Here is a 121896-nt window from a genome sequence, read left to right as displayed (position 1 = left end):
ATTGGGTTCAATCTCCAGTACCACAAAAATAAGTAAGTAAGTAAATAAATAAATAAATACCAAAACTAAAACATAATTTTTGTGTGTGTGGGTCTGAGGATGGAACCCAGGGGCACTCGACCTCTGAGCTCCACCCCCTGCCCTATTTTTTATTCTTTATTTTGAAACCGGGTCTCACTGAGTTGCAGAGGGCCTCACTAAGTAGCTGAGGCTGGCCGCGAACCCCGATCCTCCAGGTCTCAGCCTCCCGAATGCTCGGATTACAAGCGTGAGCCACCGCGCCCGGCCTAAAAATTAATTTTACCTTGAAAGATTTGCTGATGATAATCTATCAGAAATCCAGCCGACAGCTGGGTACTGAAACACACACTTGGAATCCTGGAATTCGGGAGGCTGAGACAGGAGGATCACATATTCAAGGTCAGTCTCCTCAATTTAGGAAGATCCTCAGTGACTTGGCAAGACTCAGTCTCAAAATAAAATACAAAGGTCTGGGAATGTAGTTCAGAGGTGGAATGTCCCTGGGTTCGATCCTCAGTACTAAAAAAATAAATAAATAAAAGGAAACAAAAACCAAGCCTGGAGCTGAGGTTCCTGCTTGGAGTCCCAGGTACTCAGGAGGCTGAGGAAGAAGGTTTGGGAATTAAAGGTTAGCCTGGGGGGCTTAAGACATTGCCCCCTGCACCCCCAAAAAATCCATCTGGGGATGTAGGTCAATATGCCTTGCATGTACAGAGCCCGGGGTTCAATCCCCATTACTGGAATGAACAAATCCGGCTGACAGAGAAAGACAATGGGAATAATCATCCAGACAGTGAGGAGGCTTGGTGGTGGGGTGGGCGAGGCGGGAGGGCCAGGTGCAGCAGGGAGCAGCGCGGCTCCCTGAGGTCCAGGCACTCCCAGCCCTGTTGAGAGACAAACACATACTCCGCTAATTGAGCTACACAATTCCAGTGACACATATTATAGACCTGTGTACAGCCTGGTTTGACTCAGTTTGTGAAGGGCCTTGGACGCTATACTAAGAAGCCTGGATGGTATCCTTTGGTAATTGTGGGGCGAATGGTTTTAAAGCCAGGACACAGCACGGTAGTCACTGCAGTCCCTAATGTCTTGTACCATACATCTGCCTTGTGTGCGGTGGGTAAAACTCCATGGCTTTCAGAGCTTTCAAACTTGATCCCAGCCGGGCGTGGTGGCACGCGCTCGTAATCCCAGCATTTGGGAGGCTGAGACGGGAGGACAGTCTCAGCTACTACTTAGTGAGGCCCTCTGCAACTCGTGAGACCCTGTTTCAAAATAAAGAATAAACAATAGGGCTGGGGGTGTAGCTTGGAGGTAGAATGCCCCTGGGTTCCATCCCCAGTACAGGGAAAAAAAAAAAATTGATCTTTACCAGGTGTGGTGGTGCACACCTATAATTCTAGTACTTGGGAGGCTGAGACAGGAGAATTACAGCCTCGGCAACTTAGCAAGATCCTGCTTCAAAAAATAAATAAATATAAAGGGCTGGGGGGTGGGGTGTATATTGGAGGTAGAATACCCTTGGGTTCAATCCCCAGCACCAAAAGAATAAAAAAGGCGATACTCTGAAAATATAGGCTCATAGCGCGTTTCTCTTATTAAGAAAGCTCATGCTCAGAAAAGAGTTAACTTTGGGAAGTCTGCTGGGAAGACAGTCTCAGACCTGGCACATTCAGAGGCTCCAGGTGGGCAGGCAGGTGAAGGAAGGGCGCTTCGTGGCTCTTCGGAGAGGCTTACCAATGCTGGCTCTTGAAGGGAGGATGGAAAGGAAGTGGCGGGGTAAGGACCATCGACGTGTGGCTTTCAGCTCTCTTGCATTTGTGTTTTATGGCCCAGGATATTTTAGCAAACGACGGCTTTGCACCTAAAGAGAATGTGTCTTCTCCTGGGGCTGGGTGGAGTCTCCATACACGTCATCGGGCCAAGTTGGTTCGACAGGGTGTAACAATTTGGTCACTTCCCAGCTACTGGAGCTGCGGCTAGTCTCCGTCGTTCTGTCGCTTCTCCGTCGTCCCGACTGACCGGTCTGGAAGGTACTATGGCAGAGATGACAGAACCTTCGCTTGGGATCGGGAAAAAAAGTTTGATCTCTTTAAATGTAGTAGAGAACGGAGAAACAAAATGGAAATTTCTGCATAGCCCCGGAGGCCCAGTGCGGAGCAGAACGCAGGCAAGTCAGGGAGTCCGACCCTTCGGCCGCGCCCCTTTCCTGGGTCGGCGAGGCAACTGACGCGCACGCCAACCAATCGCGGAGATGCTCACCTGTGGGGGCGGGGCTCCACCCGAGCCAATGGGACGCGAGGCGGATGGGTCGAAGGACCCATGGGTCGGGCGGAGAGGCGGGCTCTTGGGTGAAGGGCCGGCGGTGGGAAAGATGGCGGCGTCCCCGAGCCCCTCGGGGGGGTGGCGGCGCTGGCGGCGGCCTCTGGCGGCCGGGGACGGGCCCCGGAGGCTGCTGCTTCTCCTCCTGTTGGGGTCCGGGCAGGGGCCACGGCGCGTCGGGGCGGGTCAGACGTTCGAGTACTTGAAACGGGAGCACTCCCTGTCGAAGCCCTACCAGGGTGAGGCGCCCGGCGAGCTGTCGCGCGGGGGAGGGCCTCCGCGCATCCCTGGGGCGGGGGCCTCGGGTCCGGAGGAAGCTGCCGGGGGCCCACGGGGCCCGCCCCCCCCGACAGGTCCCCGCCGCCGCGCCCTTCGCTGGAAGTTTCTAGTGGGCCTGGGCAGCGCTCTCAGCGGTCACCAGCCCTAGGCCAGGGCAGAGGAGTGTGGGAAGGAAAGGGAACTGAGGAGGAAGGTCGAGGACCACGAGCCGCGAGCCAGGGTCGGGATGGAGCTGTGGATGCGCTGGGAACCGCGTAAGGAAGAGCTGGGTAGAACTTGGCCAGAGCAAGAAAGAAGATAAAATTCGGTTCCTGGCCGGAACGGCTGCCCTCTTCCAGCCCGCGAGCCCTAATGATGGAAGAGACTGGTTAGCTTTGCTCTGGGTAGGTTCACAGGCCCCTACGCACAGCTTGTGGACCGGAAAATTGATAACGTTAACCACAAAGAGGAGAAAGAGTGCAGCTAGCTTAGTACAAGTCTGTTTCCTCACCGAGGTGTAGACGGGGTACTGGAAATAAAACCATCAAAGTTCAGAGAGCACCCACTCGTCCTAAGGGTTCATCTCCTCACGAGCAGGTGCGGCTGGTGCCTTCTCTTCTGTGCCCATGCTGTGGTGTACAGAAAGTTTTCACTCGAGTAGCTTATGGTTGACGGGAATGGGGAGAAGGAGCTTCCCGCTCAAAGGACTGGCTAAAGAAAGCATATGAGTATGCCCACGCGCCCAAGGGCCAAGCTTTATGGTATAACTGAAGAAAAAATTCTTTCATGATGCTAAAACTTACATATAACACGAGAAAGATCTGAGCTGTGATGACTGTGGCAGGCATAAAGTGACAGCTCCCGAGTGCTCTGGGGCCCGCACCTGCGAGGGGCTTGTGCAAGGCCGCGGGGCGATGGTAAGGATTTAAGATTTATGAGTAGCCAGGTACCTCGGCATGAGCCTGTAGTCCTGACTTCTAGATGCTAAGGCAGGAGGATTGGGCCCCAGTGCCACGCCTGGCCAAACACACCAAAGCAACAGAAGATTTGTGCGTGTCAGAAAGTGGAAGATTGAATTATATGAAAAAGAAGGAAAAAAAAAGCTAGGCATGGTGGTGCAGCTTGTAATCCTAGGACTTTGTCGACGGAGAAGAGGATCACAGGTTCGAGGCCAGCCTCTGCTACTTAGTGAGGCTCTCTGCAACTTAGTGGGACCCTGTTTCTAAATAAAGAATAAACATATAGGGCTGAGGGTGTAGCTCAGGCAGAATGTCCTAGGTTCAATCCCAGTATGAAAAAAAGAGAGTACTGCAGCAGTCAGAGGTCTGTGGCAGCTTCTGAGCTGTCGGTGTTGAGCAGTGTGGACTGATGTGCTTCCTTCCATAGGTGTGGGGACCAGCAGCTCCTCACTGTGGAATCTGATGGGCAACGCCATGGTGATGACCCAGCACATCCGCCTTACTCCAGATATGCAAAGTAAACAGGGCGCCTTGTGGAACCGGGTGGTAAGAATCTCTCCTCCTCTGTGTGGTGACCTGGAATAACCTGAGAAGTTCAGCAGTGGACTCAACTTGACTCTCCTCAGGACTCTATCTTTTGCAAATATCAGGGTTCTTTATATCAGAGATTATGGTGATCTTCATAATGAAGTCAGGCATTCAGGGAAATGCTCTCTCTTGCCCTAATAATAGTAAAGAATCCATTCTGAGTCTGTCATTAGGAACGCCTTTCATTCCTGATTGACCTGATAGTACCACTTCCTGGGGTTTAGTAACTTAACTCCCATTTAATGACTCTGTTTGTAAAGTAAAAGCCTATTCTTTTAAAGTCTTTCCAGAGCTGGGCCTGGTGGAGCCTCCCCGCAGTCCCAGCTACTCAGGAGGCTGAGGCAGGAGGACCTCCTGAGCCCCGGAGTCCAGGCCAGCCCAGGCCAGCACAGGGAGCGCCGGCCTCAAAATGAGCAAATAAGTCACCTGATCCCAGGGTTCATCCCAGCAGCCAGCCATTGTCACCCCAGCGTGGAGAGCCCAGCGTGAGCTTTGCTTTCTCTGCAGAAGCCACTCAGAGCCGCCGGTCATTTTTCATTCCTGTGTGGACTTTGTCCAGCTGCACTGGCTTCCCTGCGGTCCGGTGGCAGGCGGGGAGTGCAGTGTTCCTGGTATGGCTCTCTGTGGTTTTGTGCAGGTGGAAATGCCTTCCTTTTGGTTTCCAGGGCTTTTTATAAACCTTTCCAACCATGCTGCTGTTGGGTGTGACTTTAGCATCCTTTGATACTTTGTGTTGGGTTCCCATAGCTGAAGAAAAATATCTTACTTTGCTCGTCTCTTCTCAGTAGCTATGGATGAGCAGTCCTCAGAAGGCAGAACTGTTTCTTTTCCCTATCTGTTTTTTGTAGCAAAGGAACAAGAAACATTTGCCCATGCGCTGTCTGTGCCAGCTGGCCCCATAACCCAGATGGTGAGCTCAGCTCCTGTCCGAGTGGAGTTGTGAGTGTGGCAGACGAGGTGAAGGGCGGTTCAAAGACGGGCTCTGCGTCCAGCTCTGTTGTGACCCCTCGGGAGCCCCAGGCGGGTTGTCTAAGCTTCAGTTTTTAGTGTCTTCATCCATGAAATGACCTTCTTTATACCCGTTTTACTTGCCTACCAGGGTTGTTGTGAGAATAAAATTGCAGACTTGAAAGGGCTTTGGAAGTTTCAGAAGTACGTCCACCCGCTCAAAGCTTTGTTGCCGGGGCTCGGGTTAGCGCGCGAGCGAGCCCACAGCCCAGACCCGTGGTCTCGCTTCTCCATTCTGTTACGTGGTGTTGGGTGTGCAGCCCAGTCACTTCTGAGCTGTCTGATGAGGATGCACTGAGCCCTGGTTCTCAGTGCAGCTGTCCCTTCATTGATGCCTGGTCCCGCTCTAGACATGGACTTGGCTGGCAGGTGCAGCTTGGCCTTTGGGAATTTGAAAAGCCCCTAGGGAAACCCACCGTGCAGTCAAGTTTTAGAAGCACTCTGGTGGACATAGTCCTGAGCAAGTCCACATAGCATTATTGTTTTGTGTGTGTGTGTGTGTGGTACTGGGGAGTGAACCCAGGGGCATTCTACATCTGAGTTACACCCCAGGCCTATTTTATTTTTTAAAATTTTAATTTTTTAGGCCGGGCGTGGTGGTGCACGCTTGTCATCCCCGTGCTTGGGAGGTGGAGGCAGGAGGATGGCGCTGGTTCGGAGCCAGCCCCGCTGGCTTAAGAGACCCTGTTTCCAAAAATAAAAAAGTACAAAATAGGTCTGGGAGTGTAGCCCGGAGGTAGAAGGGCTTCCAGGAACCCCAGTACCACCACCAAAAAAAAACAAAACTTAATTTTTTATTATTATTTTTTGCAGTACTGGGGGTAGAACCCAGGGGCATTCTGCCTCCAAGCGACACCCCCAGCCCTATTTTCTTATTCTTTATTTTGGAACACGGTTTGAGTTGCAGAGGGCCTCACTGATTGGCTGAGGCTGGCTGTGAACCTGCGACCCTCCTGTCTCGGCCTTCTGAGTGCTGGGATGACAAGCGTGAGCCCACACCCAGCTCTGTACCCACTCTTCTTTCCCCTTGAACTTGTTCAGCTGTCTGTGTGTGTGCATGTGAGTTACTGACCATTAGACCCAGGGACATTCTGCCACTGAGCTAGCTACACTCCCAGCCCTGTTTTTTTGTCTTCATTTTGAAACAAGGTGCCACTAGGCTGAGAGCCCCAGCACTTGCAGAGGCTGTTCTCAAACCTGCAGTCCCCTGAGTCCTGGGAGTTCAGGTGTGCACAAGCACGCCTGGCTTTGTTCAGCTCTTCTGAGCACTTAATTATCCATTTGCCTCCTTCTCTGTTTTTACGAGGTTTGATCCACAATTCAAAAAGAGACACACAGGCGTCCTCTCAGTCCCTGCTCCTCGGCGCTCCCCGCAGGGCCGCGGCGAGCGGTGGTGGCGTTCGCCCTGGCGTGCTCCTGCCACTCGGACTCGAGCGTGGAGCCGGGGGACGTGCCCTTCTCGTGGGAACTCTGGCTTGCCCCTCAGCTCGGCCGAGGGCCAGGTCTAGCTCATTAGAGTTGTTTGTGGCATCTGCTATTATTCCTGGAAAGCTCTGACGACGACTTTGCTTTTCTCATCCCGTTATGATGAACGAGGCTTGGGCCTTTCTTTAAATCCCCACTTTTTCAGATCTGTCGGGATGACCTCAAGTTGCCAACGAGCATTATTCAGCCATCTCCACTCTGTAGGCAGAGATATGCTGCTGGGTAGGCGTAGGGAACGGTGGTCTACCTGGCTACGGAGTCGTGCCCTGTTACTGCGGGCTTCTGAAGTTAACCGGGGAGTTAGCTCACCTTTCACAGTAAGCTTCTTAAATGGTTGAATGGGAGCCGGGCGTGGGGGAACACGCTTGTCATCCCCGCGTTTGGGAGGCGAAGACAGGAGGATCGCGCAGGTTTGAAGCCAGCCGCGCTGGCTTAGGAGACCCTGTTTCCAAATAAAAAAATATAAAATAGGTCTGGGAGTGTAGCGTGGAGGTAGAAGGGTTTCCAGGAACCCCAGTACCACCAAAAAAAAAAAAAAAAGAAAGAAAGAAAGAAAGAAAGAAAGAAATGGTTGAATGGTTCAGTCCATTCAGTTTTGGGGCGTGACCACCTCCGGAATCTTAGATTTGGGGCTCAGCTCTGGGCCTTGGTTTTTGCACGTCAGCCGTCCATGTCTGCGCACTGTGGCGGGGGCTGGCGCGCTCCACACTGCTGCTTCGTTGACCCCAGCGTCTTCTCCCGTTAGCCATGCTTCCTGAGAGACTGGGAGCTGCAGGTGCACTTCAGGATCCATGGGCAGGGCAAGAAGAACCTGCACGGCGACGGCTTGGCCATCTGGTACACCAAGGAGCGCATGCAGCCAGGTACGGGCCGCGCGCTCGCCGGAGAGGCGGCCGCTTTCCCACGGGCCCTCTTGGGGCAGGCTCCTTCCCTCAGTTCTCTCTCCCCTCTGTGTCTGTAGAAGAACGACAGCCCATCCAGTCTCCAGAGTGAGGTCTGAGTCCTCAAAAAGTGCTCGGCGTGACGCATCCCGGGCAGTGCTCGCTTGTTAATTCCTCTGATTGCCCTGTGAAAGCCGGCCGTGGGCTGCCGAGGGCCCTGGCCCTCCTGAACGCTCAGGCCTGGCGAGCTCGTTTCTTCTGGGCACGTTCAAGGAGCGGCCTCAGCACTGGGTCCGGAGAGGAGATGGTTCTTTTCTTTGCTGTTTGGGGAGCCACTGCTCCGACTAGATGGCAGGCCCGGCCTGATTTGACCTGCCTCTTTTGCAACAAGGACGACTTGGGGATTCCGCTCTCTCTTGGGCACAACCCTCACCAGCTGTTGCGCACTTCTTCAGGGCACCTTCGCAGCCGCGCGGACCGGGCTGTATGGTGCGAGCCAGCCTGAGGTGGCCCTCTCTCTCCCGCCTCAACAGCGGACGGCCCAGGCCACGCACTGGCCGGGGCTTTTCCATGCGCGTCCTCGTCTTGAGAGGCCCGGGAGGCATTTGAATTTCCCCTTTTCCTGTCACTTGATTTCACTGTCCGTCATCTGTTCTCTCTCTAGGGCCTGTGTTTGGAAACATGGACAAATTTGTAGGGCTGGGAGTATTTGTAGACACCTACCCCAACGAGGAGAAGCAGCAAGAGGTAATGGCGAGCGTCAGCGCCTAGGGCAGCTACTCCCGGAGCGCGGTGCCGTGCCGAGCGAGCAGGCCGCGGGCGGCCAGGGGCCCGAGGCCTGGACTCAGAGGCCAGCGTGCCCGGCGGTGTTTGCTAGAGCGCTGTCTGGTGGCGCCGTCCTTGAGCATGGCTGTCGTGAGCAGGCGCCTTTTTACTGTCCACAGTTCTCTCTTCTGCGCAGTCGAGAGGAGCCGCGGCGCCTGAGCCGTGGCTGGCTGGCGCCTGGCCGCTCGGCCAGCGCGGCAGGCCCTCCTGCGCTCTGGCCGTCGCTGCCCAGCTCTCTGTGCAGCTGTCGCCCTCCCCAGCATCCTTTCTTCTTCCTCTTCTTAACCTGAACGGCCGTTCTCCTCACCTCTAGAAAAGGCTAGAGGTAAAGGGATCGGTGAATCCCAGGCGGCGCTCGCAGGCCCGGCCCTGGCGCTCTCTGCCTCTGGCTGGCCGGCCCCAGGGGCTCGCCAGCCTCCTTGCCTGGCAACATGTCTGTCGTCTCCCTGTGGTGCAGAAAGATGACTGACAGCTCGTCCCTGGGACCCTGTCGCTGACAGCTCTTCAAAGGCAGACAGGATTGGGAATGGTGGCAGTGGTCGCTTTGCTTTTCTGCAGAGGTTTATTGTGAACAGTTTAAAATTAAGAGCAGTCTTCGTGTGTGCAGCACCCAGATTCGGGGCGCTCTCCTTGGGGATGGTGAGAGGAATGTGCCGAGTCTGGAAGCTTCCGTGTGGGTGGGTGAGAGCTGAGTCTCCGCGGCCTTCTGGGTGCCCGGCTAGGCTCCGGCCCTGGGCCATGGTCTGCTCCCTGTGGCTGGAGAGTGGCGGTGGGGACGCTGGCTCTGGGAAGACCCAGCAGGAGTGCCCGGTCCCTGGTGGGCAGCGGAGTCTTCAGAGGCTTGCTCCCGGAGCGCCCTCCGCCGAGGCCGCAGGTGAGGGGGAGCCGGGAAGCGTGTGCTAGGTGCCAGGTGAGCAGGGATGAGCGGGAGGCGCTGGAGGCCGGCACAGGAAGGAGGCCGGCGAGAAGCAGCGGTGCGCTGCGGTACCCACCCGAGCGAGCAGCGTGGGCAGGACTCATCCCAGGCGCAGAGCGGAGCGAGGGGCCAGCGTCCCGTGAGGGCCTTGGTCTCAGGATTAGGGCACTGAAGAATTTTAGCCATGGGAGAGACCTGAGCAGATCTCTAGTCATCCCGAGGAGTGGTGGGAGTCATGAACACCCGAGTTAGAGTCCTGGGCTCCACGGCCTGCTGGGAGGTTAAGCCTGGTGTTCTGTCCAACTGATGTGTTTATTCTACTTGTAAGGAGAGTAGAGCCGGCTGTAGTGGCTTGCACTTGTAATCCCAGTAGTTGGGAGGCTGAGACAGGAGGACCACAGGCTTGAAGCCAGCCTCAGCTACTTAGCAAGGCCCTCAGTAACTTAGTGAGACCCTGTTTCAAATAAAATAAAAAATAGGGCTGAAGGCATACCTCAGAGGTAGAATATCCCTGGGTTCAATCCCTAAAACCACACACACACACACACACACACACACACACACGAGGATATTAATAAAAAACTTGGCTTCAGATTGTAAAATTTAGTTAGTTGTTGGGGTTGTTATCCCAGGGGCACATTGCAATTATCTGGAAAGATTTTTTTTATCGTTTTTGTTTTGAAGTAGGGTTTCGCTAGGCTGCGGAGGCTGTTCTCATTCTTGCCATCCTCTTGTGCACTGGACTCTTTGTGGTTGTTTTGAAACTTGATTGAGACCTGATCTGGTCCTCTTTTCTTGGCACTATGAGCTCATCAGCTGACGACCATCAGCTGCTCATTTGAACCCACATATTGGAGGGAACTGCAGGGAGCCCAGAAGCAGTCTCGGAGCGCACAATGCCTTCTTTTAGTCGGAGTGGGAGCCTGGTGGCGGAGAGGCCTGGAGCAGGGGCTCAGGAGCCAGCCCTGGCAGGCGCTCCCTCCTCTGTGACACATCGGGGCCCGACCCGTAGGCAGCCAGCAGCCTGTGTGCAGACTGGATGGATGGCACTTTGATTTTCCTCGATCAGGCCAGCTTGGAGGTGGAGGCATTTCCTGTATATAGATATAGATATAGATATAGGTATAGATATAGATAGATAGATAGATCATTTTTCCTCTGAACTTGAAGAAGATTACCACTACTGTGTCACCTAGTTTAAAAACATTCTGGGCCGGGGAACGTAGCCCAGTGGTGGAGCACATGCCTAGCAGGTGAGGCTCTGGCTTCAGTACCTAGCAGCACGCCCAAAAGTAAATAAAATAAAAACATATTTTCTCAATCTTTATCTCGGTGCAGAAGACACTGATCCTACTTGGTCTTTTTAGTTTTGGCAGAGAGAATCTTTACGTCACTAAAGAGACTGTTGTGACTGCCGTAGCTCCCCTGTGGTCCAGCTTGGCGTAGCTGGGTGGAGTAGTGTTTCCCGGAGAAGCTCTTGGAAGCCGGGCCCGCAGAACACTTAGGAGCACGCTGTGTAGACGCGCCTGGGCGTCGAGGGCTGCCTCGGCGGGACGTGTGGAATACCCTGGCTTTCTGCTGGTCCTGGGTGAAGGCGAGGGCTGCCTCGGCGGGGACGTGTGGAATACCGTGGCTTTCTGCTGGTCCTGGGTGAAGGCGAGGAGGAGATGGTGCTTCTTGGGATGGTGAGCAGGGAGGAAGGAGGAGCCGGAGCCCCATCCAGGGTCCTGGCTCTGGGTCAGGCTTTTCCTTTCTTTGGGTTTGTTTCTGAGAAGCACATCTGCATGAGAGTTTGTATGCAAATTTAGGAGGTGTAAGGGCTCCCCAGAGTGGAACTGTAGAGGAGAGGCCCCGTTCTGCAGAGTTGGTGACTCCCCTCCTTACCACGGAGGAACCCCGCGCGCTTCATGGCAGGGTGGAGCACGGCGTAGGCTGGCGGCGCGCCCTGCAGGTCGGCGTGTTAGGAGCGCAATGGGTGAGCAGCATACTCACTGTCCCTGGTGGTGGAGTGCTCCTAAGGTCCTTGAGGTTCTTGATTTGGGATTGTTCTGGTAGGGTCACAACTCAGACAAATGAGATAAAATAATTCCAGGAGTTTCTTAGGCCACAATGTCAGATATATGAAGGCTTATTATGATGGTCAGTGGACCTCGAAGAACCATATTCTTCTTCCTCCTTCTCTCCCTCCCTTCCTTTTTTTAAATTTTTTACTTTGAAACAGTGTCTCTTACAGTACTGTGGGCCTTGAACCTTCAGCCCTCCTGTGTCGGCCTCCTTGGTGCTGGGATTATAGGCATGCGCCCCCGCACCTGGCTTGGTACTGCTTTCTCGAGCCGAGGAGCTGTGAGGCCCGGGGGCTTGTCATTGGTATGGGCTCGTGGTCGTTTGGGTGCTTCTGGAACCTTCTCATGCTGCTCTGCACCCCCACTCTGGCACATGTGAGCAAGTGTGCTGTCACCGGGCCTCACTCCAGCCCATGTGTTTTCCCATCTCGGGACTCCCAGCCCGTGTGCTTCGGGCCTGTGGAACCTTAGCAGAGGATGAGCAGGCCCACAGACTCCTGGTCTCTTCAGTTAAGGCGGGCGGGAGGTGAGTCACCCTGCAGAGGGTGGCGAAGAAACGGTGCTCAGTGGCCTCCCAGGGCATGTAACTGAAGCCACGCGGGCACCCTGCACACGTGCTCACTGGACGACAGGCGGAGCGGCTCATTCCTGGGATTCTCACTCAGAAGTGCCACGACCACTTCGCCTGAACCAGCCGATCCTCCAGCTTCTGGTTCTAGCTTGGGCTGCGTGCCAGGAAACCCGCCGCCGGGTGAAACTAGTGGGCCAAAAACCCCTCAGGAAATAGGCTGGCAAGTCGCAACCGATGCCTCAGGTGAGGCTGGAAGCTGAAGGCCAAGCCGCGAGCTGCTAAGCTCACAACTGCCGCTGAGGCAGGGCCCCGGCGGGCAGCCACATTCAACTTGGCCCGCGCCCTACAGTCTTCTGGGGTGATTTTTTTTTTTTTTTTTTGTGATGCTAAGGATTGAACTCGGGGCATTCTACCTCTAAGCTACACCCCCAGCCCTATTTTTTTAATTATTTATTTTGAAACAGGGTCTCACTGAATTGCAAAGGACCTAAGTAGCTGAGGCTGCCCATGATCCTCCTGTCTCAGCCTTTCAAGTAATGGGATTACAGGCGTGGACCACCATGCCCAGCTCCTGGGGTAATTTTTATTTATTTATTCATTTATTTTTGTGGCACTGGGGGTGGAACCCAGAGGCTTTCTATCTCTGGGCTATACTCCCAGACCTCTTTTATATTTTATTTGGAAACAGAGTCTCACTAAGTTGCTGAGAGCCTCACTAAATAGCTGAGGCTGGCTTCGAACCTGCGCGATCCTCCTGTCTCAGCCTCCCAAGCGCGGGGATGACAAGTGTGCCCCACCACGCCCGGCCTGGGGTGATTTTTAAAACACTCATACTCCTGTGTCCCATTCTAAACCTTCAGAATGTGAGTCTCACTGAACTGCCCAATATGTGTGCAGATAGGACGCTCCCCAGGCGATCAAGGGCACGGCCCGGTCACCAGCCTGGGGCAGAGCAAGGAACTGTCAGGCTAAAGATCACTGTCCTAGGCCAGTGTGGTGGTGGCACACCCGTAACCCAGCACTCGGGAGGCTGCGAGAAGAGGTTTGGAGGTTCGAGGTCAACCTCAGCAACTTAGTGAGCCCCTTTGCAACTTAACGAGATCCTGTTTCAAAATAAAATCAATGTGGGCTAGGGATAGAGCTCGAGATAGAGTGCCTCTGGGTTCACTCTCCAGTACCCAAAAAAAGATTGCTGCTTTAGACATTCCTGACAAAGCTGTAGCCTTAAACTTGTTATTATTTTTTCTTCATCTTTTTCGTCTTCTTAATATTATATATGTATGTGTGTGTGTGTGTGTGTGTGTGTGTGTGTGTGTGTGTGCGCGCGCACTTTTTTTTGCAGGGCCTTGCAAATACTAGGCAAGTGCTCTGCTGCTGAGCTGGATCCTTCTAAGTCGCCCAGGCTGGCCTGGACTTGGGATCTTCCTACCTCAGCCTCCTGAGTAGCTAGGATTACAGGGATGTGCCATTGCACCAGGCCACTGCACCATTACACCAGGCTTGCCTTAAGTTTGTGGCTGGCATGCTGGAGGTGGGAAATGCCCTAGCCGTGGGGTCACTGGGACTCCAGGGCATCTGGAGTCCTGTTTCCTTTAGCTTCTCACTGAAATGACGAGCTTCCTTAGAAGCCCGTTTCTAAGCTGTGTGATAACACGCTCGCAGTCCCCTCGTTGTAACGATAGTTGCGGAAGAATAGTTTTATGGCAGTCGAATCACGATCGACTGTGTGCCCGTTTGTTTCCTGTCTGCATCCTGGGGGCTGCTCTGGGATGGGGGGCCGGTGTGCCGTGACTCCCCACCTCGCCTTTCCTCACACCAGCCTGTTCCTCAGGGCGAGGCGTGCTTCCGTCTCTGAGGTGCTCAATACCCCGGGTCTCGCGGCGGACCCTTGAAGGGCATGGCGAGCCCAGCCGGTGCCGCCGTGAGCTCCTCCTGGGTCTCGCGTTGGCTGTTGGCATCACGGCGCATCCTGCCTGAGGTTGCTTCACCAGCCTGCTTCTGGCCCGGCTCCCCTCGGCGGTCAGCCTCGAGGGAGCACGTGCCCGCCTGCCTGGCTTCCCTCGACCCCAGCTTCTGAGCCAGGGTGAGCAGGCGAGTGCCCCAGGCTCCCGGGCCTGTGGCTTCTCCTAGTGCCAGGAACTTGGAGCTGTGGAGGTTTTCTGGAGCAAAGCTAAGTGCCCCGCAGCTGGTCATTTTCTGACCCCCCGGAGCCGCCTCCTTGGCCACCTGTCGTCAGGACGACAGCGATGCCCAGTGAGAGGGCAGGTGATGCTCGGATTGGAGGTCGCTCACGGGCCACAAGCCCCGGGTTTGTTTTCTGGGCAGGAGCGGTACGCTGCAGCCTGGCAGTGAAGGAGATCTGAATCAGAGGACATCGCCGTCTCTTTCCTGTCCCCCTGTTGGAGTGGGAGTAGAAGGGCGGCAGGCTGGGTGCAGGCCGACTTGTGGCTGTCTGTCCCGCTGGCCAGTGTGGTCAGCAGATCACTGTTCCCAAGGCACCCGAAAGGGGCTCAGGGTTCGAGAGGTCTTCTTAGTGGGCCCCGCTACACCTCCTCAGAACGCTGCGTGTGTGTGCGGTGGGGCGTATGGTTCCGGAGGAGTGCGGCCCGGCTGCCCTTCCCGGACCTCAGTCCTGTTGGGACCTGTGTGGTTGGCTCGCCCTCCCGCTGGCCGCGCCTCTCCAGGCTCTCCCTTCTCATTTGGTGTCCTGTCTCCTCTGCCTCTGTCTTTCTGATAACCGCGGGACCCTCTCAGGCCCAGAAGAGACGCTACTCCCCAGGAGTCCAGGTACTTGGCTCTCTGTGGTGGCCCGTGCCCCCGCCTCACCAGCCTGTAGCTCTGTCCCCATGGCTGCAGTCTCGGGCCAGCCCTGGTCTCGGCTGTCTCCTCCTTGCATGTTGACTGGGCCCCGAGGAGTGGCATGCTGGCTGCCCTGCGGCTCTGTCCCCGCGACTGCGGTCTCAGGCCAGCCCTGGTCTCCTCCTTGCATGTTGACTGGGCCCCGAGGAGTGGCATGCCCGCTGCCCTGCGTCTCCCTGCCCTGCTGCCTGCCTTGGCATGGGGTTGTCGCTCTATTGGCTCTCAGGAAGGGAGCTCCTGCAGCTCTGCTGGAGGCCTGAGGGATAGGCGGGAACCTGAGCGGGCTGTAGGTAGACTCCCAGCCCTCCACCTTGGAGAAATGTGTGGATGAGGCTCGGTTGGTCTGGGAAGGCTGTGGATGGAGAGCAGTCACTGTGGCCCGTGAGCCCGTCCAGCAGCTGGGTTCCGCAGTATGCTATTTTGCATCATATGCATGTAGGATTTTAAAATCGAAAGGCCCTATCCTGAATGGCAGCGTTTCCCTGCCTGGTCAAGTAGGTATTTTCAGAATGCCTGCTCGCACAAGATACTCGGCCTGGTGAAGGGTGGATGGGCTGAAGTGGAGAGCCAGGAAGAGGCATAACTGATTATTTTTTTTTCTCCAAGTAGTAGTTGGGAGGGTAGATACTTACATAAAAAGGGAAACCTAGGATTGGGCGGTCTGTGAGTGCCAAATGGTAATCTCTGGGAAGCCCAGAGCCAAACTCCAGTTTCCCAGAGGCCGTGGCAGCCCGGCCAGCTCTGGGGTGAGGAGCATCCCCAGGCATGGCTTCCTGGAGTCCTTGAGTGATGCCCATGTGGCCTGGCGGCCAGTGTTGAAAGGGCTGGCGGGGAGCTGCGGGTCTGAGTGCCCTCCGTGTCCCTCCTCCCTGCTTCCCTGGTGCGTCTCAGCGGGTGTTCCCCTACGTCTCCGCCATGGTGAACAACGGCTCCCTCAGCTACGCCCACGAGCGAGACGGGCGGCCCACGGAGCTGGGCGGCTGCACGGCCCTGGTCCGCAACCTTCACCATGACACCTTCCTTGTGATTCGCTATGTCAAGAGGCACCTGACGGTGAGCCTGCGGTGGGCTGGCTGCTGGCGGGGTGGTGCCCCTGCGGCTGCCCTGATTTACCCGGCTCCCTCCTGATGGTAGGTAATGGTGGACATCGACGGCAGGCACGAGTGGAGGGACTGCGTCGAGGTGCCTGGGGTCCGGCTGCCCCGGGGCTACTACTTCGGCACCTCCTCCATCACTGGGGACCTCTCGGGTAAGACGCCCTGATGAGGCTTCTGAGTGCTCAGGCCTCGGGGAGGCCCTGGGGAGGGAGAGCAGAGCCCACGCCCAGCCCTCCATGCCCTCGGAGCTTTCCCTCTGCCTCCCCTGCCCGTGCTGAGAGCCAGGCCCCGACAGCCAACCCCAGGTTCCTTTGCGCTCAGGCTCACCCTTCCCGCTGTGCTCACCTGAGCCCTGGCCTGGTAGTTCCCATTGCTCACGAAGCCCCTCTGCCTCCTGCCGCAGGGCGGTCCTGGGCTCGCCCTCACCCTCCCCGCCCCGGCTGACCAGCTCTCAGTCACGCCCTCCCCAGTGGCTGGCGTGGCTGGCGGCAGCACTGGCTGGCCCCGGGCGCCCAGGTCCTAGCTTCGCTCCCTGCGCTCAGGCCTGCCGGAAGTCTTCAGAGGAGATGGAGAGCTGAACTCTGGGTTCTTCCGGTCACTTTAATTCCTTGTGGCTAAGGCTGGGTTTGGGCGTGGAGCTTTCTGTGGCACAGTGGGGGGCATCTGCTGGAGCCATACTCTGCTTCCACCATTACTGCAGAAGGGACGTGGGCTCCAGGAGGTCTCACATGGGTCTCCAGATCTTCCAGTATTTCCAGAGAAGCTGGAAATCTGGATTTTTAAAATAAATCATGTGACTTTTTTTTTTTTTTTTTTGCAATACTGGGGATGGAACCCAGGGGCATTCAACCTCTGAGCTACACCCCCAGCCCAATTTTTAAAAATTCTTTATCTTAAAACAGGGTCTCACTGAGTTGCAGAGGGCCTCACTAAGTAGCTGAGGCTGGCCGCGAACCGTGATCCTCCGGTCTCAGCCTCCCGATGCTGGGATGACGAGTGCGCCCACCGCGCCCGCTCATGTGACTTATAAATCCCTGGCAGATAATTTTTATATGCCAACTTCATTGAGGTATGCTCTCTATAGAACAGATAAATAGAGCTTGAAGAGTTGTTGTGGTACAGGGGATTCAACCCAGGGCATTCTACCTCTGAGCTACACCCCTAGCCCTATTTTATTTCTTATTTAGAAAAGGGTCTCACTAAGCTGTGGAGGGCCTCGCTGAGTTGCTGAGGTTGGCTTTGAACCTGTGATCCTCTTGTCTCTCTCAGCCTCCCAAGTGCTGAGATTACAGGTGTGCGCCACCAGACCTGGCTCTGAATAGTTTTCACACCTGCATAATTACCCTCAAAACCAGGATGTGCAATGTTGCCATGGCCACTGAAGCCCCACTGCGCCCCCAGAGTGCCCCCCACCCCGCGCAGGCGGGCACCGCTGGGCCCTTGTCACCTAGAGGCTCACCGGACGGCAGTGGCGTGCGTGTGGTGCACCAGCCGGGGAGCAGCGCCCGGCCTGGGCGGGGAAGGCGAGGGGGACGGCCTCCCGTCACCCCTGCACGGCTCTGTGCTTTCCTTTGGGCTCAGTTTCTGGGCTCCCCTGTGTGTACTTCTCAACGGGCACTTGTTCCCAGCTGCAGAAATGGAGGAGAGAATAATTTGTGTTTACCCTAGAGTTTTTGTCTGCAGGATTTTAGCGATAATTCCTATCTTAGTCTGTGTTCTCTGCCTGTAGGAAACCCTTAAATGAAAACTATCCTTTTTCCCAAGGTCTCTCTTATTACAGCCCTGATTTGTGATGGCTTGTTGGAAGTTGCCGAGGGGCTGAGAGATTCCCCAGCTGCCCCTGGTGCTGAGGCTGGTACATTGTGAGACGCGTTGCCCTGTCCCATAGTTTAAACCCAGTCTGGCAGCCAGGACTTTTTTCCAGTAGAAACTGGATCAAGCCAGGTGTGGTGCACACGCCTGTAGATCTCAGTACTTGGGAGGCTGAGACAGGAGGATCGGAGGTTTGAGGCCAACCGCAGCAACTTAGTGAGACCCTGTTTTCAGAATAAAAGATAAAATAGGGCTAGGGACATAGCTCAAAGATAGAGTGTCCTTGGGTTAATCCCCAGTGCCACAAGAAAGAATCTTGACGCCGATCGCGCAGCCGATCGCGCAGCCGAGCGCGCACGTTTGCTTGTGTAGGGTGAGGGTTAGGGTTGCGCACGTTTGCTTGTGTTGCTGTCCGGGCTCTGTTGGTCACGCGCGGTCCTGGGTGGCTGCGGCGAGCTTTCTTTTCTCCTAGATAACCATGACGTCATCTCCCTGAAGCTGTTCGAGCTGACGGTGGAGAGGACCCCAGAGGAGGAGAAGCTGCACCGAGACGTGTTCCTGCCCTCGGTGGACAACATGAGGCTGCCCGAGAGTGAGCGCGGGTGCGGGCTGGGCTGGGGCGGTGCCCGGCTCGCTGGGCAGGGGCGGGGGCGCGCACCCCTGCCTCTCACTCGTTCTCAGGTTCTGGGTAAGTAGCAGGCTGGCTGCTTCGTTTTTAAACTGAGCCCTGGTGCCGGAAGTGGGTGTGGGGCCCCGGGCTGGGTGGCCGGGCGGGCGGGGTGTCCTGACGGGCCTCTCTCGCTCCCTCAGTGGCAGCCCCGCTGCCGCCCCTCGGCGGCCTGGCCCTCTTCCTCATCGTCTTCCTCTCCCTGGTGTTCTCGGTGTTTGCCATCGTCATTGGCATCATACTGTACAACAAATGGCAGGAACAGAGTCGAAAGCGCTTCTACTGAGCCCCCGCGCCCACCTCTGTACCGCCACCCACGAGGTGCAGGAGGGCGCGCAGGCTGCCCCGTCCCCGGCAGCCGGCCCGCGGTGGGGTCCGTCACTAGGGTGCAGAAGGCGAGGGCCCCGAGGCCCGAGGGAGCCCAGGGACACGCACGGAGGGTGTCTGCATCTGCGCGGCCTGATGCCCACAGGACGGAGCGCGGCAGGCCGGGCGAGCGCGGGACTCAGCAGGCCTTTCACCTGCACAGCCGCGGAGGGGAGACCAGCGGCCACGCGCCCCCTGCTCGCCCACTCCCCCACGCGCCCTCTGCACACCCACTCGCTGGCTCCTGTTTTTGCCCAAGCCTGAGCAGCTTCCTTGGCAGTCTGGACGCCGTCTTCCTCCCTCGCTCCGTTGTCACCCTCTCCCGTGCAGCTGAAGCCGGGGAAGCGCCCATGCTGGGTGGGCTGCCCTGACCCTCCTCGGTGGCTGCGGGCTCCTCCAGCCCAGGTCTCGGGCGTTGGCACATGCGTGGCCTAGTTCCTCGGCACATCCCTGCAGGCTCCAGGTCAAGTCTGGCTGTGCGCTAGCGAAGAGAGGTGAGCCGTGAAGCGGACCAGGCCCTGGCTGGACAGACGCCGCGTCGTCTCACGGCTGCCTCTAGACTCACCGGAGCCGCTTAAGCGCATGTTGGTGTTTATTGTGATTTTTGGAATTCCACTTTGAGCACTGGAAGTTTAAAAAAGCCTTCTTACCTGGACTTGGATCCTCCTCTAGGAGGAAGTCCAGCGTTTCTTAATGGAGAAGAAACAGCCACAGTCCTCCTGTTCCCGGTCTGTGGGTCAGAGACCCTCGTCACCTGTGCCTGGACGCCTGCGTCGCCGAGCAGCCAGATTGCCGTCTTCTGCCAGCCTCTTCCACTGCCTTACCCGGAAGGCTCACCTGCTGCCCACCAGTCTGGCTGAGGTTAACTTGGTGCCAGGCCAGAGCCCTGCAGGGCCTGGAGCTCTCAGCTCTGATGGCCTCTGTGTGTAGCCAGGGAAACTTCTTAAAGTGGCTGGTGCCAGTCCTGAACTTCCGCCTCAGCGTCCTTCCTTCGGGGTGGCCTCGGGGCGGGCCTGGCCTCTTTCCTGAGCTTCAGCTGACAGCTCTTCCCCTGGGGCGGGCAAGCCCTCAGCAGAATGGGGTCGCCATGGCTGCGAGCAGGCCTGTTTCCTCTGGCCTTCCTGTGCGCCTGATTACACAGCGCAGACTATGTTGTTCTCCGGTGGTTAGGGTGGGGCACCTCCTGCCGCCTCCCATCCTAACAGACTTGTCCCAGGGAGCCGGAGGCCGACAGGAGTGGGGGCTTGGTGTGATGACCGGGGAGACCTGAGGAGTGGTGGTTTGGCCGGGCTCAAGGGGAGACTGCAGAGGCCTGCTCCTGGGCAGGCTCCTGAGCTGGCCAAGGCTGTGGCACAGTGGGGGGGAGGGGGCTCTCCTCACCGGGGAGGCCGAGGCCGAGCCCTCAGGTGTCTGTGATAATGCCGGCACAGGAACACCTGAGGCTGCTTACAGTGTGAAATGCCGTCCCCACCAGCCAAGAACAGCCTGACCTAGGCTGTGTCCTGCCCCTCGCTCCCCGATTCCTGTGGCGAGGGATTGCACTTTGCCTGCACCGGCCCCAGGGTGCACCCAGGGCTGGTGGCTTTGCACCTGCACACTCAGATGAGCCGGCCCTCGGGAGCCAGCTCTCTTCCTATCACCCTCTCTCCTCCTCAGAGGCGCGTGTCAAGGTGGCAGCACACCCCGTCCCTGTGGGCTTGCCCCAGAGCTGGCAATCAGCCTTTACCTTCTCAGCCCCTGGACTACAAGGCGGATCTTTGTTATAAAACTTGTTTATTTCAGTAGAAAATTACAGCTCTGCTCTTCTTGTTGGAAGTGATTTCTGAACACAATTGCCAGAATATGCCTACCCCTTGCACATGTCCTAGAAGACAGACGCCTGGTAGGAAGCCCAGGGCAAGGCCGACGCGGGCGGGAGGCGGGCGGAGGTGCGGCTCAGAGGAGCCTTGGTCCCTGGAGCCTGAGCCCTCGGCTTGCTGTAGGCTGCTGCCCCAGCCCGCCCCTGTTGACGGCCGTGGCACCGCTGGCGTTCGAAGCGATGAGGTTGAATATCTTGATAGGAGGGTACAGCTGGAGTTGAGGTTTCACCCAGCTCATGGCCAGGTAGTTCTAGAGAGGGGGGTGGCGGAGTGAGCGGGAGGCGCCCGGCCCAGCGCCTCCGCCTCCCCGGCGCCCCACTCACTGGAGCCGCGTAGATGAATTTGAACAGCATGAACATTACTGTCAGCGCAGCCAGGGAGCCTATGATCTTGAGCCGGTAGCGCTTCCAAAAGACATAGCAAAGGTTCCGAACCGGCGAGCGCAGCCACATGAGGTAACTGCTGGTGCGCCTGCGAGGGCGGAGGCTGAAGCCCGCGCAGAGCCGGGCCCAGTCTGTTCCCCACGGTAACTGAGCTGCGTGATAGGAACAAGTGCCCCCGCCCAAGGCCCGAGCCCCCTCCCCTAGGCACCGAGGAGTTGCACATGGCGCTCCCTCCAAGGCACTTACAGCGGGGGGTGCAGCGTGGGGTACTGGTTGGGTTCCGACTGGCCTCGCCCAGCTGGCCGGATGGAGGCTTCCTTCTCCGTCAGGATCTCCAGGGTCATCTTCACTTTGCCCTAGCAACGGCACGGGGCGCAGGCCAAGGTCAGAGGGCAGCAGCCCCCAGCAGCCCTGAGCGGTGCGGTTCAGGAGATGCCCTCCCAGCCCCTACCGACAGACGCCACTTGTCGCCGTCCTGGACCTGGCAGGGCCACCACCCTGTGGCCGTCGTCTTCTTAAAGAGGGAGACGTGCTGGGGCTGCGGGAGGTGGGGCCGCTTGGGGTCGGTGCTCAGCATCCTGAGTGAGCACTGCGTGGCGCTCCGGGCTGGGAGGGGCATGTCGGACAGATCCAGCTCCAGGACCCCTAACGCAGAGAGAGGCCGTCAGAGGTGCTCCCGCCCCAGGCCCGGCCCGCCAGGCCCTCACCCAGGAAGGCGTCGCTGGAGAAGAGGTCGTTGTCCCAGATCTGGATGACGAGCCGGGCCGGGAACTTCATCGGCGTGGGGTCCAGACTCCATATGTAATCCTGGGGGCGGCAGGAGCGCGCCAGGGGCCATCACGCAGCGGCAGGGAAGAGGGCCGCGGGGACACGCTGCAGGTCTCTGCCCCTCCCTGCTTCACTCCCTGCCAGCTACCTTCTGGCTCTGGACGCACATGCGCTCCGCCGCCAGGTAGTCCAGGGCAAAGATGAAGCGCCAGTTGAAGTTGGCCTCCCCCGTCAGGGAGTGGTAGTGGATATCTGTCTTCTGCATGTCCTTCTCCAGCCCGTAGAGCCACCTGCGGCCAGAGGCCTTTCACCCAGGGATCGCGTGCGCGGCCCTGGCCCACCAGGCCCTGGTGGCGGTGGGCAGGCACCCTCGGGCCGAGGCGGCATCAGGCTGGGGCCTGGGGCTCTGCCGCAGCCTCACCCCTTGACGTAGATGTCGCTCATCTTCTCTCTACTCAGAGACTCCTGCACCAGGTCCACGTGGGCCGTGCTCCAGATGATGCAGCGCAGCTCGTACCTGCAGGCATGTGCTTGGGGCCGTGCCGAGGACACTCCCCAGCGCAGCCCCGGTGGGCTGGGCGGCCTCCGTCCTGCCGGTCGAGGCCCCCTCCACGCCCCGTGCCCGCCCGAGGACTGAGGACCGTGGGGTGTGGACCCTGGGCGGCCCAGCTGCAAAGCAGACTGGATAATGGGCTGTCACTCACCGTTTTGGCTTTCTGGGGCTGATGTTGACTGCCGGGCCAGGAACTCCCAGCCTCGTGGGGAAGATGTCCACCCACATTTGCAGCTTTCCCTAGAGTGGGAGTAGATTCCCTGGATTTTTTATTTTTTGTAGTACTGGGGCTTAAACCCAGGGGCATTCAACCTTTGAGCTACACCCTCAGCCTTATTTTTTTTAATTTTATTGTTCTTTCTCTCTTTTTTGGTGGTACTGGGGTTCCTGGAAGCCCTTCTACCTCCGGGCTACACTCCCAGACCTATCTTTACATTTTTATTTGGAAACAGGGTCTCCTAAGCCAGAGCACGCTGCTGGCTTCGAACCTGCGCGATCCTCCCGTCTCCGCCTCCCGAGCGCGGGGATGACAAGCGTGCCCACCACGCCCGGCTTGTTCTTTATTTTGAAAGTCTCACTAAGCTGCAGAGGCCTAAGTAGCTGAGGCTGGCTGAGAACCTGAGATCCTCCTGTTTCAGCCTCTCAAGTACTGGGATTATAGGCGTGTGCCACCCCGCCCTGCGGAGTCCTGCTGGGGAGCAGCATCAGCTCTAGTGCACAAGTGTCCCCACCACCGAGGGCTGAGGCAGAGGTTTCTCAGTGGTACCAGCTGGCTGTTTGTTTTTGGTTTGGCTTGGAAAGCCAAGGAGTGGGATGCCAAGGCCACAGGTTTCATGAGGACTGGAATCGGGGGCTAAGCCACTCCGCAGCTTGCGGGGGCCACTGAGAGGGTCCTGAGCGGGCCGGGCCTTGTGGAGCAGGATGCACTGGAGACCCAGGCCGTTCTGTTTTGTGGCCGCAGCCCAAGGACCCGAGGCTAGCCACACAGCACAGAGGTCTGGGGAAGAGGACACGTGCGTGTGCGTGCTGCACACTGTCCGACCTCAGTTTTGTCTTTGGCACTGACCCAGTAGAGAAAACAGGTGTTATGAGAATGGTTATTTAAACATGCTCAGAGCTGGGCGTGGCGGCGCACGCTGTCATCCCAGGACTTGGGAGGCTGAGGCAGGAGGATCACAGGTTTGAAGTCAGCCTCAGCACCAGTGAGGCCCTCCGCAACTTAGTGAGACCTGGGTTGGTGGTATATCTTGGAGGCAGAATCCCTCTAGGTTCGCTCCCAAATACCAAATAATAATAATAATAATAATAATAATAATAATAATAATAATAATAAATAGCACTGGAAGTGTAGTTCAGAGGTAGACCACCACTGGACTTCATTCCCAGGACCACAACAATAAATAAGCAAACAAGCATGTCCAGCAGAGGACTTTTTCATTTTGTAGTACTAGAGATCGTACCCAGAAGCATTCTACCTCCAAGCTACACCCCCAGCCCTTTTTATTTTGGTTTTGAAGGAGGGTCTTCCTAGGCTGCTGGGAGTCTCACTAAACTGCCGAGGCTGGTCTTGAACCTGAGCTACTCCTGTCTCGGCCTCCCAAGTCCTGGTGTGACAGGTGTGTGCCACCATGCCCCACTTGCAGAGGGCTTTTTTTTTTTTTTTAATCTAGAATGTGGTGGCATCATCAGTGTGAGATTCAGAGAATCAGATGAGCAGTTTTGGTGCCCGGAGAGGGAAAGTGCTTGGGGTCCCCTTGGGGATCTTTGTTCCTCTGTTTGGAGTTCCTCGTCATGGAGAGACCAGCCTGCAGTTGACACCCAGAGCCTGGGTTGTGCTATCTGCACCTCTGGATCTGAGGTGCCCCCACCCCAGAAACCCAGGCAGTGGGTGCTGACTAACAGCCCTGCGCTTCCCGTGCTGCCGGGGCCTCCATCTCTGGTGCCTTCTCCAGCTCTGGAGTTCTCAGTTATGTCACTGAACTTGCGTACTGCCTGCCACAAGCAGGCCATGCTTGTCCTAAGTGCGTGCATGCCAAGTGCTGGCCCGTCCTGCCCCTCATGGGCTCCGTCTCGGGAGACGGCGGCCCCTCCAGTGCCACACCTGGTCGATGCCCGGCTGGCTCTGGCTGTACAGCGTGCGCGTCTCCACGTGCTCGGGGACCAGCCCCTGGGTGTGCAGGATGTGCAGGGCCAGCCGCTCCTTCCCGGGCCCCAGCCCCGGAACAGCAGGGGGCTTGGCCTCTGGACCGGAGGGGCATAGGTCATCAGCCCGCTCTCCCTGGCACCCTCGCGGCCCACCTGGGCAGTGCCACGCCGCCTCGGGCAGGAGGAAGGGGAGAGGTGTGGGCTGCCCGCTGGCCCGGGCTGCTCTCCTCGCCCCTCCCTCCACAGCTCCTCTGTGGATCCCCGCCGATTTCAGAGGCCTGAGCTCACCAAAGCTTTGCAGACTGATTTTTTTCCCATTGTAAAACACAGTGTCTTCCTCAGGGTTGAACACAGGTGGAGACAGCCCTTTCCGCTTGGCGTAGCGTTCTAGGAGGTAGCTCGGAGGCACCTGGTCTCGCCATCTGAAGGGCCCCGACCTGTGAGGTGCATTCGAGGAGCTGCACGATGCCCTAGGGGGAAGCCCGCTGGACACGCGGTCCAGCCCTGGTGTCCCCGCCCGCTCACTTTTCCCCGCCCCTCACTTGCCCTGGGGGGGCCGCTCACTGGCAGTAGGATTTGGAGAGCCCACAATGAGCCCCAAAGCCAGACAGGAGTCGGTTTTCCAGGTCTATGACGGTGGTTCCAATCTCATCATCAGATGAAAATAAGTCAAAGTCATATATGTGGATCTGCAGGTCCTTCTCCAGAGGGATGTTACAGGTGAGCTCAAACATCCTAGAGCAGGGGTGTGGAGGCTGTGCTCCCTGCATCTCCGAACCCTTCACCCCTCTGCTTGTCAATGGTCACACCCTGGACGTCAGCCGGGCAGCGAGGCCTGTGCTCCCTTCTTAGCGTGAGAGAGCAAAGCTGACCACCCACCTGTGATTCTTCACCTGCTGGGCGGGCACAGCGTGCGGGGCACTGGCCCGGGCAGCTGGAGGCCGGGAGGGGGCGCAGGACTGCCTGCGCAGAGGGTGGGGGCGGGGCTGCTCACATGCCGAAGATGGGGTCCAGAGTGTTGGGCTGGTAGGCGTCCCGGCTGCCGAGCGTCATCTGCCCCAGTTTCAGGATCACATAAGGGTCACACTGGGGTTCAGACATAAGTGGGGGCAGGAAGTGGTCAGGGAGGTGGGGTGCCCGCGGGGACGCGGCCGGGTGCTGGGCTGCCTTACCAGGCCGTTGTAGTCTTGAGGTTGCAGATTGATGGCGCGTACCAGGTACACCCGCACCAAGCACAGCTGCGGGAAGGCCTCCCCCTCCGGCAAAACCAGGAACTGGCGCGGGGGCCTGGGGGCTTCCGGGTTCTCGGGAAAGGGGTAGATGCGGAAGAGGCCCTGGGAGGAGGAAGGGGTTGGGGCTTCCACTCAAGCTGGGCAGACTGAGGGCTGGTTAGGGTGGCAGGTACAGAGGCCCCCGGGAGGGATGGCAGAGACAGGTGCGGCAGAGGGACCCGGTGTCTGGAAGGGTGTTGGGCGAAGGAACCACGGTCCTTGGGTGAGGTCTTAGGTTCTACTAATGGGAACACTAACTTTGTCCCAACCACCCCTTCAGGTTTGAACTCCCTGAGGCTCTGTGGGGAGGCCAGTGGAGGGCGGAGCTGAGAGTCCTAAGGCCTGGCCTCGCTACTTAAGGGGTGGCCTCCCTGGCCCATCCCTCCCGCATAGGCTAACCTTTCACGCCCTCCCCGCCCGCCCCCCTCGTGTGGACACGCAGCCTCCGGCTCTCCTTAGAGCCCCTGGGGACGGCAGGCCAAGGGCACAGCGAGGCAGCTGGACACTCACCTTGAACTCGCCCACCACAGGGCTGTCTGCTGTGGGATGCTCCTGGTAGAGTTTGAAGGTCTCACAGAAGTCCTGCAGGCCCTGGAAGCCTGGCACGGCCTCCAGCTCACAGTCGTACACCTGCGTGGGGACCACCGTGCCCAGGACCAGGAGGTGGCGGCATCTTGGGGGTGGGGCGAAGTCCCCCAGTGTGCTCCCCCCAGGAACCTAGGAGGCCTGCTGGCCCCTCCAGCAGGAGGCGTGCCCCGCCTCTCCTTCCCAGGACCCCAACCTGCAGGGCGTGGGCGTCTCTGTACTTGGACGGCGGGGACTTGTGGTCATCGCCTGTAGCCCAGAGCAGCTTGCTCCACCAGTCCACCTCGTGCTCGTACTCATCCTGCCAGGGAAGGGGTCCTGCTGGCCTCAGGTGGGCTCCCACCTCCCTGAGCCCGCCAGGTCAGCCCTCCTTCCCGCGGCCGAGCCTGCTTCACCTCGGCCTTGCTGGACTTGAACCAGAACTTTTCATAGAGGTATTCCAGGAGCTAAAAGCCAGAGGGTAAGCACGGTGGGCCAGGAGCCCAGGTCACTGGCTGGCTCAGACCTCTGAAAGAAGGGGCGGGGCCAAGCCTGCTTCCCTGGCTCCCCTGCCCCTGCGCTTCACATAGGGGGACCCCTGCTGAGTCTCCATTGCCATGACAGCAGACTGGCCTGGAATGGGGCCCAGAAGGGCAGAGCTTCACCCCTCCACACCCCCACTGTGGCACCAGGTTCTGCTTCAGATGATGTCAGGGCTCCGGCTGCCTGCAGGAGTCCTGGCGGTGGGGATTGGGAGGGTGGGGTGTTGGGAACAAAGCTCCCGTTCCTGGGCCCTTCCCCGCAGCTCTGGTGGGATTCCTCATGGCCGTCTCAGGAGTTTGCGGGCCAGGCGGAGGACCGCCGCCTTAGTGTTCAGCAAGGCCTCCACAGCGGGCTGGGCTCCTAGGGCCAGGGCTGTTCTGGGAGAAGACGGCGGAGGCCTCACTCACTTGCTGGGGCGGCTTCTTCGGGGACAGCGCTGAATGGAGAGCGTTGTGGTGAACCTCGGGGAGGGGCTCACAGTGGCGCAGCCCCACCAGCCCCCTCCCCATCTCAGGTGGTCACCCAGAAAGGCCCCTACGTGGGAGCTGAGCAGGAATGTAGTCCTGAGACCAAGGGTTGCAGAAATAGGGCTGGAGGAAGTCGACGTTGGCCTGGCCCACCACGGTCTGCTGGCCAAAGTCCTGGCTGTCCACCACCTTCAGCACGAGGGGCAGCGCGTAGGCCTCCTCGGTAGGCATGAGCTGCAGCGGGGGTGGGGGGTAGGGAAGGTGAGCCCCGGGGAGGAGAGGCCGCCTCTCCAGCCCCCGCCCAGGTCTCTCACCACCGTGAAGAAAAGGACGGTCTTGGGGAAGTTGGGGTTTGCCTGGAAGTCCCTGATGGGCTCTGTCCGCAGCGTCTCTGCCCCGCACTCCACCAGGAGCTGGGGGTAGCGCACCTTGTTCATGTTCCGGAGGCCCCAGGCCAGCATCTGCCAGGACCAGAAGGTGTGCAGGGCCGGGCAGGCGGCAACCGGTGAGGGTCCCGCTGTGTCCCTGCCCTGAGCCCTCCCTGCCGCTGCTCCTCAGCAGCCCGCTTCCCCGAAGTGCCCTCACCAGACCGCCAACCAGTTCTCAAGCAGGAAGCCCAGGCCGCCATCTGAGGGCCACAGGAGAGGCAGGGAGTTCCCACTCCCTGGGGTCCCCAGGCCGTCTAGCTCCCTGCTGACCAGTGTCCTGGAAGCCACTGTGGCCAGCCAGTGACCGGCGTCCTGTGGTTTCCCAGCTGCACTGGGCACCAAGGAAGTGTCCGCCCCTTCTTCATGAGAGCCTCCCTGGGCCCGCCGTGGGGACCAGCCAGGCGTCTGACCTTGGAGAAGCCCCGGTCCTGGGGAGCCTGGCCGACCCTTGCTCTTTGGCAAATTTGTGCCAGGGCATGTAGGTTCCAATGAGGGGACCTCGGCGCTATGCTCGAAAGAAACATCCTGGCACTCGGAGCCTAGATTCGGCCGTGGCTTCGCTCCTGATTGCTGCGTGTGGGGTGGCTGGCCTCAGAGCCGTGCCTTCCTCTTCTGGCTCCAGTGCGGTACAGCTGTTACAGCCCTTGTCTACTCCCCAGACACTTGCAGTCTGACTCAGCGCAGCACCATAACAGAGGTTCTCACTTCTCTTATCTCCCTCCATCCCCAAGGACGAGGGTCAGAGCACTGGCTCTGGGAGTCAGAAGGCCCAGCAGAGAGAGGCCGGCACCCAGGCTGCTCGGGTGACACCTGCCCCAGCCGCCCACACGCACCTCGACGGCCATCTTCCTCAGCGTGGGCTGGATGCTCCGGGGCAGCGTGTAGATCCCGTCCTTCCAGGGCACGCTCAGGATGGGCAGGTGCTTCTCTTTCAGCTTCTGGAGGGCAAAGGAGAGTGAGCAGGACACACGTGGCCCAGGGGCCGCCGGGCGCCTGGCTGGGGCAGGTCCCTTAGGCTCAGCTGGGGAGGCCGGCCGGGCGTGGGGGCCGCAGTGAGGGGAACCGGGGAGGTTGGCGTCACCGGGCAGGTGCTCAGGTTCCCGGGCGCTAGGGTGTCGGGGTGGCCAGCGGGCTATGACTGTGTGGCGAGGTGTGCAGGGTGGGCCGGGGAGGGAGGCAGCCCCAGTACCTCCGTCTCCAGGATCAGCTCGCAGGCAGCCAAGATCTCGCCTTCTTCCTCCCCGAGCTCGTTCACAAGGGGATGCCACCTCAGGGGTGGCAGGGTCCAGGCCTGGAGGTCCAGCCACACGGCCGGGGGCCACATGCTCCGGCCCCACAGGGTCTCCTTTCCCTGGAGGGGAGGGGCGCCCACAGAGCATGGAGCCAGCAGACAGGGCGCTCCTGAGGCTTCCTGGCGTTCCTCGCACACCTGGCCCTACCAGAGCACTTACTGGACAGTCCCCCGCTCTGGAGCAGAGCCCCCAGCCCAGTGGGCGCGGCGGCCTACCCGGGAGTCACGCTGCCACAGTTCCAGCACCACGAACGGGGGGCTGGCCTTGGTGTCCTGGGGATCCTCATGCAGCAGCAGGTGCTGGAAGACGAGCGTCTGGGTCCACGTGGGCGCCGCCGAGCTCTGCAGGGTCTGGGTGCACTGGCTGTGGTTCAAGAAGACCACCCGAACGAAGGGCCCTGGAGGGGCAGGGGGAGGGCGGGTCCCCCACTGCCAGGCGCGGGGCCCTCCTCAGCAGGGCCAGGGAGGCCCAGGTCTGGCAGCCACTGCCCAGAAGGCCCCTCAGCAAAGCCACAGAACAGCTAGGCAACACCCAGTAGCCAGGGGAGCTGGGGTCCGTCCACCCTCTGCAGCTGTCCTGGGGTGGGGCTCCGTGTGGCCACCCCTCCCCTGCAGCAGGACTTGGTGGTAGTGCCCAGTGGACACAGGCCCCAGCAGACATCCCTGGAGCCCGGCCACCAGCCACACCGGCTCCCGGGGACAGCGCCCCTAGCAGGACAGGGCAGGCGAACACACTTGCCCTTGGTGGGCCTCCCTCACGGGACAGAGCGCAGCTCCTGCGCAGCACAGGGCCTTCTCCCTGGCCGCCCTCCTGTCCAGCCCCAGTCCCTTCTCCTTGCCCCTCATGTCTCGTCCTTTGCCAAGGCCCAGCTGAGGAGCCACTTCTGGGGTGAAGCCTCCTCAGCTCCCACTTGGAGTCCCACAGCACTGGGTGACCCCTCAAAGGCACCCTCCTCGTAGTCTGATCCTGGGTCTTTCCCCAAAACCGGGGCGCTGCACTGCTGGAGGGTGCTGGGTCTTTGTCACGCTCTTTCTTGCCAAGTTAGTGTGTGTGTATGTGTGTGTACATGCAATTGCATGAGTGTATGTGTGCACATGTGTGTGAGCATGTGTGTGTGGTATTAGGAATTGAACCTAGTTGCTTTCTACCTCCAAGCTAGAAGCCCTGAAGCAGGGGCTTGCTGAGTTGCTGAGGCTGTCCTTGAACCTGTGATCCTTCTGTCTCAACCGCCCAAGTACTAGGATTACAAGTGTGCATCACCGTGCCCAGCCTTTATTCTCTTTTATTTTCTTTTTAGTACTGAAGATCGATCTGAGGAGTGGTCTAGCTCCTCTGAGTTATACCCCCACCTTTTTTTTTTTTTAAAGAAATATTCATTGCCGGGCGTGGTGGTGCACGCTTATAATCTCAGTACTTGGGAGGCTGAGACAGGAGGATCACGAGTTCGCGGCCAGCCTTAGCTACTTAGTGAAGCCCCCCCCGACTTAGCGAGGCCCTGTTTCAAAATAAAGAATAAAAAACAGGGCTGGTGGGTAGTTGGGAGGTAGAATGCCCTTGAGAGTTCAATCCCCAGTATTGAAAGAAATTATATATATATATATATGTTCTAGGGATTGAAGCCAGGGGCATTCTACCTCTCAGCTATACCTCCAGCCCCCCCTTTTTCTGAAACAAGGTCTTGCCAGGTTGCTCAGAGTCTTGCTAAACTGGAGATTGAACCCAGAGGGCCTTCCACCTCCAAACTACCCACCCCTGGCCCTCTTTTATTTTCTTTATTATAAACAGGGTTTCATTAAGTTGCTGAGAGCCTCATTAAGTTGCCGAGGCAGGTCTGGAACCTGCGATCCTTCTGGCTCAGCCTCCCGGTACTGGGATGGCAGGTATGCGTGCCACGCCGCAGGGCCATGCTCTGCTGGGTGGCCGGTGGGCAGGCCCAGGGGACCGGCACCAGGGTCAGGGGCACTCCTACCCTGGAATGTCAGGATCTGGCTGAATGTCAGGTTCCGGGCCTGGCAGATGTAGCAGAACAGCTGGTAGTGGTAGGGCTCTGGGTAGACAGGGGCCGTGTCTATCGCCTGCCCCAGCACCCACATAGCTGCCCTCTGGATCCCCCCAGGCAGTCCAGAGCTCACGGCCGAGGGTGCAGTAGAGGAAGGGCATGCTGTGGCGCCGGGCATCCTCTGGGCTGGCTCTCCAGGAGTCCCTCCACGTCCAGGCCGTGTCCTCTGCCTTCTGGACCTGTTGCTTCAGCTCCGTGGCCTGTACCAGGAGGCGGCCCTGAGGCTCTCGGTGGCGCCCCGGCTGGCGTCTGCCCTCCCAGGGCGGGGGTGGGGGGCTGCTCCCCAGGGCCTTACCAAGGACCCCTCCAGGAGGAATATGGGCGCGATGCCCCTGTCTTTGTCGGGCGCCAGCCTGCGGTGCCAGCGGCGGCGGCGGAAGTGGCTGTGGGGCTGAGGGTCCAGGTGGAACTTGGAGCCAAAGGTGCCGTACTCCCAGCCCTCCTCCTCCTCCTTGGTGAGGCCCTGCAGGGAGCAGTGGAGTCACACGGCCCAGCCCACGGTGAGCCCGCCTGCACCCGCCACCCTGGCGTGGCCTCCCCACCTGCTGGAAGGAGACGGTCTCGGGCTCCCGGCCCAGCGCCCTGCGGTTGCGGAAGCGCACGCGCACCCAGTGCCGCCGCCGGCGCGAGTGGTAGGTCTTCTCCACCGAGTTCCAGACCTGGGGCAGGTCCGAGGGCAGGATCCCCACTCCGTACTCCCAGCCTACGGGACAGCAGCTCTGCCCTGAGTCCCCGTGCAGTGAGGCGGGGGTCTTGAATGCGAAAGCAGTAGTGTGTGTGTGTGTGTGTGTGTGTGTGTGTGTGTGTGAGTTGAACCCAGCCAGGAGTGTTCTGTCCCCAAGCTATACCCCTAGCCCTTTTTAAAAATTATTTTTGGAGCAGGACATGATGGTGCACACCTGTAATCCCAGTACTTGGGAGTCTGAGACAGGACCATTGTAGAAAGAGGACAGCCTCATCTCAGCAAGTAGTAAGACACTTTCAGCAACCTACTGAGGCCCTGTTTCAAAATCAAAAGAACAGGGCTTGGGGTGTAGCTCGGAGGTTGAATGCTCCTGGGTTCAATCCCCAGTACCCTACACACACGCACACGCACGCATGCACGCACGCACGCACGCACGCACACACACACATAATTTTTGGTTTTGAAACAGGGTCTTGCTAAGTGACTAAGAATCTCGCTACTTGCAGAGCTGCCCTCCAACCCACAATCCTCCGTCTCAGACTCCCAAATACTGGGATTGTAGGTGCACGCCACCAGGCCCGCTCCAGTCGTATAATGAGGAAGGTGCGTCGGATGGGCCGCCAGCTGGAAGCAGCCACGCTCCCTCCGGAGCCCAGGCCCACAGCTCCCAGCCCACGGGTCCACCGCGGAGCCTCCCTGGGCGGGCTCAAGGTCCACGTCCGCAGGACTCGCTCCTGCCGGCCTGGCCTCGGGAGGCCCCTGCGACCTGCTCGGTCCACTGGGCCCACACCCCACAACAGGTGAAGATCCCTGAATTCAGGCCCACCTACCCAAAGCGGGGCTGCCCAGAGTGGCCAGAGGACCCCGACACCCTGGCTGCCACACTGCACTGGGCGGCTTGGTGATGGGGGTTCACCGGGGCCTTCTGCCCTTGCCCCCCAGAAACTAACCCTCGTTATCCACTGCACGGTTGAGCTCCACAACCCAGTTCTTCTTAAAGTGCCAGCCGGGGGGGCACGCCACATCCTCCCGGGCCGCCACGGGCTGTCCATTCTGCGGGGACATGAGGCTAAGGAGGGGGCGGGGCGAGCGCGCCCTCACCCCTTCCCCACAAACCTCCTGCGTGGCTCTCCTGCTGGCCACGCCTGCTGCCATGGAACAGCCGCTTCACGGGGCGCCCAGGGGCGTTCTACCTCCAAGCACACCCCAGTTCTTTTTATTTTTTTAATTAATTAATTAATTTATTTATTTACTTATATTTTTGCGGTACTGGGGGTGGAACCCAGGGGCACTCTATTTCCAAGCTATACCTTCGGCCCTATTTTTTATTTTGGAACAGGTTCTCACTGAGTTCCACGGGGCCTCACTAAGTAGTGGAGGCTGTCCGTGAACCCAGATCCTCCTGTCTCAGCCTCCCAAATGTTGGGATTATAAGCGTGCGCCACCATGTCCATCTATGCATCTATTTATTTATTTTTGCAGTACTGGGGATGGAACCCAGGGGCATTCTACCTCCAAGTTACACCTCCCAGCCCCATTTTTTTATTCTTTATTTTGAAACAGGGTCTCACTGAGTTGCAAAGGGCCTCAATAAGTAGTAGCTGAGACTGTCCGAGAACCACAATCCTCCTGTCTCAGCCTCCCGAATGCTGGGATTACAAGTGTACGCCACCACGCCCAGCTTAGTTTTGTTTTTTTTTTTTTGAAACAGAAATCTCAGTAGGTTGATAAGAGCTTTACTACTTGCTGAGGCTGTCCTCAAACGTATATCCTCCTGCTTCGGCCTCCCTAGTACTGGGATTATAGGCATGCACCACCACACCTGGCTTGTTCCTGACAACGTGTGTGTGTGTGTGTGTGTGTGTGTGTGTGTGTGGTTTTGGGGATGGAACCCAGAGGCATTCTACCTCTAAGCTACACCCCCAGCCCAATTTTTTACTCTTTCTTTTGAAACAGGGCCTCACTGAGTTGCAAAGGGCCTAAGTAGCTGAGGCTGTCTGCGAACCCTGATTCTCCTGTCTCAGCCTCTCAAATGCTGGGATTACAAGCGTGCCTACCACGTCCAGCCCTTGACACCACCTTATTTAAGGTATCTCTCTGGCCTGCCATCTTGGGACACAGTCCTCTTTATAAGTGCGGGGAAAAGGTACCCGAGGGCTGACGTGCTCACCTGGGGTCCCACTGTGTGTAGGGTGCCGGGTCCAGATCCAGCTCTCTCTGCAGGGTCACCCCGGTTCCCGAGCACCCCCCTTACCTCCCCGTGCCGAGGTGGCCCTGCTCACCACGTCCGTGTTGGGGATGGGCGCGGGCACCCAGGCGCCGGTGGCATCACGCCCCTGGTTTTCGTACACCTCCTCCAGCACCTGGCTCTTGTTGATGTCTGTGTCCAGGAGGAGTCTGGGGACAGCAGGACCCCAGGCTCCATCTCCCCTGAGGTCACCCGCTGCTGACCTAGCACTTCCCTGCGTGGCCCCCCACCGCCCTGTGCAGAGGGGACACCCACAGGGACCACCGTGGCTGCCACTGCCTGGCCCTCCCCAGCAGGGGTGGGAGGGGCACGGGCTGGGGCCTGCACCCCGATACCTCCTCTGCGGCTCCACTCTCCAGTTGTCCTGCCAGTGCCATCCCGGGGGGGCCCTGAAATCCGTCTTGGGGAGGGCCTTATGCCCCATGACGTCTGAGAAGTTGGGGCAGTGGTACAGCCCCTGCGGCCCCCACTGGTCTTGATACTTAGCCTGATTCTCGTACTGGGGAGGGAGGGGCCCAGTCAGCGCCCGCCACCTCCTCCAGCACACCGCCCGCATCTCACCCCAAACACTCTCTCCGCCTCTGGGTCTCCAAGCCCGCCTCAGAGCCAGTTAGACTGGGGACTGAACCCAGGGGCGTTCTGCCTCTGAGTTACAGATCCAGAACTTTTTTTTGAAACAAGTTCTCAGTAAGTGGCTGAGGATGGCCTCCTGTCTACACTCCTGCTGTCTCAGCCTCCCGAGTACTTGGATTCTAGGTGTGCACCGCCACGCTGGTGACCTAACTAAATTCCCATCTGCAGTGGATTGAATTGGTGTAGATCCAGAGCCTGTAGGCAGGGAGAGCGGCTTTACTGTGACGCGTGTATTCACACGTGGAGGCGGAAGCCGTGAAAACGTGTGACTTCAGCAAGTGAAGAAGCCGGACACTCAAACCTTACTTCTCTGCTGTTAGAATTAGCTCCTAGCCAGGCGTGGCGGCGCACGCTTGTAATCCCCGCGCTTGGGGGGCTGAGACAGGAGGATCGCGCGGGTTCGAAGCCAGCCTCAGCTACTTAGTGAGGCTCTCAGCAACTTAGTGAGACCCTGTTTCCAAGTAAAATAGAAAATGGGTCTGGGAGTGTAGCCCGGAGGTAGAAAGCCTCTGGGTTCCACCCCCAGTACCACCAAAAAAAAAAAAAAAAAAAAGAATTAGCTCCTCGCCTGGCATGGCCATGCACACCTGTCATGCCAGTACTTAGAAGGCTGAGACAGGAAGACCGCAGGTTCGAGAACAGCCTCAGCAAGTACTGAGACTGTCATCATAGCAACCTATTGAGATCCTGTGTCAAAATAAAACTAAAATAGGGCTGGGGGGTATAGCTCGGAGGTAGAATGCCTCTGGGTTCAATCCCCAGTAACACACACACACACACACACACACACACACACACACACGTGCGCGCGCGCACACACACACACACACACACACACACACACACACACACACGCTCCTGCGCTTTGTCCCTCTCCTGGAGAAGCAGAGGTTCCCTCCCAGCCGCCGATCTGGCCTGGAGGACCCAGTAGGGGCCCGCAGGGGTCCCAGGCTGCCCCGTTGGTGACAAATGAAGCCGGAATGACAGGGAGCCTCGTGCAGCTCACGAGCCCAGACAGATCTCCCCCAGGGAGCGCCCGATGCCCCCCGGGTCACCGCACGCTGAGGCTGGTCCCCAGGGCCCCGGGCTGGCAGTGTTGAGCCCGCCGTCCTCTCTGCCCTTGAACAAGCCCTTCTTAGTTCAGGCCCAGTAGTACGGCCGTGTTTTCTACTCCAGGGCCTCCCGCGCTGACCCCATGGGAGGCCGGCCGCTCACCGTCTCGGCGTACGCCGCGAGGCTGCCGTGCCGCAGCAGCTGCAGGTCCTTGCTGTCCGTGACGTTCCCCAGCCACATGCACACGCGGAGCTGTGCCGGCAGCGTGTCCTTCGGCCCTTCGCCCTCTGGGTACTAAGTCAGAGGCCTGTCAGCCCCACAGGGGCACCAGGCTCCCGCCCCAGCCCTCAGACAGGGATGTGGGGGAGGAGGGACGCCACGCCATGGGGCACGCCTGTCCCTTCCCTGGCCCAGGGAGCAGAGCCCTCGCGGCCCGCTGGGCGCTGGAGCTAAGAGGTGAATGACAGGACTGGGGGTGTGGCTCAGTCATATAGTGTTTGCCAGTGTGTGCAAGGTCCTGCGAGCAAACCCCACATGGCCAAAACACCAGAAATAGTGAACGGTCATGTTCTGCCTTCCTGGGGGAGGCGGTGTGCGGGCGGTCACACCCTGCCTGCGCCTGGCACAGCGCGGGGGACGGTCGGGAGCCGGCAGCGTCTCCAGAGCGGAGCGCTGGATACTTCTGCCCATCTATGGCGCCTCGGTCCTCATGGCCGCCGAGGGCCAGCACACAGTCTCCACGTCCCTTTGACGGAGGAGCAGACTGAGTTCTGGGCAGTCAGGCGTTGGCCCAGGTCACAGGAGCCGAGCCACACTCAGGTTGGGGTTCCTGCGGGGTGAGCAGGCCTCGCGGCCTTGCAGGATGGAGGAACGGCCCAGGGCAGGCGCGTTTGGGGCCAGACACAGCCCTGGGTGGTCGTCTGTTCAGAGGGTAGCCACGGCCAGGGCTGGGGGGTGGTAGGGAGGTTGCCCCTTCTCAGAGGCCATGGGGAGCCCAGGGGGTCTCTGAGGACCACCTCGTCCCAAGGGGAGAAGCTGTTATCAGGGATCCCAGGGTCCAGGCAGTCTTATTTACAGCTTGCCTCTGCTGAGAGGGACTGGCCCCAAATCTTAGAAATATTAAACACTCTGGAGGTCACCCAGCCGTGGCCAGAGGACAGATGACAAGGGGCCAATGGTGGCTGCGAGGGTGGCAGAAGTGACGAATTCAAGGGACATGTGTGGGCACGGGGGACACAGCCTCCGCTTTCCTCTGGGGGCCGCAGTCCCCCGTTCTGCCTAGCAAGACCAAGAGGGAGCGAGCGGGCCACGTCCCGGGAGCCCCGAGGGTGCTGGGCCCCATCTCCCCCTCCCGAGGGCCCCTGTTTCCCACCTGGAGGAGGAGGGTCTGAATCTTCCCACAGAACCTTCCGGAGTGCAGGGTCCCCTCGGGGGAGAACAGGATGGTGTGCGCAGGCACCCGGGCGAAGGCCACTCGCTGCTCCTTGGCCAGGAGCCAGATCATCACATCCGGAAGGCTGATCTGGGGCTGCCAAGGCGGAGGGAATCAGGGCCGCGGCCAGCCCAGCCCTGGCTCTGGCCCACGTCAGGTGCCCAATGCCCACCTCAGGGAGCACGGCGTCGAGGCGGCACAGCCAGCCCTGTGCGGTGGCCACCATGTCCCGGGGCGGGGCCTCCTTGGCCTTCTGCGCCAGCTCCTGCAGGAGGAGGCTGCGGAGCTGCCACCTCTTCCTGTCCAGGTCAGTGGCTCTGGGCTGGTCACTCATGCAGGGCAGAGGGCGCCTGTGGCCAGGGCGGCAGGAGGGGCGCTGGGCCTGTGTCCTGCCACCCAAGGTCACTCTCTCTGGTCTTTTTTTGTGTGTGTGTATGGGTCTTGGGGTGGAACCCAAGGGGATTCGACCTCCGAGCTACACCTCCTGCCCTATTTTTTATTCTTTATTTTGAAACCAGGTCTCATTGAGTTGCAGAGGGCCTCACTAAGTAGCTGAGGCTGTCCACAAACTGCAATCCTCTGGTCTCAGCCTCCCGAATACTGGGATTACAAGCCTGCGCCACCACGCCCGGCTACTATCTCTGGTCTTATCATGCCCAGTGTGCCCTTTCTAGCCTGGAGATCTTGTATGCGCTGCTGGCCTGGCGGGGGCCTTTCCACCTTTCTCTGGGAAGCCAGTTCCCCGTGGGCCGATGTGCGGGCAGCCCTGCCCGGGCGGGGACCGGCTCTCGGGTAAACCCCCGTGCCAGGCGGAATCCCCAGGAGGGTGGTGGATGGAAGGGGCTGGGGGGAGTGTGGGGGTGGGGGGTGTGATTGTCTGGAGAGGGAGTTGTGGGACAGCAGGTGTCATACTGGGTGGGGAAGCTGGGGCCATTTTCTGGGGGAGCCTGGATGGCACTGTTTGGATTCAAGCCAGAAAGACTAGAGCTGAGCTCAGACTTACTGAGATGGCATGCGTGTGTGCATGCGTGTGTGCGTGCGTGTGCATGTGTGTGCGCCTGTGTGTGTGTTCTGCAGAGAGCTGCTCAGGGCCATCAACATCCCATGTTTTGTGGTACTAGGGATCGAACCCAGTAGCATTCTACCTCCAAGCTACACTCCTAGTCTTTTTTTTTTTTTGGTGGTACTGGGGTTCCTGGAAGCCCTTCTACCTCCGGGCTACACTCCCAGACCTATTTTTACATTTTCATTTTGGAAACAGGGTCTCCTAAACCAGCGCGCGCGGCTGGCTTCGAACCTGAGCGATCCTCCTGTCTCCGCCTCCCAAGCGCGGGGATTACAAGCGTGCGCCACCACGCCCGGCACTCCTAGTCTTTTTTTATTTTTATTTTTTAAACAGTACTGAGGATGGAACCCAGGGGCATTCCACCTCTGAGCTACACCCCAGTCCTATATTTAATTCTTTTTTTTTTTTTTTTCCGAAACAGGGTTTCACTGAGTTGCAGAGGGCCTCACTAAGTAGCGGAGGCTGGCCGCGAACCGCGATCCTCTGTCTCAGCCTCCTGAATGCTGGGATTACAAGCGTGCGCCAGCACGCCTGGCTTATATTTTGTTTTGAAACAGGTCTTGCCAAGTTGCTGAGACCGGCCTTGAGCCGGGCCTCCTCCTGTCTCAGCCCCAATCCTGGGCTGGCCCTGCATGCCGCGCTGCCCTCCGCCCTTCTCCAGCCACCCGGGCCCTACTTGCAGTCCTCCAGCAGCTCCCTGAGCAGCCTCTCCCACTGGCGGAGCAGAGCCGGGTCCCTGGGGTTGCGCATGGACCTCAGAGTGTCCAGGTTGGCTTTCTACCCGCGGAGAGAAAGGGGGTAGCAGGCCTCAGCAGGAAGGTCTTCCTGGGTTAACAAGACCAAGAGGGCTTTGGCCCGCGATCTGGGGATGCCAGTCCAAGGCTGCGCCCTGCCCCTCTGCCCACCTCCTGTTACCCACCAGAAGGCAGGGTGGCTGGAAGTCCCGACTTCGCGGCTCAGCGCACAGTCCTGACCCCTGGCCCCAACTGAGATGTGCGTGTTGTGTCGAAGGTAGGGTCCGGGGTGTGGGTCTCCTAAGCCCTATGCTTCTTGACAGGTACCTAAGACCCTCAGTGATTGAACCATCCCCACCTCTCCGCCTCCCTGTCACTCCCAGGCCCCCACCACTTTAATCTGGGTGCATTGCCACCCCCTTCTTTCCCCGCCCCACCCACATACTCCTACCCTGCTGAAACGCCACCTCCTCTGTGAAGACCTCGGCTCTCCTCTCTGCCCCCTCGGACCCTCTGGCCTGTCTCCCCCGCAGCCCTACGTGTGGGGCTTGCCCCCGTGGCGAGGACGCGGGCTGATAGCGTCTCTCCGGCGCAGCGTGTGGGAGCGAGCCTCCGCTCCGTCTCCTAGCCGGGAAACGTGCTCAGCCTCCCGGCCCGGCCACTCACCAGGCGGTCCCGGGTGAAGTGGAGCTGGTTGAGGCAGCTGATGCGGAAGCCGACATCCTCCCAGCTGGAGGTCACAGCCACGACGGGCTTGGTGTTGTACCAGGGCACGTAATGGTAGATGTTCCCTGAGTGGAGAAGTGGGCAGAGGAGTCTGAGCAGCCGGGGCAGGCAGGCTGCTGTCACCGGGGTCCCTGCCACTGGGTCCTGGGCTCCTAGGTTCTGAAAGGCTCTGCTCACAGAGCTGACTGGACACGTCCAGCGGGGAGGCCAGCGGGCTGTCGCGCGCACCAATCCCAGCCCGCCGGGCATTCCCGGTGCTTAGTGTTCGAGTCCCTGGCTGGCAGGGCGGGGGGATGATTCAGGCAGTTTGCCCCAGGGGGCCCAGGCAGTTGTAAGCGGGCCTCTGGTGGCAGAGTCCCCCATTCTGAACCCAGGCGAGATGCCGGGCCAGGGCCATGCCTCACGGCTGTTAGGCCCCAGAGGAATGGCGCTTGGGTCACAGAGGCACAGGATGACCGGCCAGCAGAGGACTTGATAGGCTGCAGGTGGGGACAAAAGACGGTAGTGCAGATGGCAGGCTGGGCTCCCTGGCAAGGTTCCTTCCAGAAGAGAACGGAGCAGGATGGAACGGAATGGGAAGCATGACCTTTCGCTTTCTTTCTTTCCTTCTTTTTTTTTTTTTTTTTCAACCCAGGGGCACTCTACCTCCAGACTACACCTCTAGCCCTTTTTTTATTCTTTATTTTGAAACAGGGTCTCAGTGAGTTGCTGAGGGCCTCACTAAGTAGCTGAGGCTGTCCACAAACCTGGGATCCTCCTGTCTCAGCCTCCCAAGTGCTGGGATACAAGCACATGCCACCACGCCCAGCTAAGCATTCTATGGTGAAGCGCACTATTGCATCGGCTTCAAAGGAGGGAATCCACAGACGTCAAAGCAGTGTCTCAAAACCCATAAGGAAGCTGGGTGTGGCGGTGCACGCCTGTCATCCCAGTACTTGGGAGGCTGAGAAAGGAGGATCGCAGGTTCAACAGCCTCAGCAATGTAGGGTGACTCCCAGCAGCCTAGTGAGACTTGGTTTCAAAATAAAAATATAATAGGGCTGGGGTGTGGCTCAGAAGTAGGGAGAATGGAAAGATGTTTCTACCAGATGAGGAACGGCAAGGATCTCTGCAGCCACCAGAGGCATGAAGAACCCTAACCCTAGCCCCTCACCCTAACCCTAGCCCCTAACCAGAGGAGCCAAGCTGAGCCCCAGTTCTGCACCCCCGCCCCAGGCTGGGAGAGAACGCGTTTCTGTTGGGTTACGCCATCCAGTTCATCGCACCTTCTGGCACTGGGGATGAAACCCAAAATCATTTAATCTCCACCCCGAGCCCTTTTTTATTTTTTGTTTTGAAACAGGGTTTCACTAGGTTGCTAAGAGTTTTGTTATGTTGCTGAGGCCGTCCTCGAACCTACGATCCTCCTGTGTCAGCCTCCCGAGTACTGGGATTACAGGCCTGTACCACCATGCCGGCTAGGTGCCTCGTGAGCAGCCCTGGGATGCAAAGGTGGGCTCCCGCACCTCCGTCCCGGGGCCAGGCGAGGTGGGCCGTGACCGTTACATGGATGGGCAGTGGGGAGGCGTCCGGTCTCCACTGCAGCTTTCGGTGGCGGGGAAGAAAATCTTCCCCATATCTATAGTATGACTTCTCATTCTGAGATCATGCTGCCTATGAAGTTTGAAGGATATTAAGCAAAAAAATTTTTTTAAGTTTTTTTTGGGGGGTATGGGACCGGGACTGAACCCAGGCCTTCTACCTCTGAGCTATACCTTCAGTTCTTTTATTTATTTTGACAGAGTGTTGCTAAGCTGCTGAGAATCCTGCTCCTTTTCTGAGGCTGGCCTCAAACCTGCAACCATCCTGTCTCATCCTCCCCAATACTGGGGTTATAGGGGGGCTGGAGGCACGAGGGGGTTGCGTTCAATGCACAGCCTGAGTCCTGACATGGTCACTTCACCTCACAACACACCGAGCTTGATACTTGGGTGTGTGTATTTCCCTAAAATACTAAAAAGAGCGAGGGGAGAACACGACAAAATCAGTATATATACGTACATACTACAGCATGTGAAAGGATGGGAAACCCATGGAGAAGAATACAGTGGGCGTGGATAAAGAGAGCCATGAACCTTTAAAGTAGAATGGACGGAGCCAGGCCTGGTGGCGCACGCCTGTAATCACAGCGCTTGGGAGGCTGAGACAGGAGGATCGCAGGTTCACGGCCAGCCTCAGCTACTTAGTGAGGCCCTCTGCAACTTAATGAGACTTTATTCTTTATTCAAAATAAAGAATATGGGAGGCGGAGACAGGAGGATCATGCAGGTTCGAAGCCAGCCGCGCTGGCGTAAGAGACCCTGTTTCAAAAATATAAAATAGGTCTGGGAGTGGAGCCCGGAGGTAGAAGGGCTTCCAGGAACCCCAGTACCACCAAAAAACAAAACAAAACAAAAAACAAAAACAAAAACAAAAAAACAAAAACAAAACAAACAAACAAAAAAACAAAATAAAGAATAAAAAATAGGGCTGGGGGTGTGGCTCTGAGGTAAAATGTCCCTGGGTTCAATCCCCAGTACCGCAAATAATTAATAATAAAAATAATAGAATGGATGGTTGAAATCGGGACTCAGTGGCAGCCCACATTAAATAGAACTGGGGCAGCTGCAGGCTCACGGGCAGCTCGTTTCCCAGTGTGACCGTGCCACAAGGTGGAGGGGCCCGTCGGAGGCGGGCCTGGCCAAGTGTGCCGTCATGGCGGGCTTGTGCTGGTCTCAAGGAGGGGCCGGTCCTGCAGCGACGGGCGAGTTGCTGTGAAGGCAGGTTCTTAAGTCCCGGCTCCCTGGCCCTCCCTGTCCTCTCGATTCTCTTCTCGTGTGAGTGCGCTCTTGTGTTCACCCCCGACAGGTGATGATATCTGCCAAGGCCCTCAAGAGACGCTAGTGCCGTGTGTTTGGACTTCCCACCCACCAGAATCATGAGCAAAAGAAGCCCTTCTTTCTTTGTAAAGTATCCAGCACTCAGGTATTTTGTTATAGCGACACAAAATGGACTAAGAGTTGCCAAAAATTGTCTGGAGTAGTGTGACGGAAGGAATCCAGAGCCTTGGAGAGAGAGAGGTGGCGAGAGCGCTTATTATGAATGAACTGCGTTCTCACCTTCCAGCTTTGCTGAAGGAACTACACTGGCACGCTCTTCACAGGCTTCCGGAAATACCGTCTTTCATGAGTTCTAAGCTATCCCTCTATTCCTGTCCCTGGAATGAGGACATATTGTAAAGACTGCAGCTCACGCTTTGACAGTGGTGTGTTTTTCTGAGTTGTTCATAAAATAGTAGTGCATCCTATCACACACACAAAAATAGAACGGATCTGGGCGTGGTGGTGCACACCTGTAATCCCAGTACTTGGGAGGCTGCGACAGGAGGACTGCAGGTTCAAGGCCGGCCTCGGCAACTGAGCAAGACCTCCAGAAACCCAGAGAGACCCTGTTTCAACAACACTGGGGGTGCAGCTCGCAGGTAGAATGCCCTCAGGGTTAATCCAAAATGCCAAAAGTGAGTAAGGAATAATAGAACAGAATGGTTACCCAAGACCATCTGAGAAGACTTAGGGGTATCCGGAATGTAGCCCAGGGAGACCGCAAGAGAAAACATGGAGGGGAGCTTTAAGAATATGGAGGGTAGAATGAAGGATGGAGTGATCTCCTGAAGGAGACAGGAGAGAGGAGAGATGATTTACCAAGAGGAAATTTCTGAGATGGTCCGGAAGTCTTGGGAGACGCCAGCTCCGCCTCTGGTGCCGAGCAAATGGTGAGAATAAGAAGCCGGCAGGGAGCCGGGCGGGAGCCACGCAGCCCCCCCACCATGGTCCTGGACGGCGTACAAAGGCCACAAGCGCGGAGGCCACTGCGCCAGCAAGCGAGGAGACAGATACAATCTGCAGACTCAAAATACTCAGAGAGGCCTGCCAAGAGCTAGGCGGCCGCCACAGAAGCACGAGGGGAGGAGGCTGCAGCCGGGGAAGGGGACGGCGAGACGGCAGCTCTGCAGGCGGGCGAGGGTCGCGGGGAGCCAGCAATAACACGCTCCCCGAGGGGGTCAGGACTCAAGTGGAAGGAAAAATAAAACAGCAGAGAAAGGAAGCCCACAGAAGAGGCCCAAGAGAGGCCAGGCCTGGGAGGCAACCCAGCGAGGGCCCAGGAGAGCGGGTCCAGAGCGACGGCGCACGCCTGTCACCCAGTACGTGGGAGGCTGAGACAGGAAGACCGCAGGCTTGAGGCCGGCCTCAGCCATTTAGCAAGACCCTATTTTTTTTTGTGTGTGTGTGTGTGGTGCTGGAGATGGAACCCAGGGGCAGTCTACCTCAGAGCTACACCCCAGTCCTATGTTTTATTCTTTATTTTGAAGCAGGGTCTCACTGAGTTGCAGAGGGCCTCACTAAGTAGCTGAGGCTGTCTGTGAACCACGATCCTCCAGTCTCAGCCTCCCAAAGGCTGGGATTACAAGTGTGTGCCACCATGCCCGGCTAAGACTCTGTTTCAAAATAAAAAATAAGAGGGGCTGGAGGTGTAGCTTGGAGGTAGAATGCCCCTGGGTTCAATCCCTGGAATAAAAGGAAGGAAAGAAGGAAGGAAGGAAGGGAGGGAGGGAGGGAGGGAGCGAGGGAGGGAGACAGGCCTGTTTCCTACATTTTCAGCTGAGTGTTGAGTCACTGAGACAGATAAACGTCTGCGTGCATATGAGAAGATGCACAACCTTCACTTACAATCAGGAAAATGTGAATTCAGGCATGTGAGATACTATTTGGCATTCCCCAGACTGGCAGAAATTGACAGGCTGGGCGGCGTCAAGCGCTGGTGAGAGCGGGGCACACTGGGGGCTCCCACGCTCTGCCGACGAGAGCACAATTCCAACAATCACATCTGCGTGCAGTGTCTCCTCTCTAGGTGTGTAATTTAGAGGAATTCTTGCACTTATGACCGGGAGGCGTGTACAAGAATGTTGATACCAAAACTATTTTGCTAGCAAAAAGGAGGCACAACCTAACGTCTACATGTGCCCCGACATCTGAGGTCTAGTCACGACGGAAACACCCAGAAATGACGAGGAGCTGCAGCTACACACACCATATAAAAAACCGCAATGTTGAGTACAAGATGTCTCTTACGTGTGTGTGTGTGTGTGTGTGTGTGTGTGTGTGTGTGTTACTGAGGATGGAACCCAGGGGCATGCTATCTCTGAGCTACACCCTCAGCCCTGTTTTTTATTCCTTATTAGAAACAGGGTCTCACTAAGTTGCGGAGGGCTTCACTAAGTAGCCGAGGCTGGCCGCGAACCTGTGATCCTCCTGTCTCAGCCTCCCAACTACTGGGGTTACAAGCGTGCGCCACCACGCCCGGCTCCTAGCCTCTTACATCTTGATGTAAGCAAAGCCTCCGTATGTTCCCTGGGAAGAGCCTAGCTCTGTGCCCGGCAAGCAGCAAAGCAGCAACTGCCTTCGTGTGTGTGTGTGTGTGTGTGTGTGTGTGTGTGTGTGTGTGTGTGTTACTGAGGACGGAGCCCAGGGACACTCTCTACCACTGCTACACCCCTAGTCCTTCTTAGTTTCTTGTGTTGAGACGGGGTCTGGCTACACTCCCCAGGCCAGCCTTGAACTCGCGATACACTGTGCCCGGCTTCTCCCTTGTACTAGGATCTAAATACTACCGTCGTAGATCACTGGGCTGTACTGTGTGGTCGAGACCAGAGGCTTGTAGTTCGGGTCCGTCTTGTTTCCGTAGTGGCCGATGCTGACCTCGAACTGGATCAGGTCCTTAAAGCTGGGCATCATGGTACAGGAAAGGAAGATGACACACAGCCCGTACTTCTGGCGATTCTGTTGTTTCTAAAATGACACCCCACACCCCGCTCCCATGAGCCAAAGAGGAGCAGGGCCGCGGGGAGGGGCGGCCAGGCTGAGCTGCGGCCCTGCTCTCCTCTGGTGAGCCTGGCCCTCAGCGACGCCCCTGGGGCAGCTCCTCTTGTCTTCCCCGGTCCAAGTAGAGGAGCCTCCTCTTCGTCTAACGGTCCTGCTCAGCAAGCCGGGCGGGCAGGCTGCAGCTAAGTTGTCGGCACGCTGCCGCACACTTCCACTTCTGGCCTCAGCTGCACCCCGCCCCCCCACCTCATTTCACACCGCACACCCCACCCGCCCAGCTCCTCTCCATCACCTAGCTTGTGTGCACTCCCTCTCTTTCTCTCTTTCTTTCTTTCTCTCTCTCCAAGCGTGCTTGTAATCCCAGTATGTGGGGGGCTGAGACAGGAAGATTGCAATTTGCAGCCAGCCTCAGCTACTTAGTGAGGCCCTCTGAAACTTAATGAGACCTTGTTTCAAAATAAAGAATAAAAAATAGGGCTGGAGGTAGCTGGGCGTGGTGGTGCACGCTTGTAATCTAGCATTCAGGAGGCTGAGACAGGAGGATTGCAGTTCGTGGACAGCCTCAGCTACTTAGTGAGATCCTGTTTCAAATTAAAGAATAAAAAATAGGGCAGGGGCTATAACTTGGAGGTAGAATGCCCCTGGGTTCCATCCCTAGGGCCATACACACACACAAAAGTAACCCTCTTGTGGGCATGGTGGCACACGCCTATAATCCCAGTGCCTGGGAGGCTGAGGCAGGAGGATTGCAGGTTCAAGGACAGCCTCAGCAGCACAGAGAGACTCTCCACAACCTAGAAAGACCCTGTTTAAAAACAAAAGATAAAAAGGACTGGCAGAGTCAGGTGTAATCCCAGTACTTGGGAGGCCGAGACAGGAGGATGGCAGGTTCAAAGCCAGCCTCGGCAACTTAGGGAGGATCTCAGCAACCTAGTGAGACCCTGTTTCCAAGTAAGAAATAAAATCGGGCTGGGGGTGTAGCTTGGAGGTGTTACTGGGGATTGAACCCGGGGCATTCTATCACTGAGCTACACCTCCAGCCTTTTTAAAAATTTGAAACAAGATCTAAGTTGCTGCTTTGGTCTCAAACCTACAATCCTCCTGTCCCAGCCTCCGAGTCCTGTTTTGGCACCACCACACTAGCCTGAGAGCACACGTTTCTTAAACTGAAACCTTGCTCCTCTGGGTCCCCCCGGCCACAACACTGAGCGTCTCACTGCATAAAGACCCCGGCAGGCGCTTGGTAAACACTCAGGTGGCCATCGAGCCCCCTCCACACCCAACAGCTCGCTCACGGCCAGCTGGCTTCTCTGCCCGCGGTAGATGGGGCCGGCAGAGGGACTCTCCGTCCTGGGCCACCGTTCCCCGTGGTTACCTCTATCCTGGCCACTTCGCGGGAGAGATCCTTTATTGTAGTGTCTTGATGGGCTTTGACCTGGGTGATTAACTCCAGAAAGACCCGGCCTCGATAAGCTAAGCCAGCCTTAATAGCGTTGGGAAGACACTGGGGCTAGAGACAGGGAAAGACGGAGACTAGGGGTGAGGAAAAGCCGGAAGACTCCCTGAAACCCCAGCAGCAAGACAAGGCTGTGCAGCGACCACCTGCACAGTCCAGGGAGGAACTCCAGACACGCCAGACCCTGCGTGCCAGGGAAGCTCTGGGCCCTGTGCCCCCAGCGCCCGCCGCTCCAGCTCCTGCATCCACCTGCTGGCCAAGCTGTAGGACCCAGGCCCTGGAGGATGCTCTCCTGGCCTGGCCAATCAGGGCTCGACCCGCCTACTCAGCAAGAGCAATTGGTCCAAGGAGAGCACACTTGACATAAGCAGGCCAATTAGAGTGCTTGCCTGGTGCCAAGGCCAGGTTCCCAGCCCCAGGCCGGAATTTGGCTAGAAAGCGCCTCCTGTTGGTGCCCATGTGCCTGCGGACCCTGCGCACTGGAGTCCTCAGCCTTGTTCCACGTGTGTGTTTGGGTCCTGGGGTGGAACCCAGGGGCCTTCTACCTCTGGGCTACACTCCCAGACCTATTTTATGTTTTATTTGGAAACGGTCTTGCTAAGTTGCTGAGAGCCTCACTGAGTAGCTGAGGCTGGCCTTGAACTGCGTGATCCTCCTGTCTCAGCCTCCCAAGTGCAGGGACTACAAGCATGCGCCACCATGCCCAGCCATCCCCTTTTTTGAAAGAGGGTCTTGCTAAGTTGCTGAGGGTTTCGCTAAATTGCTGAGGCTGGCCTCAAGCCTGAAATCTTCCTGTCTCAGCCTCCCAAGTACTGGGATTCCAGGTGTGCACCACCACACCCAGCGGCCTCATCCTGTTTTCACCTGAGCCAATTTAAGCTGAGTTCCTGGCACGTGTGACCAGCTTTGACTGCCCCCAACTCTGCTCCATTGATCTGCATTCTTCCTTCCTGCTGGAAGTCTTCCTGAGGTCTCGTCTCCGTGCCCCCTCAGCGGCCGCCCAGGGCACCCATTTGCTCCTTTCTTGGGCCAAAGCCATGCCTCACATATGCATGGCTACTTATGTATAGCGCCAGGTCCTCTATGGGAGCACGGTGACCACGCCAGGGCTGTCCTCCCTGAGTCCTCCATGGGAGCATGGCGACCACACACTAGGGCTGTCCTCCCTGAGTCCTCCATGGGAGCACGGTGACCACACACCAGGACTGCCCTCCCTGAGTCCTCCATAGGAATACGGCGACCACACACTAGGGCTGTCCTCCATGAGTCCTCCATGGGAGCACATTTACCACACACTAGGGCTGTCCTCCCCGAGTCCTCCATGGGAGCATAGTGACCACACACTAGGCACTAGGGCTGTCCTCCCCGAGTCCTCCATGGGAGCATGGTGACCACACACCAGGGCTGTCCTCCCTGAGTCCTCCATGGGAGCACGGAGACCACACACTAGGGCTGCCCTCCCTGAGTCCTCCATGGGAGCACAGCGACCACACACTAGGGCTGTCCTCCATGAGTCCTCCATGGGAGCACAGCGACCACACACCAGGGCTGTCCTCCCTGAGTCCTCCATGGGAGCATAGCGACCACACACCAGGGCTGTCCTCCCTGAGTCCTCCATGGGAGCACAGCGACCACACACTAGGGCTGTCCTCCCTGAGTCCTCCATGGGAGCACAGAGACCACACACCAGGGCTGTCTTCCCTGAGTCCTCCATGGGAGCATGGTGACCACACACCAGCCCGTTCCCTGGGCACCTCCCAGCCCTGGGTGCTTTACAATGGCAGGTTTGACCTCCGCCGCCCCGAGAGCTGAGCAGAGAAGCTTACCGTGCCTCCTTCCTGGATCCTAAAAGGGGCCTTTTTACCACCGTAGAGAGTCAGGAAGCTGGGCCCAAAGCAGGGCAGGAAGCCGGAGTACATCCCTGGAAGGAGAGGCCGTGAGAGGCGGGCGCAGGCGGGGCGCGGGGCGGGCCAGGACTCGGCTTGCCTTCGATCTCCTCTCCGGTGGACGAGATATGGCTGAAGCACAAGCTGACTGTCCCGATCTCGTCCTGACAATCTTGCCTGTAGCTGGGGAGATGAGTGCGCGTGAGGCCCTGCGTGCTCTGGCCTCCTCCCCCACCCGCAGGCCGCTCGCTCACCAGTCCAGGACCCTGAGTCTGATGTAGCTGGAGAGACAGGGCAGCTGCAAGAAAGGCAAGGGTGCAGTGAGCGGGCGCCAGGCCTCGCCAGGCCAGACAGTGGCTGGGAGGGAGCCGTGGGCCACCCGGCTCGGCTGTCCCTTAACCCAGACAAGCTGGACTGAGCAGGCGGCTTGGGGCCTCAACACTGGGACCCGCTTACCTGGGGCCCTTGCAAGGCCTCAGGACCGCGCCACGTCATCATTTTGAATTCTTTGGGGTGTTCTTGTTATTGGTTTTGGTACTGAGAATTGAACCCAGGGGCATTCTACCTCCAAGCTACACCAGCCCTATTTTTTTTTTCTTTTTGCGGATCTGGGGGTGGAACCCAGGGGCATTTGACCTCCAAGCTACACCCCCTGCCCAATTTTTTCTTTATTTTGAAACCGGGTCTCACTGAGTTACGGAGAGCCTAAGTAGCTGAGGCCGTCCGCGAACCGAGATACTCAGGTCTCAGCCTCCCAAATGCTGGGATTACAAGCGTGCCCACCACACCCAGCTCACCAGCCCTATTTTTATTCTTTATTTTGAAACAACACGGTCTCACTGAGTTGCAAAGAGCCTCACTAAGTAGATGAGGCTGTCCTTGAACTGTGATCCTCCTGTCCCAGCCTCTCAAATGCTGAGATTACAAGTGTGCCCACCACATCTGTCTCATTTTGTCTTTTGAGATGAGGCCTTGCTCTGTGCCCAGGCTGGTCTCAAATACCTAGGCTCAAGCAATCCTTTTGCCTCAGTCTGCCGAGGAGCTGGGACTACATTAGTAGTGTACTCACTACTACCCCCAGCGTGTTTGTACAGAGTACTGGAGGTTGAGCACAGAGGCCTTCTACTTCCAATTCCAAGCTACAGGCCTAGCCCTATTTTATTTTTTAATTTAAAAGAGGGTCTTGCTAGCCAGGCGAGGTGGCGCATGCTTGTAATCCCTGCGCTTGGGAGGCAGAGACAGGAGGATCGCGCAGGTTTGAAGCCAGCCACGCGTGCTGGCTTAGGAGACCCTGTTTCCAAATAAAAATGTAAAAATAGGTCTGGGAGTGTAGCCCGGAGGTAGAAGGGCTTCCAGGAACCCCAGTACCACCACCAAAAAAAAAAGAGGGTCTTGCTAAGTTGCTGAGGCTGGCCTTGAACCTGTGATTCTCCTGACTCAGCCTCCCAAGTACTGGCATTATAGGTGTGTGTCACCATACCTGGCTTGTTATCTTTTTTAATATGGCTAAAAGGACACATTTAAATTTCCTGGAAGCTGGGTACAGTGACACACACCTGTAATCTCTGTACTAGGGATGTGAGGATCACTGGCTTGAGGCCAGCCTCCACAATTTAGCAAAACCCCCAGCAACTTAGTGAGGCTCTGTACCAAATTAAACAGTGAAAAGGGATGGGGATGTAGCTCAGAGGTGGATGTGCCTGGGTTCGTCCCCGGCATCACGGAGGCAGACACACAGATTTCCTGGAAGGCTCGCTTGCGTGGGCGCTCATTGCTCCAGACTTGGGTGAATTCAGGAAGGTCTTCCGTGACCTGTCTTGGGCTTCCCCGGCTGTCGGGAGGAGCCCCCTGGCTGTGCTTCATGGCCCAGCTTCCATCGGACCCACGCGGCTCCCAGGCTCCCTCCCGCCTGGGCTGCCTGGGCCCTGGGAAGGGCGAGCGGCTCTACCTGGACCTGGAAGGTCAGGATCTGGTTCCAGATGGGGGTGTCGGTTTGGGTCTGCACAATCGTCCTGAGCTGGGGACATCCCGAAGCAGGAAGCAGGCGTTAGGACTTGGACCCCAAGTGTCCCCCAGGATTCAGGTGTTAAGTAAGTGTCTGGTCCCCCGCAGAGGCACTGGTGGGGCGCCAGGGAGCTAGCGAGGTCGCTGGGTGGTCCCTCAGGGGAGCCTGGGCAGGGCCTCCTCCCTCCCTCCCCCCTGTGTGGCCTCCTCACAGGCCCCAGAGCAAAGGGCCGCCCGGAGTGAACCCTCAGGAACCACAGAGAAGCAAGCCTCCTCCGTTATTTTGTTATCTCAGCAGGGGAAGCTGAAGTTGTAGCTGGCGGGAGCGACAGGGCTCTCCTTAGCGCTCCCACGCCCTGGGCGGCCAATTCTGGGTCCTCCTGCCCTCCAGCCTGCTCTCGGTCTATGAACTACTTTTTTTTTTTTTTTTTTTTGACCAAGGATTAAACCCAGGGGCATTTTGCCTCCAAGGTACATCTTCAGCCAATTATTTATTTATTTTGCAGTTCTTGGGATGGAACCCAGGGACATCCTACCTCCGAGTTACGCCCCCAGCCCTATTTTTTATTCTTTATTTTGAAACAGGGTCTCACTGAGTTGCAGAGGGCCTCACTGAGTAGCCGAGGCTGACCACAAGCCCCGATCCTCTGGTCTCAGCCTCCCGAACGCTGGGATTACAAGCGTGCGCCACCACGCCCGGCTGCCCTCAGCCCTTTTTAAATTTCATTTTGAAACAGGGTCCGGCACACCCGCCTCCGCCCTGCGCCGTCTGGGCTGCCTGAGTCCTGTGGTTACAGGCACTCCCCACCGCACCTGCTGGATGCGCTGCTTTTGTAGGTGCCAGGTTCTCTGGGCCTCCGACCGTCTCTGACTCACCTTCTCCCCAATCAGTTCCACCTCCAGCATCGGGTTCACCAGCTGGCGTTTCTCTGTGAACAGGAAGCGAGGGGCTTCTAAGACCGCAGCATCCCCCTCTGTCTCTGTCTCCCCCTGGGCCAACCCATCATCCCCACACAATGGCGTGGGGTGGGGGAGGACGCTCACAGGAACCTTCGTCCTGATCTGGCACCAAGGACAGGTCAGGCGCCCGGGCGTGTTTGAGAGGACGCCCGCGGGACCTTCAGAGACCCCGTTCAGTTCTCGTCTGTTCCTCGCCCCTAAGCTTAGGCGTGAGCAGTGAGCTGTGCCCAAGGAGACCCAGAGCCAGGAGCCCCAGGGAACACAGCAAGAGCGAGAAGAAACGCCCAGTGCCCTCAGCGTCCGCCCGCCCGGCCCGTACAGGTACCACACCTGGCGCGGTGGAGCGCCAGGCAGGAACACATGGCTGCTCACGCACCGTGCCCCCGCCAGCACATAGAAAACCCCACGCCTGTGGAAGCAGCGTCTTCTCTCGGGGTTCCCTCCTTCCCACGTTTTATCCCTAATAAAGCCCGTTCCTTGCGTGGAGCCGTGTCCCCCTTCGTCCCTGTTTCCTAGCAGGAGCTTAGTGTCCCCGAGGCCCTGGAGCCCAAGCGGGGCGCTCAGCGCTCCTCGCGCCCCGACTTAACGGAGATGAAGGTCCTCTGCACAGTAGATGAAGAACTGCAGGTAAGCCATGCGGGCTGGGCCTGCCGTGGACTTGAGGACTTGAATGTGGGTGTCAGCCCCGTAGTGCAGCTTTTGGTCTACCTGGAGAGAAGGCAGGGTCCCGGGGAGGTCGCGGCCGGACCACCCACCCGCGCTTCCCCCTCCCACTCGGGACAGGGGCAGCGGGACTGCCGTGTGGAAGGCGCCGGTGCTCAGGGTGGTGGCCATTCCCAGGGTCCGGGGTGCCCAAGGAAGAGGGGCTTGGGTGGGGCAGCCTCACCAGGGCCTGGTCTCCCACGCCGAGGGCACAGATGGTGACCTTCAGGTAGCCCCTCACACCACTGCTGGGTTCCTGCGGCTGGCAGAGACCCAGCCATTTCCTGAGGAGGGTGTGACCTGGAGAGCGGCCGGGAGGGGCTCCATTGCTCTTCCCAGTCGCGGCTTGGGGGGCGGAAGGGGCAGGAAGGCAGGACTCTCCCGCGTTCTGGTTCTATCCAGGGTCACTCCCACCGGGAGGCAGCAGCCCTGCACCCTTGGGGCCAACTGCTGCCTCTGGGGAAGGGGGCCCCATTCCCGCTCTGGGAACCTACTGTCCTGCCTGGCCTGCTCTGCAGTCAGACAGCCCAGAGGCAGGCGTTTCCCCGCCCCAAAGTCCCAGCCTCAACCTGGTGGGCGCACTAAGGCCAGATCAGGTAGAGACCTCAGACTGAAGCAATCTCAAGCCCTGCACAGCAGTGGTTAGAGGAGGAGGAGGAGGAAGAGGAGGAGGAGGAGGAATGATCCGTGGGTACAGGGGTGCAGCTGAATAGAAGGTCATAAAACACCTCAAGTTCCATAAAGCACAGTAAGGTAATAATTGTGTAGCTAGCCGAGGGGTGTGTGTGTGTGTGTGTGTGTGTGTGTGTGTGTGTGTTGTTACTGGGGATTTAACCCAGGGCCATTCTATCTCCAAGCTATACCCCCAGTTCTATTTTATCTTGAAACAGGGTTTCCTAAGTCACTGCAGGACTTGCTGAGTTGCTGAGAACGGCCTCGAACCTGCCATCTTTCTGTCTCAGCCTCCTAAGTACTGGGATTATAGGTGTGTGCCACCATGCCTGGGTTAATTCATTCTCTCTGTCTGTCTGTCTGTCTGTCTGTCTCTCTCATAATGGGAACTTAACCCGGGGGCAGTCTACCTTAGAGCTATACCCCAGTCCTTTTTATCTCTGAAGCAGGATCTCACTAGGCTACTGAGAGTCTCACTGCATTGCTGAGGCTGTCCTCGAACCTATGATCCTCCTGTCTCAGCCTCCCAAGTACTGGGATTACAGGCATGTGCCACCAGGCTCGGCTTAAAAAACATTTTTTAAAAACCTCAAACTCAATCTCCTGGTTTCAAAGAAATAGAAATCCAACTCAGTGTTGGGATAAAACTTTAGCATTGAGCCTAGCATGGTGGCGCACACTTGTAATCCCAGCATGTGGGAGGCTGAGACTGGAGGGTCCAGGTTCTTGGACAGCCTCGGCTACTTAGTGAGGCCCTCCGCAACTTAGTGAGGCTCTGCTTCAAAATAAAGAATAAAAAATGGTGCTTGGGGTGCAGCTTGGAGGCAGAATGGCCCTGGGTTCAATCCCCAGCACCACACACACACACACACACACACACACACACACACACACACTTCAGTATTGGATCCAAAAGGATCCTCTGAGTTTTTCAGGAGATGTTATAAATATGAAAGATAAAATAGCACAGAGTGTGGAAAAATACTACCGAGTACGGAAAGTAACTGATGCCCTCAAACACTCCACCCTATCCTGAGGAGTGTGTGTGTGTGTGTGTGTGTGTCTGTCTGTCTGTCTGTCTGTCTCTGTCTGTCTGTGTTATTGGGAAGTGAACCCGGGGCATTTTACCTCTGAGTTACACCCTCAGCTCTTTTTATTTTTTTGTTTTGAAACAGGGTCTCACTAGATTGCTCACGCTGTCCTCAAACCCATGTTCCTCCCGTCAGCCTCTCAAACACTGGGCTTACAGGCCTGCGCCAGCGCCCCCAGCGTGCTGGGGGCTTTGAGGTGGTGTGGTCCTGGCCTGATTTATCTCAGCAGACACATGGATTTGCAACAACTGTCACCTACCTGGAGAATGGTAGATAAACCCAATGTCTGTCTGAAAAGAAAAGAATGCGATACGGATGAGAGTTCTGCTATACTTCGGGCCTCCCAAAGGCCAGTGTTCAAGTCTTGGTCCTTGGCTCAGGCGGTGACGGACCTTTAAGAGGTGGGGCCTAGCGGAGGCCTTGAGGTCATTGGGGGTGTGCCCGTGAAGGGGACTGAGGGTCCCCAGTGCCCTCCTCTGTCTCCTTCACTTCCCGGCCATGAGGGCGAGCTAATATACTCCATCAGGCACTCCTGCCGCGACGGGCTGCCAAAGGCTCCAAGCAACCAGGCCAACCATGCTGGACTGAAGTGGTCAAGCAAAATATCCCCTCTTCTTTCTGACTTGATCGTCTCGGGTGCTCGCTGTCGTAAGGAGCGCTGACTAGCAACACAGCCTCCAGCCAAGCGGGGCAGAGGCAGCTGCCCCATGATAGGACTGCTACCCGAGCTGGAGCACAAGCTTTGCCTCCCCCCTTCCATCTTCAGAACCCCCTGGACGGAGGCCCACCGTCACGTGCGCTCTGCGGGGGACGGCGCCGTGTGCGAGGAGAGCCCGAGTCTCACAGTCAGTGAGGAGCCTTAGCACACTGTCTCCCGGCCACACAGCCTTGCCGCTCCCCATCCCCGGGCAGGAGGAAGGGCCAGGACGGTCAGGCAGGAGCAGGCCAGGACACCAAGGCTTGCCTTTCTCCTGCGAGCTGGTTTCTGGCAGCCCGAGGGATTTGGTTCAGGGTCGAAGGGAGGATGTATGGGACCAGGGACAGCCTTGCCCCAGAACCTGAAGCTTCCGCGGGTCAATACCAAAGTTCTACATGCAGGCCACTACAGCACGCAGTCACTCATCCCAGGGCGCGGGAGGCTGAGACAGGAGGAGCACAGGTCTGAGGACGGCCTCAGCAAGTAGTGAGACTCTCATCAACCTAGTGAGACCCTGTTTCAAAATCTAAATAAAATAGGTAGGCAAAGACTTCTTACATGCAACAAAAAGGGACACTCCGCGATGGAGGGTTGCCTAGTGCCGGAGCGCTTGCGAGCGTATACGAGGTGCGGGCTCCATCCCTGGCACCGCTAGTTCTTGGAAGGCTGAGACAGAAGGATGGCAGAGTCTAGGCCAGCCGCAGCAATTCGGTGACACTCTCAGCAACCAAGGGAGACCCTACTTCAAAAGCAAACAAGCCGGGCGCGGCGGCACGCTCGTCACCCCAGCACTCGGGAGGCCGAGACCGGAGGATCGTGGTCCGCAGACAGCCTCAGCTACTCAGTGAGGCCCTCTGCAACTCAGTGAGACCCTGCTTCAAAGTAAAGAATAAAAAATAGGGCTGAGGGTGTCACTCGGAGGTAGAATGCCCCCGGGGTTCCATCCCCAGTACTGCAAACAAACAAACAAACAAACAAACAAAATTTAAGCCAGGCATGATGGTGCGCATCAATAATCCCAGCACTTGGGAGGCGGAGACAGGAGGGTCACAGGTTCAAAGCCAGCCTCAGCAACTGGGTGAGGCGCTCAGCAACTTAGCAAGACTCTATTTCCAAATAAAAAATAAAATAGGTCTGGGGAGTATAGCTCAGAGTTAGGAATGACTCTGGCTTCTATCCCCAGTAACACACACACACACACACACACACACACACGAAAAGAAGCGAAAGAAGATGTCCTTTTAGATTCTTGGCCGCATTGCCTAGAAGCAGCGTTCGGGAGCCTGCCCTGGGCCAACACTTCCCTAAATGGCGTACTTGAACCCTCACCAAGACCCTGCAGGCTGGGTAGCATTGTTACCCCATTTTACAGATTAGCAAGTAGAGGCTCAGAATAACTTGTCTAAGTCACCCAAGCACAAGTCTTTCTGTGTTAAAATCCAAGTCCTTCCCTAGACATGGCGGGCTTGGGGGCCAGCACGGGCCTCTGCACTCTTTTACCAGCCTCCTCCTGTGTACACAGGCTCACCTGGAACCTCCCGACCTCTGCTTTATAGCGCATCGCGGCCGAGTTCAGCACCTGCAGAGGGCATCCAGAAAGACGGCTCAGTCGCAGCCCTGACGCCCCTGCTCCCGGTTGGGTTGGGAACTTCAAGGACGTCTGGGGTCTCCAGGCTCTGATGGCCAGCCCCCCTCCTTCCTATTTATTTATTTACTCATTTATTTTGCGGTACTGGGGTGGAACCCACGGGCACTCTACCTCTGAGCTACACCCCAGCCCTGCTTTTCATTCTTTATCTCAAAAGAGGGTTTCGCTGAGTTGCAAAGGGCGTAAGTAGCTCAGGGAGATTGCACTCCCAGTCCTGAGTTATTTGTTTTTGTTTTTTGTTTGTTTTTGAAACAGGGTCTTGTTAAGTTGCAGAGAGCCCGCTAAGTTGCTGAGGCTGGCTTGGAAGCTGCGGTCCCTCTGCCTCTGCCTCCCAAGTACTGGGGTTACAGGTGTGCGCCACCACGCCTGGCCAGTTTTTCTCTTCTCAGGGGAACCCTATGAGGTTCCGATTTTTAGTTCCACTTCACCGACGAGGAAACCCATCAGACAGACTGGCAGAGCCAGGAGTCGCAGAGGACGTCCTTGTTACATATTGTCTGGGTTGTTTCTTCCAAGTCTTGCTCCCAAGAACTCGCAAGGAGCCAGGCTCGGTGACGCACACCTGTCCTCCAGGACTCGGAAGCTGAGACAGGAGGGTCGCAGGCTTGAGGCCAGCCTCAGCGCCTTCGCGAGGCTCTTAGCAACTGAGCAAGACTGTTTCGAAACAAAAATCTAAAAGGGCTGGGGGTTAGCCCAGAGGTAGAACAGCCCCGGGTTCAATCCCCAGTAACACACACACACACACACACACACACACACACACACACACAGTCTCCTCCTCCTCCTCATGGACTTGATGGACACCTGTCCGCTGTGACCGGCTCCTTGTGGTTGGGGTTCCACTCCGAGGGACCTTGGGGAGGACGCTGGCGGGGAGAGCCCCCTTCTGCAGCCCGCTCGGGCTGCCACTCCGCGCCGCGTGCCCTTTGGAAGGCGCGTTCGCAAAGGGGTCTGAACTAGCCGGGTGCGGACGAGCCTGGGAAACACGACCTCAGTGCCTCTCACTTGGAGGACGGGCTGGGCGAGGGGCTCCCCGGGCCTGAGGGGGCACCGGAAGGCGGACTCGGTGTTCTGGGACCAGTTTGCTTCCTCACCTGAATTGAGATGACCTCATCGAAGAACTTTGCAGGAACCTCATAGAAGTTCTGGAAGAAGATCTGAGGGAACAGAGGTGGCAAAGCTCCTCCCCGTGCCAGCCCAGGCCTGGCGCCCGAGACCCAGGCTGCCTTCCCCAGCTCTGCGGCCCCTGGGCCCTCCCGTCCTGGGCTGCCCAGGTGAAGGGGAGGGCCGACCCTCGGGAAGCCAGCAGCTCCGCCTAGCCAGGCATTCCTGGATGGAGAACAGGGCCCCGCCTCTCCCAGAGAGCCTCCCAGTGCAGGGCACCTTCCTCCCCACGTGCGCCTCCGCGGGTCCCAGGCGCTGTCCCCACGGGGACCGGCCCAGACTCTAGACTCCCGCCAAGCAAACGCACGGCTTCTGGCTTTGGGCCTTTGCGAACACGGCTCCCTTCCTTCCTTCCTTCCTTTCTTTCATTTTCTTTCTTAATTTTTTGGAGTACTGGGAGTGGACCCCAGGGGCATTCGACCTCTGAGCTGCACCCCAGCTCTATTTTTTTAGCCTTCGTTTTGAAACAGGGCCTCACCGAGTAGCTGAGGCTGGCCGCTTTCTCCTCAGCCAGCCGTCTTTCCCCATTCTGTCTGTCTTTCCCTAGTAGAATCTTCCTTTTTCTTTTCTTTCTTGGTGTGCGTGGTGCTGGGAGGACCCAGGGGCACTCGACCTCCGGGCTACACTCCCAGCCCTTTTTGTTTTTCATTCTGAAACAGTCTCGCTAAGTTGCTGAGACTGGCCTCGATCCTGTGATCCTCCTGTCTCAGCCTCCCAACTACTGGGACACAGGCAGTGCCACCGCGCCCAGCTTGGACTGTCCCTCCGAGGCTCAGGAGCCTTTCCGGAGTCCCCTCTACTCTCCCCTCCCCGCCTCGGCCCTCACGTGCTCCTCCCAGCGTTGATTTCACTTCACTCTTTTATCATTCACTGTTCACCAATTCGGTTCACATGTAGGCAGCGCCTCTGTCCACCGGACACCCTACAATCTGGGGCTCAGCAGAGGCCAGGTGTCCGTGGGCTGGGCCCACATTTCCATGCCTCCATTAACGAAGCCCAGACCTCTCCAGCCCTCGTCTTTCCCCCTGTAATTAATTATTGTGGGTTCAAGCTCTGCGCCCCCACCAGGCCACGAGTTCCTCTAGGGCCGGCTCCAAACCGTCCCATGGTCCATTCCCAGTGCCGAGCACAGTGCCCGGGCCTCGCCAGGTGCTCAGCAAAGGCCCAGTACTTGAAGCATTTGGGTCAAAGAGCAAGGCTTCCCAGTCCTTGGGAGGCTGAGACAGGAGGATCACAGGTTTGAGGCCCCTCAGCAACCCTGTCTTTTTTGTTTGTTTGTTTTTGTTTTTGGTGGTACTGGGGTTCCTGGAAGCCCTTCTACCTCCGGGCTACACTCCCAGACCTATTTTTACATTTTTATTTGGAAACAGGGTCTCCTAAGCCAGCGCACGCGGCTGGCTTCGAACCTGCGCGATCCTCCTGTCTCTGCCTCCCAAGCACGGGGATGACAAGCGTGTGCCACCATGCCCGGCAGCTACCCTGTTTTAAAATAAAAAGGTCATCAGGCGTGGTGGCGCACGCTTGTCATCCCCGCGCTTGGGAGGCTGAGACAGGAAGATCAAGCAAATTCGAAGCCAGCCTCTGCTGGCTTAAGAGACCCTGTTTCCAAATAAAAAATATAAAATAGGTCTGGGACTGTACCCCGGAGGTGGTAGAAGGCCCCTGGGTTCCATCCCCAGTACCACCATAAATAAATGAATAAATAAATAAATAACATAAAAAATAAAAAGGTCACTGGGCATGGTGGTGCGTACTTGTAATCCCAGTGCTTAGAAGGCTGAGGCAGGAGGATTGCAGGTTCGAGGACAGCCTCAGCAAGTAGTAAGACTTTCATCAACCTGGGGAGACCCTGCTTCAAAAAAAAATAAAAAGGTCTGGGGGTGTAGCTCAGAGGTAGAATGCCCCTGGATTCAATTCCTAGCACCACACACATAAAAAGAGCTAGTAACGTGACAGGCAGTGTCCAGCTCCCAGCTGGCCCACTTGCCCACCTGGACGCGCCGTTCAGCCTACCTCGTTGAAAAAAGGGTTGTTTCCCGACTTGATCCGCGTGTGGAACTGCTGGCCCGCAATAGTCACCTTCACCACCGGCTTGATGTTGTTGCCCATGAGCTGTCGGGCTTCAAACACCTTCACCCGAACCTACAGAGGGACATGAGGAGTCACGGGCTGGGCAAGGGCCAGCGGAGGGGTCAGGCTTTGTCCAAGGACACCAGGCCTTTGATGGGACTGGAAATCGAATGGAGGGGTCTCCTGTCTCTGAGCCACACCCCCAGCCCTTTTTATTTTTTAAGTTTGAGACAGTGTTGCTAAGTTAGTGTGTGTGAGCCTGAAATTTATAATCCCTTGTCTCAGTCTCCCAAACACTGGGGTTATAGTCATGAACCACCGCACCTGCTCACTGGGGCTTTTAAAGTAGGTAAACAGGAGCCAGGCATGGTGGCGCATGCTTGGAATCTCATGGGAGGCCAAGACAGGAGGATGGCAGTGTCAAAGTCAGCCTTGGCAACTTCACGAGGCTCTCGGCACCCTAGCAAGCCCCTGTTTTCAAATAAGAAATAAAATCGGGCTGAGGGTACAGCTTGGAGGTAGAATGCCTCTGGGTTCAATCCCCAGCACCAAAAATAAAATAAAGAAGATAAGCAGACATTGTGCACGTGTGAGTGTGTGTGTGTGTGTGTGTGTGTGTGTGTGTGTGTGTGTGTTGTGTATGGTACTGAGGATTTGGGGATTAAACCCAGGAGTATTCTACTCCAAGCTACATCACCAGCCCCCTTTTTTTTCAGTACTGGGGATGGAATGCAGGGGCATTCTACCTCCGAGCTACACCCCTAGCTGTTTTTTTTTTTTAATTATTATTTTTCTTTATTTTGAAACGGTCTCACTGAGCTGCAAAGGGCCTCACTAAGTAGCAGAGGCTGTCCGCGAACTGCAATCCTCCTGTCTCAGCCTCCCAAATGCTGGGATTACAAATGTGCGCCACCACACCTGATTTGTGTGTGTGTGTGTGTGTGTGTGTGTGTGTGTGTGTGTGTGTTTTACTGGGGATGGAACCCAGAGGCTGTCTACCTTTGGGCTATACTCCCAGACCTATTTTCTATTTTATTTGGAAACAGGTCTCACTAAGTTGCTGAGGCTGGCTACGAACCTGCACAATCCTCCTGCATCAGCCTGCCGAGTGCTGGAATTATAAGCTGGCTCGATTTTTGTTTTGAAACAGGGTCTAAGTTGCTGAATCAGGTCCTCAACCTGCGATCCCCCTTGTCTCAGCCTCCCAAGGACTGGGATTACAAGGATGCACCACCAGGCCCGGCTCAGACAGACATTTTTGAGAGACCATTTTGATTAAAGAATGGACAATAGGGTTCAAGAGAAGACGGGAAGGCGTGGGGCGGGCTTCCCGAATTCCCATGGAAAGTGTGGGCTCCCCACGGCCTGCCAACACTCCTGACTTCATTTCTTGTATTCTCTTTGCCCACCATCCAAGGCCTTCTGTGCACCTTCGCAGTGGCCTGCTGGTGAGCAGTGGCCCTCCTCCTGCCTCCCTGGAGCGGCCCTGGCTCCAGCAGGACCTTGTGAAGGGGGAGGACGGCCTGGGACTCAGCAAGGGCCTCAGGCAGGTCTCGTGCCCTGGAGCTGGAGGCTCCTCACCTGAAAGTGCTGAGGCTTTGAGGACAGAGGCCTGTGCGCGGCAGAGCCGGGAACCGCCAGCCTCTTCTGGGCCAGCTCTCTTGCCGCAATGCCCAGGAGGTCTTCGTTGCCTAGGGAGACAGTGCAGGGAGGCTGGGCGGCCGCTCAGGAGGTTCCAGGTGCCATCCCCAGCGACCAGCCACTGACTACACACGTGGCCAAGCGGCCCCAGCGTGCGCTCATGTTCGCCCAGAGCTTCTCCTGGGCCCTCACAGCTACAGCTCCCAGGACCCATGTCTTCACATACAGGGTCACTTGGAAACGGCCATCCTTGCACCCCACCGCACCCACTGTGGCTGGGCCTCTGGAGATGGTGCTGGACACAATGGGAGGCAGATGGCCTCAGCCGGATGCCTAGAGATCTGGCCACTGGACGTGCGTGTTTTAGAGACCCTAAACCTCCATAGGACCCTCTGCAGGCCTCAAGGGATGGCCAGAGGTCCTACAGCCTTCCAACTATGCTTGCAGCAGCCCGCGGAAGGCGTACCTGTCCTCTGAACATCCTGGCGGGTCCTGTGGGCCACCTGTAGGGTGACAGTACACTGCAAAGCAAAGGCAGGTCGTAAGCCACTCCTACAACCCCTGGGGAAGCCGTGGCATCCCACCCCATGGGTCTGTGTCTCCTCCACGCACTCGGTGCCCCCTCCCCCGTTTGCCTTCCTTTCCCGCCCAAGGCAAAGCTGGATATACAAATGGGCAGCGGCCACACTCATATAAAAATAGAGCTCTGACCACAGTCCACAGCAAGCAGGCCGGGAAACCAGCCATTATCAGAGCAGCAGCCCGGAAGCCAGCCTTCGCTGAGCAGGAAGTGCAGACAGTCAGACCTCTATCTCTAACAGCAATAGCGCCGGCAGCGGCCAGGCCTGGAGGGCCGGCGGCCAGCAGCTCCCCTAATTCTTGTCCCACTTCCTGCATACGGCGATGAGATAAAACCAGACACGCACCTGAACCAGGCCCCGGCCTGCTGGGCTTCCAGGGAGCCCATTTTCTGCTTCTGCGCGGCAGTAGCCTCCAATCAGGGCACACCTGAAGCCCTCCCTTTCCCCAGCATAAAGCTTTCCCACCCCCTGCCTGCCTTTATTTTTTTGTGGTACTAAGAATTGAACCCAGGGGAAGCCTACCTCCAAGCTAGCCTCTAGCCCTTTTTATTTTGAAACAGGGTTTCACCAAGTTACTGAGGGTTTCTATAATTGGCCGAAGCTGACCTCAAACCTGCGATCCTCCTGTCTCAGCCTCTGAACTACTGGGATTATAGACATGTGCCGCTGTGCCCAGCTTCCCGCCTGCCTCTGTGGCTGCCGAAACTGTATTGTAGCTGGGTGTGGTGGCACATGCTTGTAATCCCAGTACTTGGGAGGCTGAGACGAGGATTTCAGGTTAGAAGCCAGCCTTGGCTACTTAGTGAGACCTTGTTTCCAAATAAGAAATACAATCAGGCTGGGGGTATAACTTGGAAGTAGAATGCCTCTGGGTTCAAGCCCCAATATCAAACAAAAACAGAAACAAAAACTCTATTATATCCAGTGCCTGCAAAGCGCCGAGGTAGGAGAGGTCAGTTCAGCTTTCTCAGGAGTCAGATGGAAGGGCAGGGGGCAGGTAGGTAGCAGGATGGGAATGGAAGGCGACGGAGGTTTGTTCACTGCCCCCCGGCGGGGCACTGGGCCTCCTTGCTGGGGTAGAGCCTCCCAGCTTCCATCTTCTGAGCCTGACTCACGTCTGTGGGCATCATGGAATGGTTGAGCAGGACCAAGTCCTTCACAAAAAGAACCTCGGTGGGTTGCTTCACCAGTGGCTTGAGCATTACTGTCGCCATGCCAATGAACCTGGGGAGGCAAGGAGCAGGTGTGAGGTCCAGGCTCTTTTCCTGTCTTGGGCCTGGCTTTACCTAGGGATGACATTCTCCGTCCCTAGGCCGAAGAAGACCGCAGTGAGGCCAAGTATCCACCAGAGGATGGGGGGGGGGCTCTCCACCTGGACCAGATGGGCACCTGACCAAAACTGGGCCAATCAGATCCTCAGGACCAACTAGACACCTGACCAAAGCTGGGCCAATCAGATCCTCAGGACCAACTAGACACCTGACCAAAGCTGGGCCAATCAGATCCTTGGGGCCATGTGAGCACCTGACCAAAGCTGGGCCAATCAGATCCTCAGGACTAGATGGGCACCTGACCAAAGCTGGGCCAATCAGATCCTCAGGACCAAGTAGACAACTGACCAAAGCTGGGCCAATCAGATCTTCCGGGTTGGAAACTGACCAGCTGAGCCTAGCTTCACTCAGTGGTGTTAGACTTGGCTGGGCGCTAGAATGGGGCTATGACAGGAAGCCAGGCTGTAGCAGAGGGAAGCAAAGATTATGGATTTGTGGCTACTGCTGCTGGGACCCAAGTTCCCCTCCTAGCCAACTGGCACTCCCCACTTTGCTGCCCTTCCAGTGCCCCCAGCCCCATTGGTGGAGGGAGCACCGAGGTCCCTGTATTGTGGGAAGTACTGGGGATGGAACCCAGGGCACTCCACCTCTGAGATGCACCCCAGCCTTCCTTTTTTTCAGTACTGGGGGTGGAACCCAGGGCATTCTACCTTCGAGCTACACCCCCAGACCTAGTTTTTATTCTATATTTTGAAACAGGGTCTCACTGAGTTTCAAAGGGCCTCACTAAACGCTGGGGTTACAACCGTGTACCACCATGCCAGCCTCCCAGCCTTATTTTATTCTTTTATATGGAACAGGGTCTCATTAAGCTGTCAGGGCCTCACTAAATTGCTGAGGCTTGATGCTAAACTGGGATCCTCCTAACTCAGCTTCCCAAGTACTGGGATTACAGGCTTGTGCATTTGAATGAGTTCTAGGCTAAAGATAAGAGAGCTCCTGGCTCTCGTCTCTATCTCTGCCTCACCTTTCTTTCTTCCTGGAGCCCAGGTCCCGGAGGATGACTTGCAGGAAGGCTTCCTCCTCCAGGGGGCGGTGCCAGAGGTGCCAGAGGAGGGTCTGTGCAGGGCATGGAGAAGTCAGCACCTTCCCTCCCCTCCCCTCCTGCCCTCCAAGGAAGCGGGCAAGTGCTGGGCAGTGGGCCAGCGCTGGACCCGTGAAACCTCAGGAGCGTCCCAAGGAGCTGGCTTCCTCTGGCGGGAACTGCATGGGCGTGTAGGAGTTACGGAGTTGGGGAAGGCGTTAGAGATGGATGGAAGGTGAGAGGGAGTCCTGCCCAGATCCCTAGTCTCTGCTCCAGGCTTCTAGATACATCGCCAAGGCCCGGTCGGATAATGTGTAGCCAGGAAGAGCCGTGGTCCATCCCGGAGTGGGGGCGAGGGACTGAGAAACCTGTGGGCGGATGCCGCTTTCATGGCCTTGCCAGACTGGAAGCCATGCCCGGGCCAAAGTTCCCTGGGAAAGGCTTGCAGCTCCCTAGACCTCGGCACCTGCGGGACCCCAACACCGCCCCTCCACATGGAGTCCCCTCCCGGGATGGCCCTGCTGTGTCTACCTCGTTCCACACTGGCTCGTTCCCTTCCACCACTTGGGTTCTCTTCTTGACATCTGCAAAGACACACAAGGGGCCGGCGTGAGCGGTAGGACCAGCTCCATGTCTGGGACTGGCTTTTTTCTTTTGGTGGGGGTGGTGCTGGGGTTTGGACCCAGAGGCTTCCTGCCTCCCAGCTACAGTCCCAGGCCTATTTTTAAATTTTCATATTTATGGGGCCGGGATATAGCATCTCTTTCACAGGTGCAGCACTCTGGGTTCAATCCCTAATTCCAAAAAGACAAAAAAAAAGAACCCCTTTAAACTTTTATATTTATTATTATTAGTAGTAGTAGTAGCAGTAGTATTAATTTATTTACTTTTACTAGGGATTGAACCCAAGGGCATTCTACCTCCAAGCAACACCCCCAGCCCAATGTGGGTTTTTTTGTTTGTTTGTTTGTTTTTGTACTGGGGGTAGAACCCAGGGGGTTTTCTACCTCTGGGCTATACTCCCAGACCTATTTTTTAAATATTTTATTTGGAAACAGGGTCTCACTAAGTTGCTGAGAGCCTCACTCAGTAGCTGAGGCTGGCTTCGAACCTGCGCGATCCTCCTGTCTCAGCCTCCCAAGCGCAGGGATTACAAGTGTGAGCCTACCATGCCCAGCTATTCTTCATTTTGAAACAGGGTCTCACTAAGTTGCAGAGGGCCTCACTAAGTAGCTGAGGCTGTCTGTGAACCCAGATCTCCTGTCTTAGCCTCCCAAGTATTGGGACTATAAGTATGTGCCACCAGGCCCGGATTAATTTTTATTTTGAAATAGGGTCTCACTAGGTTGAGAAGACTCTCGGTACTTACTGAGGCTGTCCATAAACCTGTAATCCTCCTGTCTCGGCATCCCAAGCACTGGGATAGTTTTTTGTTTTTTTTTGTATTGGGGATCGAACCCAGGGCATCCTACATCCCAGTTATACTCCCAGCTCTTTTTTTTTTTCTTTTTGCAGAACTAGGGATGGAACCCAGGGACATGCTACCTCTGGGCTACACCCACAGCCCTATTTTTTTAATCTTAATTTTGAAACAGGGTCTCACTAAGTTGCAGAGAGCCTAGCTAAGTAGCTGAGGCTGGCCTCAAATTTGCAATCCTACTGTCTCAGCTTCACAAGCACTGGTATTTCAGGCATGCACCACTCTATCTTTTTGTAAGAGATGTTTCTAGAAGGAGTAAGATGGTGCCTGTGAGGTGGTAGGGAAGACTGAGCCAAGCAGGAGAGGAGCCGCAAGTCTCTTGCCTGGCTAGTCCTTAAGGTAGCCAACCAGGGCAAACATTCTGAACCGCCATGACACCTCTGTAACCTGCGAGCTGGGGGACAGAATCGCGCCCTCTCCATGCACCGGCTCACGTGCAGTGTCTCAACAAGTGTAGTTTCACAGACCAGGGCAAAAATGAACAGAATCTCATTCTTTAGTCAGGTGAGTTCTAGGATCTAGAGTTTTCCCTCAGTGGTTGCTTGCAGGACCCCCTAGAGACACCGAAACCTGTGGGTACTCAAGTTCCTCACAAAAAAATGGTGTTGAACCAGGCGTGGTGGCGCACTCTTGGAATCCCAGCATTCGGGAGCCTGAGACAGGAGGATTGCAGTTCGCCAACAGCCTCAGCTATTTAGGCCCTTCGCAGCTCAGGAGAGACCTTGTTTCAAAATAAAGAATAAATGTCAGGGGTGGTGGCTCACGCTTGGAATTCCAGCATTCGGGAGTCTGAGACTGGAGGATCGCGGTTCGCCGACAGCCTCAGCTACTTAGTGAGGCCCTCTGCAACTCAGTGAGGCCCTGTTTCAAAATAAAGGATAAGCCAGGCGTGGTGGTGCACGCTTGTAATCCCCGCACTTGGGAGGTGGTGACAGGAAGATTGCGCAGGTTTGAAGCCAGCCTTGCTGGCTTAAAAGACCCTGTTTCCAAATAAAAAAGTATAAAAATAGGTCTGGGAGTGTAGCCCGGAGGTGGAAGGGTTTCCCAGAGGGTGGATTCGTTCGAACCCCCCCCTGCCACTTCTGAATGGCATGGCAGGGGGCTTTACCTGTCTTCTGGATTTCTATCTTCTTAATAAACTTCTTTAAATCTTCAAAAAAAAATAAATAAGGGTTTCCAGGAACCCCAGTACCACCAAAAAAAAAAAAAAAAAAAGAATAAAAAATAGGGCTGGGGGTGTAGCTTGGAGGTAAAAAGCCCCTGGGTTCCATCCCCACAAACACACAAAAGAATAAGTAGGGCTGGGGGTGTAGCTCAGAGGTAGAATGCCCCTGGGTTCCATCCCCAGTACCTCAATAAATAAATAAATAGAATAAAATAGTGCTGAAGCAGGGCATGGTGGCACACACTTCAAATCTCAGTACTCGGGAGACTGAGACAGGAGGATCGTGGGTTTAACCTGACAAACGTTGCCAGTATAAGAATTCACTAATCATAAAGCAGTTTTTCTTTCTTTCCTTTTTTTTCCTGTGTGTGGTGTGTGTGTGTGTGTGTGTGTGTGTGTGTGTGTGTGTGTGTGTGTGTGTTTTACTGGAACTAGAACCTAGAGACATTCCACCTCAGAGCTAAACTCAGCTCTATTTTATTTTTTATTTTGAAACAGGGTCTCACTAAGTTGCCGAGCCTCAGCAACTTAGGGAGACCCCGCTATAAAACAAAATATCAAAGGGCCAGCGGCGTCACTCTCTTACGAGGAGGGGCTCCCACCCAGCGCGGGCCCTGGCTCTCACCTCTGAAGTAGACGGTCAGGCAGGGCCTGGGTGGGGGGCTGAGCGGCGGCTCGATCTTGGCCGACTCCACAATAAGTTGCAGCATCCTGGAGCCTCTGCCTGGCCTCCTGGCCTCCTAGGCTCCTGGCCTCCGGGACTCCTGGCCTCCTGGCCTCCTGGGCTCCTGGGCTCCTGGGCCCCTTGGGTCCTGGCCTCCCGGGCTCCTGGGCTCCTGGCCTCCTGGGCTCGGCAGTACCACGCTTCCTTCCTGGAGCGCCTTGGGCCCAGGCTTCGCCCAGGTCCAGGGTGGTGAGCGGAGCTTAGCAACAGTGGATGTCACAAGGAGGACGGTTCTAGGTTCTGAGCAGGAATCTCAGAGCACGAGAACGGGAGCGCGCACAGCGGGGCTGCGGGAGCAACCTGGCTGCTCTGTTTCCTCTTGGTTCTAGGGATGGAACCCAGGAGCACTCCACCTTGGAGCTACACCCTCAGCCCTTTTTATTTTTTATTTTGAAACAAGGTCTCCATAAGTTGTTGAGGGTCTCTCTAAATTGCTAGGCTGGCCTTAAACCTGTGATCCTCCTGTTCAGCCTCCCGAGTACTGGGATTACAGGCATAGCCACCACATCCAGCTAAAACCTGAGTTTATATATGAGGCCGCCTCCTCCTCCTCCTCCTCCTCCTCCTCCTCCTCCTCCTTTTGTGGTGTTGGGGATTGAACTCAGAGGCATTCTACCTCTGAGCATTCTACCCCCCAGCCCAATTTTTTAATCTTTTTTTTTTTTTTTTTTTTTGGTGGTACTGGGGATGGAACCCAGAGGCCTTCTACCTCTGGGCTATACTCCCAGACCTATTTTATATTTCATTTGGAAATAGGGTCTCACTAAGTAGCTGAGAGCCTAAGTAGCTGAGGCTGGCTTCGAACCTGTGCGATCCACCTGTCTCAGCCTCCCAAGTGCGGGGATTACAAGCGTGTGCCACCATGCCCGGCAATTTTTTATTCTTTTAAAATAGGGTCTCGCCGGGTGTGGTGGCGCACGCTTGTAATCCCAGCATTTGGGAGGCTGAGACCGGAGGAACACAGTTCGCGGACAGCCTCAGCTACTTAGACCCTCTGCAACTCAGTGAGACCCTGTTTCAAAATAAAGAATAAAAAATTGGGCAGGGGGTGTAGCTGGGAGGTCGGATGCCTCTAGGTTCCATCCCCAAACCCGCAAAAATAAATAAATAAATAAAAATAAAAATAAAACAGGGTCTCACTAAGTGCTGAGGCTGACTGTGAATCTGTGATCCTTCTTTCTCAGTCTCTCAAGTATTAGGATTACGAGCGTGCACCACCACACCTGGTCAGGTTTTCTTTGATTAAAAAAGGATTCAGGAGTGTGGCCAGTCCTCTACAACTCAGTGAGACCCTGTTTCAAAATAAAAAATAAAACAGAGCTGAGTTTAGCTCTGAGGTAGAATGTCTCTAAGTTCTAGTCCCAGTACCATACATACAGAGAGAGAGAGAGAGAAAAGAAAAACTGCTTTATGATTAATGAATTCTTATACTGGCAACGTTTATCAGGTTAAAGAAAAATCTGAAAGCCAGGGATGGTGGCGCACGCTGGTAATCCCAGTACTTGGGAGGCTGAGACAGGAGGATCATAGGTTCCAAGCCAGCCTCGGTAGCTGGCTCTCAGCAACCTAGTGAGACCCTCTTTCCAAATAAGAAATAAAATTGGGCTGGGTGTGTGGCTTGGAGGTAGAATGCCTCTGGGTTCAATTCCAAATTACAAAAGAAAGAAAGAAATAAAAGAAAAAAGAAATGAAAGAAAAAAGAAGAATAAAAGAAAGAGAGAAAAAGACAAGTCCCCAGCTAGACGGTTTCGCTCTCAGGCCCACGTGGGCGAGGATGGTCTCTGCCCTTTGCTCTTACTATCTCCTTTATTTTTATTTATTTATATATTTATTTATTTTTTGCAGTACTGGGGATGGAACCCAGGGGCATTCTACCTCTGAGCTGCACTCCCAGCCCTATTTTTTATTCTTAATTTTGAAACAGGGTCTCACTGAGTTGCAGAGGGCCTCACTAAGTAGCTGAGGCTGTCCGCGAACCGCGATCCTCCTGTCTCAGCCTCCCAAATCCTGGGATTACAAGCGTGCGCCACCACGCCCAGCTCTCTTAGTGTTCTTTAGAGTTACCGGCATTATCCCACTCATTAATCAATCCCAATTAAGTCCCCAAATTTAAACTCTATATGGGTGTAATGACAAGTAAAAAGAATTCTTTTTTTTTTCTTTTAGTAGCTGGGTGTGGTGGCACATGCTTGTAATCCTAATACTTGGGAGCCTGAGACTGGAGGATCTTGGTTCACAGACAGCCTCAACTACTTAGTGAGGCCCTCCGCACCTCAGTGAAACCCTGTTTGAAAATAAAGACGAGCCAGTGTGGGCATGGTGGCGCACGCTTGTCATCCCCGCGCTTGGGAGGCGGAGACAGGAGGATCGTGCAGGTTCGGAACCAGCCGCGCTGGCTTAAGAGACCCTGTTTCCAAATAAAAAAGTATAAAATAGGTCTGGGAGTGTAGCCCGGAGGTAGAAGGGCTTCCAGGAACCCCAGTACCACGAATAAAATAAAATAAAATAAGAAAATAAAGATTAAAAAATAAGGCTGGGGATGTAGCTTGGAGGTAGAGTGCCCCTGGATTTCACCCCCAGTACTGCAGAAAAAGAAAAAGAGGATCACAGATTCACTGCCAGCCTCAGCTACTTTATGATGCCCTCCTCAACTTAGTGAGACTCTGTTTCAAAATAAAGAATAAAAAATCAGGCTGGGGAGCCAGGTGTGCACGCTTGTAAGCCCCGCACTTAGGAGGCGGAGACAGGAGGATCGCACAGGTTGGAAGCCAGCCGCAACTACTTAGTGAGGCTCTCGGCAACTTAGTGAGAACCTGTTTCCAAATAAAGTATAAAGTAGGTCTGGGAGTATAGCCCGGAGGTCGAAAAGCCCCTGGGTTCCACCCCCAGTAAAACACACACACACACACACACACACACACAAAGTTGGGTTAGGGTATATAAAGATTGGGCTGGGGTGTAGCTAGGAGGTAGAATACCCTTGGGTTCAATACCCAACCCCACATACAAACACACACACATAAAAAAATAGGGCTGCGGGTGTAGCTGAGATAGAATGCCTCTAGGTTCAACCCCCAGTTCCACAAACACCAAAAAAGGTCTTTTTTTTTTTTTTTTTTTTTTTTTTTAGTGCTGAGAATTAGAATTGGACCCAGGGCCTCATGCATGCAAAGCAAGTGCTCTACCTCCTGAGATACATCCCCAGCCCTAGAATTTTTTTTTTTTTTTTTTTTTTTGCTGTCACTGGAGATTGAACCCAGAGTCATTCTACTCCGAGCTACACCCTCAGCCCTATTTTAATTTTAATTTTTGAGACCAGAGTCTCCCTAGGTTGATGAGCGTCCCACTACTCGCTGAGGCTGTCCTGGAACCTGCGATCCTCCCGCTTCCGGGCTCCAGGCCGGGCTTTGCCAGGCTCCGCCCTCCCTTCCGGGCTCGAGTCCATTTCCGGGTTTTCGCGGCGCGGGGCGGGGCCGCGCACGCGCACTGCGCCGGCCCGGGCGTGCGCGCGGCCGAGGACCGCGGGTGAGGCGCAGGCCGGGCGGCGGGCGGCGGCGGGCGGGCCGGGGGCGCGGGCGGGCTCGGGCCGGCGGGGCGGGGCGGAGGCCGCGGCGCCCCCGGCGGCTCCTGCGGGGCGCGGGCCCTCGGCGACCCGGGCCGGCGCTCCCCGCCGGGCCGCCGCCCTCCGCGGCCGGGCCCGAGTCGGCCGCCGCTGCGGGGCGGGCGGGGCCGGCGGGGAGAGGGCTTCGCACGCCCGCGGCGAGCGCGCCGGGCTGCATTGTCAAAGCTCCAGCTGTGACGTCGGAGTTGCACAACTTTTTTTTTTTTTTTTTTTTGGTAGTACTGGGGATTGAACCCGGGAGCGTTCGACCTCCGAGCTACACTCCCACGCCCATTTTATTTTGATTTTTGAAACAGGGTCTCGCTAGGTTGATGAGCCTCACTACTTGCTGAGGCCGTCCTCCATCCTCCTGTCTCAGCCTCCCAAGTACTGGGATTACAAGTGTGTGCCACCATGCCGGGCCCCGCACTGCTTTTGTTGACCCTGATGGAAGGACCAGGAGTCCAGGCTTTCAATAGCTTCTTAGGGGCCCACGTTGCCCTGCTGTTACTGGGGTGTCCTGGTTCACATGCCTCTTCCCAGGCACCTAGGGAATTGAGGTGCTGGGCCAAGGGGTTCAGTGTGCCTCCAGGAGAGGGTCTTGTGAACTGAGCCGTCAGCGCTGCAGTTACAAAATTCTGTAGAATCATGTTAGTTCCAGTGGGGCATAACAGCCATCTGAGCTGACTCTAACTAGAACTTTCCGTCGCAGGTGACTAGCATGCGGAAGCCCATGCTCTGACCTGTGCCGTCCTGACATGGCCCACCGGGGCGGGGAGAGGGACTTCCAGACCTCGGCCCGGCGCATGGGCACCTCCTTGCTCTTCCAGCTGTCAGTGCATGAACGGGAGCTGGACCTGGTTTTTCTGGATCACAGCTATGCCAAACCGTGGAGTGCCCACCCAGATGCCAGCAGTGCCCGCCCGACCCGCATGCTCTTTGTTACCCCGCGTCGGCAGCATGAGAACACCCTGTGAGTATGGGCTCCTTCCCCAGAGGCGGCGACCCGCCAGGCAGTGATCAGACCAGGGAGGGCTCTGTCGGGATGACTGGGGGTGGCTGGGGAGTAGCGTGGGAAGCTTGGGTATTTAATTCAGGCATCTCTGTTAAACAGCACAAAAATAGCCAGCCTCAATGTGGGCGCCTCCCAACAAGTTAGGAAAGCAAGACTGCAGAGGAAAGCAGATGCTTTTTCCACTTACATAGTACGACTTGTACGGGGAGAGGGTTAAACTGAGAAGAGGAAGACCGAAAGGTTGGCTTTAAATGATTGCCACGCAGCATGACGCCTCTTGTCGGTTTAGTATGATCTGGTTTGCCCGACAGTGGCATAAATTTATTACAGGATAGGTGATACAGTCACATCTGGCTACATAAATCTGCTTGGCAGTTCTTTTTTTTTTTTTTTTTTTTTTTTCTTTGCGGTACTGGGGATGGAACCAGGGGCATTCTACCTCTTGAGGTACACCCCCAGCCCTAGTTTTTATTCTTTATTTTGAAACAGGGACTCAGTGAGTTGCAGAGGGCCTCACTAAGTAGCTGAGGCTGGCCGCGAACCGCGATCCTCCGGTCTCAGCCTCCCGAATGCTGGGATGACAAGCGTGCGCCACCGCGCCCGGCTCTTGGTGATTCTTTTGAGCAAACCAGTTTATGCACTAAAGTGACAAAAGGTGTTGTGCTGTGTGGCAGTCTACCTCTGAGTCTACCCCCAGCCCGGTGTTTTATTTATTTGGAAGCAGGGTCTTGCTAGGTTGATCAGGGCCTCGCTGAATCGCTGAGGCTGTCTTCCAGCCTGTGGCCCTCCTGTCTCAGCCTCCCAAGTCCTAGGACTACAAGTGTGCGCCACGCTGTCCTGCTGCTCGTCACTTTTTCTATAGGTTAATTCTGAAATGACCGTGTTCCTCCAGCACGTGTCACAGAGAGGGCAGAGAGCTAACAAGCATGGGAAAGGTGACTTTGGATCAGAATTTTCTTGTGGGCTGGGCGTGGTGGCGCACGCTTGTCATCCCAGCATTAGGGAGGCGGAGACTGGAGGATCGCGGTTCGCTGCCAGCCTCAGCTACTTAGTGAGGCCCTCTGCAACTCACTGAGTCCCTGTTTCGAAATAAAGAATAAAAACTAGGGCAGGGGGTGTAGCTCGGAGGTCGAATGCCCCTGGTTCCATCCCAGACCCCCAAAATACAAAAAGTTTTTCTTGTGGATAGAATGTGGTTATACATCATTTGAAGCTGACCGTATTTAAAGACAGTCTTGACAACCGGATGGTCGTTAGGCACGTGCGTGCGTGAAGGACGTACGGCCGGTCCGATTTCCTCGCCCGTTTACAGTGAGCCAGACGTCCCGATTGACGTGGAGACTGCCGCGCCCATGCCCACGCCGCTGTACGACAACCAGAAGGCGCGCAGCGTGATGAACGAGTGCGAGCGGCACGCCATCTTCGCCAGGACCTCGGCAGACGCCCCGCCCCCGCCCGAGGACTGGGAGGAGCACGTCAGCAGGTGGGCCCGCCCCAGGAGGCGGTGTGGTCTTCTCGAGCTTGTCTCCCTTGGGCCTCATAGTCCCCTCAGGACTGCATCGTGACGCTCAGCTTGGTCTGCCGTGAGCTGCTGGAGACCAGGCTGCGCGTCGGCCCCTCCACGTCCTGACAGCAAGGCCGTGGATACTAAATGTTTCTTGAGAGTCGGGCATAATGGCTGATGCTATGGTCTCAGCTAGTTGGGAGGCTGAGGCAGGGGGATTCCTTGAGCCCAGCAGTTTGAAGCCAGCCTGGGCAATAGAGCCAAAACCTAAAAAATTAAGTTTGATAGATATGACTAGTTCTGTAGCTTACGATGCAACGTAGAAGTCTCCCAGACTATTAGAAAAACCAAGTGTATGTCGCCGGGCGTGGTGGCGCACGCTTGTCATCCCCGCGCTTGGGAGGCAGAGACAGGAGGATTGCGCAGGTTCGAAGCCAGCCACGCGCGCTGGCTTAGGAGACCCTGTTTCAAAATAAAAATGTAAAAATAGGTCTGGGAGTGTAGCCTGGAGGTTGAAGGGCTTCCAGGAACCCCAGTACCACCAAAAAAAAAAAAAAACCAAGTGTATGTCTGTAAGATAATTGCATTTATATGATACGTAACTAGGATAGTGAAAATATTTTGGAGTCACATGAAAACTAGCAAATGTTTGACATTTAAAAATAGATTTGCAAATCCCAGCACTTGGGAGGCTGAGACAGGAGGATCACACAGGTCCAAAGCCAGCCTCAGCTACTTAGCGGAGTTCTCGGCAGTTCAGTGAGACCCTGTTTCAAAATAAAATGTAAAATAGGTCTGGAGGTGTAGCCCAGAGGTAGAAAGCCCCAGGGTTCCATCCCAGTACCACACACACACACAATTTGCAAAGCTGGCTGTGGTGGCACACACTTGGAATCCTAGTACTTGAGAGGCTGAGACAGGAGAATCATAGGTTAGCAGCCAGCCTCAGCTACTTAGGCACTTCCCAACTTAGACCCTGTTTCAAAATAAAGAATAAAAAATCGGGCTGGGAATATAGCTCAGAGGTAGAATGCCCCTGAGTTCCATCCCCAGTACCGCCAAAAAAAAAAATAAATAAATAAATAGATTTGCAGCTGGGCACTGTGGTGCACATCTGTGATTCCAACTACTCGGGAGGCTAAGGCAGGAGGATCTCAAGTCTGAGGCCAGCCTGGGCTCCTGAGCAAGGCCCTGTCTTCAAAAAAAGAGTTGGGAATGTAGCTCAGTAATAGAATACTTGCCCAGCATACAGAAGCCCCTAGAATCTGTCCTTAATACAGGAAAGAGAAAGAAGACTCAGTCTATAGTGTTGAGGGTGTGCTTGAACACATTTCACAAGTTTGGCGGCTGGCTTTGTGCCTACACTTCCTTCGGCCCTCAAGGGGCTCAGCACTACTCCATGAAAAAATAGATAATTGTGTTTTATTTCTTTTTTTTCTTCAGTACTGGGGATCGAACCCAGCCCATTTTTTTACTTTGAAGCAGGGTCTCATTAACTTGCAATTAACTCATTAACTCGCTGAGTAGCTGAGGCTGGTTGCGAACCTGTGATCTTCCTATCTCAGTCTTCTAAGTACTAGGGTTACAAGTGCGCCACGTCCAGCATATTTTATTTATTTGTTTGTTTGTTTGTTTGTTTTTGTAGTTTCGGGATTGAACTCAGAGACATTTTACCTCTGAATTACACCCCCAGACCTACTTCGGTTTTTGTTTTGAAACAGGGCCTCACTAAGTGGCTGAGACTGGCCATGAACTGTGATCCTCCTGTCTATAGGCCATTTTTTCTGTCTTCATTTGGCAAATGTTTATCTTATTACATATCAGTTTCATGGAGATATTATTTACATACCATATAATTTACCTGTTTAATGTTTGTAGCCAGTGGTGTGTGGGTGTGTGTGTGTGTGTGTGTGTGTGTGTGTGTGTGTGTGTGTGTTTATGTGTTATTGTGAATGGAACCCAGGGGCATTCTACCTCTGAGCTACATCTCCAGCCTTATTTATTTGTTTATTTATTTATTTATTTATTTATTGTGGGTCTTCTGGGGATGGAACCCAGAGGCATTTGACCTCCGAGCTATATCCCCTGCCCTATTTTTGATTCTTTATTTTGAAACAGGGTCTCACTGAATTGCAGAGGGCCTAAGTAGCTGAGGCTGTGGGCAAACTGCCATCCTCCTGTCTCGGCCTCCTGAATGCTGAGATTACAGGCGTGCCCACCACGCCCGGCTCAGTGGGTTTTACTTGTTTGGAGTTGTGAAGTCATCACAGTTAATTTGATAAATAGTTCATCACCACAAAAGAAATCTTATTCCCATTAACAGAGACTCCCCATTTCCTCTCAAGCCTCCAGTCCCTGGGCTCCCCGTGTCCTCGCCGTCCTGGCCTCGCCGTCCTGGACGCTTCCTCCTGCGGCGTTCAGCCGGGCAGGCTGTCTTCAGGGGTGCTGCTGCAGCGCCTGGCAGTGCTCCGTTCCTTCCCTGTCCGACGGTGCTCCGCTGTGGAGCCAGCCACAGCTCGTTGTCCGCTGTTCAGTCGACGGACACTTGGGTTGTTCCCGTCTGGCTGTAATGAATGTTGCTGCTGTGAACTTGTGTGTGGTGCTGGGGAGTCGGCCAGCGTGCCGCCCTGACTACCCGCCTGCTCGTGTGCACGTTCTGGTGTGGACGTGTGTTTTCAGTTCTCTTGGCTCGTACCCAGGAGTGGAGTCGCTGGCTCGTATAACAGCTGTGTCTACCTTTGAGGAGCCGGCAGGTGGTTTTCCACAGTAGCTCTTCCGCTTTGTGCCACCAGCAGTGTGAGTTGAGACCTTGCCGTACCCCGCCAGTCCTGTTGTTTGCCTGTCAGTACTGCCACTGGTGCGCTCCCCGGGCAGTCAGCGGTGCCCAGGGCTTGGCAGGTCTGTGTAGGGAGCGCCCCTCTTGGCACCAGGAGCTGGCGGGCGGGACGGGTGTTTGGTTAGAAGGGGAGAGGAGGGGAGGGCGGGGAGGCTGGAGGCCGGCGGGGAGCGAGCTGCGAGCCTCGGGGACAGGCGCTGTGGAGGAGGCCGCTCTGCACCTTGGGGAGAGACCTTGTGAAGAAGTTGGTCGGGGTCTCGAGGTGGAATCGCCTCGCTGCCCTGAGGAGCAGGCGGGCTCCTCGGCTTCAGATGAAGACACACCGCTGTGAGTGGGGCCGGCTGCAGACAATGTCCGCCAGTTCAGCGGAAGGGTTTATCGCCATGGTGGTCGGCAAGAAAGAGCACGGGTGTCAGGCAAGGGCCCTCCCGCAACTCCAGGCTGCCTTCATCACCCCGCGCTGAGGGAGCTGAGCCAGGGAGGTGGAGAAACCATGGCAGTGGGCGCGGGGACGCGTGCGGACCGTGCAGCGCGGCTCCGGAGCTCGGGACAGTGAGAGGGTAGGCCGCCGGGGTGTGAGGACAGGCGGCCTCCCTGGCTGCTTGTCTTCAGCGTGCGACTTTGGAAAGCTCGTGGGGTAATGCTGGGTGTCACGGTCATTGGAGACCTAATGATACACAGAAATGCCGGTTTCCTAACTCACAAGGAGAGAGAAAGCTGCCAGGCAGAGGAGATGCCGCTGCCCAGCGGCCATGCCAGCGGAAGGTTCTGGAAGTGTTTCTGTTGCAGAAGTGCTGCAGGGTGCGGGGCTCCCAGAGGCACCGTGACCGCACGCTCCCGCCGCCCTGCGAGGCAGGACAGGGCGCCCTCCACCGGGCTCTGGCAGGGCCCTCTGTCCTGTGGCGACGCTGCCCTGGACTGGGAGGATTCCGTTATTCTGAAAGTAACTGCTGCTTCAGTGGGTCCAGTGTGGACGAGACTGGAGACGGCGTCCCGCGGCAGCGGGCTCGCGGGCAGCTCTTGGAGGCCCTTGCGTGTGCCGGCGCCCCGGTCAGCACGTTATGACCCTGTCCCCACATCTGTCGCTTGTTGGAGTTTGGAGCTCCCTCTGCTTTGATTATACTCATCTGTGCTGTTTTCTTTTTACTTGATGGTTAAATTGCTCTGCTTTTCTTCCTGTATACGGTCATGTCAATTACACTTTCCCACGTGGAGCGCTCCATGGATGGCCCCTAGAGCTGTGGAGTTTGTCCCCAGAGAGCAAACTGATGGCGTCTTATCCGTGGTCCGTCTTTCAGTTTCTGTGTTAGGGCTCCTTGTCGCCCTCTAGAATCATTTCTAGAAGCTGCCTTAAGGTAGTGTAGAGTGTGAGACCTCACCACGTCCTGGCCGGCTGCCTTTCCTTGGTACTGGCAGCTATTTTGTTTAAGTCTTTCTCTCTGCTTGGTTTTATCAGGAGTTGTCAGACTGACACCTGAGCTGGTTTTTGTGTGGTCTACAAGCCAAGAATGACTCCCGTGTTTTTAAGTAGTTGCAAAAAAAAAAAAAAGAATAGTACTTTCGTGACATGGAATTTCAGTTTCGGTGTCCTCAGGTCCTCTTGCGACGGAGACGTGGCCTTCATTTGAGACTGCCGTGCCGCTCCCGCCCTGCCGTCACAGTGTAGTCGTGGTAGAGGCCATATGGCCCTGTCCAGTTTTCTCTCCCCTTGTTGGGCATTTGGTTTCAAAAAGAACCTTTAGACATTTTAACTTTGATTTAGTCTTGCCTGAAACAGGACCAGAAATAATGATTGCCTTTGAAAATACCACGTTTTCCAGGACCAGCGTACTATTTAGCTGCTTTGAGTAGAATGACGCCGAGGTCAGCGTACTGTTCAGTTTGAGTCAGAGCATGGGAAACAAAGGTTGGTTATCTGAGCTCATCTAAGAAATAAAGAGCCGTTTTGCACTTAGAAAGCTGAATAGATGTGGGCTGGGAGGGGCAGCTGACTCATCAGAATTCCCATCAGCTATTCGACTGTTTAGACTTGTATTTAACATTCTCTCTTCTGTTTTTAAATTTTTCCTTAATTATATATTTTGCATGCTCTTTATCTTAATCTTGGGTTAGATCTTTTTTTTTTCCTGCCCACTTAATTTTCCAGCCTCCCACGAAGCTTACAAAATACGAGAACATGTCTCACGGAGTTGCTGAGGGCCTCACTGCATTGCTGAGGCTGCCCTCAAATGTGCAGGCCTTCTCTCTCTGCCTCACAAGTACTGTGCTTACAGGCACATAGCACCATGCCCAGCTCTAGACCTTTTTCATAGTATTTGTGAACATCTGCCTTCCCCACCCTCCACCCAGTCCTTAGCCCACCTGAGAATCCCAGGGAGAAGCCACTGGTATGTGCCATCCTCCTTCTTTCCGTCCGTCCTTTTTTGTGGTACCGGGGGATTGAACCCAGGGGAGTTCTACCTCCGAGGTATACCCCCAGCCCTTTGGAGTTTTTGTTTTGAAACAGGGTCTTGCTAGATTGCTGAGAGTCTTGATGTGTTGCTGAAGCTATCCTCGAACCTGTGACTCTCCAGTCTCAGTCTCTCAAGCGCTAGGCTTACAGGCACGTGCCACCACACCCCGCCTGTGTACCTCAGCAACAGGAAGGAACATGAGATCGTGAGCTGATGGGCTGGGGCCCCCAGTCCTGACAACCTTCCCCAGGTACCCTTAGTCCCAGCACAGAGCTGAAGCTTTCACTCCCCGCCTCCCAAGACTAGAATCTTTCTGAGTATCAAACCAAACAGAAATGGAATGGCTGCTGCCGATGTAGCCGGAATCAAGCCAGGAGGGCTGGGGGACAGAGGGCACCCCAGAGACCCGCGACTGTCTCTGATGCCACTAGGAGTCACAAAAGGACGAGTGGCTCTGGAGGCTAAGAAGGGATTTAGCAGCGGGGCGGGGAGGTGCGTGCCTATGGTCCCAGTAGTCAGAAGGGATTGGACGCTCAGGGCCAGGCTGGACAGCGGAGGCCATGTCTGAAAACGGAAAACAGATGAGCGGAGCCATCTCCGAGCAGAGGCCTGGGTGCGACCAGGGCTGCAGAGGAAAGGCAGGGGCTCCTTAGCCAAAGTCGGAAGGTCGCCTGTGAAGAAGAGCTGCCTGCTTCTCTGTAGTCGGGGGCTCCCGCTGTCCCGATAGCAGTGGCCATGGCCAGCCTGAACTTCTAAGAAACGTGGGGTCACCGGGCGTGGTGGCGCACACTTGTCATCCCAGCATTCAGGAGGCTGAGACAGGACGATCATGGCTCGCGGCCAGCCTCAGCTACTTGGTGAAGCCTTGGGCAACTCAGTGAGACCCTGTTTCAAATAAAGAATAAAAAATAGGGCTGGGGGTGTAGCTCGGAGGTAGAATGCCCCTGGGTACCGCAAAAAAAGTAGCATCATCTGTTTCATGGACAAAGGGGACTTGGACACAGCCAGGCCCTTACTGCAGGGCTGGGTCCTTATCCTTAGGAAGACCTTATTCTGCCGGGCGTGGTGGCGCACGCTTGGAATCCCAGCATTCGGGAGGCTGAGACTGGAGCATTGTGGTTCGCGGCCAGCCTGAAGTACTTAGTGAGGCCCTGTTTCAAAATAAAGAATAAAAAGTAGGGCAGGGGGTGTAGTTTGGAGGTCAAATGCCCCTGGGTTCTATCCCCAGACCCCCCCCCCAAAAAAAAAGACCTTATTCTAAGAGATAGGTACATAGGGAAGTAGGGATGTAAGTAGATTGATAGGTATCGGTGTTTTTTCCTATAACTTTAGTAGATTTATTTATTTATTTAATGTATGGGGGGTACCTGGGGATTGAACCCAGGGACATTCTTCCTCTGTGCTACACCCAAGCCCTATTTTATTTTACTTTATTTTGAAACAGGGTATTGCTAAGTAGCTGAGGCTAACCTTGAACCTGTGCTCCTCCTATCTTAGCCTCCTGAGTACTAGGATTACAAGCATGTGCCACCACACTCAACTTGACTTTTTTTAATATTTAGGTATTTATTACATCCAGAATTTATTCTGGTGTGAAGACTGGTGTGTGTGGATCCAGATTTTCTTTTTTAGCTAACCAGTGGTGATCTCAGCTCTGTATAGTTATCCCTGCTGATGTGAGGTGTAACCTTAATGTATCTCGTTGGGTCTGGCAACCACTTTTACTTTACAAAGTAATTTGATGGTTTTGGGTTTTTTTTTTTTTTTAACGGCAGAGAAAGTTGGTAAACATGTGGAGTGCCTTCTATTCCCTTTCTCTTCAAAGCTTCAGGAAGACTGCTAGCCTGGGTTGCGTCCCCATCCTTAAGGTCGCTGGGAGCGGGCTCGGGGTGGTCGGGGACGCGCTGGGGCGAGCAGTAGGGCAGGCTTCTGCAGAGCTGGCTGTGGATTTGAAGGCCACAGGAGGCTGTCAGTAAGAAGCGGGTGCAGGATGCTGGCGTCATGTGCCGGGGTAGGTAGCAGTAACTCTTGGAGCACGTAAGTTTGCTAGTTGTATTGTGCAGACGAAAAATTCCAAAAAGGAAGGCGAGAGAGATTGGTGTGGCGGAGCGGTGGAGAGCGGCAGTAGCCGCTTCGTGGTTGTCTTGGTGCCGGATTTGTTTTGAAAGCTAGTTTTACTAGACCTCTGAACTTGAGGGTCTTGGCACGCTGAAAGGCTTGCTGCCTGTGTGAAGTATAAAACTTAGAAAACCCAAGCGTGTCTCTGAGGTGCTGCCGTGTGCTTGTTTGCTGATGGGACTGTGTTCGCTGCTGGATAGCTCGCTCGCTCGGCTAGCGCTACAGGACTTTGTCGGTGACTGGACTGGCCCTGACCGCAGCGTGCGGTTAAGGTGGGTGCGCGGTGAGTCGCCGGCAGGCAGGGCTGGGGCCCGAGTGCCGCTCATGGTGTCAGGCTGCGCTCTCAAGGCACGGTCTCTGATGACGGGCAGAAGCCAGGCAGAGCCTTCGCTGTGTGCTGTACTTCCTGGGGAGTGGCCTAGGGTTTGACGTTAATTCCTCAGAGTTTCCATTATAGGACTGGCTGGACAGTGGCCCAGAACAAGCTATTCAACAAGATACTCAAAGCCCTGCAGTCTGACCGGCTTGCCCGCCTGGCCAATGAAGGGGTAAGACACCAGAAACCTGCCACGGCGGGCCCCTCCTCACGAGGCCCTGGCTGGCTGCTCCGCCCGCGCCCGCCCTGCTGACCGTGGGGCTCGTGTCCGTGCCCTTCCCTCCTGCAGGCGTGCAACGAGCCGGTGCTGCGCCGCGTCGCCGTGGACAAGTGTGCGAGGAGGGTGCGGCAGGCTCTGGCGAGTGTGAGCTGGGACACCAAGCTGATCCACTGGCTGCACTCCACCCTCGTGGAGACCTTGAGCCTGCCCCTGCTGGCCGCCTACCTGGACGCTCTGCAGACGCTGAAAGGGAAGGTAAGTCCGTGGGTGGTCCTTCGCACGCGTTCCGGACACGGGGCTGGACGCGGCCATCGCCGGGTCGGCTGACAGGACCTACCTGACAGGCTCGCAATTAGAAATGGGAAACGGCATCATTTCACATTTGTGTCTGAGGTCTCCAGCGCACGTCTCCAGGATGAGGTGCGGTACCTGAAAGCCTGGGTGCCCGCTTGGCCTCGCCTCGTGGCTCACCGTGTGAGTCATTGCTGAGCCGAATCGTGGCGGACAGGACGAAGGGTCCCGGGGACGAGAGTTGGCGGGGTGAGAAGCAGACCCGTGGCCTCGGAGGCCGGGGTACACAGCAAGGAGGCTCCATGACCCCAGGGTCTTCACGAAGGGACGAGCCTTCTGCAGCAACACTTGAGTGGCGTGACTCGTCACCAACATCGCCTTCCACACCGGCCTTCTCGCGTGGACAGTATTGTGCCGCGCTGCTCCTCTCGCGGGTCCCCGTTTGCCGTGACGTTAGTGGCTGCACTGCGCTCTCCAGTAGAGTGGACATCAGGCCTGGAGGCCGCTCACCAGGCTGGCCCAGCCCTGACAGGCGTGAGCCCTGCGAGGGCTAAGAGGGCCTCTGCTTCTTCTCTCCAAAATGATACCCATGTAGGGTTCCTGAGAGGATTAAACTAACCAAGGGACAGTGCTTGGCACAGATGTTTTCATGGCTCTGGGGATGGAACCCAGAGGCTTTCTTCCTCTCATCCACGTCCCCATCCCTGTTTTATTTTTTACTTTGAAACAGGGTCTCGCTGAGTTGCTGAGGGCCTCTCTAAATTGCTGGGATGGTCTTGAACCTGCAATCCTCCTACTTCAGCCTCCCAAATACTGGATGTACAGGCATGCACCACCATGCCAGGCCCCTTGAGTCTCAAAGTGAGTAGAGTGATTTGCTTTAATACAAAGTAGTCTCAGACAGCTAGTATTAATTGAGTTTTTTGTTGTTTATTTTTTGTTTGTTTGTTTGTTTTGGTGGTGGTACTGGGGTTCCTGGAAGCCCTTCTACCTCCAGGCTACACTCCTAGACCTATTTTATATATTTTTTTGGAAACAGGGTCTCTTAAGCCAGCAAGGCTGACTTCGAACCTGCGCGATCCTCCTGCCTCTACCTCCCAAGCACGGGGATTACAAGTGTGCGCCACCACTCCCGGCATTAATTCAGTTCTTGACTTTTTTTTTTTTCTTTTCTGCAGTGTTGGGACCTGGGCCTCCCACATGCTAGGCAAGTGCTCAACCACTAGGCAAAATGTACTGAACTTTTTTTTTTAAGAGTGTGTTAGAAACCTAAAGAATGGAGCTGGGCGTGGTGGCCACATTTGTAATCCCTGTGCTTGGGAGGTCAAGATAGAAGGATCGCACAGGTTCGAAGCCAGCCTCAGCTACTTAGTGAGGCTCTCGACAACTTAGTGAGACTCTGTTTCCAAATAAAGTATAAAATAGGTCTGGGAGTGTAGCCTGGAGGTAGAAGGCCCCTGGGTTCCACCCACAGTACCACCAAAAAAAAAAAGCTAAAGAATGGTTAGTGCTAAAATAAAACAAAACTCGGGCTGGATAGAGTTGCAACATGCATGGTAGGGAGTTTTCAGTTTCCTCTTGCTTGGTGAGGGAGACAGCTGCCGTCTGCTCTGGTGGCCTTCTTTCTGCCTTTTTTTACTGAGGATTGAACCCAGGAGCATTCTACCTCTGAGCAACACCTGCAGCCCCATTTTATTCTTTTATTTTGAAACAGGGTCTCACTAAGGTGTGGAGGGACTGCGTCACTTACATTGCTAAGGCTGGCCATGAACCTGTGTTCCTCTTGCCTCTGCCTCCCAAGTACAGGGGTTACAGGTGTGCACGGCCATGCCTGGCTGGGGGACCTTATTTTCTAGTGAAGACAAACGAGAGCCCAGCCTTCCCGGCAGAACTCCGGTGGAGCCCTGGGCCTGGGGGTGGTGCCCCGGGCTCGGCACAGTGGGTCTGAGTGTGAGCCTCCCAGTGGCTCTCCACGGCCTCCTGCGCTGGGCGGTGCCACCTTGGCGCGTGCTCTCTGGGCAGGAGCGCCACCCAGTGCCGGCGGCCTGCTCTCCGCCACCGCAGGCTCCCGAGTGTCGTTCCCTTTATACGCGCCGCTGGTGGGCGCCTAGTGCGGCAGCTGCTGTGCCGCTGACTCGACTGATGCCCGTGGGCGCCACCCTGACTTGAGCCCCAGCCTCCACTCGCTCCTCCCCACCAGACGCTCTGTCCCGAGGGTCTGACTGAGCATGCTGCTCTAGGGTGCCGCTGGCAGGTACCACGTGGCTGCGCTTCCTGCCCTTGGCCAGCTGCTCTCCCGTCCGCTCCATGGTAGAGAAGGTAGTGGAGACACAGACTGGCCCCTGCGCGTGGTCCTGGCCTTGGTCGCAGGCGCGTTCACGTCCGAAATACGCCCCAGCCCACTTTATCTTCTTCCTTTGAAGCAGGATCAAGCCAGTCACAGTGGTGCACACTTGCAATCCCAGGAGGACCACAGGTCGCGGTCAGCCTTAGTGACAGCGCTCAGGGAGGCCCTCCCGAGGCCCAGTGAGACGCTTTCAGGATAAGAGTGAAAAATAGGGCTGGGGTGGAGCTCAGAGGTAGAGTGGACCGCAGGAAGACACAGCCCACAACCCGCCCCAGGCTTTCAAAGCCGTTCCTTTCCCATCTCCCACTTGGCCTTTTGTGGGCAGCATCTGTCCACACGGGTGTCCTTTGTAACGTCAGCTCAGCATGTCTGAGACGCACGTTTATGCGCCTGTGAGGTCACAAGACGGGCTGTAGTGGAAATCACATACATACAAGAGAGTAGGGAGTGTTTTTGAACACAATGATAGGTTTCATTAACATGCCACAGCTTGAAGGCTATACTCTAGAAGAAAATGAGGATTTTAAAATTACATAATCAGCTGATGTTTACTGAGGAAACTTAGACAATACAGAAACCTATAAAGAAAATTACCTATAATTCTATAATTCCACAGATTATTATGTTGATATTTTGGCATATTTTCTTTCTTTCTTTTTTTTTTTTTTTTTTTTTTTTTTTTTTGGTGGTATCCGGGCTACACTCCCAGACCTATTTTATATATATATATATTTTTTTTTTGGAAACAGGGTCTCTTAAGCCAGCATGGCTGGCTTCAAACCTGCTCAATCCTCCGGTCTCCGCCTCCCAAGCGTGGAGATTACAAGCGTGCGCCACCACACCCAGCTTGGCATATTTTCTTGTAGCCTTTTTACTATTTCTGGTTTTACCATAACATTTTAGCAAAACTCATTCTTCTTTCTCTCTTTCTCCCTCTTTTTTGTGGTACCTCCGAGCTACACCCCCAGCCCTAATTTTTATTCTTTATTTTGAAACAGGGTCTCACTGAGTTGCAAAGGGCCTCAATAAGTAGTAGCTGAGACTGTCCGAGAACCACAATCCTCCTGTCTCAGCCTCCCGAATGCTGGGATTACAAGTGTACCCAAACACACTGGATTTGTGTTTTTCTTATTATTGAGAGGCGATTTGTCTCTGGGCATAACTCTTTATCCCTCCTCCTTGTGCATTTATTTGTTTATTTTCGCAGTCCTGGGGATTGAACCCAGGCCCATTCTACCTCTAAACTACACTATCAGCCCTATTTTTTATTCTTTTTTTGTTGTCGTTTTGATTTTTTGGTGGTACTAGGGTTCCTGGAAGCCCTTCTACCTCCAGGTTACACTCCCAGACCTATTTTATACTTTTTTTATTTGGAAACAGGGTCTCTTAAGCCAGCGCGGCTGACTTGTAACCTGCTTAATCCCCGTCTCTGCCTCCCAAGCGCAGGGATTACAAGCGTGCGCCACCACGCCCGGCTTTATTCTTTATTTTGAAACTGTGTCTCACTAAACTGCTGAGAGCTTTGCTAAGTAGCTGAGGCTGTCCACGAACCTGGGTTCCTCCTGTCTCAGCCTCCCAAGCGCAGGGACTACAGGCACGGCCACCGCACCCGGCTGTCCCCTGTCCTTCCTTGGTAGGAGCCCTGTGCCTTTGCTCTGAGGTCTGGAAGGCTCAGGTGGACCGTGTCTTCCTGCTGACTGCTGGTGGGAGAGGGCTTTCACTTTGCCTAAGCCTCTGCCCTTCCTTTTCTAGATCCCAACCTTGATTGACCGGATGCTTGTGTCGTGCAACACAAAGACGGGTGCCGCGGGGGCCGAGGCCTTGTCCCTCCTCCTGAAGCGGCCCTGGGACCCGGCTGTCGGGGTGCTTTCTCACAACAAGCCAGTAAGTCGGCAGCTCGCTAGCCGTGCAGTGCGTAGGCACCTTAAAGCTTGGGCTTCAGTCTTTGTCACTAATGACTTGCTTTCTCTAGCGCTGAAAAACAGCTTGCACGCAAGGTTACGGGTGGGGTACACTCGCTGAGACATTCTGGGTGGCACCTCTGACACAGCGGGTTTGGTGGGCTCTCTCCTTAGAGCAAACTCCCAGGCTCCCCACTCATCCTCGTGGCCGCCTCCGGGCCCTCCAGCTCCGTGTTCCCCACCTCACGGCGCCACCGCTTCTGGCAGTCCCAGCTCTCCTGCCTGGGCAAGGTACGCACAGGGCAGGGGCGGGTGGAGGGCGTGCGGGCGAGGGGTCAAGGCAGACTGTTCTACTGTGAAGCCTCCCCGACACTTCCTGTCCTCGGAAGGGCTGGGGAGTGAAGGTACGCGGAGCAGAGGCTCACCGTGCCTGGCCTGGCGCCCTCTTTCCGCAGGTCATCCCCGTGGCCACCCACTTGCTGGACAGTGGCAGCGGGGTGGGCGTCCTGCAGTGCCTTGAGCACATGATCGGCGCGGTGCGGAGCAAGGTGCTGGAGGTGAGCGCGCCCCGCGTGGCCAAACACACGTGTCTGTGCCTCTGGGCCACTGCGCCGAGGCCTCACTGTCTCCTCTCTCCCCGCCAGATCCACAGCCATTTCCCGCACAAGCCCGTCATCTTGGTTGGCTGGAACACAGGAGCACTGGTGGCGTGTCACGTGAGTAGGCTCCGCGACGCCATGCCTTACCTACGTCACTGCCTTTCTTAAGCTGTAGAAGACAAACTTTAGTTTGAAACTTGATCGTGCAAGATTTTAGGCAGAAACACAGGTAGAAAGAAGCTGATGAGCCAGCGCTTGGCCTCTCGCCCAGCTCGCCCCATCGTCCCTCCACCCACGCTCTCTCCCAGCTATTTGAATAGGTCCCAGCAGGTCCTTTCCGTTCAGAGATCTCGGCACTACCGCTGAGAGAGGGTTTCTTTGTTCTCCAAATGAGGTTCCATACTAGAAAGGTTCCTTTTACCAGAAAATCAGTAACTGTAGCAGGCACGCGGTAAGAGTTGTTCATGCTCAGTTCTAAGACATCAGGGACGCTGCAGGTGTGATGACACTCACCTCTAATTCCAGTACTTGGGAGGCTGAGACAGGAGGATCACAGGCTTGAGGACAGCCTCAGCAATGTAGTGAGACTCTCATCAACTTAGTGAGACCGTCTTTCAAAATAAAATAGGGCTGGGGGTATAGTTCAGAGATAGAATACCCTGCATTCATTCCCTGGTACCATGAGAAAACATGAGTGAATAAGACAGCAGGGACCCTTTTCTCTACCTTCCATCCGCATGTTTGCTGGACGTGTGCGTCATCCTGCTTGTCCAGAGCCTCAGTTCTTTTGTCTGTCTCACGAAGTCTGCTGTCTGGAGCCGAGAGAGGAAGAAGGGCCTCCCTGCACACCCACCCCAGGGACAGTGGGGCTTGGCAGCCATTCCAAGAAATCTGGGTATCTAGGGGCAGTCTGTTAAGCCGGACAGAGACAGGTTTTCTCTTAAAGGAGAACGGCAACACGCTGGTTTTCTTGATCATGCTCATAGTGAAGAAAAAGCTCGGAGGCTCTCGTCTGAGCAGTGGGCCCCATCTTGAGTTCAGCCGTCTGCTGCCGTCCTCACAGTGCGGCCTGCGGGTCCGCACAGCTTGTGCCTGTGCCTTCCTGCTGCACCTGGGGGTTGGGAGGGCGCGGGGGCGGGGCCGCTGGTGGTCTGGGCCCTCCTGGATTCTGGGTAGGCCAAGGGGCAGTGAGGTCGCTCGTCCTTCAGACCAGCGATGCCCTCGTCCGCAGGTGTCGGTGATGGAGCATGTCACTGCCGCTGTCTGCCTCGGCTTTCCTCTGTTCACCGTGGACGGCCCCCGAGGGGTAAGCGCGAGGTGTCAGCGGGAGTGGGGCAGCTGGCGCGTGCGCCTCACCCGAGTGGGGCCACCTGGACAGCTCACCCTCCCCGGTGAGTTGTGGGGTCAGCGCTCCGCGAGGAGGAGCTGGCTGATCTAAAACTTGGCCATTCTAGGATGTGGACGATCCCCTCTTGGACATGAAGACTCCGGTCCTCTTTGTCATTGGGCAGAACTCTCTGCAGTGTCACCCTGAAGCCATGGAGGACTTCCGGGAGAAGATTCGAGCTGAGAACAGCTTGGTGGTGGTCGGGGGAGCCGACGACAACCTCAGGTGAGTAGGTTCCCCCGACTCGAGCTGCAAGGGCAAGGGCGTTAAAAAATTTTACATTGTCACCAATTTCAGATCTGTAGAAACTAAAGTTATAAAACAGGTGCTAAAAAGACCCTTACCCCCTTCACGTGGATTTCCCGAATGTTAGCGTCTTATGCAGCCGAGGCGTAGTTCTCAAGACCAGGAGCCGGCGCTGATAAGCAAGCATGGCTACTCTGTGGCGCCTGTCTCCAAGCTGTCTCCAAGCTGCCTTCCTGTGTCCTGGCCCAGGCCACACGTCCGGTGGCCGCTGTGCCTCCGTCAGTGTGGCGCCAGCCGCAGTCTTGTGTCCTGTGGCTTGCAGGTTCTGTGGGCTGCAGGCCAGCTCGCCGCAGACGGCCCTTGCTTTGCCATTTCCTTCTGTGGCGTCGAAGCGTGCATTTTGGGCAGGAAGGTTGCACGCTCGTGTGCCCAAGTCTCTGCGTCCCATCACGAGTTCGGGGTGTTGATTTGTCTTCTCACCACTGATGGCACCCTTGACCACATGGCAAAATTAGTTCCTTCTGGTTCTCCACTATGAAGTCAGTCTTTTCCCTTAGTAATTAGTATTTACCTTGTGGGGAAAAGATACTCTGAGACTGAACATACTTTCACTGGAATAGGCATTTTAAAAATCTTATTCCTAGCTAGGCATGGTGGCACACGCTTGTCATCCCAGCATTTGGGAGGCTGAGACTGGAGGATGGCGGTTCGCGGCCAGCCTCAGCTATTTAATGAGGCCCTCCGCAACTCAGTGAGACCCTGTTTCAAAATAAAGAATAAAAAATAGGACAGGGGGTATGGCTCGGAGGTCAAATGCTCCTGGTTTCCATCTCCAGACCCAATAAATAAATAAATACATAGCCAGGCGTGGTGGCGCACGCTTGTCATCCCAGCATTTGGGAGGCTAAGACTGAGGATCCCAGTTCGTGGCCAACCTCAGCTACTTAGGCCCTTTGCAACTCAGTGAGACCTGCTTTCAAAATAAAGAATAAAAAATAGGGCTTGAGGTTGTAGGTCAGAGGTAGAATGCCCCTGGGTTCCATCCCCAGTACTACAAAAATTAAAAATTAAAAACAGGGCTGGGGGTGTAGCTCAGAGGTAGAATGCCCCTGGGTTCCATTTCTAGTATCAAAACAAACCAACCTCATTCCTTTCTGAGAATGATGCTTACGTAGATATGATTTATACTGTCTCTTTTTTGTTAGTTTTGTGTGTGTGGTACTAGGGATTGGGCTTGGAGACACTCTACCCCTGAACTGTGCCCAGCCCTTCCTTTTTGGTTTTGAAACAGGGTCTCTCTAGGTTGCTGAGAGACTCTGTGTGGCTGAGGCTGGCCGCGAGCCCGCGCTCCTCCTTCTCTCGGGCTCCCAAGACTGGGATCGCAGGTGTGCGTCCCACCAGCGTCAGGTCTCTTTTGGTGTGCTTTGGAGTATAAATACAGCCTGAGTTTGGAAAGGGCTCCTGGCAGCTGCTCCGGCCGCAGACGGCCGCCGTGTGTGCAGCGCTGGCAGGTAGAGCTGTGGTGGTTTTCATGACAGGCTGAAAGGAAGGCCGTGCTGTGCGTTTGGCTCCTGCTCGGGGCCCTCCGTCTTGACCACTTGGCTGTGCGCCCCACCGTTTTCACAGTGTCCTGCTTACATGTCCCGAACAAGTCCGTCTGGCCTCTGTCATTTGCCAGCTTCTTGTGAATTTAGCGTCCAGCCTATTGAGTCTCGAGGTCGTGGTCTCACATCAGCACGTGCTTTTCTCAGATCTCAAACGTGCCTGTCTAAGGAGCCCTGTGTGTGCTGAGTCGCCCCAAGGCGGGGAGCTGGGTGCTGCTCTCGAGTCTTGGTGTGGGGCTGAGAATCGGGATGCCTCAGCTCGTCCTGACCCACTGCTGAGAGGCTCTGCTGAATAGCTTCTGCAGCTCACTGCCCTCTTTGGAAAGTGAGTGCGACCCAGGGTCAGCGGCCAGTAGCCATCAGCTGAGAGATCAGCTTTCGGAAGTTCAAGCAAACTGTTCTCTATTCTGTAACTTGGAGGTCTCTTTGTCTCTCTGCCTAGACCCCCAATCAAAAAACAGAGGTTTAGGCCAGGCGTGGTGGGCACGCTTGTCATCCCCGCGCTTGGGAGGCGGAGACAGGAGGATCGCCAGGTTCGAAGCCAGCCGCGTGCGCTGGCTTAGGAGACCCTGTTTCAAAATAAAAATGTAAAAATAGGTCTGGGAGTGTAGCCTGGAGGTAGAAGGGCTTCCAGGAACCCCAGTACCACCAAAAAAATATAAATAAATAAAAAATAAAAATCAGAGGTTTAGCCAGGCGTGGTGGCACATGCCTTTAATCCCAGGACTCTAAGGACGGCCTCAGCAAGTAGACTGTCCTCAGCCTAGCAAGACCCTATGTCCAAATAAGAAAAATCAGACTGGGGGTGTAGCTCAGAGGTAGAATGCCTCTGGGTCAATCTCCAGTAAAAGCCAGAGGTTCTTGCTGGGTGTTGTGCACCCCTGAAATCCTACTGCTTGGGAGGCTGAGACAGGAGGATCATAGGTTCAAAGACAGTCTCAAGTAATGAGACTCAGCAACCTAGTGAGACCCTCTTTCAAAACAAACAAAAAAGCTCAGAGGTAGAATATCCTTGAGTTCAATCCCCAATACCACCAAAACACACAAAAAAGTTTTTTTTAAGGCTAGGCCTTTCTTTCTTTCTATACCCCAGCTATATTTTTCATTTTTTATTGTGAAACAGTGTCTCGCTAAGTAGCTGAAGCTGGCCAGGAACCTTCTATCTTCCTGTCTAAGTCCCTAGGCCCCTCAAGTACAGTGCCACCATGCTCGGCTATAGCTAGCTTGTATTTTACTTATTTTTGAGGTACCAGAGATAGAAACCAGGGGCATTCTACCTCCAAGCTACATCCCAGCCCTATGTTTTAGTCTTTATTTTGAAACAGAGTCTCACTAAATTGTGGAGGGCCTCATTAAGTAGCTGAGGCTGTCTGCGAACCGCGATCCTCCTGTGTCAGCCTCCAAATGCTGGGATTACAAGCATGCGCCCCCACGCCTGGCCATGGCTAGCTTTTAAAGAGGGGAATGCAGCTGGCTGTGGTCGGTTTTTTATCCCTTTAGAACTTGGGACCTCCTTTCTTCTTCTAATCCAGTAACTTCAGGGTAGGAGGCTGTGTTGGGGGACCTCTCCATTGAAGCCCTACAGTCCAAGATGGACTTCACCTGTTAGGACAGAGTCATGGAACTTCTGGAGTGGACTGTGCTTGGTTCTTTACACAGTGGTTTTGCTCAGTTCCCACAGCTCCCCGAATGAGGTATTAGGATTCCCCATTCTACATGTGTGAGGCTCGGAGAGGTTTTCTCACCTGCTTGAGGGCCCTCATAGTCCTTCCCGCCCTAGGAGATAACACAAGAGAAACCTCTTCCTTTTGCCTCTTAGAATAAGCAAAGCAAAGAAGAAGTCGGAAGGGCTGACCCAGAGCATGGTGGACAGGTGCATTCAGGTGAGTCCTCCTGGGGTCCCCTCCGAGGCTGCCTCGGGGTTGCCTCTCGGGTTTGATCTGATTGACAGCCACTCATTGCAGAGCAGGGCATCGATCGGGCCCTGATAGGCCTGATCACGGCTGAGAAGAGGCACACAGGAAGAGAGCGGGCAGGGGGCGTGGGGGGCGACTGTCCGGGCGCCCACGAGGGCCTGTGCTGCTCCGCCACGGCTGCGTGGAGCCCCGCGCTGAGGCAGTGATCACAGTTGCTGGAAGTGGTGTGGGTGGTCCCTGTCTCCTGAGCACCTGCACCCTGGCTCGCCTTTCACGCTAGGACGAGATCGTGGACTTTCTGACGGGAGTGCTCACTCGCAGCGAGGCGCATCTGGGCCCCGAGCCTCGGGACCTGGATACCGAGAAGAAGAAGAAGCCCCGGGACGCAGCCCGCAGGGACCTGGCCTTTGAAGTCCCTGAGCGCAGCAGCCGGCCTGCTTCCCCTGCTGCCAGGCTCCCTGCCTCTCCCTCGGGCTCAGAGGTAGCACTGCTGGAGCGGGAGGGCCCCGCGGTGTCTCCGTGTTGGCCTGGGGGCTGGGCAGCTGGGCAGTCACGGGGCCAGGCTGACTGACGGTTGGCTCCCAGCAACACCGGCTCATCTCTGGCCCTCTCGCTCTGCTCAGGACCTCTCCAGTGTGTCCAGCAGCCCCACCTCCAGTCCCAAGACCAAAGTGACCGCCGTGACCTCTGCTCCAAAGTCCAGTCAGATCGGGAGCTCCCAGCTGCTGAAGAGACACGTGCAGCGGACAGAAGCTGTGCTGAGCCACAGACAAGCCCAAGGTAAGGCTCGGCCAGCACCCTTGGCTCTCCAGGCGGTGCCCGTGGCCACTGCAGAGGTGCGCCGCAGGTTTCCAAGAGCATGTGAAACACACACACACACACACACACACACACACACACACACACACACCACCACCACCCCACCCCCCACCCCCCCCCCGCCTAGGCAGGTGAGCGTGGATGAGTCCCTGGCCTCTTCAGCAGGTGCACTCTGTCCGAGTGTGCTGGCTTAGAAGCTCTGTGGGTGTCAGCCTAAACTTCTCACCCCCGCCCCCCGGAAGCTGTGTCTTGCTCCGGCCCCATGGGCAGAGCGCCAGCCCTCGGCACACGGCAGTGAGTGGTCTCACTCGCTGACTAAGGCACCCCAGCGGGTGTCATGCCATCCTCGTCTTGCTCTTAGAGCTAAGACTCACGCTGGGTCCTTCCACGGAGTTGAGCGGAATTCCACAGGTAGGTTTTAGAGGAGGCCTGGAGACGTTTGTGTGGTTGAAATTAGATGTTTGAAAACAGCTGTGCTAATGGCTGGTGTGATTAGTTGAGAACCTGAGGGGTGCTGATGGCAGGTGGGTGAGCTGGGCTTGAACACAGACCAGAGTGGCGCAGGTGCAGGAGTGGGCATGGCAGCCCAGGGCAGTAACAGGCACGGAAGGGAGCCTTATGCTGCGCTCCTGTGTCTTGGGCGCCCTGCCTCCGGCCCCTGGAGTGGGCTGTGGCCCTGGGAGGTAGAGAGGTGCTGCAGCCTCCGCTGTGGGCAACTCCATGCCACAGGGCAGGCTCAGCCCTCACGCCGTGCTGACTGCTTCTTCTCTTCCTGTCCCTGCTCCTCCTCCTCTCTCTGGCTGCCTGTGATTCTGTGATTCTTTGATTCGTTCCAGCACAGTTTGCTGCTTTTCTGAAGCAGAGCATGCTGGTGAGGAAAGCTCTTCCTCCTGGCGCCTCCCCCTGTCTCTTCGGTGAGTGCCCTCCTCGCCTCGGCCCTCTGCTTCCTGTGCTCCTGCCCGCTCCCTCCTCCCGCGGCCTCTGGCGGTGCTCTCCTCTTTGCAGTCTCTCTCTTTGTGGCTCCTGCACTGAGCAGGTTTGGGCTGGGCCTCTCCTGTTTGCTGTGAGCCTCAGCTCCTCCTGAGTTTCTCCCTGCCCGTTTCCCGTTCCCGTCCTGGCAGCTGCAAGCACTCGGGCCACTGAGCAGCTTAGGCTGGGCCCCTGGGCCGCCCCGCTGGTCTTGGCCAGCGTCCTAGCTGAATGAGCAAGCGCCCTGCCTGTGGCCATGCCAGGAAGCCCTCCGTCCTCGCTGGGCTGCTGCCCCCTCACCACAGCCCTGCCTGCTGTGCCAAGGGGCCTGAGGGCAGTGTCTGGGTTTAGCGAGCAGGGCAGGACGGACCCGTGAGGAGCCTGCAGGGTGGCTGGTGTCCTGGGGCATGGCCATGTCACAATGGTCGGCTGAGTCTGTGGAGGGCGGCCTGTGTGGCGCCTGAAGGCCTTTTTGCTGGTACACGTGACGTGGGGACCAGGTTGTGGCACGGGCCACTGTCCCTGTTCCCTTTGGGCAGAAGAGCCCCGCCAGGCACCTGCACCTCCTAGCGCCTCAGAGCCAGCAGGCCCTGGGGACTCCCGTATAGAGGCGGAGGGCGACCACGGTCCTCGCATCTGGGAAGGCCTGCCAGATCTGCGATGGGAGTCCTCTGTGTTGGCTGTCCTTGGCCTTCGCTGGGCAGGGCCAGCGTGTCTTCTGTCCTGCCGGGGATGGGCAAGGCGGGGTCCACATGGGATGTCCCGCATGTGGGTGGCTCTGTATCCCCAGTGGCCATCCCGTGCTGGCCACGGCTGGGGTCCATCAAGCTTTGGCTTACGGGGGTCTCACCTCAGCTCCATCTCTCAGTTCCCATTTCGTCAGAGCCGGCAGAAGAGGCAGAGAAAGAGGAGCTTAGGGTCCAGCTGAAGCGGCACCATCCCTCCAGTCCTCTTCCCGGCAGTAAGACCTCCAAGCGACCAAAGATTAAAGTGTCCCTCATCCCGCAGGGGGACGCGGCGGGCGGGCCTTGTGCCCTTCCCCAAGGAGGAGCACTTGAAGGTGAGTCCACTGGCCCCCGGGCGGCCCCGCCTGTGTCCAGGCTCCAGGCACTGCCGCAGAGGCAGCTGGGGTGGGTGGAGACCTCGTCCGAAGGAGGACGGCAGCCGGGCAGGGAGAGGTGCGGGCCATTCAGAGAGCCGTGTACTTTCTTCTTCGGTCCAGGGGAGAGTGACAAGGTACTCCAGAGAGCGTAGAAATGAGAGGACAGAGTACCCCAGCTCCCTGCTCCACCTAGCGCTTCCTGCTTTTGCCTTCTGGCCTTTGCCCGTACCTCGATTTTAGCCCGAGGTGTAGAACTGGGAAAGGCAGTGAACAGGACTGACCATGGCTGTTTTGCAGCGGCAGGGGGAAAGCCCATCGCCATGGCACTGGGGCCGGCGTCTGCAGGAGCCAAGGACCTAGCGGGACTTCTCCCCACGGCCAAGTGAGTCTGTCCCTGCCCCTCCCTCCACTGCCGCCTGGCCCATTTAGTGCTTGGGGAGGTGCTGCATTCTGCACCCCTGGGACAGCAATGCAACGTCTTCCTGTTTTTATTTTTATTTTATTTTTCTTGCTGGTCTGGGGATGGAACCCAGGGGCATTTGGCCTCTGAGCTACACCCCTGCCCTATTTTTATTCTTTATTTTGAAACAGGGTCTCACTAAGTTGCGAAGGGCCTCACCAAGTAGCTGAGACAGTCCGCGAACCACGATCCTTTGGTCTCAACCTCCCAAATGCTGGGATTGCAAACGTGTGCCACCACGCCCGGCTGCAACGTCTTTCTGATTGGGACTTTTGGCTTTGATTTGGGCAAGCCCAGGTTTATTTTTATATAGACCGCGCAGCATGCCTGGCTCTCCAGGCCTGAGTGCTCTACTCTGGGCCTGACTTTCAGAAGGTTAGGGGCTAGGTTCAGAAGGTTGGAAGGCTCAGGCCTGCGTTCAGCATCGAAGATCTCGCCAGGAGCACCCTCACCTCCCTGCCCGCTGCCCGCTACCCCCGGGCAACAGAGCTCCTCCTTGGTTTGCAGATCAGCTGCTTCTGAAGGGGGAGCCTTGGCCAGCCCGGCCCTGCCAGCGGCCTCCAGCAGCGCTACACCCAGTGCCCTGCACACTCTGCAGAGCCGCCTGGTGGCCACATCCCCAGGCAGCTCCCTCCCAGGTACCCCTTCCCGCACAGACTGTGTGTGCTGTGGAACGGTGGGCATAGAGGAACAGCTGGGAATGGGGGTATGCCTCTGGTCATAGAGGCTGGCAGGAGCTGCAGTCAGCCTGAGGGAGGAGTTCCGCGGCTTAGCACCCACAGGGGCTGTGTATAGGAATGGGATGGTGTACACACCCCAGCCCTGATGGCTGGTCTGTGCGTTGTGTTTGACTTGGGTGGTCTGTCTTCGCTCCTGTGGTGGCGGGCACACATGCCCAGAGTGGAGGGGCTGAGCTCGGTCATAGGTGGGCGGACGGTGCGGCTGCACTGGGGAGGCGTGAGGACGCTGTGCCTGATGCCTGTTGTGTCCTCTGCAGGGGCCACATCAGCCAGCAGCCTCCTCCAAGGCCTTAGCTTCAGCCTGCAGGACATCAGCAGCAAAAGCGCCGGCCTCCCCGCAAGCCCCTCCCCAGGACCAGCCGCACAGGTGCTCGCCGGCTCCCCGGGACTGGCAGGCACCGGGAGGGTGGACAGGGAGCCTGGGCCAGTGGGCTGTGCACGGACAGGTGGCCACACAGGAGGAGCTGCGCAGGCCGGGGCCCGGCGTGTGTCCTGACCTCTCTTGTCCTTGCCTGGGGGTGTGTGTAGCAGGAGCTCCAAGCCTTTGAAGGGTTAAAGGACGTCTGCAGAAGGCCTGCGTGGCCTGGGGCAGGTGCTCAGCGCACGCCAGCCTGAGGGTGCGCCCGGGCCGAGCTCCGGCATTGCTGTGGGCGGCAGCTCTGACCACGGGCTTGTGTCCTGCAGGCTGCCGGGGTGAGGTTGCCCACCCCCATGCAGAGCTTGGGCGCCATCACCACGGGCACTGGCACCACTGTCCGCACCATTCCCGTGGCCACCACCCTCTCCTCCCTGGGTGCCGCTCCTGGAGGGAAGCCCACGGCCATCCACCAGCTGCTGACCAATGGGGGCCTCGCCAAGTTGGCCAGCAGCCTCCCTGGCCTGGCCCAGATCTCTAGCCAGGCATCAGGTGAGTCTCAGGACTGGGGCTCCAGCCCTGAGCTCTCCCTCCGACCTTCCCGTCTCCATGGGCATGTCCAACCCCAGCCCTGCCTTACCCTCGGGCTCCGCTGGGAGAGACTGAGGGGTCACATGAAGGAACGCCCCAGGAGAGGAAGGCCTCCGCAGAAAGAGGCTGTAGCCAGAAACCCTTCCCGCTCGTTCTCCCAGGCTTGAAGGTCCCCACCACCATCACTCTGACACTCCGTGGCCAGCCCAGCAGAGTCACCACACTGAGCCCCGTGGGCTCAGGAGCAGCCCCGACCGAGGACCCCGCCTCCCAGGTGCTGCCCTCCGGCTCGCAGGTGAGTCTGCCCGAGGAGCCGCTGCGCCCGCGGACACACCCGATTCAAGTCCAGAATCAGGGTTATAACTAGCCGCTCAGCTTGAGTCCTGGCCCCTCTGGGTCGCCATCCGGTCCCGTCCCGTCACTCCCTGGCTGAGGGCCTGGCTGCACGGCACAGGCGTGTCCTTCTTCCCCTCCCCTCTGCCTCTGGGTTCCCTCAGGGTACGCCGTAGAACCAGCCCCTGACCTCTGACCGGGGCTCTCCAGTGCCCTGCCTTCCCAGGTCTCTGTGTTCACTGCTGCCTTCTTAGGGTAGAGCTGGTTTTCTGTGTCTTTGTTTTGTACTAGGCATGGAACCCAAGGGCATTCTACCTACGAACTACACCCCCAGCCCTTGTTTTTTTTTTTTTTTTTTTTAAACGGTTTCGCTAAGTAGCTGGGGCTGTCTACAGCCTCCCAAGTACTGGGATTACGAATGTGCGCAGCTTAAAACTGGGTTTTTATAGCTCCTATCCAGGAAGTCACCATCGTTTCCTCTTAACCAACCTGATTTCTATTACGATCTTTCCAAATAAAATGCTCCTAAGCTGGCGACCTGCGGAGCCAGCCGAGACCAGCATGGCCGTCTCGCCCCGTCCTTGTCGAGCTTGCTCTCCTCCATTCACACTGCTCAGCCCTCGTGTCCCGTGTGGCACAGCACCCGCGACTCCTCCTCTCTTGCCCTCCCGGCCCTGTGCGCCCGGCGCCCTTTGTGGCGAGGCCGTGTTGCAGTGTCCATGCTGTAACGGGCCGTCTCCCTCGGTCCTGCAGCCGGAGGTCACCCTGTCAGCTATTCTTGGGGTGAGGGAGGCTCGCAGCCCTTACGCGCCCGAGCTGGGCTCCAGGCTGCCGTAGCACGTGCCCCGGGCGTCCAGCCTCTCCCGTTGAGTACTTTGTGATCAGATCTCAGGAGGGGATGAGTGGGCCAGTGGGACTGGGCGTGGTAACTGACCCTTGTGTCTGTCCCGCCCACCGCAGCGCCTGCCTCCAGCACCCTGAAGATGCCGTTCACGCGACTCATCCTCCTTGCCAGGTCAGCCGTGGCTGCCTCTTGGGGAGCTTGGGCACAGGTGCAGTCCAGCCGAGCTGTCACCCTGAAGCCCTGAGACGGTCATTGCCTCCACGTCCACCGTCCTCGAGTGGTGTGCTGACGACCAGGGCCAGCGTCTCCCAGATTGTCCGTTGACTCCTGGAGGGCCAGCCCTCAGCAGATCTGCCGTGCGCCGGTTGGGTGCTCACCAAGCTGGAGTGATTGGAGCAAGCCTCGGTTGCACTACACACCACTTTTATAATAAAGGAGCTTCCTTTTGGAGTCTGTCCTGGCCCCGTGCCCAGTTTGGAGGAACTTTCTGTGTGGTCTGGGGCTGCGGGCATCAGGATCGAGAGCCCTTTGTGGAAGACGAGGATCACCCTGGCTCGGTGGCCAACGCCGAAGCAGAAAGGCTTGTTGGGACGCCACTGTTGCCTTGCTGAGCGCCTTGGGGACCCCTAGAAGCCACATTGGGTAGAGAGGAGCTGCTGGGATCTCCTCGGTTTCACAGTGAAGGCAGAGAGCCAGCCGTCATCTGTCAGCCCCTTCGGCCGCTGCGGGAGGCCAGGGCTGCCCCGGGCTCTCCACCGTGCTCCAGCATTCCTGCAGCCAGGAAGTGGTCGTGGTAGCAGGACGGGTCAGGGCCTCCGGGCGAACAGTGCGGGCATGGTCTGCAGCTGCACCGAGGACCTGGCGGTCAGCTGAGTTGAGAAGCAGAAGCCTCCACGTCAAGGGAAAGCCGACCGAGCGTGCAGTGTGGCATGGCCTCCAGTGCCCGCTTACAGCAAACGGCTTTGTCTTGCCGCTTATGCGTGGAAGCTTGCGGCGGTGACGCTGCTCTGTGGCGGCCGGGCAGTGCTGGTGGCTTTGAACCTGTGCTCCAGCCAGACTTGGAATGCTTCCATCAGGAGGATAAATAGAGCAGCTTGATGTGACTGCTCAGGCCGGGGCCTGACCCACGCCGCAGTGTGGCCGTGCCAAGCCACCTGTGTCTGCCGGAACTTCCCTGCATCCAGCGCAGCAAGAGGGAGCGCAGTGCCCCGGGGTCTCAGGAAAGCGCCCAAGGAAGGGCAGGCGAGGGCTGAGTCCGTGTGGTGGGAGGGAGCGCGCCCCGTAGCTCAGGTGTTGAAGCCTGAAGAAGGCCGTGGAGTCTGAGGCGTCAGGCTCGGCGCCGGGGGCCGTCTAGAGCCTCGGGGACTGTTAACAGCCGAGGCCCAGCTCCTGCGTGACTGCGAGGGCAGCCTGGACAGTGCCGGGGGCTGCCCTGTGTGCTGCGACCAAGGAAAACTCACCAGAGGAGAGGACCCGAGGGCACCGACGGCCTTCACCCCGAGGTGGGCAGCGGGCAGCTGGCACCTCCCGCCTCTAGACAGAGCAGAAAGCCTGCCCGAAGGCTGCAGCCTCAGGAGCCAGACTCGGTGGGAAGGTGGGCAGCGAGGACCGGGCGGCTCTGCGTTCTTGGACAGCAGGTGCGTGCGGGTCCCATGGAAGAAGCTGTGGGCCTGGGGGTCTGAGGGCGGAAACTGCCCACTGCCACCAGAGCTGCCCCGACGGCTCTGTTCTTACGTTAGCAGAGGCGATTAAAGACAAAGCCCACCCTGCACTGCGCCGCTCCTTTGCATTTGTTTGATGTGTGCGCCCTGGCACCCACCAGCTCGCAGTGCAGACGGCCCTTCGGAGGCGGTGAGCTCGAGGCCGGCACTGTGAGGGGCACAGGCCGCAGGGTGTCTCCCGCCCTGCCCGCTGCTCTCCTGGCGTGAGGACACGGCATGGCCTGCCTGCCACCCTTCTCAGCAGCTCCTTCCCGCCAGCCTATCGGGCAGGGCGCTGCTCTGCCGGGCCCGGCCCTCCAGGATCGGGGGTGGGGCTTCTCACCGTGGTCCTAAGCGGTTAGCATCTGCAGAGTCTGTACTGGCACCATCCCAATAAAGAAAGACTTGGAGGTGGGTAAGAAGTCCAGCGGAGAGGCTGTTGTGAGCTGTGTCCTAGAGGCCCGCCCTGCTCCTTCCTCTCCCCACCTGGCATTCTGGAGTGCCTGTGCGCTCCTAAGCTTCGCAGCAGCTGGCCATGCCCCTCCCCTCTCACTGACTGGGTGAGTCAGGCGGCTCTGTAATGACAGCTGTCGACCACCTGTCATCCCGGGACTCCAGGCTGACACAGGAGGATCGCAGGTTCCAGGGACAGGCTCGGCGAGTAGTGAGGTTCTCATCAACTTAGTAAGACTCGGTTTCAGAATAAAAATACAGCTGGGGACGTAGCTCGGAGGTAGACTGCCCCGGGTACAATCCCCAGGAACACAAAAGGAAACCCACTTTTCCAGAATAGCTGTACCATCTTACACATCGGTAATGTATGAGAGAGTGTTGATATCTTAATCACTTGACATTATCTTTTTTTTTTTTTTTTTTTTTGGTGGTACTGGGGTTCCTGGAAGCCCTTCTACCCCCGGCTGCACTCCCACGGGCTACACTCCCAAACCTATTTTATACTTTTTTTTTTTTGTGTGTGTGTGGAAACAGGGTCTCTTAAGCCAGCGCGGCTGGCTTTGAACCTGCGCGATGCTCCTGTCTCCGCCTCCCAAGCAGGGATTACAAGTGTGCGCCACCACGCCTGGCCGACATTATCTTTTTTAATTTAACTCTTTTTAAAAGTATTTACTAAGCAGTTGCCCAACAGTGTTCATGACGCTTGGCCCAGCGAAGAGCGTCTCCTCTGACTTGACAAAGCTCCGCGCAGCTCCTCCCCGGGCAGCTTCCCAGGGCCGGGTTTCAAAGGCGGCTTCAGGTGTGAACGATCCTCAGGATTGGGCTTGGAGGTAGGGGGCAGGTGCGGCCGTCGGGGTTCACTCAGGATCACGGAGCCGGGCCGGTCGCCTCACTGTGGTTGTAGTACTCGGGAGGCTGAGACTGGAGGATCACCGGCGCAGGACCAGCCCCAGACACCTAGGCCCTCAGCAACAAGACCCTGTGACTGAAGCAAGCGGAGGGACCGGAGGATGCTGGCTAAGCGAGGCCCCTGACCGCAGCGCGTAGTTAACGAGCGCCGGCGCATCGTGCCTCCTGTATGACCCCAGTACTTGGGAAGCTGAGACGGGAGCACAGGTTCAGGAACAGCCTCAGCAATTAGCAAGAAGACCGTGTTTAAAAACAAAATGGCCGGGCGTGGTGGCGCACGCTTGTAATCCCCGCACTTGGGAGGCGGAGACAGGAGGATCGCGCAGGTTCGAGGCCAGCCTCAGCTACTTAGGCTCTCAGCAACTTAGTGAGACCCTGTTTCCAAATAAAGTATAAAATAGGTCTGGGAGTGTAGCCTGGGGATAGAAAGCCCCTGGGTTCCACTCCCAGTACCAAAAAAAAAAAAAAAAAATAGGGCCGGCCGTGGTGGCACACGCTTATAATCCCCGCGCTTGGGAGGCAGAGACAGGAGGATCACTCAGGTTCAAAGCCAGCCGCGCTGGCTTAAGAGACCCTGTTTCCAAATTTAAAAATATATAAATCCAGGCATGGTGGCACACGCTTGTAATCCCAGCATTTGGGAGGCTGAGACAGGAGGATTGCAGTTCGCAGACAGCCTCAGCTACTTAGTGAGGCCCTCTGCAACTCAGTGAGATCCAGTTTCAAAATAAATAAAAAATAGGGTAGGGAGTGTAGCTCGGAGGGCGAATGCCCCTGGGTTCCATCCCCAGACCCGCAAAAAAAAAAAAAAAATATATATATATATAATATATAATCAGGTCTGGGAGTGTAGCCTGGAGGTAGAAGGGTTTCCGGGAACCCCAGTACCACCATAAAAAGCAATAGGGCTGGGGGTGTAGCTCAGAGGTGGAATGCCCGAGTGCAGTTTGTAGTACCACATACACATATATACATAAAAATACGTGTGTGTGTGTGTGTGTGTGTGTGTGTGTGTGTGTGTGTGTGTCTGCAATGGAACACAAGGGCCTTCTACTTCTGAGCTACACCCCCAGCCCTATTTCTACTCTTTATTTTGAAACAGGGCCTATGTAGCTGAGGCTGGCCGCAAACCTGTGATCCTCCTGTCTCAGCCTCCCGAGTACTAGGGTTTTACAGGAGAGCACTACCGCGCCTGGCTACACAAACAACTTTAAGAGTCCAGGAAAGCACGGCCCATGTGTGGTGGGGGTGGGGAAGGAGCCAGGAGAGGTCCACAGCCCCTTGCTGCGAGGCGGAACCGCCCTCTGAGGGCCCCTTCCCCAGGGCCTCTCCGCAGAGCCGGCGAGGCCGCTCACCGTCCTCCGCCTGACTCCTGTCAAATGAGTCACGGTCCAGCCCGCTCAGGAGGGATTCAGCTCCACTGTTTGAAGGGAGCACAGGAATTCGTGGGCATGTTTTAAGCTACCACACTGTGCCCTCTGGCCACCAATTATTAACATCTCTCTCTGATTAGTATTCTATTGCTGCCCTCATAAGTTACATAAACCCAGCGGCTCGAAACAACACAATCTGGTTATATTACATTTCTGGAAGTCAGAAGTCCAGAATGGGTCCCCGGGCTGAGGCGGCCCAGTGGTGGAGAGCTTGCCCTGCATGGGCGAGGGCCCGGGTTCGAACCCCAGCCCACGACACAGCAAGGAGCTCCGAAGGGGCTCGGGAAGCCTTGGGCCCGGGCCTGATGCCCGAAGCCCAGTCGAAGGCTTAGCCCCGGCGCAGCAGTGCTCAGAGGGGTTTGGGCGCCTGGACCACCGGGGCTCTGGCCTGTGAGTGGACAGAGCCCTCGACGGAGCCCGGCTGAACCCGCTGGAGAGCGCGACGGAGGCCGCCTTGCTTGAGGACGGCGGAGCCTGAAGCCACCTTCCAGAAGCTTCAGGTTGCGCTGTGTTGCGCCTACCTCTGTTTGCCAGAACAAAGATGGCTAACTGCCCTGCCTCTCCTCCGCCGTGTGTGTTCTGAGGGAGCCCAGGGTGCACTGGGCCCCTCCAAAGCCTGGTGGGCAGCTGGCCAGGTCGCTGGCCACCAGCCATCCTGCGGGGTGGCTAGGAGTGCTTGGGTGTGCATCTAAGCGTGGCCAGAGTTCACAGGCAGCCACGGAAGCGTGAGCGAGCTGCAGACCCCCATTCGGGGCTCGGTGCACGGTGAGAACAGGGAGCCTGCGTGGGGGTGGAGCGGCAGGGAGGAGGAGCCCTGGGTCCTGTGGGGACCCGCCAGGTCCTGGAGGAGGACTTCCCCACCGCTGCAGGAGGCGCCAGCCAGGGAGAGTGCTTCTGGGGAGAAGGGATGGCTGAGGGGGCCAGGCAGGCGGGAGCCAGGAGCCCAGGGAAGGAGGCAGAGCTCTGGAGAACCTCTGGACCGAGACATTTGGTGTGTTGCTTTGGGGTACTCGGGATTGAACCCAGGGCATTCTGCCTCTGAGCTACACCCCCAGCCCCCTTTTTACTCTTATTTTAAGACAGGGTCTCGCTGGGTTGAGTGTCTCACTATTTGCTGAGCTGGCCTTGAACCTGTGATCCTCCCATCTCAGCCTCCCAAGCACTGGGTTCCAGGCATGCGGTGCTGAGCCGGTTCTAGTGAGGGCGGGAGGCCGTGGGCCAGGCGGGTGCAGCGGAGGAAGCTAATCAGATCTGCACTTTGGAACGATTCTCTTCATTAATCATCAACTGACCATCTCTATGCCAAAGGCCATAGGCCCCATCGCTGAAGCTCAGCCCGCTGCCCAGGTGGCCGCACCTCCTGGGTGGCGCCTTCCCCTTCCTTCTCCTTCCTCCCCTGCCTCTTCTTTGCCAATATGGACTTCTCCCCATACCCAAGCACCTCTGACCCAGGGCGGGCGCAGCCCAGCTCCGGCTCCTGGGCTCTGCCCCGCCTCCCCACAGCCCTTCCTCGTGGGAGGGGGAACCAGGCGGGAGGCCAGAGAGCTGCCGCCGACAGCCGCCACCAGACACGGCTACATCATCACCGTGCGCAGAGATGGCACCTGCGTGGCAGGCGAGCCTTGGCTCCCACCCCCGGAGCCCGGGCAGACATTACTAATCAATCGCGTCACTCTCACACTGAGTCAGCCCAGCTGTGGACAACCACGAAGCTAACTTGGTCAGCCTCGGCCCCGGGGGATAACCAGCTCGCATCTCTGACCCAGACACAGACGGCCCCCAGAGGTCAGGGCGACTGAGTCAGGAGCCGGGCGGGGAGGAGCGGTCAGGAACTTTCCTTGCCGTAAGGCACGGGGCGGGGGACAGGGAGGGAGGCCGTGACTCGGCGTCAGGACTTTAGTTACGGGGCACTTTCACTAAACACCACTATTCTCAGGTTGCAATGACTCGCTTCTACCCACAGAGGAAACCGAGATGCCCAGGGCAGGCGGGTGCGCTGGCGTCACCCAGTGTTTGGGGCCACCTTGTGGGCACTCTTGCTCGGAGCCAGCAGGTGGGGGCCTCAGGAGCACAGGCCAGATTCTCCCCAGAACTTCATCCTGGGGCTGAGCCGCCTGGGGCTGAGGCTGGGGACAGCGGGGGGGGGTGCCTGCTGACTTCTGGGGTGTGACTTCTGGGGTGTACACCCTCCTGCCTTAGCCTCGTTCAAGCTCCTTGTGTGGTATCCTGGAAGACAGACTGAAGTGCCACGGTGTGGCCAGAAATCCTGATTATTCAAGACAAAGGCGATAACCAGTTTTTTTCTGGGAAATTTGAATTTTAAATTCTGCCCACTCTATATATACTTGGCAGGGGGCGGGGGTTCTGTGGATTGAACCTGGGTGTTCTACCACCGAGCAACACCTGCAACCCTTTTTTATTTTGAAACGGTCTCGCTAAGTTGCAGTCTCGAGGCTGGCCTCGAACCTGCAATCCTCCAGTCTCTCAGTCTCCCACCGGCTCATGCTGGGTTCTCTTCATGTCCTAATCTTCTGGTCCCAGCGTGCCAGCCCCAGGAAGGCAGGGCTTGGGCGTCCGCTCACGAGGTACCCACCCCGACACCCACAATCCCTGGCACACAGTGGCGGCGGATGCCAGGCCAGCACCTGTGAAAGCCTGGAGCCTGCACTTCGGCTGCCGCCAGAGAAAGGGGCCCCACCGCCGCCGCAGCTCCAGCGCCACCCACCGACATCGTGAACCCAAACACAGGCGCTGTCGGCCCTGCCAGCCCGCGGGTCCCAAGCAAAGGCGAGATTGTGGAAAGCACGAGAACCCACGTGAGGACGCACGCCTGGGCTGCGCTCCCGGCAGTTACCCGCCTCTCCGAGCTCCGGTTCCTCACTTGTAAACGGGAACGGTAGCTCCCCTCTGGAAGTGGTGACGTGGGACTGAGAAGCCAGGCAGGGCGGCACTCGCCTGTCATTCCAGTACTTGGGGGAGGCCGGGACAGGAGGATCGCAGGTTTGCGGCCAGCCTGAGCAATTCAGGAAGCCCTCACCAACTTAGTGATACCTGCTTCAAAATAAAGAAAAAATAGGGCTGGAGGTGAAATACCCCGGGTTCAACCCACAAAAAGGGAAGAAAAGCAGCAGCGAGTGAGAAGAGCGGCAACGTAGCAGCGCAGGGCTGTAACCCCGCCCTGGGAGGCTGAGGCAGTAGGATGATCGCAGGACTGAAACCAGCGGGAGCAACTTAACAAGGCCTGTAGCAACTCAGCAAGATCCTACTTTAAAATAAACAGAGACAAGGCTAGGGTGTAGGCTGGAGGTGAATAACCTGGACTCAATCCAGCACCCCACGTGCACTGGCACTCAGAGTGGACCCAGCGCTTTCCAGGAAGCGACCTGCTCAGCTCTAGGGCTGTGTATTCCCAGCTCTGCTTCCAGAGGGCGCCCCGCTCCGGGTGTGTTCCGTGTTGCTCTGTTGAGGGGGACCCCAGCGACCCCAGACCCGCACACAGGCAGCTCCCACCTCCTCTTGTCCAGGGAGGGCGCCTGCCGGGGCGAGCCGGGCTCACCGTTAGTCACCTGCAGCCCGGAGGGGCGGGCAGCCACCACCCAGCCACCTGTCGCTGGCCTTAGCGGGGGAGGGGGAGGCTGGGCCCTCCTGGCCCGGCCACCCCTCCCCTGCCCAGCACGCAGTGTGCGGCCGAACTGGGCCCTGCCCCCTCACCTTCCTGGCCTGGGCCTGTCTCTACCCGGGTTGCCCTATTGGCCTGAAGTCAGCATCTGTGTAGCTGCAGCCCTGAGGGCAGGGTGATGGGCAGCAGACCAGAAGCCACGACTGTGTGCCACCTGAGCCCAGTGGCAGTCTCTCTAGGGACAGCAAGACGCCATTTAGAGAAGAGAGGCCTGAAGCAGGAAGCAGAGAAAGCTCTGATGGCCGCCGCCCGGCTAGAGCCCGGCCAAGCCCTGCAGCAAGCACACCTGACCCCTCTGGAGCCCAGCAGCAGTGGCCCGGGCACACCGGCTCCTTTGCTGCCTCTGCCCCCCCTGGGAACCCAGCTTCCAGGCCAGCGGGCCTGGGTGACGGAGAGCACCCACTGCCCTGGCACCACCTGGGGCCCCACACTGGCCAGCTCACCTCTGTGCCCCCAAGCTCCGGGGTACACCATGGTCTGGGCCCCTCAGCAGGACACGGCAGGAGGACCTCTGGCCCCAAGGATTTACACTCGGCCTGGGCTACACAGCAAGATCGCATCTCAAGGCCAGACAAGCGCTGCCGGGGTGGCTCCAGTTAGCAGGGCTGGGCCCCCCCCAGCCACACCGGCCTGCGCGGCCAGCAGCCCTCTGGGCCTGGGATCGGGGTTGCAGGACGAGGAAGGCGGCTGCTGTGTTGTGAGGCTCCCACGTGTGGCCGCAGGCAGGCCGAGCCGCAGCTTTGCCCTGGCCTGCTCCTCAGCGGCAGTGCGACATCCAGATGTGGGTGGCACCTCGTTTCCAGGGCTCCCCCTGCCCCCCCCCTCCGCAGCAAGCTTGTTTCAGCCCCAGATGCCCCGCACAGGCCCACTGTGCATGCCTCAGTGCCGGGGCCATCACAACGGCCACCGGAGATGGAACCCAGGGGCAGTCTACTTCCAAGATACACCCCAGCCCTATTTTTTATTCCTTATTTTGAAACAGGGCCTAAGTAGCTGAGGGTGTCTGCAAATGTGATCCTCCTGTCTCAGCCTCCTGAATGTTGGATATCAAGCGTGCGCACCACGCCCGGCACACTGGCGTCTTTATTGAACTTTCCCTGACAGCCTGGATGCTGGGAGCTGCCACTGGCTCCCCAGACCTCTACCCGGCCTCTGGCCTCTGCTCTGGGAGCGCTGGCTGGAGCTGTCAACCAGCCCAACCTCTCTCCAAGCCTTGCCGTAAGGTAACTGAGTCCCCAGGCTGCAGCCTGCATGCTTCCTTGAGACAAACCCGACCTTCCTGCAGCCTCCCCTCCGCCTGCGCCAGGCTGCCTGGCCCAGGAATCCTGGGGCATCGGACCCTGGCAGCACAGCTCAACACTGCCCACCCTGTCCTACAGCCTGGTGTCCAGGTGGAAGAAGTGGGGCGCGACATAGGTTGTGCCAGGCGGTACATGCCAGATGGAGGAGGCCGGGCTGAGTCTGTGGCAGGGAGCACAGTTGAAGGGTGTGGCGGGGAGCTGCGCCAGGCTGGCAGGCCCATGCGAGGGGCCTGTAGCGGCCAGGAGGTGGGCCGGGAAGGCCGGGAGGACCAGGGGGCTGACGGGGAGGGCGGCCTGGCCTTCTAGAGCATCCGGGACACCGGTGAAGCTGAGCGGGCAGTGCAGCATGGTGCCCTTGTAGGCCTCGGGGGGCGTGGGCCCCAGGGCAGGGCCCAGCAGGCAGGAGACAGGCACTGTGGGCTTGGTCCTGCCCCCCTTGGCACCCGCCTCCCTGAGGAAGGGAGATACTGCCCGCAGTCTTTTGCCGCCATGGGCAAAGCCCTCTTCTTCCAAGCTGTGTTTGCCACCGAGGCCCAGGCTGCTGGGGAGGGTGGGCGGCACCACGGGGCCCTCAGCAGGGTTCTTGGCCATGGGGGTCACCCGGCAGGCTTTGGGCTCGGGGTAGAAGCCGCTCTTTCTGGAGCCGCCTTTCTGGAATGCCGAGGGGCGGTTGGCATCGCCACCCCACAACAGCTGGGGCTCTTTAGCCAACAGCCCCTCCTCTTTGCCTGGAGGCCCCAACAGCACCCTGTCTTTAAGGCTGGAGAAGAAGTCCTGGGGGTGCTGGCTGACAGGCTTCAGCACCTTGGTGGGGTAGGTGTGGAAGCAGCCGGTGAACACGGGGCCTGGCAGAGCCCCCGCTCCGAGGCCGCCCCCGGGCACCTGCGGGCCTGCCTTGGGGCTCAGCTGCGGTCTGGCGTTCTCAGCCGGTCCTCTGGGGCTCAGAGGGCTCCCGGGGGGCCCCCTGTCGGGGCCGCCTGCCCCGTGACAACAGCCCTCCTCCTGGCACTGCAGGGCCCCTGCCTTGCTGACCTGGGCCAGGAGCTTCTTCTTGGCCAGGGGCGACATGACACCGTGTGTCCCTCTGCAGTAGAAGCTGGACAGGAGCCGCTTGTAGGCCTCCGGGCAGCTGCTAGCGCCCAGGAGGGGTGGAGGGCACGGTTCCGTGCTATCCCGCACGGGATCCAGGCCGGTGCCTTCCGCTTTGGTCTTTCCTGGGGTCACCTAGGACGTGGAAGGCCGTGTCAGCGCTGGGCGGGCCATGCACCCCACCTCAGGGAGCTCCCGTGGCCCCGACCACTCCTTGCAGCATCTTTGGGAAAAATCCTCAAAAGGTGCTGTCCTCTGAGGGGACACAAGGCCTGCTGGCCATGTGGGCTGGACTTAGGACCCCACATGCTCAAGGCAGAGATCCTGCCCAACAGCCATGCTGCAGCCACGGCCGGGCAGGTGGGCAGGGGGCCACCCGCTCCTTGGCCCTTACCTGGCCCACCTGCCTCTCCTCCTTGGCTTTCGTGGGTCTCTCAGCAGCGCCGTCATCTGCACGCGGCTCCCTGGCCATCTTGTACTGTCTCCTGGGCTTGGAGGGGGGCAGCGGCTTGTCGTCCTCCCCCTTCAGGTGCCTCACGTAGGGGAGGACCAGCCTGGGGAGGAGCCGGAGTGTCCACTTTCAGCCCCTCTGGATTCCCCACTGCTCGAGAGAGCGCGCTCTCTCTCTGCCCCCCTCTCTCTCTGTCTCTCTTTCCCTTTTGTGGTACTGGAGATGGAACCCAGGGGCATTATACTCTGAGCTACACCCCAACCCTATTTTTTTTATTATTCTTTATTTTGAAACAGGATCTCACTAAGTTGCAAGGGGCCTCACTAAGTAGCTGAGGCTGTCCACAAACCCTGATCCTCTGGTCTCCCCTCCCCAGTGCTGGGATTACAAGCGTGCATCGCCATGCCCAGCTTTATTCTTTATTTTGACAGGTTCAGCTGGGGATGGTGGCGCATGCTTGTAATCCCAGCTTTCAGGAGGCTGAGGCAGGAGAATCCTCCCGTCTCAGCCTCCCAAGCGCTGGGATCACAAGCCCGGTTGAGCTCCCTCTCTTCTGACCCCGATGCTGTCACCTCCCTCCAGCCAAACGCCCTGGTCTTGTGCCTCGGCCCCGAGAAGCGAGTGCCCTGCCGCCCTGTGTGTCCCTGGAGGGCCCGCGGGCACCGCACCAGCCCCACCTCTCGTAGTGGCGGCGCGTGCACGTGGCGGCGCTGGTGCTGCCCGGGCTGCCCCCCAGCTCGTCATACACGTTCTTCCAGAGGCGGCGGCCCGTCACCTGAAGGACAGGGACAGGACTGGCAAGCTCTGCAGTTTCCCAGCCAGCCACTTCTCCAGCTGCCCGAGCAGCGTGCGGGCGCCGCGGACAGCTGACAGGAAGCCGGGCAGGCCGGCGCAGGGCAGCCGGGTGCCAGCAGCAGCGCCCTCCCTCCTGCAGCCAGCAGGGCAGGCGTGGGGTCTCAGGGCTCCCTCCTGTCTGCCTGCCCCCCGGGGCAGCCCAGATGTGTGGGGAGCAAGCAGGAGGGCTCCGAAGACTTACCAGCTCATAGGCCCCCAGCTTCTCCACTGCTTTGTAGATTTTCCACAGGTTAACTGCAGGGGAGAGAGGGGCCATCAGCCCCTGAGGCCCCTGCGGATGGGCAGGCCAAGAGGGGGGAGTTAGCCCTGCCCGTCTCCAGCCCGCCTGCACCAGAGGACGCACTCTGCTTGAAGCCCAGGTGGGGCACCCTCTCGATGGGGGTGTGTCGCTCCCTCATGAACTTGTAGAGGCTGACCAGGAAGGCCTGCTCCTCCTCCTGCTCCCCACCCGCCTCCGCCAGGTCCTGGGGAAAGAAGTGCAGGCGGCAGACATGTGGGCCTTGGAGGAAGGGGTGCCCGCCCAGCCCCCGGGGAGCGACCCTGGTCAGGTCCACCCAGGGCACAGGGCCAGAGCCTCCGACTCACCGCCCGCTCAGCGGGGCTCCGGCTCCAGCTCCGCTCACTACCGGGTTTGGGGGATGCAGGAGGATCTACAGGGAGCCCCTCTTCTGACTGCTTCCTTTCCCCTCTGACAAGGGGAGCTGATGGGAAGAGGGAGGGAGAGAACACAGGAGCTGTGGCCAGAGCTGTGACCGCTGGCCCTTCCGCCCCGCTGCAGTGGGCCTGGAGAGGAGACTCCTTGCTCACCTGCCTGCTGCGCCGTCCCTCTCAACAACAGCACACACACGCACGCACGCACACCAGGGCTCACCCTAGCCAGGCAGCCACACAGGCCCCTTCCCCTCCCTGCCCACCCGACCCCTCCAGCCCAGCCATCCCCCCAGTCTCTGGACAACCCCCGAGCTTCCTGGGGTAGAGGTAAAAGCCAGAGGAGTGGGGAGGGCTGGTGCTGGGGAGAACCGTCCTCAAAACCTGCTCCTTGTTCAGTCATGGTGGGTCTGCCTGCCAGCCGGCGGGGCAGCCACCTGCGGTGACCGATGGCCGTGCCCAGCACCACTGTGTGGCTCCGCGGCCCAGAGCCTCCCGCCCACGCTCCCGTCCAGCCACAGGGCGGACCCACGTGCAAGAAACAGGCCAGGTCGAGTTCCTGTCCCCTGGCCCAGACTCAGCTCAGAGCCCACGTGGCCACTGGCCCCGGCCGCATGGTCCTCCCCAGCCTTTCAAAGGCCTGCTGAGAGTCCAAAGGACCCGATCCCAGTGCAGCCAAGGAGACTCCTGTCCAGGAGCCCGGGGCTGGCTGCTGACCCGCCAGCTGACCCTTTACAACCAAGTTCGCAGCAGCCCGGGCCTCGGTCACTCCTGTGAGGTGGGAGGCCGCGCCGAGCCATCGCTAACGCTCTGGGGGTTCCATCACCCTCCCCACCAGCCGGCCCCGCACAGCACGCCAGCCCTCTCTCCCAATCTCAGCCTGGCACATTGAAGGACTCTGTCCGTTTCTGAGCTGCCCCTGGACTTCAGAAAAAGTGACTGCAGTGGTCACAGCTCAAAACAGACGATCTGTCAAACAAAGCCAGGAATGGTGGCGTACATCTGTCATCCTGGTGCTTGGGAGTCTGAGACAGGAGGATCAAGTGGGTTCAAGGCCCACCTCAGCAACTTAGTGAGACCCTGTTTCAAAATAGAAAGAGCTCAGATATAGCTTGGAGGTAGACTGCCCCCAGGTCCAATACCCAGTACCAAAAAAAAAAAAAAAGACTGCTGTTCAAGGTCCCATGTGGTCATCGGCGTTTACAGTCCCAGGGATCCTGAGAGCCACAGACCAGGGGGCGCTGTTCCCTTCTGCTTGGTTCTGCGTCTGGAGTTTAAATGTTTACTTATTTACTTCTGTGGCAGTGGGGATTAAACCCAGTGGGGTTCTTCCACTGAGCCACACCCGTTCTTTTTTTTTTTTTTTTTTTTTTTTTTTTTTGCAGTACTGGGAGTGAAACCCAGGGCATTCTATCTCTGATCTACACCCCCCCAGTCCTATTTTCCTATTTATTCTTTATTTTGAAACAGGGTCTCACTGAGTTGCAAAGGGCCTCACTAAGTAGCTGAGGCTGTCCTTGAACCATGATTCTCCTGTCTCAGCCTCCTGAATGCTGGGATTACAAGTGTGCACCACCACACCGGGGTCCCTAGTCCTTTTTTTTTTTTTGAAACAGGGTCTCAATAAGTTGGTGCTCCCTTGCCTCAAACCTGCAATCCTCCTATCTCAGCCTCCCGAGTACTGAGACTGCAGGTGCATGCCACCACGCCTGGCCAGGTTCTTGGAATTTGTGAGCACTACTCGGGTTACCTGGAGAGGCCAACAATCGGAGCTGCCCTCTGGAGCCACAAGGGAAGCGCTCTCTGTCTCTGTGTCCTGCTGAGGCCCCAGGTGACCTAGTCTCCATTCCCTCCAGGACAGCCTAGCAGGACCTCCTGGGCCCCCAATCTCTATCCAGTCCCCAGCCACCCCATCCCCTCCCATCCCTGATCCCGGATGGATTGGGGCTCCAGGTCAACTTCCACTTGTAAAAAGGGATCTGCTGTGAAAAACATGCTTGAAAGCCAGGGCCTCCATCCTCCAGCCGCCGTGCCCTCCCCCGCCCCTCTCCTCCGCTGCAAGTTGCGGGGGGGGGGGGGGGCTCCTGCAGCCAGTGACCAGGGTGCCTGGTCGCCCAGCCTCAGCCTTGGCTGCAGAAGAAATGCACCCGGCCCTGCATGGCCCTGTGCGCCGACAGCGTGCCCCTCAGGCTCAGCACCAGCCATGTGTGAGATCCCCTCCTGGACGAGGCCCGGCCCTAGTTGTAAAGGGGGAAGTGGAGCAAGTTTTTATTTTTTACTTACTTATTATGCAGTGCTGGGATGGAACCCAGGGTCCTTCTACCTCCGAGCTACACCCCAGCCCTATTTTTTATTCTTTATTTTGAAATAGGGTCTCACTGAGTTGCAGAGGGCCTCACTAAGTATCTGAGGCTGTCCTTGAATCTGGAATCCTCCTGTCTCAGCCTTCCAAATGCTGGGATTATGAGCGTGCGCCACCACACCTGACTTTCTTTATTTTGAAACAGGGCTTTGCTAACTAGCTGACGCTGAGTTGTGAACCTGGGATCCTCCTGTCTCAGCCTCCCAAGTACTGGGATTACGAGCATGCGCCACCAGCTGGCAAATCTGTTGTTTTAAGAAGAAACCTCTGCTGTCTAAACAACGTCCTTCAGCACTGATCTTTTCTATCTAGGCAACGAGAATGGCACCAGACGCCGGGCGCTCCCTGTGGACTCAGAACACACCTGGAAGCTACTTCAGGTGAGGCCTGCTGCGGGCGCCCGCCGCTGTTGACCCAGTGCTCCCCACAATCTCAGCACGGTTAAGGAGCAAATCCGGGACTCTCTCTGGGCTTTGTATTCCGTTCTGATCACTAGAGAGTGCTGGCGTCTGCACACACTTCTAATCCACTTAGACCCCAGTGGGAGGAGGTGGCAGCTTCGTGACGCCGCATCTGTCTTTCCGGGGCACAGGCGTCTGCTGCCCGGGTCCCCTCGCAGCCCCCGGGCTGCTCCGTGAAGCCTGGCACCTTCCCATGGCGCTGTTTTCCTGAGCGTCGTGTGGCTGGGTAACGGTGCGCTGGTGGTGGGACTTTACTCCTGGGCGCCCAGCCTCATCTCATGGCCGTAGAGGACCAGGGCCCTGTGCCCCAGTCCACTAGGGAGCCAGTGCGTGTCCAGGGTGCGGGAAGGGCCATCCAGGCCCCTCGTGGGTTGGGAATCTGCTTTCTGTTCAGCTGCATGGCGGATGTCTGGGTCAAGTCCAGCGCCAAGCCCTGCACTCCAGCAGCCAAGAGCTTGTTTCTGCCTCTCCACCGCGCCTGCTCCCGCGTGTGACTCGGCCTGCAGGTCCTGCCCATTCTCCTCACTCCGTGCCCCGCCCACTCAAACCCGCCCCAGCACCCCGGCTGCCTGGGGCCAGGCCTCCCACAGGTGCCACACAGAGCCTCCCCAGGCAGGCGGAGGGCAGCCCTCCCTTCTAACAGCGCTCCTACCTGAGGCTCAGAGAGGCTCCATACACCACTTTCCAGTGTGGAGCTGGAATTCCCAGCCAGGGGAAGTCTGACTGCGCAAAGAACTGAATCAAGCTGCTTCTTTCCCTTCTTTTTGTGTGTGTGCTCCTGGGGACTGAACTCGGGGGCATTCTACTCCTGAGCTACGCCCAGCCCTACTGATTGTTCGTTTTGAAAGAGTCTTTCTAGGTTGCCGAGAGTCTCCTGAGTTGCCGAGGCTGGCCTCAAGCCTACCATCTTCTTTCCGTGAACCGGGATTACAGGTGTGTGCCATTGCGCCCGGCTTGTGCTCTTCTTAAAAATGAGGAAAGCAAGACAGACCGCAGTGTCCTCATCTCTACTGGAGTCCAAGCTTGCCCACCTCCTTCAAGTGGCCGCAAACTGGGTCTGTGTGGAGGAGGGCAGGCCAGCGGGCTGCAGGCTGGGGCAGAAGCTAGGACTGCAGTCAACTCCCTGGCCGGGGCCCCAGGCTCCCCACCACCTCTGAATAAGGAAGAATGCCCGCTGGGATTCCTGTAAGGACTGGCACTGTTGCCTGAGGGCCGGGGCAGGCCTGCGGCCGGGGTCTACCTGGAAGGGAGGGCGGCGCTGGCCGCGAGGAGCACCCAGGGGCACAGAGGCCCTGGGCAGAAGGCCCCGGTACAGCGGCTCCCGGCCAGGCGGGGGGCGGAGCCAGCAGCGTGGGCGGGGCCAAGGGCTCTGGTACCACAGGCCACATCTTTACCAACTCAGTCGTGGCTTCTGTGCCTCCGTCTCCCCACCTGTAAGACAGGTGTGCTAGACTCAAAGGGCCAGCGTTTTAAGCAGAAGCAAGGGAGAACCGAGGCTTCCCCCATGGACCACAGCCCAGCATGCACTCTGTTGACAGGACGCCTGCCCGTCCTGCCCACTGCCCGCGCGTCCACCGCCCTGCACACAGAGCTGTGCACAGGGCTGGGCGCCCTCCATCTCCGATAGCCCTGGTGCCCCCAGAGGAGCTGTGGCTGGCCCCAGGCCACGCCGCCCGGAGCCGAAGGGCCGGCTGGGCGCGAGTGCCTCTCCTCTCCCTCTCTGGGTCTTGCCCGCCCCCGCTCAGCCCTGGTGTGATGGGAAGGAAGTGACACTTCCTTTCATGAAAAGTCAGGACTGGGAGCGGCCTGTCAGTTACAAAAAGACCAACAACAGCTGCCCCAATAACAACCAGCCGCCAGGCCCGGCCCCTGGCCTGAGCTTGCCGGCTTAGGTTTCTCTGAACAGACAGAAACAAAGGCAGCCTTTGAGGCAGCCGGTCCACGCCGGGGCCGGGGCCCAGGAGCTGCTGCCTGGCAGGGTCTGTGCACGGGGCTCGTCCAGCGGGGAGTGTGGGGAGAGGACCTGCCAAGGGACAGGCTGAGCATAGACCGGCTGGACACAGGAGCCTGAGCTCAGGACAGGTCCTGGGAATGGCCAGCGCCAAGAGGGGAGGCTGGAGGAGTGCAGGAAGGCAGAATGGCACGGGCTCCAGTCAGGTGCCACCAACTCCCAAGCCCCTCTGGGGTCCCGGCCCTCTACCCAGCTCTGGGGTGTCCTGAAAGATTCTATTCAGGGATGGGTTGGACCCCGGTCAGCCCGGGGGACGCTGGCCTCTGGCCTAATCTACGCCACCACCCATGGAGAGCTGAGGCTGAGCTGGTGATCAGTCCCCGGTGTCACCAACAGTGCACACAGCCCCGCAGGGTGCTCAGCACACCGGTAACAGCGGACGCAGAAGCACCTGTTGGCCTCTTCTGGGTTCCGCGGACCCTGCCCGGCCCGAGGGGGCTCTGGGCGCCTAGAGCGCGGTGGCGAGGGTCCCGCCTGAGCCTTCGGGTTCGCCCGCAGCGACCCCAGGCTCTGCGGAGGTGGGGAGCGACCCCGGACACTGCGGAGATGGGGGGCGACCCCGGACACTGCGGAGGTGGGGGGGCGACCCCAGACACTGCGGAGGTGGGGGGCAGCGACCCCGGACACTGCGGAGATGGGGGGCGACCCCGGACACTGCGGAGGAGGGGGGGCGACCCCAGACACTGCGGAGGTGGGGGGCAGCGACCCCGGACACTGCGGAGGAGGGGGGCGACCCCGGACACTGCGGAGGTGGGGGCCGGCGACCCCGGACACTGCGGAGGTGGGGGCCGGCGACCCCGGACACTGCGGAGGAGGGGGGCGACCCCGGACACTGCGGAGGTGGGGGCGGCGCCCCGCCCGGGCAGAGGCCCCCTCCCGGCGCGCCCCCCGCCCGGCCGCGGCCCTCCTGCCCCCTGGAGACCCGCGGGAAGAGAGAGCGGAAAGCAGGAGGAGGAGGAGGGCAGAGGGAGCCACTTCTTCCTGCCGCTGGGAGAAAGGCGGAAGGGGCAGAGGAGAGAGAAGGGGCAGCGGGGCCGCCGGCCAGCGAGCGGGCAGCACCGCCGCCGCGAACGCGGACTGGGCGAAGCCACCGCAGGGCCCCGGGCTGCAGGGCGGCCGCAGGGCCCCGCCGGCCCGGACCGCGGAGGGCCGGGTCCCCGCTGCCGCGCCCCGCCGGCCCGCGCACGGCCGCCCGCCGCTCACCCATGGCCCGCTCGTCCGCGCCGCCCGCAGCTCCCGCGCCCCGCGCCCTCCGCGCGGCTGGCTCTCGGCGCCGCCCCCGGCGCTCGCCCCGCCCAGGCCACGCCCAGGCCACGCCCACAGCCGCTCCGCGCTCCCATTGGTGGGCTGTGGGCCCGCCCCGCGCCCGGGGCAGTCTGGGAGTTGTAGTGTGCGCACTCCTTTGAGCTAGTGGAACTGAAGCCGAAGGTCCAGCCCTGGGCTTGTTCCCCTAGAGCCCAAACTGAAGTCTGTGTGGGGGTCGGGGGTCGGGGGTACTGGGGATTGAACCTATTGGCATTCTTTTTTTTGTGTGTGGTACTGGGGTTCCTGGAAGCCATTCTACCTCTGGGCTACACTCCCAGACCTATTTTTACATTTTCATTTTGGAAACAGGGTCTCCTAAGCCAGCGCGCGCGGCTGGCTTCGAACCTGCGCGATCCTCCTGTCTCCGCCTCCCAAGCGCGGGGATGACAAGCGTGCGCCACCATGCCTGGCCGAACCTATTGGCATTCTACTTCTGAGCTATAACCACTCCCCTGATCGATTGAATGATTTTTTTTTCTTTTGGCGGTACTGGGGATGGAACCCAGGGGTACTCTACCTCTGAGCTACACCCCCAGCCCTATTTTGTATTTTTTATTTTGAAACAGAGTCTCACTGAGTTGCAAAGGGCATCTTGCAAAGGGCCTCATTAAGTAGCTGAGGCTGCCGTGAATCGTGATCCTCCTGTCTCAGCCTCTCAAATGCTGGGATGACAAGCGTGCGCCACCAGCCTGGCTTAATTGATTTTAACAGGGTCTTGCTAGGTTGCTAGGAGTCTCACTAATTTCTGAAGCTGTCATCAGACCTGCCATCCTCTTCCAAAGTCTCAGCCTCCAAAGTACTGGGATTACAAGAAAGTGCCACCACACCTGGCTTTTCTGATGCTGGAGATTCACCCCTGGGGCATTCTACCTCAGATATCCATCCCACCACTGTCCTATTTTTTAATTTGGCGACATGGTCTCTCTAAGTGGTTGAGAACCTTGCTAAGTTGCTGACAGCCCCCCTAAGCTGCTGAGGCTGGTTTCGAACCTGTGGTCCTCCTGTCTCAGCCTCCCAAGTACTGGGATTACAGCGGGCACCTCACCCAGCTCAAAGCTTAAATCTTGCAAAACCCTCTGTGTGTGCCATCTGCAGTGCTCTGAGGGCTGGGCCAGGTAAGGTGGGTGCTTCAAACTTGGACTTGAAGTGGCCCTGGGCATTTCACATCCCACACACAAGTGTTAGCTCAACAGAGACCAGACTAGGAAGTCCTTGGCTGAGGCTCCGTGGGGTACAGAAATGCCTGATGCCCCAGGTTGGACCTTAATGGCCATCGTCCACTCCCAGGCTGGACCTTAATGGCCACTGTCCACACATGGCTTCTGACAGGCTGAGCAATGCAAAGAGAGGGCCTGCCCCCGGCTGCGGGCGATAAGGGCAAGGTTTGGGGTGAGTGGCGGCCAGAGGAGGTGCTGAGCTGGCCACAGCAGCCCTTCTGACCTGTGCAAATCACAGCAGAGGAACTGAGGCTTGGGGTTAAGAGCAAGAAGTCTCAGCAAGCAGCTAACTAGGATTTGAAGCCGTTTCTAGCCCAGAGTAGGTATGCAAAAGTTTTGTTAATTTTAATACTCATAACAGCTGTATGCATTATACCCCATCGTCATCCTCATTTTATAGTGTGAGACTGAGACCTGGGAGATTAATTAGCTCAGGTAACACAGCTGGGGAGTGGAGCTGGCGCTAGCCCCAGGCATCGGGGCCCTTATCCAGGAAGCCACCATCCCGGTCCACACCCACCACCTCCCAGCCTCCCATCTACCATACCCGGCTCCTCGTCACTGTAAACAAAGGGGTCAGGCTGGGCGTGGTGGCGCACACCTGTAATCCCAGTGCGTGGGAGGCCGAGACAGGAGGATTGCAGGTTTGAGGACTGTGAGCACTGTGAGGTCTGGCAGTGAGAACCGGGCAGAAGAGGTTAAAACAAAGGATTCCAGAAATCACGGGAAAGTAAAGCGCCTCTAACCATCCATCCCCTGGCCCTCAGGCCCATAAATTCACTGGCTCTGGCCTGGTGTGAGGTCCACCAATCAGAGGAATACACGACTACTTTGCTTTCCAACCTGTCCTAACTCCCACAAAAAGCCCCTCGTCTGTAAGAAAGGGGCCCCTGACACATGTGGCTCTTTCCCGTCAGCCTCCTCCCAGTTTTTTTTTTTTTTTTTTTTTACGAGTCCGGGGGTGGAACCCAGGGGCATTCGACCTCAGAGCTACACCCCTGCCCTATTTTTTTATTCTTTATTTTGAAACCAGGTCTCACTGAGTTGCAGAGGGTCTCACTAATTAGCTGAGGCTGTCCGCGAACCGTGATCCTCCGGTCTCAGCCTCCCAAAAGCTGGGATTACAAGCCTGCACCACCACGCCCTGCTCCTCCCAGGTTTTACCCAGAATAAAACCTGTTCCTGCTGTCAAGCTGTGCTTTCTTTGACTCCCTGTTTCCCGACAAGGACAGCCGCAGCAATTTAGTGAGACCGTCTTTCAAAATAAAATAAGGCTGGGGGTGTAGTTCAGAGGTAGAGTGTCCTTGGGTTCAACCAAAGTACCAAAAAAGGAAGGAAGGAAGGAAGGAAGGAAGGAAGGAAGGAAGGAGGGAGGGAGGGAAGGAAGGAGGGAAGAAAGGCAGGAAGGAAGGAAGGAAGAGCCAGGCTGCCCAGGGCAGACTACACGGTAGGTTCTGCAGGATAAACCCTGCCGCCCCATCATGGTTGGTTTTAGCCCCAGCTGCAGTTTGGTAACAGACACATCATTGTCAATATGCAGTAACCGCCCAGAACCACCATCTTCTGGTGTTGGTAACAGTGTGCCCGCCCCAAGGTCCGAGGGCACAGCCACACTTACTCCCGTCCAGGGGAGCTGAGGCTGCAGCAGAGACGCTCGGACAGGCTGTCATCAGGCAGCTTCCCCGGCTTCTAGTCCCACCTCCGTCCATGCGGTAAGAACAGATTGGGACAGGCGCTCCGCCAGGCTGGGAATGGAGCCGGAGCCCTCAGGCTCACAGTGTGGCTCCCTCCGGCCTGGACTGGATATTCTGTTGAGCCCAAGATCCAGAGAGAACCTCACTACCTTCGAAGCCGGGCTCATCCCACCACAGGACAGGATGACCCTGCCATCCAGGCTGCCGAGCACACCCTTACAGACGGGGCTGTTGTGCAAAGACGCAGCAAGCCAGCACCTGCCCGGCCAGCCTGGGAACAATGTGGTCTAAGTTTAATTGCCTCTTGGGGCAGTTATTTGCAGTAGAAAGCAATTTTCAAGGGCCAATAAATCCTGCAAAAGATGCTATCTCCACTCGCCTCCGTAAAAGCAGGACGCTTCCTTTGCTGAAGTCGGCCCTCTCCTCTCTGGCCTCCAGCCTCCTGCTCCTGCGACCACAGGATTCCCCGGGACAGCCCAGGGCTCACCTAGCCCCTTAGTGACTGGGTTCTCTCCACGAAAACCAGGCTGCCACGATCAACCCCTTCTCCTGTGAAAGCATTACAAATAAGCCAGTCCTCTCTGGCCCCCAATCCAGTCCCCTCCCTTGCCCCCATCAGACTGAATGTCTTCGATAATGTTCCCTGTGTAATTTTACAGATAAATGTATCAGTAGGGTAGCAAAATACATTGCTTTGTTTTATGTGTGGGTTGAAATAAATAATACAATTGTTTTTGTTTGTTTGGTGCTGGGGATTGGGCCCCTGGGGGGATTCTACCTCTGGCTATACTCCCAGCCTATTTTACTTTTTTTTTTTTTTTTTTTTTTTTGGTGGTACTGGGGGTGGAACCCAGAGGCTTTCTACCTCCGGGCTATACTCCCAGACCTATTTTATATTTTATTAGAAACAGGGTCTCACTAAGTTGCTGAGAGCCTCACTAAGTAGCTGAGGCTGGCTTCGGACCTGCGCGATCCTCCTGTCTCAGCCTCCCAAGCGCAGGGATTACAAGCGTGCGCCACCACACCCGGCTCCTATTTTACTTTTTATTTTAATTTATTTTGTTTTTTGCGGGTCTGCTGATGGAACCCAGAGGCATTCGACCTCCAAACTACACCCAAGCTCTATTTTTTTATTCTTTATTTTGAAACAAGTTCTCACTAAATTGCAGAGGGCCTCACTCAGTAGCTGAAGCTGTCCGCTAACCCCGATCCTCTGGTCTCAGCTTCCCCAATGCTGGGATTACAAGTGTGGGCCACCACGCCCTGCTGTTTTTCACTTTTTATTTTGAAACAGAGCTTCACTAAGTTGAGGAAGGCCTAGCTATGACTATCAGAGTTTCCTAGTCAAAGTCGCTCCTCCTGTCTCAGCCTTCCAAGTCCTGGAATCACGGATATGTAAATGATATGATTCTGATTTGGTTGCCTTTATCTCACAACTTGCTTTTTCTTTTCTTTTTTCCTTTCTTTTGTGGTACTGAGAATTGAATCCAGAGACATTCTACCTCTCTGAGCCCTCAGCCCTATTTTTTTTTTTTTTTGTACTGAGTATTAAACCCAGGGATGTTCTACGTCTGAGTTACACCCCAAGCCCTTTTTATTTTTTATTTTGAAACAGTCTCTCTAAGTTGCTGAGGGCCTCATCAAGTTGCTGCGGCTGCCCTAGAGTCTGCAATCCTCCTGCCTCAGCCTCCCAAGTACTGAGATTACAAGTGTGCACCACCACGCCCGGCTATTTTACTTTTTTGTTTTGAAATGGGGTCTCACTAAGTTGCTGAGGGCTGTGCTAGATTTTGAGGTCACCCCCAAACCTGCGAGCCTCCTGTCTCGGCCCCCCAGGTCCTGGGGTTACAAATGTGCGCCCTACTCACTACCGTTTGCTTTCCTGTCAACCCAGATCT

At 57.1% G+C, this 121896-nt stretch overlaps 4 protein-coding genes across 6 annotated transcripts; 2 read left to right on the top strand and 2 right to left on the bottom strand.

The window, feature by feature from the left end:
- Positions 1-2398: 2398 nt before the first annotated feature.
- Positions 2399-18621, top strand: LMAN2L (lectin, mannose binding 2 like; the record flags this gene model as incomplete). 2 transcript variants are annotated; one of them, XM_080712098.1, is made up of 9 exons in its annotated part: positions 2399-2585; positions 3991-4109; positions 7390-7507; positions 8190-8272; positions 14655-14687; positions 15651-15812; positions 15894-16008; positions 18141-18260; positions 18479-18621. In XM_080712098.1, the coding sequence occupies 9 exons, from the start codon at positions 2399-2401 to the stop codon at positions 18619-18621; spliced, it is 1080 nt and encodes a 359-aa protein (XP_080568224.1). The 2 variants fall into 2 exon arrangements, with proteins under 2 accessions (XP_080568224.1, XP_080568225.1); XM_080712099.1 differs by lacking the exon at positions 14655-14687.
- A 2015-nt stretch (positions 18622-20636) lies between these two features.
- Positions 20637-67789, bottom strand: FER1L5 (fer-1 like family member 5; the record flags this gene model as incomplete). The annotated part of the gene is made up of 53 exons (XM_080711455.1): positions 20637-20810; positions 20884-21031; positions 21190-21299; positions 21395-21588; positions 21651-21750; positions 21860-22001; positions 22133-22228; positions 22416-22504; positions 24366-24505; positions 24698-24846; positions 24974-25144; positions 25404-25495; positions 25582-25743; positions 26191-26310; positions 26462-26566; positions 26661-26711; positions 27195-27223; positions 27326-27488; positions 27569-27715; positions 28516-28620; positions 28872-29033; positions 29190-29371; positions 30944-31021; positions 31107-31233; positions 31329-31496; positions 31576-31736; positions 32669-32771; positions 34001-34115; positions 34302-34465; positions 35815-35946; positions 37025-37180; positions 37257-37434; positions 38827-38927; positions 39551-39675; positions 45297-45474; positions 46883-47011; positions 48790-48884; positions 48950-49032; positions 49104-49147; positions 50798-50866; positions 51730-51782; positions 52401-52521; positions 52700-52815; positions 54538-54568; positions 56504-56554; positions 57718-57780; positions 59801-59929; positions 61439-61548; positions 61965-62019; positions 63195-63303; positions 64378-64469; positions 64966-65018; positions 67705-67789. 53 exons carry the CDS (start codon positions 67787-67789, stop codon positions 20637-20639), a joined length of 6105 nt encoding a protein of 2034 aa, XP_080567581.1.
- Positions 67790-72162: 4373 nt separating this feature from the next.
- Positions 72163-98754, top strand: KANSL3 (KAT8 regulatory NSL complex subunit 3; the record flags this gene model as incomplete). The annotated part of the gene is made up of 22 exons (XM_080711454.1): positions 72163-72377; positions 73732-73902; positions 81788-81878; positions 81996-82181; positions 86317-86448; positions 86640-86756; positions 86921-87022; positions 87110-87181; positions 88296-88370; positions 88519-88676; positions 92121-92184; positions 92498-92698; positions 92841-92997; positions 93873-93950; positions 94874-95065; positions 95405-95489; positions 96075-96205; positions 96565-96674; positions 96992-97214; positions 97415-97548; positions 98340-98419; positions 98547-98754. 22 exons carry the CDS (start codon positions 72163-72165, stop codon positions 98752-98754), a joined length of 2982 nt encoding a protein of 993 aa, XP_080567580.1.
- Positions 98755-107977: 9223 nt separating this feature from the next.
- Positions 107978-110996, bottom strand: ARID5A (AT-rich interaction domain 5A; the record flags this gene model as incomplete). Of its 2 annotated transcripts, XM_080711281.1 has the most annotated exons (6): positions 110886-110996; positions 110644-110764; positions 110482-110534; positions 110123-110220; positions 109389-109548; positions 107978-109129 (listed from the first exon to the last, which is right to left on the bottom strand). In XM_080711281.1, exons 2-6 carry the CDS (start codon positions 110696-110698, stop codon positions 107978-107980), a joined length of 1518 nt encoding a protein of 505 aa, XP_080567407.1. In that variant the 5' UTR covers positions 110699-110764; positions 110886-110996. The 2 variants fall into 2 exon arrangements, with proteins under 2 accessions (XP_080567407.1, XP_080567408.1); XM_080711282.1 differs by lacking the exon at positions 110886-110996 and having other exon boundaries at positions 109371-109548; positions 110644-110749.
- Positions 110997-121896: the final 10900 nt, after the last annotated feature.

Source organism: Muscardinus avellanarius (assembly GCF_963383645.1).
Source record: "Muscardinus avellanarius genome assembly, chromosome: 15".
In the NCBI taxonomy this organism is placed as follows: domain Eukaryota; kingdom Metazoa; phylum Chordata; class Mammalia; order Rodentia; family Gliridae; genus Muscardinus; species Muscardinus avellanarius.
The sequence above is the reverse complement of the archived record's forward strand: the minus strand, read 5'-3'. Positions and strand labels throughout refer to the sequence as shown.